At 38.8% G+C, this 108,240-nt stretch overlaps 3 protein-coding genes across 3 annotated transcripts; 2 read left to right on the top strand and 1 right to left on the bottom strand.

The window, feature by feature from the left end:
* The first annotated feature begins 12,990 nt into the window (after positions 1-12,990).
* LOC139735342 (large ribosomal subunit protein eL42-like) lies at positions 12,991-28,209 on the top strand. Its single transcript, XM_071646089.1, has 5 exons — positions 12,991-13,016; positions 23,725-23,830; positions 24,476-24,543; positions 27,176-27,292; positions 27,929-28,209. Exons 1-5 carry the CDS (start codon positions 13,014-13,016, stop codon positions 27,947-27,949), a joined length of 315 nt encoding a protein of 104 aa, XP_071502190.1. The 5' UTR covers positions 12,991-13,013; the 3' UTR covers positions 27,950-28,209.
* A 3,070-nt stretch (positions 28,210-31,279) lies between these two features.
* Positions 31,280-62,450, top strand: LOC139735341 (T-complex protein 1 subunit beta-like). The gene is made up of 14 exons (XM_071646088.1): positions 31,280-31,338; positions 42,358-42,492; positions 43,174-43,285; positions 44,521-44,597; positions 44,911-45,023; positions 45,727-45,853; positions 47,031-47,207; positions 52,183-52,310; positions 53,549-53,733; positions 54,331-54,498; positions 55,768-55,871; positions 58,397-58,496; positions 59,920-60,061; positions 60,571-62,450. The coding sequence occupies exons 1-14, from the start codon at positions 31,336-31,338 to the stop codon at positions 60,593-60,595; spliced, it is 1,596 nt and encodes a 531-aa protein (XP_071502189.1). The 5' UTR covers positions 31,280-31,335; the 3' UTR covers positions 60,596-62,450.
* A 3,326-nt stretch (positions 62,451-65,776) lies between these two features.
* Positions 65,777-107,627, bottom strand: LOC139735363 (cryptochrome-1-like). The gene is made up of 12 exons (XM_071646115.1): positions 106,609-107,627; positions 94,753-94,861; positions 91,598-91,743; positions 90,823-91,007; positions 89,576-89,664; positions 87,834-87,974; positions 81,404-81,574; positions 80,851-80,991; positions 79,413-79,564; positions 78,593-78,690; positions 74,393-74,497; positions 65,777-70,831 (listed from the first exon to the last, which is right to left on the bottom strand). The coding sequence occupies exons 1-12, from the start codon at positions 106,791-106,793 to the stop codon at positions 70,389-70,391; spliced, it is 1,965 nt and encodes a 654-aa protein (XP_071502216.1). The 5' UTR covers positions 106,794-107,627; the 3' UTR covers positions 65,777-70,388.
* Positions 107,628-108,240: the final 613 nt, after the last annotated feature.

The following is a 108,240-nucleotide window of genomic DNA, read 5'->3' as shown; positions in this document are numbered from 1 at the left end:
GTCATTGTACGCAGACTGTTTAGGACGCGGCTAAATACATTTGCCGATCGTACCCTTACATATCAGATTACACGCGCAGCTGTGTCCATTCGTTTACTGCAGAGCTGCTGTAATCATACATATTCATAAGATGAGCGGACGTAGAGGAAAACATCGCTTTGCCGACCGCCTATTTTTAAAATTGCAAGTGGAAACAGAATGTGTGGTTCTATGGTCTATCAAACCAAGTTTTGGTGACAAAAAAAAGAGGGAGCAAATGAAGACGAATGCAGTGATGTATATATTCTTCTTTCTTCCATTACATGGGAACAATATTAAAGAAAAAAATACGAGGTCGTGAGAACCTACTCCCACGGGTGCCTATTAAACCTGATGACTATGATCTCCCCCTCCCCAAATAATAACAATGATGATAATAATAATAATAATAACAATAATAATAATAAGGATAATGATAATAATGATATAATAATAACAATAATAGGAGCAATAATTGCAGGCCTAATATTAATTATCATAATGTACAATCTAAAGCAGATGTAGTTCTATATTAATATGATATATCAAGCCAAGTTTTGGTGATTAAAAACAACAAGGAGGGAGCAAAATTATGAAGACGAAAATATCTTATTTTTCTCTCATAACGTGGGGAAAAGAAACATGAAAAAAAAAAACACAAAACAAACCGAGGCCTTGAGACCAGCCGTGGATTCTCGCGGGTGCCCGCGTGGATGCAAGAGCAGGGGGTAATCAAAGTCATAGTGTTAATATCTTCCCGTTTCGACGGGAACAACCTGTGGGCAGAACTTTCGGGGAATCTCATTTGCGTTTTTGGTAATTTTTCCCTGAATGTTTTTGTTTTTTGCCCTGCGGAGGTGGAAATGTGTGTGCGCGTGAGGGGGGGGGGGAGGGGTGAGGGGCAACAAGACAACTGTTGGACTTCAACGGGTGCAAATAACCCCTCGAAACTCAAGTTCTATAATAAAAGCAAGTAGTGGTGGGAATGATCCCTACCAATGGACCGGATCGCCTGGCATATACTACAAAAATGTATTATAAAATTTCTGGGAAGGGTGGTCATTTAGAAGACAGCACAATTAACGAAAGAATGAGAAGACTTTTCTTTTTTTTTTTCTTCAATAAAAATGTGCAAAATCGTATTATGAGAAAAAAAAAATAAAACCCCTCAGACCCGTGGATTTCCACGGGTGCTGCTAGTCCTATACTATAATACTCGAAGTTGTTGTTGTTGTCGCGGCCTTATGTATTTCCTGTTTTATTTCGGCGTTGCTGGTTTCTCTATCTCCTCCCGAGCCGTCGGCTCCGGGCAGTTGCGACCGGTGCCGTCGGCCGCAGGAGAGTATCCTACATCGAATGGCGCGGGTTTTGTCCCCTCTCCGCCTCCGTGTCGACGTCGAGGACGAAAAAGAAAAATTAATTAGCAACATGCATAATGCATTTTTGTGCGTGACGAAAGAGCCGAGCGTTTCAATATTCACCGATCCTGCGCTGGCCTCCTGCTTTCTCGATCTTACATCTTTTAGCTTGCAGAGACACTGGGGGATACTAAAGATGATGGTGCAGCGAAATCTCTGACATCTTCCGGCGGACGCGCACGCACACACACAATGTACCTCGCAGAACTCTATACACACTCTACACTGTGTGTATAGTTCGGTGATGTACCTTTGCCTCCGCCTGTTACGTGTACTGAATGTATTGACGATGGTTACACGAATCTGTGTGTGCGTGATATGGACTACAAAGGCATTTACGTACAGTTCGCCATTATTGGCGTCCCCAAATGAAAACAACGAACGTTGTTATGTAATTGTATTTTGCACAACTGCAGAATACTATATGCAGCTCAGGTACGTCATTTAGTTTGCTCGCCGTTTGCTCTCAAGTCCGGTGTCATTGTACGCAGACTGTTTAGGACGCGGCTAAATGTATTTGCCGATCGTACCCTTACATATCAGATTACACGCGCAGCTGTGTCCATTCGTTTACTGCAGAGCTGCTGTAATCATACATATTCATAAGATGAGCGGACGTAGAGGAAAACCTCGCTTTGCCGACCGCCTATTTTTAAAATTGCAAGTGGAAATAGAATGCGTGGTTCTATGGTCTATCAAACCAAGTTTTGGTGACAAAAAAAAAAAGAGGGAGCAAATGAAGACGAATGCAGTGATGTATATATTCTTCTTTCTTCCATAACATGGGAAAAATATTAAAGAAAAAAAAATACGAGGTCGTGAGAACCTACTCCCACGGGTGCCTATTAAACCTGATGACTATGATCTCCCCCTCCCCAAATAATGAGCGTGTTTCTACTGAGAGCACCTCACATCCCTGGCATCGTCACGAATTTTGTCCAACGCAGCACCTCGTATTTTACGACTACTCGAGCTGTTTCTACTGAGCGATAAAATACGAGGTGATGCAAATGTGACGTGCAAATGCGGCGATTCCGGAAGTCAGGTATTTTTAAGTCACAGATTTGGGTCACGCGCGCACTGCCTGTTGATACGATCCGAACCCAGCCTGCTTTGCTACAACTGCGTCGGCTATTTTTTGATTAGCCATTTCTCTTCGTCTTCCCATCCAATATACCCCGAACTAACATACTGGTATCCTGCCACTGACTGATGAGAAATCTTTGGAGATCGAGGGTCCAGTTGAGATTTTCTCAAGGCTGCGACATACTAATGTGGTACTCTCGCGATTTCGAGACAATATAGAATGAAATAACGCGGTGTAAAATCAAGTAAGTGATGAGGGCTTAGTAATGCAAAGTTAGGCTGTTAATCACGCGAACAATAGGCGATGAATGCCACAATTCACATGTAACGTAACGTATAGGGCCTATAACACATACACAAGCGAGTTGGTACCAACAAAGCATGATGCGAACACGGTCGCTGTGTGTACACACGTATTTTGTACACATGTGTGCGATGAACCTATTGAAAAGCGCGGGGAGAAATTCTAGACGTCCGATACACCACGAATTCCGCTACCCGGTGTGTTTCTACTGAGAATCGTCCTTCGCGTCACCACGCATCGACCACCTCAATAGATGGACGACGGAGCACCTCGCATCAGCCGGCATCGGCCACTACCAGATCTGTTTCTACTGAGGAAAAATTCGAGGTGTCACCACGCATCGGCCGGTATCGGCCGGCATCGGCCGGTATCACCACACATCGGCTGGCATCACCTCGAATTTTCGTCGCTCAGTAGAAACACGCTCAATAACAACGATGATAATAATAATAATAATAATAATGATAATGATAATGATAATAATGATATAATAATAACAATAATAGGAGCATCAATAATTGTAGGCCTAATATTAATTATGATAATGTACAATCTGAAGCAGATGTAGTTCTATATTAATATGATATATCAAGCCAAGTTTTGGTGATTAAAAACAAAAAGGAGGGAGCAAAATTATGAAGACGAAAATATCTTATTTTTCTCTCATAACGTGGGGAAAAGAAACATGAAAAAAAAAACACAAAACAAACCAAGGCCTTGAGACCAGCCGTGGATTCCCGCGGGTGCCCGCGTGGATGCAAGAGCAGGGGGTAATCAAAGTCATAGTGTTAATATCTTCCCGTTTCGACGGGAACAACCTGTGGGCAGAACTTTCGGGGAATCTCATTTGCGTTTTTGGTAATTTTTCCCTGAATATTTTTGTTTTTTGCCCTGCGGAGGTGGAAATGTGTGTGTGCGTGAGGGGGGGAGGGGTGAGGGGCAACAAGACAACTGTCGGACTTCAACGGGTGCAAATAACCCCTCGGAACTCAAGTTCTATAATAAAAGCAAGTAGTGGCGGGAATGATCCCTACCAATGGACCGGATCGCCTGGCATATACTTCAAAAATGTATTATAAAATTTCTGGGAAGGGTGGTCATTTAGAAGACAGCACAATTAACGAAAGAATGAGAAGACTTTTCTTTTTATTTCTTCAATAAAAATGTGCAAAATCGTATTATGAGAGAAAAAAATAAAACCCCTCAGACCCGTGGATTTCCACGGGTGCTGCTAGTCTATACATATAATACGCGAAGTTGTTGTTGTTGTCGCGGCCTTATGTATTTCCTGTTTTATTCCGGCGTTGCTGGATTGTCTATCTCCTCCCGAGCCGTCGGCTCCGGGCAGCTGCGACCGGTGCCGTCGGCCGCAGGAGAGTATCCTGCATCGAATGGCGCGGGTTTCGTCCCCTCTCCGCCTCCGTGCCGACGTCGAGGACGAAAAAGAAAAATTAATTAGATAGATGCATAATGCATTTCTGTGCGTGACGAAAGAGCCGAGCGTTTTAATATTCACCAATCCTGCGCTGGACTCCTACTTTCTCGATAGTGCATCTTTTATCTTGCAGAGACAGTGGGATATAAAGATTATGGGTGCAGCGAAATCTCTGACATCTTTCGGCGGACACGCACCACAGAACTATATATATCTGTGGCACGCACGCACACAATGTACTCTCGGGTGGATACGGTATGCCAGTGTGTGGCCTGCGCCTGTGTATGTATTGACAATGGTTACATGAAACACTATCTGCCTGCGCGTGATATGGACTCTCATAATACTATATAGTATAATACACGGCGCGGTCGTACAAGGGCAATTACGTACAGTAACGTTCGCCATTTGCATTGGCGTGCCCTAATGAAAACAACGAATGCTGTTATTTTATTGTATTTTGCACAACTGCAGGATACTCTGCAGCTCAGGTACGTCATTTAGTTTACTCTCAATTCGGTTATCATTGTACTCAGACTGTTTAGGACGGCTAAATATCCACTTAAATTTTGTCCTTGCCGATCGTACCCTTCCATACCACATTACACGCGCCGCTGTCCATTCGTTTACTGCCGTAGCTGCTGTAAACATGAATATTCATAAGATGATCAAGCGGACGTAGAGGAAACCCTCGCTTTGCCGACCACTTTTTTTTTTTAATTTCCAAGTGGAGATAAAATGGGTAGTTCTATGGTCCATCAAACCAAGTTTTGGTGATAAAAATAAAAAAGAGGGAGCAAATGAAGACAAAAATAATTTTCTTTCTCCCATAACGTGGGAAAAGAGTGAAAGAAAAAATACGAGGCCCTGAGATCCATGGATTCCAACAGGTGCCTACTTATTAAACCTAATGACTATAATATAATCTCCCCCTCCACTAATGGAGATTATAGTCGTAATGTAATAATAATAATAATAACAATAATATAATAATAATATAATAATAATAATAATAATAATGGTAATAACAAAATAATCATAATAATAATAATGGTGGTATTCATAACAATGATAATAACAATAATGATGATACAATGTACCTGTGTCTGAAGCAGATAAACGGGTGGTTCTATGATCTATCAAACCAAGGTTTGATGATACAAAAAAGAAAAAAGAAAAAAGAGAGCAAATGAAGACGAAAATATTCTATTTCTCTCAGCACAATAGCAACAATAGTCCTGCTCAGCACAAGATTACGTATGTTACTGCAGTGAGGCAGTTTTGGACAGTTTGCGCACGACTGTCTTCAGAAAGGCTTTTTATCAAGAGCAGAAAAATGGGGGAAACAGATTTTTACAATTCTTAACAAATTAACATTTCCGCCTCCCTATGTTGATCATCCCTATATTATGACTCTGCTCTCTCCTCTCCCCTAAATAATAATTATATTGTTAGTAATAATAAGAATGATAATAACAATAACAATAATACACTGAAATAATGATAATAAGAGAATAGGCCAATGCAAATGAATGGGGAGGGGTGCTATGATCCATAACTAAGAGTAGGCGGAAGAGACGCAATGTTTAAATCATGAAATATCAATGATAATGAAGCTATTTGAAATAAGTAACCTTGAGAGTAACCTTGACATGACGGACAAAAATATTCACTATCCTTGACCGATTAACTTTTTTCTTAATTCCCTTGAGTCATCCCCATGTCATTGAATTATATGAAATAATAATGAAACCGAATGACTATGATCTCCCCTCCCTCAAAATAATAATAATGATAATAATAATAATCATAATCAATGATTATAATGATAATAAAACAATAAACAGTATCAATGAGATAAACAGGCGGTTCTAGATCCATCAACCCAAGTTTTGATTATGAAAACAGAAATGAGGGAGCAAAAGAAGACGAAAACATTCTTTGTGTATTTCTTCTCTCATAACGTGGTTGAAGAAATATTAAAGAAAGAATACGAAGCCCTGAGACCCGTGGATTTCCACGGGTTTCTTATACTTATAAAGCCTAATGACTATATATGATCACAATAATAACGTAACAGTAGGGGCATGAAAATAATAATAAAATGATGATAATAATAATGATGATGTTTAGTCTGAAGCAGATAAACGGATGGTTCTATGATATATCAAGCCAAGTTTTGGTGATTAAAAACAAAATGAGGGAGCAATTTAAGACGAAAATATTATATTTTTCTCTCATAGCGTGGGAAAAGAAATAGGAATTTAAAAAGAAATGCGATGCCTTGACCCTCGGGGGCCTGCATGGATGCAAGAGCAAGGAATATAATTAATATCAAAGTCATAGTGTCAATAGTATCTCCCCGTTCAGACGGGAAGAATCTGTGGGCAGAACTTTCGGAGAATCTTATAAGCGTTTTTTTGTGATTTTTCACTGAATGTTTGTTTGTTTGTTTGTTCTGCGAGGGCGAAAATGTGTGTGGGGGGATGGTGGTCATGGGTAGAAGAGAGCATAAGTGACGAAAGAATGAGAAAACTTTTCTTTTTATTTCATCAATAAAAATGTGCAAAATCGTATATATGAGAGAAAAAAATAAAACCCCTCAGACCCGTGGATTTCCACGGGTGCTGCTAGTCCTATACTATAATACTCGAAGTTGTTGTTGTTGTCGCGGCCTTATGTATTTCCTGTTTTATTTCGGCGTTGCTGGTTTCTCTATCTCCTCCCGAGCCGTCGGCTCCGGGCAGCTGCGACCGGTGCCGTCGGCCGCAGGAGAGTATCCTACATCGAATGGCGCGGGTTTCGTCCCCTCTCCGCCTCCGTGTCGACGTCGAGGACGAAAAAGAAAAATTAATTAGCTACATGCATAATGCATTTTTGTGCGTGACGAAAGAGCCGAGTATTTCAATATTCACGGAACCTGCGCTGGCCTCCTGCTTTCTCGATCTTCCATCTTTTAGCTTGCAGAGACACTGGGGGATACTAAAGATGATGGTGCAGCGAAATCTCTGACATCTTCCGGCGGACGCGCGCGCACACACACAATGTACCTCGCAGAACTCTATACACACTCTACACTGTGTGTATATAGTTCTGTGATGTACCTTTGCCTCCGCCTGTTATGTGTACTGAATGTATTGACGATGGTTACACGAATCTGTGTGTGCGTGATATGTACTACAAGGGCATTTACGTACAGTTCGCCATTATTGGCGTCCCCAAATGAAAACAACAAACGTTGGTTATGTAATTGTATTTTGCACAACTGCAGAATACTATAAATGCAGTTCAGGTACGTCATTTAGTTTGCTCGCCGTTTGTTCTCAAGTCCGGTGTCATTGTACGCAGACTGTTTAGGACGCGGCTAAATATATTTGCCGATCGTACCCTTACATATCAGATTACACGCGCAGCTGTGTCTATTCGTTTACTGCAGAGCTGCTGTAATCATACATATTCATAAGATGAGCGGACGTAGAGGAAAACCTCGCTTTGCCGACCGCCTATTTTTAAAATTGCAAGTGGAAATAGAATGTGTGGTTCTATGGTCTATCAAACCAAGTTTTGGTGACAAAAAAAGAGGGAGCAAATGAAGACGAATGCAGTGATGTATATATTCTTCTTTCTTCCATAACATGGGAAAAATATTAAAGAAAAAAATACGAGGTCGTGAGAACCAACTCACACGGGTGCCTATTAAACCTGATGACTATGATCTCCCCCTCCCCAAATAACAACAATGATGATAATAATAATAATAATAATAATAATAATAATGATAAGGATAATGATAATAATGATATAATAATAACAATAACAGGAGCAATAATTGTAGGCCTAATATTAATTATGATAATGTACAATCTGAAGCAGATGTAGTTCTATATTAATATGATACATCAAGCCAAGTTTTGGTGATTAAAAACAAAAAGGAGGGAGCAAAATTATGAAGACGAAAATATCTTATTTTTCTCTCATAACGTGGGGAAAAGAAACGTGACAAAAAAACCACAAAACAAACCGAGGCCTTGAGACCAGCCGTGGATTCCCGCGGGTGCCCGCGTGGATGCAAGAGCAGGGGGTAATCAAAGTCATAGTGTTAATATCTTCCCGTTTCGACGGGAACAACCTGTGGGCAGAACTTTCGGGGAATCTCATTTGCGTTTTTGGTAATTTTTCCCTGAATATTTTTGTTTTTTGCCCTGCGGAGGTGGAAATGTGTGTGTGCGTGAGGGGGGGGGGGGGGAGGGGTGAGGGGCAACAAGACAACTGTTGGACTTCAACGGGTGCAAATAACCCCTCGAAACTCAAGTTCTATAATAAAAGCAAGTAGTGGCGGGAATGATCCCTACCAATGGACCGGATCGCCTGGCATATACTACAAAAATGTATTATAAAATTTCTGGGAAGGGTGGTCATTTAGAAGACAGCACAATTAACGAAAGAATGAGAAGACTTTTCTTTTTATTTCTTCAATAAAAATGTGCAAAATCGTATTATGAGAAAAAAAAATAAAACCCCTCAGACCCGTGGATTTCCACGGGTGCTGCTAGTCCTATACTATAATACTCGAAGTTGTTGTTGTTGTCGCGGCCTTATGTATTTCCTGTTTTATTTCGGCGTTGCTGGTTTCTCTATCTCCTCCCGAGCCGTCGGCTCCGGGCAGTTGCGACCGGTGCCGTCGGCCGCAGGAGAGTATCCTACATCGAATGGCGTGGGTTTCGTCCCCTCTCCGCCTCCGTGTCGACGTCGAGGTCGAAAAAGAAAAATTAATTAGCTAGATGCATAATGCATTTTTGTGCGTGACGAAAGAGCCGAGCGTTTCAATATTCACGGAACCTGCGCTGGCCTCCTGCTTTCTCGATCTTCCATCTTTTAGCTTGCAGAGACACTGGGGGATACTAAAGATGATGGTGCAGCGAAATCTCTGACATCTTCCGGCGGACGCGCACGCACACACACAATGTACCTCGCAGAACTCTATACACACTCTGCACTGTGTGTATATAGTTCTGTGATGTACCTTTGCCTCCGCCTGTTACGTGTACTGAATGTATTGACGATGGTTTCACGAATCTGTGTGTGCGTGACATGGACTACAAGGGCATTTACGTACAGTTCGCCATTATTGGCGTCCCCAAATGAAAACAACGAACGTTGGCTATGTAATTGTATTTTGCACAACTGCAGAATACTATATGCAGCTCAGGTACGTCATTTAGTTTGCTCGCCGTTTGCTCTCAAGTCCGGTGTCATTGTACGCAGACTGTTTAGGACGCGGCTAAATATATTTGCCGATCGTACCCTTACATATCAGATTACACGCGCAGCTGTGTCCATTCGTTTACTGCAGAGCTGCTGTAATCATACATATTCATAAGATGAGCGGACGTAGAGGAAAACCTCGCTTTGCCGACCGCCTATTTTTAAAATTGCAAGTGGAAATAGAATGTGTGGTTCTATGGTCTATCAAACCAAGTTTTGGTGACAAAAAAAGAGGGAGCAAATGAAGACGAATGCAGTGATAGCTTCTTCTTTCTTCCATAACATGGGAAAAATATTAAAGAAAAAAAAAATACGAGGTCGTGAGAACCTACTCCCACGGGTGCCTATTAGAGTTCTAAACCTGATGACTATGATCTCCCCCTCCCCAAATACTAGTAATAACAATGATGATAATAATAATAATAATAATAATAATGATAAGGATAATGATAATAATGATATAATAATAACAATAATAGGAGCAATAATTGTAGGCCTAATATTAATTATGATAATGTACAATCTGAAGCAGATGTAGTTCTATATTAATATGATATATCAAGCCAAGTTTTGGTGATTAAAAACAACAAGGAGGGAGCAAAATTATGAAGACGAAAATATCTTATTTTTCTCTCATAACGTGGGGAAAAGAAACATGAAAAAAAAAAAACACACAAAACAAACCGAGGCCTTGAGACCAGCCGTGGATTCCCGCGGGTGCCCGCGTGGATGCAAGAGCAGGGGGTAATCAAAGTCATAGTGTTAATATCTTCCCGTTTCAACGGGAACAACCTGTGGGCAGAACTTTCGGGGAATCTCATTTGCGTTTTTGGTAATTTTTCCCTGAATGTTTTTGTTTTTTGCCCTGCGGAGGTGGAGATGTGTGTGTGCGTGAGGGGGGGGGGGGGGGAGGGGTGAGGGGCAACAAGACAACTGTTGGACTTCAACGGGTGCAAATAACCCCTCGAAACTCAAGTTCTATAATAAAAGCAAGTAGTGGCGGGAATGATCCCTACCAATGGACCGGATCGCCTGGCATATACTACCAAAATGTATTATAAAATTTCTGGGAAGGGTGGTCATTTAGAAGACAGCACAATTAACGAAAGAATGAGAAGACTTTTCTTTTTATTTCTTCAATAAAAATGTGCAAAATCGTATTATGAGAAAAAAAAATAAAACCCCTCAGACCCGTGGATTTCCACGGGTGCTGCTAGTTTTCCTTATATTGTTGTACGCATGTGACATCTAAGTTATTCATACACTGCAGTAGTCTTCTCATCCAGCGGGTACTGCACAAAAACTTCAAAAATTCATAACTTTTGAACGGATTGTCTGATTTTCCTCAAACTTTCAATGATGTGTTCTACTAATATTGCTACATTCTCTCAATCCTTATGTTTATGAAGGTGAACTTGTCCTTTAATGCTGACTTCCAACCACTTACCGTACGGTATCGCATCCCGGAATCGTATATGGTACGAATGTAGTCAATTTGTTCAAAGCATTATTTTTTTTTTCCCGTAAGCTCCAGACATGGCGTAAGAATGACGCATAGGCCTGTTCACCTTCCTATGAGGATTGAGTGAATGCAGCAATACTATCCAGGGCCAGCGATGCGCTTTTTATATTTTCAGAAATTCATAACTTTTGAACGGATTGTCTGATTTTCCTTAAACTTTCACTGATGTGTTTCTATCAATATTGCTGCATTCTCTCAATTCACATACATATGGAGGTGACCTTTGGATTGTCCTTTAGAAAATTATTTGTAACATGAAAAGACTAGATCATTTCTTTATTTTTCCCAAGTGTAAAGCGCAAACAAGCAGCTTCGGATTGAAAGTTAAGTTTACAGTGATACTTCTGATTCTTGAAGCTAAAGTAATTGCATTTAGAAAACCTTTAATTACTAGTAGATGTTTCATCTCTTTTATTTCTCCTTCTTTGTCCTTCTTCTTCTTTCAAGAGCTCCTTCTTGTCTTTAAAAAAAAAAAACATGAATAAGATGAGATGCTATTGTAGGCCCTATTTGTATAATTCTCATGATAGGCCTATACATGTGACTACATAGCTCTTCAGCTTATTTTTTATGTACTATACAATTCTCTCCGATGTAACTTTTCCTGGCTGTTTATTTGCACTACTCTTCGGTATTTCTTGTACACATATGCATCTACAGTACTGGCGGATCTAGGGGGCGGGGCGCACCGGGCAAGCGCCCCTCTTTATTTTTGATTATAAAAAAATAAAAAAATAAAACGAATAAAATGGGGGTGCGTGAGCCCCCTCCTGGATCCGCCCCTGACCTACTAGTATACTCAAGTACTGAATACTTGACATGTACACTTCCCTACAAGATGTGCATTGTCATACAGTAGATAAGAGTACCGAATATTTATGTTCGCCGTGGTAAGCTCTTTGATTGTAAATTGGTTTCTTTTTCATTTTTTAATTTCATTTTGTTCTTTCTTTGCGCTTTTTTCATTTGCAGATCCTTTTTTCCCCAATTTATTCCTTCCTATAGCCCGAATCTTTTTTATACAGCCTTTTCCGCCTACACATACACACACTAGGTTTGTTTGTTTATACATACTTGTGCTTATTTTGCCCTGCCTGCTTATCTACATACATGTATACAATTTTCTCTCCCCTAGTTTTCACATGTGCTTTATTTTATTTCTTTTATCTATCTATCTGTATATATATATATATATATATATATATATTAATTATTATTATTTTTTTCATTACTGTTATTCCTTTGTCACTTTTGCCATTACTATATGTGTATATACTTTGATATGTTTGATTACTTCCTTTTGTTGCCTCCTCCTGGTACACCTTTAGGGCTCCCTGTTTGTTCAGCCCCCCCCCCCCCCTTCCCTTGCTGTTGCTTTTTTCACTCTTTCCCTTTCCATATCCTTCTGGTGTTCCTTATCTTCTTTGATGTTGCCTCCCTATTCATCCTTTCCTTCAACGGTTGCCTCCTTGATCCTCATGATCATTACTGACCCTCCTCCGCCTTTTGTCTGTCCGCTCTCCTCTGCCTTTTGTCTGTCCACCCTCCCGCTCGCTCTAATCCCCTCCCTTTACCTGTTGGGCTCCTTGCCCATGACTTCCCACCCTCTCCTTTGTTTTCTTTGTTTTGTGTACCCAGCCTGTCCCTGTCTGTTCTTGTTGTGTGAAGTCCTTATATGTGATTGCTTTCCCTGCCTGTTTGTCATTTTGCCTCTGACGAAGATTCTGCTAGGATCGAAAGCTCAGGCCCCTTTTGACTCCATTTTACTTCATTGGCTCGCCTTCATTGGATAAGCAGTTTTCAGCAGCTTTTTTTGCTATATTTAAAAACACCATAGCTGCCAGAATTTGACGAATCAGAGCTGATGTTAGAAATCGCTGTCGTACTAGGGAGCCAATCATATCACTTCACAGTTAGTCAGTGCGTACCTTTTCACGGTCTTTCTGTGTGAGGAAATATCTCAACATGGTAATGCCTACGATGATGCGAACTAATCTATCAAAATCTCAGCTTAATGTTTCTCATCCTTTTTTAGATGAACTACTGTCCTGAAGTAATAGCCATATTAACGTATTTTCTCTTGACTTTTAAACATAATGTGAAGTTATTATGTAAAATTATTGTATTTTACGTGACGGTCTATCCTATGTCCGTTCGTATTTGAGACTGGTGCGTGTAAACCACTGGAAAGTAGGCCTATGTTTAGTTACAGGGTGTAAACTAAGCGACAGAGAATACAGTTTCATTGGTTTAAAAGCGATAAGAATGAATCGAAAAAAGTAGTATCCCCTTCTGTAGATTTACTTAATTTGCCTCATCTACAACTTAAACAGTGACCTGCATAATTTTTCGTAGTCTCGACTGACGAGCAAAAACAACGTCGCCCTCGTCTTGCTCGTTAAGCCTCGAGAGTCGCTCATAAATTATACAGCCATGCACTGCACCACTGTGGCATACACAACACACTTGCACTTCCAATCTAAGTATCGAACACGAACCGCAGTGTAAAGTAACGATACAAAATAAAGAGTTTCTAAGTCTAACTTGTTAGGACATAGGATAGTCTGCTCGTGATATTGACCGAAAGATCGGTCTGTATCTGTCCGTCGGGGAATGTTCCGCGGAGACTGCGTCTGGCTTCACGGATCCCCTCCGTAGACAGACCGAAGTCAATGATCCCGGCTCCTGTGTGGAGCATCGCGCACAGATCAAACGTTACGATAAACCAAATTTCAGACAGCTTTTTTACATTCAAACAAGTTTGACATGACATGACACATTTAGATATGCAGCAATATTTGGGGTTAATTTCTCACATTGTGCAATCGAAATACTTACAGTAACCATGGTAACTTGGTTATAATGCAGAAATTTTATCCATATCGCAACATCGCCGTTCGCTAGCCGTAAGTCGCCATTTTGAATCTGTAAACCAATCACATGCGAGGTACGTCACGACGTGTTTTAGTAAAAAAACACGTAGAAACTACCGCACATGTGATTGGCTAATAGATTCATACTGTATGTTTCTGCAGTTTGAACGTGACGACGCGACGGGCTGGTTGATGTGTGTTTTACGTTGAAAATTCTACCGAAATGTTGGATTATTCATTAATCTGGTGAGTGTAATGTATTCTTGAATAGTTGATTTCACTATACAAGCTTAAATTTGCCGACCTAGGGCCGTGAATTAGACGCAATCGAGAAGGGTGAGGTACCTCACCCAATTTTCCATAGAGACAGTGGTTAAGAATATCCACACAGCAATGGGTATGGTAGGTGTCCAACCTACCGACCGGGTCCATAACGACCGGCCGCGCATTATAATGGCATTGCGCGTACAGAAAGAAAATGTACGCATGGGACTACGCGCAACGGTGTTCGATTCTTCACTGGGCTACGCTACCGAGTAAAATGTGGCGAAAACAACTAGAGTAAAATATCCCGTTTGCGGCAGTTTAAGCATTGTTAAGAGTTTTTCCAACTTGTAAACAAATCAGGCAAATTATTTTCAACCATTTCATATATCATAGACAAGATTATTCATTAACGCAATTGTTTTTATGAAAGAAATTTACCATTGACCAACGCAGTTTTCATGATTTACCAGGGCAAAACCCGGCACAATTTTCGCCGATAAAGGCGATATGCGACGTAGTATTTCTGCTTGCGGCACGATGTACAATCCCTATGCAATACGCGCGTGCCCCGCGATCTTTGGCTGAACGCCTTCACATGTCTCGCGAACATTGCGTAAGCGCCAATTCCCATTGCGAAAGCACGTGAAAATAGCGTGCGCTAATGCATTGGCCGCAAACAAGATCGCAATTCTGGCGGTGTTGTTGATGTCTTTCTCGTGTTTTTCTCATTTTTTTTCGATGGTAACATCCACTTTCCGAAAAAAATGGCGGCCCACATCGGCTCGCGAAAATTCTATTTTACGTGAGGATATGTTTTCAAAATCCAGGAACATCGAGAAAACGACAAAAAATCCAGTTTCTTGGACCATTGTTTCTTAACTGTTATGTTAAGAAGTACCGAAAATTTCATTTTGGATGCGATATGTTGTCATTTAGGTGAGAAAATTTCACTTTCGTCAGAGATCGTGCCCATTTTATCGGTTGGTTTTTGTTGATTGCTAGTGTGTTAGTATATGTGTAGTGTGTATGTAACAGTGCAATGCTGTGTTTAGCTGTATATTACCGTGTATGTTGTACCTGCCGCGAACGGCTGCACGGCCGCTTACTGACGCAGTTACTCTAAGTATTCCCTCTAAATTACCGAAATTTAGCAAAATCGAGTAAGGTTTATCGTGTAACTACATATAACTAGGCCTACCTTTGCTGACTCGTTGTTAGATGTAGAGTATCCTTCCGTAATAAATTTGACGATTTTGACCGCAAAATTGTCACCGCCGCTTGTACGATCGTGCACACACGTTACACATATACATGACATAAACATTTTGTCGCCCGCTACGACCGTACGAGTTGATGCAGAAACGAGAAATGAATGTGAAACAACAAACCGACTCATCTAATTTATTTCAATTACGATGAAAAGTTTCCTAATGAAAATCAAGTCAAATTCATCCAACAGTTCCTCAAAAGTAATATCGAAGGATTCAAAATATATTCAAATATTATTGGGGAAAAAATGACGGCTAGAAAAAAACAGCGGCCTGTCGAAAAAACGCATTTAAGTGCCCTTTATACGTATTGTCAGGGTGGTCGGTTGAAATGAGCAGGGCAACCGAGTGCGGAAAAAATGACACCCCACGCTTTCGAAGCTGCCATCTAAGAGCGCGTACCTCAGATCGCATTATCAGTGCGCGCTTGTGAATCCGGAGTATTTTCTCCACACGTGAGTAAAATTTCAGGCAAATTGTGAGATTTTTCACGTTTCTATTGATAGAAAAACTTTAGGTGTCCGGTATTATGAACACCCAACCATACTGGTAACAGGTACCTTCCGTCTGTCTACGGAGGACAGCGTTAATGGCAAAATATAAAAGAGTCCTCCGGACAGACGGATCTTTCTGTCGACTGGTGATATAGACCTATAGGCCCGAATTCACGAAGGTGGTACAAATGAAACCATGGTTTAACTTTAAACCATGGACAAAAACCATGGAGCGCCAAGTGTCACATGGAATATTTCGTTACGAAATGAGTCATTTCGTCGATGAAATGATTATTTTGTAACGAAATGACAATATTTAGTACATAAATGAACATTTCGTCCACAAAATGATAATTTCGTTAACGAAACGGTCATTTTGTCAACGAAATGACCAATTTCGTAACGAAATATTCCGTGCGACACTTGGCGCTCCCTGGTTTTTGTCCATGGTTTAAACCATTGTTTCATTTGTACCACCTTCATGAATTCGGGCCATAGAGTCTAGGCTCCATCATACCACTGCCTGTCCCTACCTGTAGGGTTGGACCTACTACTCATCGACTGCCTAATGTTTATTTGCTTGATAAGAATATTTAACACTGAAATTCACGTAAAAAACTTGACCTACGTGATTGAGAAAATCCAGCTCTATCAAATGCCGTTGTTCCCTTTTCGATTCGAAGTTTCAGTGCAAAAATATCGCCGACGAACTTGCGTGGCCTCGTTTCAGCTCCCCGCGGTAAATCGCGTTATTAGGATCGACCGCTGTTTTTGCATTGACAATGCACGCAAACCGAGTTGTATTGAACACCGTGTTGTACGAAGCTTTTTAGAAGCCTTTTAGAAACTTCCATAGACATTACATTGTGATGTCCTTACGATTCGGTGAAAATATTCATTCAAAATTTGGTCCTTGATTAAAACCATTAATGAACAGTGAATTATCGCGTTTTCCCACACCATCCTCATCTACCATTCAAAGCCAATCCATTTTTATGTGCTTTGCGCGCAGAAAAGTGCTTACTAAGTGTTCAGTGCGCGAATTATGCGCGGTCAGTTTAAAAGACGGTGGTCGATATGTAGTAGGGCTACCATACTAAATAGTATTACTACCTAGCTAGACATCTACTGTAGCCGTAGCGTAGGCCTAGAAACGTTAGATCTACAGCGGCTATCCAGTGCAGTCCGAGAAACCCGCTCATGAGGAGGGCCGGGCCTCAGCCTCGGCAGCTTCGGCTCATGAGGCCCTCACCAGGGTGAGATGCCCATCCATCTCTGATCTCACATCTGACATATAAATTGTTGCAAGTTTGCCCTGGGCTGGCTGTGATTTTTTAACTTGTTACTTAGTGTTATGCATACCGTAGTTATGGGTAAACTCGGCCTAGTGGGTAAAGTCGGCCCCCAGCGCGCGCAGTACAAGTAGTTGTATAGTGAGGTGCCCGTACCTCGTCAGGGGCCCAAATACCGTCACCCCGCTTAAAATTGTTTTAAGCGCACTAAACAAAATGTTTATGCCCGGGACTGTGTTCAGTACGCTTGAAAATTGGCAGGGCTACCACAACTAAGCAAATTTTGGTGAAAACCGAACAGTTTTTAGCAAACATCTGAAATTTTAATCGGAATAGGACCCTACGTGTGATACAAGTATCACCACTGTCCCCGCACGCATCTTTTACGTGCTTTGTCTACGGGAGCGCGGGGGACGAGTTGCGGGCCCCTTCCTAAGTGCGCAACTTTTTCGCATCGTTCGCGTTTGACGACGATAGCTGCAAATTTTCGATATCGATCAGTGAGCTTGTGATTCCATTGGAATTTTCAGCATTTTTCCTGTATATGTGAGTTGAATTTCAAAGAATTTCAGTGGCGAAATGTGATTCAAATATGCGCAAACATTAACTATGACGAGGTGCGGGTCACCCAAGTATACTGCGCGCGCTGGGGGCCGACTTTACCTGCTAGGCCGACTTTACCCATAACTACGGTGTCTACATCACATGTTCACTTCGAGCGCCCCACAATGAAAAGATGAAAAAAATTCTCTGTTTTTGTTTTTGTTGTTTTTGGTTTTTTTACACAAATCAGTTTCAATCAACTGATGTGCAGCGACCCACTGAAACATGGGTGCCAGTGGGTTTGCTCAGCCTCAGTGCAGGGCTGCCAAACCTATTTTATTGGCCTGATCCTACTTGAATTTTTTGGTGCTTATTTCTGCGGTTCTCCCCTCTCCATGCACGAATCAGTCCCCCATGAAAGTGAAGTCCAACATCATTTTGCAAATTTTCACAAATATTGGTACTGTAAAACGAGGAATTTTCGCGTGCATTTTAATTTCGCGAATTTCGCGAGCGCCAAAATTCACGAAATTAGAATGCACGCGAAAGTTTTTGTCTACACTATATGCATTGAACACCAGTGGCAATTCGCGAAAATTTCATGCCACGAAAAGGGCTGTCGGCTCCAATTCGCGAAAATTTCATGCCGCGAATATATCATGTTTTACAGTATACGAAAAATGAAATCAGAACTTACCTGGGCTCCGTTTCATAAAAAGTTGATATGATAGCAACTCCTGCTGGAATGGCAATTGTCAAGGTATTTAATAAGGTGCATGGTCCCAGTGTTTTAGTCAAATGCGTACATGGGCGCACGGCGCTAGTTTCCTATAGAGTCGGGGCACCAGTTTGGTGCAGGGGTCCAGTTTGCGGCACCCCTAGGAATATCTAACCATATCTTCAAAAGTAGAAGGGTATTTTTATGCCTCCGCCACGAAGTGGTGCCGGAGGCATTATGTTTTCGGGTTGTCCGTCCGTCCGTCCGTACGTCCGTACGTACGTACGTCTGCTTTCGTTTACGCGATAACTTGAGTAATATTTACTGGAATTTTACCAAACTTGGTCCAAGTATGAAGTATGATGGGGCAATGATTTGATTAGATTTTGGGTGAAATCGGCTAAAGGTCAATGGTCAAAGGTCAAGGTCAAATCATGAAATTTATCCGTTTACGCGATAACTCAAGACTGTATAGAGCAAATTTCACCAAACTTTGTTGGAGGATGAAGTATGATAGGACAATTACTTGATTAGTTTTTCAGTGAAATCGGACAGAGGTCAAAGGTCAAAGATCAGGGTCAAATCTTAAAATTTATCTGTTTATGTGATAACTCAAAACTGGATGAAGCAGCTTTCACCAAACTTGGTCCAAGGATGATGTATGATGGGACAATTAGTTGAGTAGATTTTAGTGACATTAACAAGAGGTCAAAGGTCAAAAGGTCAAGGTCAAATGCTAAAAATGTTGCTATTTCCCCCATATCTATGCAATGCCTGCAGTTATTTTTCTTGAAACTTAGTGTAGACATGTACTACTGCATAAAGATTCTCCAGAGAGAGTTTCATGTCATAAGGTCAAAGGTAAAAAGGTCAAAGATTAGGTGAAAATGTTGCAATATCACTTTTCTCGCAAATGGTTCAATGTATCTTCATGGAACTTGGTACATATGCATGTACTGACTGGCAGGGATTATCTAGGGAATTTAGGGGTCATGGGCCAACAGTCAGGGGGTCAAAGGTCAAGGTCACCTCCTCAAAATGTTACTATTTCCCTCATATACTAGTATATGCAATGATTGCATTATTAGTTTTAAAATTTGATATATGTACATGTCTTACTTAATGAAGATTCTCTTGGAAATTTCCAGCCAGAAGGTCAAAGGTCAAAGGTTAAGGGTCAAAGGTTAGGTTTAAATAAAAAAAAAGATATATTTTGTACTGTAATTACACTCTTTCTTCATACCTTGAAAATTATACTCAATGCATAAACTTATAATAAGGTCGGTCAGAAGTCAAGTAAAAATTTTCAATTCCCCAAATATGCGTGTACCTGCACTCTTTAATAGACATTTATAGCAAACCCAGTTTGTGGAAAGTGAACATTCAAGATATTTCTGACAAACCTGTTATTTCGCTATTTTGCCAGTTATGTGAAACTGTCATCACACATTGTGAAGACATTGTACTAGACACCTATTGGGAGAATCATGCATTATGGCGGAGGCATCAGTCGCTGTAGCGACATTTCTAGTTTTTTCTAAATTGTTTTATTTGAAGAGCAACTGAAGAGCTTTCTTTTGATACCAGAATCATGAAATAACTCGGATGATGGCCTTCATAATTTTGATTTAAACTGTCTGTGTCATGCTGTTTTTAAAAAAGTATGACTTTGTTAACGAAACATTGAGATTTTGTTCTGTTGCTAGGCAACCACCATCATCCCTTGTTTGTATCTTTATACAAAATCTTATGAAAAGAGGCCTGGCATGGTAAGGATTCCTTGTGTAACTGTGTTAAATATTCAAAAATTCATTTCCTTTGTCAGTTTTGAGGATTGCAACAGTGACCAAAATGTCGGGGATGGGTCCAGTTTGCGGCACCCCTATGGGTGGAAATTGATGAAATAATGCGATCTTGAAAAAACTATGAAATCATGAAGGATCGAGATAATGAACCCAAATAAAGTGTTCTAACAAGCTGAAAACTAGTTGGACCATCAAAAAATATTTGGTTTTTGCAAAAATTGTTATGTTTGAAGAAATCGGGGGACATTTTTGTGTGGGGTGCCGCAAACTGGACCCCCCTGTCGCAAATCGGGTCCTCTTGGTGGTTGCAAATTTTCTGCATAAAATTGATTATTATACCCCCGCCAAACGAAGTTTGAAGGGGGTATTATAGGAATCAGCGGACGGTCGGGCGCGGTCGGTCCGTTGCAAATCTTGCGTCGCGAACTACTTCCTCAGTTTTCAACCGATTCCCATAAAACTTGGCACAGATGTGTGCCTTGGTTGTAGATGTGCAAGACGTATTTTTTGACAGTACCCAAAAGTACGTTGCCATGGTAACGGCATATTATGGGCAAAAATGGGTACAAATCTTGCGTTGCGAACTCCTCCCACAGTTTTTGATCAATTTTTATGTAATTAGGTACAGATGTTCATCTGAATATGTTAATGTGCAAGACACACATTTCCGCAGTGGCAAAAAGTGCGTTGCCATGGTAACTGCATGTTATTGGTAAAATATAGGGCAAAATGCTTCATGGCAAAACTGCTTCATCAGTGTTCTTCCAATTCTCATGGAATTCATATTGAATGTTTGTCTTAGGATATAGGTCAGCATGACACATTTCTTGACAGTGACAAAAAGTATGTTGCCATGGTAACAGCTCACATATTATGAGCCAAAATGATGGAAAATTTTGTGTTGCAAACTACTTCCTCAGTTTTTGCCCAATTTCCATGAAACTTAGTACAGATGTGTGCCTTTGGTTGTAGATGTGCAAGACGCATTTTTCGACAGTACCCGAAAGTACGTTGCCATGGTAACGGCATATTAATGGCAGAAGATCAAGGAAAGATCTTGCGGATTTAACTACTTCCTCATTTTTTTGACCAAAGCTTATGAAATGTTGTTTTGACCAAAGCTTATGAAATGTTGTTTGGCGGGGGTATAACCAGTCGCTGTAGCGACATTTCTAGTTATGACTAGGGTAATTGTCCACCATACAAAATTGTGATGCAGTGTCAAGAGGCTTTTGGTACCTCTTTCAATAAAAAAAATATATTTAATTTCTGTTGCCCGTTTTATCAGAATACTACTAAATACCCTGGAAAAGGCCTTAACCTGCCGCAGACTGGATGATTTCAAGTTCGGTGCTAGTGCTAGTGCTAGTGCTAGCTCCCAAATAACAGCATTAAATCGAGCTCCAACACCGACGGTCAGATTAACCCGTTGAGGGCGGTTTGATTTTGCTACAACACGCATTTCCCATAGACACTTGCCCGAGTATACTCGGGACTCGTCCTCAACGGGTTAACGAGGCGATACCAATCAAATTTATCGATCACCAGCACTAGGTGTTGGAATCACAGCACCGCGGGAATTGCGCGACGAAAAAGGTAATGGCGTGTGATTACAGTCAAATACATGTGTTAAAAGGTGTAGCCAAAACTGCTAAGTTTAAGACAAATAGTGAAGAAGACGGATTAAAATGTCACAAATTTCATCCATTCCCAAAGTTCAACTTTCTTGATTTTGCTCCCAGGCTCAGATTTATATAGCCATGTCTGGAGTGTTCGTGTTCTTTACGTGGGTGACCACTGCATTAGCATAGACTTTGCACGTAAAACGTGCATCTATTATGGAAATGAATACGGATCTCGCACGGCAATGCTAACACCAGCACCGAACTTGAAATGAAGAAAATGCTAATCCCTAGGGGCTAGTGTTAGTCAATGGGGAAAAAGCGCGTAAATCACTAACACAGACGGCGGAGCTTGGTTCAACAGACGACATTCAACACCGAGCCCAGCGTCAGCAACCGGAAATGTGTCATAATTTTGAGGTCAACTCCCAACACCGACGTGATTTCAAGTTTGGTTTTATCGCCGGTGCTAGCGCTGAGATAGCACTAGCACTAGCACTAGCACCGAACTTGGCAAACTTCTTTTGTGATGTCATAATACAGGGCACCACACTAACTTTTATTTTTGGTGGCCCAAAGGCAAACATCCGACCTTTTTTGGTGGCCCGATCAGGCCACCAAATGTTTCATTTCTGAAATTTTGGTGGCCCGACATGCGTTTTTGGTGGCCCCGGGCCACCGGGCCACCGTTAGTGTCGAGCCCTGCACAATAACAAGCACATAATTATGCACGCACCCTGGCATTACTACAGACTGCGCGATGTGCAGAGAAGACAACGAAGGCAACGTTACTTAGCGACACCTATGCACTTTACTCTTGATTACAGCTCAACTTCGGTAATCTTCGTATCACTGTTAACGGTGATCGGCAATATCATCAACATCGCCCTCTACACTTCCGGGACTATGCACCTTTAAACAACAAGAATCCAGCCTGCTGATTGGCTGTTGCTATTGGAAGTTGCCATTCTAGCAAGAGTTGTTATCCTACCATCTTTTATGAGTGGGGCCCTGATCTTGTGCATACACAGTCAACCTTGCCTATAAAGTCCAATCTATTTGGACTGAAGAAATAGCTTAGAGTAAGAGAAAATTTGACTTGAGAGGGATTAAAATCGTTAGAATATAAAGAGAAGAGCACTTAAAGAGACCTTCGCCTTATGCCATTATTCGACTTATGTGTGGTCGACTGAAGCAAGGTTGACTGTATTCCAAATTACTGTTCCGCGCTGATAAGAGTAGGTGGGTACTCGAATTCGTCAGCAAACTAATCACTTTGTAGGTATTATGGGGTCACTTTCTTTGTGAATTCCGCCGTCCATCAGCCTTTTTTGGGCGGTCTTCATGCAAGTGTCCTGCTGCATCCAGTGCACACAGCGTGCAAGTCATGCAAGCTGTGGGATTTTCAGAGCAAGCTTGTGCACGCATGGGGGATTTCTGTACATAACATGGCTCTTTTTGAACAGCTAAGTTCCAGTCTGTCTATCAAAATCTGAGTGTAGGGTCCTAAACTGTTGAGCAGTAGTCGAGTAACAGACTTACAAGCATCTTGTAGATCATGTCCTTAGTTTTTTGGCCAAGTACCATTATGAATATATAATATGCTAACCATTTGTCAGCACTTGCATAATTCTTCCCTTTAGGATGCACATATTCAAGTTACCGGTACATCTGCAATAGTCTTCAAGATTGAATGAGACAAATTATCTTTTTAGAGAAGAAGAAGAAGACCTGACGTATTCTAGAAAGCTCTATACACTGTACTAAGATAACTCTCATTTTATTCCATTTCAGGTGAACGTTCCCAAGAACCGCCGCACTTACTGCAAAAAGTGCAAGTCGCACAAGAATCACAAAGTGACCCAGTACAAAGCTGGAAAGGCCTCACTCTACACGCAGGGTAAGTGTAAAGGACCTTCATTTATCCATTGAACTACACGTACATGTGTACATGTTTCCATCAAGGAGAAATGTCTAATACACATGTAACCTATCAACAACAAAATCACATACTCCTGAAGAATATCTTACATTTACTGCTTCAAATGGTAGGAATGAGCTATAACGTGATACACATTACGTCCAGTGAAACTTGGAATTGTTGTTATCAAGCCTTAGATTTTCTGAATGTTTCAATCAAAGGGTTACCTATTTTCTTTGTCATCTAGATCATACTGAGTTAAATTAGTGGAGATAGATCATTATTCCTAAGCAAGAATATGTACTGGTACACACTGACTGGTTCAAATTGGTATGTGATGATATACTGTACACAGCAAATATTTTGCAAGGCGTTTCTTTTGTGAATGTTGCGAATTGGGTGCTATTCATGAATTTAAAAACAAAAGACAATATTAACTTTGATCCTGGTATGAGTGTGACAATCATTTCTCCGTTCAGTACTGTACTCCACAGTCGCGAAATTAACCACTCACAAAATTGTTGGGAAGACGCGCTAAAATATATGGCGTATACAATACCAGAAATCCTGTTTTGTCAGAATCTTTGCCAAGTGTTGAAACATCTTTTGATTTTGTATAAATAGGAAAGAGGCGATATGACAGGAAACAGCGTGGATATGGAGGACAGACCAAGCCTATCTTCCACAAGAAAGTGAGTACAATGGTCTAATGGATACATTAAAGGGAAGCAGTCCTGAGATTTTCACTGTACTGATAATTAACCCTATCTGTGTCACGGGCCGATTAAATTGCCCAAAACCTGCCATGTAAATGCTTCGGTCCGATTTCACCGGCCCTATTTTGATTGACAGATTACTTCAAAGGCTATGACACTACCACTCTATAAACTCACATGGCTGACAGTGTAAGGAAACGATATCCAGTGTGAAAAAAAGCTGCTCCACCTTCAACCAATCAGGAAAGCCTTCTCAAAGTCCAAGAAATTGTTGTGGCCCCGCCCATGTTTATTTGCATTCAGACTGCAATGTATTGTGTACAGTTTGCTATAGGTTTCTTGTGTGGAGAACTTACACGATCTGTATATGTGGGACTGTGATAGGATCGCCGTGTGCGATAAAAAGATCGTACACATGGGTCAATTTTCATCCATTTTATCTAAGTCAATATAGTAAAATATGAAGTGAAAACATTCAGGATAGGGATTTCAACATCTTTGAATCTGTGAAGGGGTATAGTTCCAGTGATATCAGCCTCATAAATGAACTGTAGAATAAATGAACACTGCACATTCCGTGCAGCAGTTGTAGCTGTTTACTCAGCACTGACAGCGGTGCAATGGGTCTCTAGTTAGCCGGGGCTAGCGGGGCAGGGTGCTAGGAGCAATAAGGGTACAGTAGCCTCCTACCTGAAGCTGCACAGTCTCGGTCTTGAAGCTGAGGTATGTTTGACTGTCGATCATTATTATCTAATAAACCGTCACTTTATGAAACTTTCATTTCAATGAAGGTTTATCATAAGCAAATGACTACAGTGATAGTTCAATTCTGTTTCAATGAGGAGAGTGCAAATAGAAGTCTAGCATACTCGACAGAAATGGACATTCTGAAGACTGAATATTTTCAGTGACAATTTTAACCTTAGATTATCTTATCATTAATGGCAATATCATAGGACAAGAATAATCTAAACTACAAGTAAAAGCCGTATAATCAATTAATATTTTCATCCTGACTAGATGTACAATGTAAGCACGCTTTATCTACTTTCATGCCAACATTTCATTCATAAAATCAGAAATTGTGCGAAGTGTGTAAAATGTAGGTTGTACTTGCCACACACTTTTGTTCATAAAATGAAAAGTACTTATGCTACTGATGAAAGAATCACATCATCTGAAAGCTGAATAAATTCTCTACAACATTTGTGTAGACCTTTTTGGGATATAAGAGCATGTTGTGTGAGAAAATGAGGTGGTAACATGCAGAAGTAAGTCTGCAAAGATAATTATATGACATAAGAGGGCGTCCTACTTAAAATTTGAGGGCGCCCTCACTCAGATTATTATGTAATATGAAAGTATAGACCATAAGCTTTCAAATGATGTATAACATGATACATTTACGTCAATAATAACAATAAGAACTGGCCAACAACAATCCCATGTCTGCGCACTGCAAAATGTCTGAGCATTCTGGCTTCGTCTATGTGACAGAGATAGGGTTAAGAAGAGTAAAAAATATAACCTTTCACCAATTTATACGCGTGGACATCAAAAATTGTCTCCGTACGCGATTTTTAAAAAATAATTCCTGCAAGCGATCGTGTAAGAGCCTGCCAAAAGGTGCAACGTCATTGATGCCCTACTCTCAAGTTGACAGCCGTGCCTCAGAAAACCAATTCAAGTGTTCAAAATGATCATATCTGATTTTTTCATAAAATGTGACAATATGTGGTTTTATTATTTCAAACAAAATATTTCAAGCTTATTTATATATATAATTAATATAAAAATAAATAGTAAACATGTATTCATAAATAACTAGGGATGACGAGCAGAACACCGCTGGAAAGAGTTCTGCATCGATGACGTATGACTCTCCGCCAAGACTTGCTCATTTGCAGAGTCACAATTTTTTAACCGAAATGTACGAGCTTATTAGGTGATTTGAAAGTTTGTTTTTGATGAAAGTAGTTCATTGGAGGTACCAACAACAACATATTTTTTTAAATTTCGTGAGGACTGCGTCCCTTTAAATGAATTTTTATGCACTTGTCCCAACATTATAGCTAATGACAGAAGGGAACTCGGTATACAAAAGAGCTTATGACTGAGAAGTTCTTTGCTCTCTACTTCGTACAGGCTGTGCTTCCTTTTCAGTAGTGCACATGATTAACATACAATTTTTCATATGTTATTTATGGACTATATGTGTTACTAGTGCTGCAGAGATAACTTATGTCAAGTGGAATGTCACAAGAGCAAAGATGTAGCCATCTCACAACTCAAAGTGGTGAAACCTTTCCCACTTTATCAATGCCCATAGTATGACATATATGATTTATGTGGTAGTAAGTGAAGGAGCAAGTTAACAAATACCATCACTCTCTTGCGAGTGCTGCATACATGTAGATGGCAGGGCAGGTGTGCCATTATATTACTACCAATAACAGTATGTATTTACACACAAGCAATCAAATAATGAGATTGTTATTCAGATTTTCATATATTGTGTTTGCCAGATGTGACATTGTTACCTATACATGTACGTCAGAATTCCTGTCAAGTTCAATATGCTGAACAAGTCACTTCCTTTCTGCCCCAGGCCAAGACAACCAAGAAGATCGTTCTACGTATGGAATGTACTGAGTGCAAGTTCAGGAAACAGCTTCCCATCAAGAGGTGCAAGCACTTCGAGCTGGGAGGAGACAAGAAGAGGAAGGTAAGTGTAAAGCATGATAGAGAACATCCTCATTTACTTCTTAGTTGCTATCTCCAAAGCTATGCCTCAAAGCTGGTTTCAGATGCAAATTCTACTACACTGTGCAGTTGTATGGGTTCATCACAGAAAGAAAAAAAAAAAATGAAGGAAGGTGCTATTAGTATTGACGACATGCGATTCATCAAAAGCAACACTCAATGTTTCTACAGCTCGTGATGAAGTTATGTTGATGGCAAAAAACAAAAGAAAAATGTAGAGGAAATATTGCACAGCTACTATGATAATATACTCTACTGCACATTACAAAATAATAGTCATAACATGCATAATTTAAATCTAAGTAACATTATTCAAAAGATGAGTTGTGAACCTGGTCTTAAATTCATTGTAGCTGCTTGCCTTACAAACAGAGAGAGACAGTTGATTTGTCAAGAAAAAACAAAGGTAATCAGCTTGCAGTGACTGATGAATGTTATTTTATTTTATTTTAATTTAATTAATTTTTATTTTTTTTTTTGGGGGGGATATCCTTGTTTGTACTTGGTTTCATACAGATAAATATGTATGCTTTTTTTCAATCAGCTTATATAGTTTATTTTCAGCTACTGACATTCATATCCTTTCTTACATTCTCAGGGACAAATGATCCAGTTCTAGACACCTCGGACTTGTGTCAACACACCACCATGCTCCTCACATCTTCATACTCTGGTATCGGTCAGTCATCACCTTCTTACACTGTCCAGCAGCTTCAGTGGAACATGTTTTCCTGCTCTCTATGGTCTCTGCCATCATGCCAACTATATGAACTCTTGGTAGAACTGCAATTCGCCATGTCGATTGAACGTTTTCTCACAAGTTGTACATCACACTACAATAAATTCAGATATTGAACCCAAAGAACAGTTGTGTGGTCTTTCATTTTGAAATTGCTATGATGCTTACCTCTACTTCTGTGGACTTGCATTATAAGCAAACCTCTCCACAGCAGTGTAGTGCAGGCGACTCCCCTTATAATGAAGTCCTCAGGACCTCAGTTTTCTTTTGATGCATGTACATGTGTATATCCAAATCATTGTATAAAGATATGTATAGACAAAATTTTGGAACTTGAATTTTTACTGAGGTGTAACAAGAATTTCGTTTTAACTGAGTTCGTTATAAGAGGAGTGCACTGTAATATGTTTTTATTTGTTGTATTAATTTTTAAAAAGAGTATTCGTTAAACGATCTCCATACGTGTAGTTTATGATCAGCATAGTGTGAGTCTACTCACTTGATTGTATGCCCCTCAATGATTGTTTGCTGTATCACTGGAAGGTTTGTTGACACTGTGTGCTGATGTGATGTGCTGAGTTCCTGCAGTCATGGAAAACATACAAAAGTCATGGAAAGCGAAAAATGATGTTCCAGGCTTAGAAAAATTATAGGGTACACAATGTGTATAATTCCAGAGGCCTTGGAAAATTCATGATAAAAGATTTTACTTAAATATTGCCCATTTGCCATATTACATTTGTAGTCATTGTTTGATTTTCTGCTATCTTATTGAACAAGTTTGTATTTATGATAAAATCCCTCTTGTTTCTACAGTATTACATTGCCTAAAAAGGTAATTTTCTTCAAGATCTGATCATTGAATGTCTTGGAATTTCTTTTTGTGGAATATGCAAGTACCCTGTACCATACATTAATTGGGGCAATTGTGTTAATAAGAGTGATGGGAAATCAAAGTGAGAGTGTGTTGTTGCATGAACAAGTCATAAAAGGAACTCTGTAAATGTATGCAGTACATCTTGTTTACCTGAACATAAAACGGACATACAAGTATTTATGAGAGCACTGCAATCTTACTAACATAACATTTCATTGTTCTATATTAAAGAAAGAAAGAAAGAAAGGGTATCGTATATGTATTATGTTTCAATATAGATGCAAGAAACTTCGTGCCAACTTCATCACTCTTAGGTGGTGGAAGCATTGTATTGTAGGTGTGAGAAATACACAACATTCCTCAGACATATCTACATAAATTATATAGTGTATATGCGCATGTTATAATTATATTGAAGCTCAATATTAACCTTTCTTATGGTGGTCCATTCAGGCCACCGAAGTCTTCAAACTCCACTTTTTGATGGCCTGAAGAAATAAACAAAAACAAAAAAAGGAAATTATCTCACAAAACATTAAAACAATACAATACACTGTTACTGGTATGTGAATATTGGCATGTATGGCAAAGTACACTGCTGTATGACAAATGCTACGTATTGATATTGTGACTAGGAAGAACATAAATGAAATCACAAATGCCTCTTACTACATACTTTTATATACTGTATACCTACGTTCACTACATATTTGTGACCGTGCACCTCAAAACAAACATAAAGTCGCACACAATGATTTTGCGTGAGGACTGAAAAAATGTGAACTGGGTCAACCTAGCCGAACTTGACTTTTTTTGACACCACATATTTGTCAAATTATATGTAACATTTAAGTATACATTGTGCAGTACATGTGTATCTACCCTTTGAACTATAAAAGTTAGATTAAAGGTTTAAAAAAATTGTGTGTGTGTGTGTGTGCGTGTTTGAGTGTTTTAATTTGGCTGTTAGACTGAGTTTGGCCATGAAGACTATCTTTGCAACCCCTGGTAGCGACATCTGCTGAAATATGTGCTACAATGTATTATGAAGCACTGAGCTGCAAGTGGTAACTCGCCTCTTATTCTGAGTATAGGGAAAATACATAAAGACAATCTACACATTTTTTGGAGGCCCAGGGCCACCACTAATATCGAGCCTTGTACACATACAGCTATAATATTCTGATTTTTTTCTTCAGAATCTTTGAATATAGAACAATGGAATATCATGTTACATGTAAAGTCTTAAGTGCAACCAAAGTGAATCTGGAAAGGAATTGAGTCATTGCCTTTCGGGTTGAAACAACACCCTGCAGAGTTTATGATTGGCAATCCCAGCTCCTGTCTGTGTGCAGAGGGTTACCTGAAGTAAAACGGAATGTTGCAGATGAGATCAAATGTAGACCCTTTGTGTTTGGGATTTGTGAATTAAGGGTAAGTGAGTATTGAGTCTTCTTTTGAAGATTGACTAGTGTATTGTCCCATTACCAAAGCCAATATTCCAAAACATTCTGGGAGAACATCAGTAAAAAAAAAAAAAATGTACAGTGGACTCCTGTTGAAACGAAGTCCTCGGGACTGGCAATTTTCTTTCGTTATAATCAATAATCGAAATTTTGTTATAAATGAACAAATAAATAAGAATACAAAGAGCCAATAATGTTGCGGACTGAATTTTTATTTCGTTACAACTGAAATTTTGTTAAAGCCATGTACATTATAGCGGGAGTGCACTGTGTAACAAAGAATTCTGTTATAGGAAATTCGCACAGAATTTATTTTGACACAACATGATATGAAGAGTTTTAATGCAGAAGCAGATAAATGGCATTTTTATATTTTTTAATGTAAGGTCATCATCAAATAGAGAAAAAATCATAACAAAATAAAGAAATAAAGTATCTTCAAAAATATGTGTATTAACATTATCAAAATGTATTTTTCTATCGTAAATTGATAAAAATGGATATATCAGTACAGTCTATCTGTTTCTGCTTTTAAATTCTTTAAATAATTATCATGTTACAAAAAGTCTTAGTAAATCTGGTACGGTGGTACACTGTACTTGATATTGAGTGAAATAAGCCATGATGCATTTTGTCTACTACATCCAAAACATCAGAGACTCAATATATCAGTACATAATCATGTTGAAATAGATGATATCTCGCAAAGTAATGAAGACAAGTCCGAATACACAAACTGCGTACAGTCACACAGTCCTTCCAGACTGTTCTATAATCATACCTCTGGCTCATCTGACTCATTGATCGGGAAGGAAAATCACACGCCATCTATCGGCCCACCGTCACCATTTCCTCGTGGTAAGCAAATTGTGTGCATTTTTGTTGGACAGGAGAGAGCACGGCCAGCATCAAATTTCGTCAAAATGGTAATTATTATTCCTTTTTTAATCAGATTTTATAATATCTGTTTCATACAGAATATCTCGAAGGGAAATATGTGTCTTGTATTCGGTTCTTGTTTTGATTTACAAGGGATTTCATCCATTCCTAAATGTACCTGATTGCTTGACGACGAAAACATGAACGCCGGTACATGGTCCCATTAACTGTAGTTTTTGCAGTGCCATGTTGACGCCCATGCCTATAGACCCTATCTATACCTAACGACTCTCCCCAATAACGTCAGTAACTGTCGAGTCGTACTCGTCGTAGTCGCCACCCTACGACCTTGAGTCAATGTGCCGATTAACCCCAATTAAATTTCCTCTTACCACAAAAACCAATTGCCTCAATATAAACATATTTCTTCCCGATACGTATAGCCACAACTCGAGTCACACGATAGTGTGCAAGTTAGTGTAAATTACCGGTACGAGTAAGACTAAGACTCACGAAGAGTCGTAGGTGGGCATGGTGGGGGTTACTAACTACCGCCATGTACCGGGTCGGCGACTCAACATTAAACACTAGTAATAACAGAGCGCAATTGTTGAGTGGCCATCTACACTCTAACAGTTGTTAGTTAAATTATATGGTAATATTCGACTCCTTACGACACTAAAACAATGTCGGATGTTTGCTTATACTTTTGGAAATGAAAAACAGTAAACCAAGATTCATCTCCGTACGGTGCTAAAATTAATGTGAGATATTTGATTTTGTGTTCGAAAACGAAAAAGGATAACATTCGGTTCCGGAAGATGCTGAAATAAATATCGAAGGTTTGCTTTGACGTTTGGAAATGAATGATGATAATAATATTCAACTCTGTACGATTATTAAATAAATGTCGGATGTTTGCTTATACTTTTTGAAATGGAAATGAATAACGGTAAGATTCAGTTCCGTTCGGTGCTAAAATTAATGTCAGATATTTGATTTTGTGTCGGAAATGAAATAGGATAACATTTGGCTCGGGAAGATGCTGAAATAAATGTTGAAGGTTTGCTTTGACGTTCGGAAATGAATGATAATCAACTCCGTACGATTATTAAATAAATGTCAGGTGTTTGCTTATACTTTTTGAAATGGAAATGAATAATGGTAAGATTGAGCTCTGTTCGGTGCTAAAATTTATGTCAGATATTTGATTTTGCGTTCGTAAATGAATAAGGATATTAAACATTCGGCTCCGGAAGATGCTGAAATAAATGTCGAATAATTGCTTTGACGTTCGGAAATGAATAATAATGATATTCAACTCCGTATGATGATTGAATACATGCCAGATGTTTGCTTTTACGTTAGAAAGTAAATCGCAATAACATTCAGCTCCGGAAGATGCTGAAATAAATGTTGAATGTTTGCTTTGACGTTTGGAAATGAATAATGATAATATTCAACTCTGTACGATGATTAAATAAATGCCAGATGTTTGCTTTTATGTTCGAAAGTAAATAGCAATAACATTCTGCTTCGGAAGCTGCCAAAATAAATGTTGAATGTTTGCTTTGACGTTTGGAAATGAATTTAGCAATAATATTCAAATCCGTCCGATGATAAAATAAATGCCGGATGTTTGCTTTCACGTTCAAAATTAAATAGTAATAACATTCGGCTCCGGAAGATGCCAAAATATATGTCAGATGATAGCTTTTACGTTTGGAAGTGAATAGCAGTAATATTCTGCTCCATGCAATGCTAAAATAAATGTCGCATATTTGCAATTACATTTTGAAATGAATAACAGTAACATTCAGAGGCGTTTGATGGTAAAATAAATGTCTGATGTCTGCTTGATGTTCAAAAATGAAAAACAGTAACATTCGGCTCCGTACGATGCTAAAATAATTGTGAGATGATTCATTTCACTTTCGGAAGTGGACAGCAGTAACATTCGGCCCCGTATGGTAATAAAACAACTGTCGGATGTTTGCTTTTAAATTTGGAAATGAATGACGGTAATATTCTGCTCCATACGATGCTAAAATAGATAACAGATTGTTGCTTTTACATTTGCAAATGATTGACGGTATCAATCGGCTCAGTGATGCTAAAATAAATAGGGATGTTTGCTTTCACGTTCGGAAGTAGTTATCCATCATTCAAATCAATCATGAATCAACCCATTCTGGGTGTAACATGAAAAAAAAAAATACATTATTCAATTCAAAACACAAACAAATCCAATTGTCTTCAACATAAGTAGCTCGATTATGAATCAATCCCACTTCACAAGAAAATATTGACAAACAAACGAAAACCATAATACAAATCTAGAATGAAATCATTCTTTAAAAAAAAACAAAAAAAAACCCCACTGTGAACACACACACACACACACACACACACACACAGGTAACTCATAGTAACTCAATTATGTTACAAAATCACAAATACACTCTATCAATAGCAAATTACCTTTATTAGAATAATTGCACATCACCTTAAAAAAAAAAAAAAAAACATCGTGCAGGCTTTCTACAGTAATAATAAAATAAGTTTATATGTGACAGTGCACCTCAAAACGAACATAAAGTCGCACACACTGATTTTGCGTGAGGACTGAAAATAAGTGAAATGGGTCAACCTAGCCGAACTTGACTTTTTCATATTTTCTGAAAGAGCGGGTCTTCTTTTACATTATAGGGCAAGTCCAAGATAAGGTCCCCTCAGAAGGCAAAATTTCATCTTTGCTCAATATTGACATGTTTGGTATCATTTTAAAGCTTATGAGTTGAAGTTTTGGTTTCCGTGAAGGAAAAAATGATATTATGTAAATTTATGCAAATTTCAAGGGCTTCATTTGCATAAATGTGAAACACAGCGTTACGTATGGGACATTTATAAAAATTCATATTAATTTGAAGGAAAGCAAATGATAATTGATTAATATGTGGACATAAGAAGTTCATCACATAGTTTAACTTGGTATGAAAATTTAGGGATTATGCAAATGATTATGCAAATTAGCTCGTGTCCTATCATGAGATGTCCCATACGTAACAAAATGAGGTCATTTTTTTAGGTTTTTTCTGAAATTGCTAAGGTTATTTTAATGCCCTTTTGGAAAGTTCTAATTTATTGTTTAGAGAAATTAAATACCAGAGAAAAAAGAAAAAAAAGTAAAAGAAATACTTTTTATTAGGCATTGAAATAATGTTACGTTTGGGACAAATGCGTTACGTATGGGACATCCTCATACATATTGCATGTGAATGCATGTAGCTAGCTGGGAAGGTCCCTCAGTACACAAATGGTCAATCATCCTGAAGAAAGCATCCCAACATTGTAGCTACTTTTTGAGTTATAGACACTTGAAACAATACATGAACTTGACCGAACAATTTTCAGAAAGGGGAGGGGAAAATGGCAAAATTATTACACAATGAAAAATCAGCATTAAAGGGATGGTATAGTTTTTTGTAGAAATTGGGATTCAGTTCTCAACATTTAAAGAGATGATTGGAAACCAATTATACGAATTACTTAAGAGCATAAAATCCTAAGACTAGAGGAATTCAAAGTTTATGTGATGGAGATCCAATTTGAAATGGTTGTGATAGTATATATATAGAAGAAAAAAAAGTAAAATGATTTTTTTTTTTATTGCAAGTGATACACAAATTGTCCTTATTCAGTTTTCAGTAGTAGCCACAACAAAATTCATGGGTATACATACTGAGTTGTGACTCGAATCAATGACCTGACTGCTAGACAGACATCATATATCTACTCGATCACTGGGGTTCCACGCAGCAGGTATTGCTTATTTATTAAACTTAATATTTCTTGTGTCAAGTTGTTTTTTATTGAAACTAAATGGCAAACTGCCCATCATCAATGCAAGTTAACACTTTAAACTATTCAATTTTTCAGTAGTAACTATCCTGATAAAAATAGGGCATACTTGTACATACTCAGGTTGGTCATAGAAAATATAGAATATGATTGAATGTGATTATGATGGTAAATATCTGGGGAATATTGTTCCCTTGTCAATCTGGATCAGTATTTGAGTAATTTCAACTGATTCCACCTCAATAATTATGCAAAAATTTGTTTAAATGGGCATTTTGCAAAATTATTTTGCAAAATACCCATAAACATGGTTCTCCACACACTAAACGAATGGGGAACAAAGGGCATGCATACCCAGGTTGGTCATAAAAATATAGAAATATGATTGAATATGATTATGATGGTGAATATTTGGGGAATATTGTTTCCTTGACAATCTGGATCAGTATTTGAGTAGTTTCAACTGATTTTACTTCAATAATTATGCTAAATACCCATAAACATGGTTTTCACACACTAAATGAATGGGGGACAAACTGTCCCATACGTAACTGTCCCATACGTAACACGTCATGTCTGTCTTTAATTAGAACCTGTAATTAGAGCTTTTTGCCTAATGACATGAAACTTACCTGTGATAATCTTGAGTGTTGTGACTTTCATCACAGTGAGTTACAAGTTGTAGAATGAAATACTTTCAGAGAGTTTTGAGGTTGAAAAAAATGTTCAAAAAAACAAAATTTTTCTGGTCCCATACGTAACGGCACATATTTTCTCTTCTAGAATATAATTGTCAAGGTCATTTTTCTCAATTTTTTACATGATTATACTTCTTCTAGATATCAATCACCATGAAGAAGTTCAATATGTTCAAAGGCCATTAACACTATTTTTCAGGTCATAAAAGTCTCTGAATGTCCCATACGTAACGTGCGCGTTATCTTGGACTTGCCCTATACTAAAATTTGGTATCATAAAGCGGGCAGGAAAGTGTGTTTTTTAGCAGTTTATTTCGAACATTTTTGGTAGAATAGTGTGATTAGGTGTGTCTTTAGAATCCCTTTTTCATTTCTGAAAAACCTTGTCCACACTCTTCACTTTCAACTCTAATAACTTTTGAAAGAATTGTGCTACTGCTTTGAAAGTTGGCATTAAGTATGGAAAGAATGTGTTAATGAGCCATGCTTAATTTCAGTTTAATCAGATAATCCCTTCATTGTTGTTACTGTGGTGGTTTACTTCCTGTTTTTTGTCCTATTCATCGCACAGCCAGCACGGTTTGGTAAAGATTAAGCGCTTGAATAGACACTGTACTTCAGAGCCTCTTTTCTCAGTTCACACTTTTCCTGAGTTTGTGCTTTCTTTCCAATATTTAGATAGGTTAGGAGGGTCCATTTGATTTGAGTTATACATCATTTTAAAGCTTAAAGTCTGCTCTTTCAGAATATGGTCTTAACTAAAAATTCATGTCTGGCGACTTTTTGTTTGTTTTGAGGTGCAGGGTCACATATTGATTTCTGGATTTTGTGGTAAGTCTTCAGTTTGGTCATAATTTTGGTTTAATATTCATTCATTATCTGAACACTTCATGTTCACAAAAAAATGCACTCAAAACAAAGTTTAACAATAGATGCAACACTTGGCAAATCCAGCACCGTGCACATCATGCAACGCAGAATAAATCACGTATAAATCTATATGCGTACATTTCGCCAGTTCTAGGGTGAGTCGCAGTATTCCCATAGTGGGTTGTAGGTTGAGACACCACCCCTCTTTATTCTGTAAGTTAATCCCATCCCTAAAATAAAAATGGTACAAGCCTCATCTACATATCCTAAAATGTAATATTCCAAAAAAATTGTAAGCATATGTCTGGTTTTGGATAAAACAACTCGACAATAGGGTCCCCCACGTATCGTCGCCCTTACTGATTTCACTGACAATGCAAGGTACGCACGCACAAGTCGAACTTTCCGTAGTTCCATGCAGGTATTTTCCTGCAGTATGTTTGAAAATACCTAACACTCGCTGAAGAAAATATCCTAACCTTTTACTGCTGGACAAAATAGATCCTGTAGCAGTGGGGATATTTCAAATTGGACGGAACACATCAGGCAAGGCCAAGTGAGTGGCGACTTAGGGAAGGTGGCGACTCACCAGTTATTGATGTTACAGTTCAAGGTGGCTTGTTTGCTGGTTCATTCCTAGTTTCGTCAGCTGAGATAGACGTAAAAGGTGGTTCTAGGTCTAGTCCAAAAGGTTCATCCCCTGATTAAAACACTTGCCGAAACTTGCAGAATTCTGAATACATTATATACCAACGGAACTGGAACAGAAACATAATCAGCCTCCAGCGTGTCCAGATCTAACCGCACCAGCGACCCCAACTCATACTGAGTCGCAGCGCTCCGCGCCGGGGTTACCTCCAGATCCAGCCAGCCCACATCTGTCTTCTCACACCCGAGATATACCACCACTACCGTTCGCGCTCAGCTTTAGTGTTGTGAAAATTGTTTGTAATAATACTACCAACGTAAATCTCGTAATGCCTTAACGGCCTTTCTCTTGGTGACTGCGTGCCATTACATGGATTTTGTATGAATTACGTGACAAGTATGACTATCATTATATAAAATTAACTATGTTTGGTAACTGTGCATGCGCGTTCATACCTACTCGTGAAATAGGCTCCATGGCTGTACCACTCACTGCCTGCGCCTGTCTGTTATGTGTAAATGTAACCTGCCCAGGCCAGGCCCGTAGCCAGGATTTTTCAAGGGGGGGTGCGGTCACTAAAAAAACGGACCTTCGGTACCAATACCAATGATGACACACACACACACACACGCACACACACACTATATATATATATATTCTTTGGACGACCGAACTACAAAAGTTGTATAAGAATTTGCGCGCGAAGTGCGCCGCAAATTGTGAATTTTGACTGTTTTAATGACGTTTTAAAGTCTCGAGGAAATTTGTATTTTTGTGTGTTGCATGCAATCGCGTTACGGTATTTCATCTAGGAAATAGTAAAAACTCATTTTGCCAGGAAGTTGCAAAGTTTAATTGTGTTCGAGACTCTGCACGCATAGCGCGCCGCAAAATTGAGAATAGTGATTTTCCTGGTGTTGTTTTAACTTTTATTTTTTCTATTGTATACCCGCGTTAGCAGGCCTGAAGCCAGGATTTTTAAAGGAAGGGGGGATTGCGTTAATTAACAAAACGGTCCTTTGATACTGTCCCGGGAGGGGTAGCGACAATTAAAAGGTGGACACCATGCTCATACATGGACTCAAAATGGCCCCTAAACGAGTAATGATCATATGATTTTTTCGGGCCATAAAAAAAAGTATTCCTTAAATGTTTCCTGCACCCTAAAGAAGTACTTCATCATGATTGAACAATATACCATTTTCCCAAATTTCGGCCTTTTTGATACCCTTTGATTATATACGCTCGTACATCACACTTTCCATCTAATCCGTGAGAAAAAACGACCCCTATTACGCGTTTTCTTTAGCGAGTATGGTCACGGTGTCCACCTTTCAGTTGGAGTTTTCCATCCCATTGGATGCTGTTTGGAAGATGAAACATTCACTTTACTATACAGTATATCAGCCGTTGGTATGCGAGTTTGTCAAAAACGAAAATAAATAAGAAAATTTTTAAAACAAAATGAATTGTAAATGTGAACCATTTATATTTTGCCTCCTTGTGGTAGGATATTTCCAGCATTTCCGAACTTTCAAATAATCATTTTAGATTTATTAATATTAAAGGTAGTAGATCCGATTCGCAAACATCTCCAATATCAGTCAAATGTCATATTAACCATCATGCTAAGAAGGTTTTCTTTGTGAAATTTGGAGGTCAGTGAAATTCAAAAATTAAACATCCGTTAGCCATTGGAAGAAGTTGAGTGCAAATTCAGACCTCAGGCTTAGTGCTCAGATGTTTTCCTATTTGATTTGATCTGTCTTACTGTGCACACTAAGATACATACTGGAATGGTTATTTCTTATTTATTAGATTATAGTAGCATATTTGGTTTCTAGCAGTCTCTAGGCATTTTCGAATTTTGGCTGCAAAGAGATCCACTACCTTTAAAGGCAGCCGATCGCCATCCCTAATGGTACGTAAACTCCGAACGACCGAAGTTTGTGCATGCAATTGCGAAATGCCAGACTCGGCGCTATCCATGAACGTGTGGGACAATGCTACCACTGAGACAAGTGTGTGTGTGTGCGTGTGTGTGTACGCATCATACACAAACATTGTCACCGCGAGCTGCGGTGATTGGAGGAGAGAGGCCAGAAGACGCTGCGGCGTGTGTGTGTGTGTGTGTGTGTGTACGTGTGTGTGTACGCATCATACACAAATATTGTCACCGCGAGCTGCGGTGATTGGAGGAGAGAGGCCAGAAGACGCGTGGCTCTTTTGGCCTCTCTTCATGCGCATGCGCACTGAGACTGTGCGTCCATTCGGAAACTCTCGTGGCTCGCTGGGACAGCCATTTTGGGTTAGGAGATAAGCACAGGGAGCTCTCTTGTAGCCTACCGTATTTTCGCTGACCCATTGAGCCAGCGCTATTCTCATTCGGGGGTCACTACATTTGATACAGAATGGGGGAGGCAGCGTGTTGCGTTCGTCCCCGTGCCGCACAAACCACTCGCCACGACTGAGTGTCTTTAAGTTAGAAGAGAGATAAGTAAATAATGATAAAATAAACAAACAAAAAAGAATGAGTTTCTTTTGTAATACTATCTGACAAACTTTTCACTTTACCATTTTACTTCATAGCTCAGCACTTTCCATTCTCTCTCATACCCTCTTACGGGTCGGGTGAATTCTTTTGTTGGAACCGTAAGCAAATGCCAGCTGAAGGCGAGTAGGCAAGTGTGTTTAAAAGCATTAGATTATGCACGGAGATGTACAGTTACTTGATAGATGATCTTTTCTCGAATGTTGGTACTAGCAAAAGGGCTAGAAAAAGCAGCTATTATAATTCGTTAGGCATGCATAATGGCCCAATGAGTGTTACAAGAGAACTGGAGTAAGACAGGCCTTGCATTTTGTTTTGTCTCTCCTGATCGTTCGTAAGAAATGCTAATTCATGACCACCTTTTCACAATTTGATTGGAGCATGCATTCATAATGGAAAATAGTTGACATAATAATCTATCCCCAGGCATTATCACGCCAACATGTACTTATATATACATGTACTATATCTTTGTGAGACGTAGATATAAAATGTCTCAGGTTTTCGATTATAGTAATTTCGAGGAAATTTCTTTAATTTTTATCATATATGTAAACTTGAGGCTATTAGATTTTCATCCACTTACCTCTGTTCCTGTGAAAAAATTCAAGTGTCAACCTCAATGTCACCCACGAATCGCACGTACTCGGGCGGCCAGTGGAAAAAAAAAACACCGGTCACACGCGCCAAGGGCCATGGCATGCAGTGCCAATATAATAATAGCTCGCACAAATTGATACATAACATTTGTGTTTGTGTGCATGGGGACGATCCGATGGTTCATACAACAAAAGGGTGTCGTGCAATTATTTTTAACATTGTTAAACGTAGTCTTCCACATTTACGTAGCATATAATGTGTCTTTATATTTATTTGGATTGTTATCTTGAGATATTGCTAAAAACCGTTATTATGAAAAAGTGGACCTTTCAGAATTTGGGGGGGGGGGTGCGTACGCACCCGACGCACCCCCCCTGGCTACGGGCCTGCAGGCCCATATCCCATGATGGCCCCAGCAGACGGCGTTTACACGTGATTGATACAGCGGCGGGGCTGATTTTGGCAGCATAGCATTTTTCATCCTTCTTTCTTTCCTTATTTTCCTTTGTTCTTTCTTTTCTTTCTCCCTTTTATTCTTCGAAAGACTTCCTAAATCAAAATGACATAATGTCCCTCCCCTCGACTAATGTGTCTCATTGAAGTGTCTTGAAAGTGCACAGGTCCTTCTCAGATGCACAGCATCTGGTCAGGCTACACATCCTGTAGGCCTGCATGTAATTCCAAGCGACACTGCCATGCCTTGCGCACAGGCAATGACAAATTGTCTTGGCTGAATCATGTCACAACAGCGTTACAGCTGTGTATTTTCTTGTTTTCTTCATTGGTGCCACAAGTGTCAACTCTAGCCCTCTTTAATCCTACTGAAGCCCTCTATATCAACTTTTCTAGCCTTTCTTTTTACTGAATGAATTTGATCTTGGCACAAAGACAAGAGCCATCGCTGCACTAGCCATGTTCTACAATGTCAGTGACATCATACAGTACACATCAAAGACGCTTAACTAATAAGACAAGAAAGTGCGCGCTAATCCTGTACTAAACAAATGGACAGCGTGTGGTCCTCATGCGTATTACACACATCACCTGAGACCACTCAGTTAACTTCAAAGACAGCGCGTCTCAGGTGATTTGTGTCTTTGCCTGAGACACGATGTCTATGAAGATGTTGTTTACCAGGTGTCTTTGATTGTGAGATCATGTTGTTGCCAAATTTTTACCTCCACAAAATAATCCTTATTACTTTCAAATCTCTTCTTCAAAATAATCCCCTTAATCGAAAAGAAGCTACGACTATAATTTTTAAATCTTTTTAAGATAATAAAGATAACACTACCTTTGGAAATGAATGATGTTCCTGGGTGTACTGAGTTTGTACTTAGCTCTCTTTTGTATCGTCAAGTAGGGTAGCCATTTTGTGTCCATTTTTATCACGTGCCTTCCTATCTTGTTATCTCTACTATCTTTGGTACACATACTGTACATTGCCACTACTAGTCTTTTCACTGTTGTTTCGGCAACCACTACCGGTATTAAATATCATCAGATTGTATTCAATTTCTTTTTTATGACCCTACAATGACATATGGTGGCCTGTAAAATTGTAAGAAAAAATCATAAGTCATAAAAGTCACTAAAGTAAAGTCATATCATAAAACGAAAATAATGCAATAAATGGGGATAATTTTGTGAAAAATAGCAGATATACTGTAATTGCTTTAAATAACACATGATGTAAGAAAGAAAACAAAAACTGAAATTATGTAATTTAACATTAAACTGATCATAAATCAAGTGGTATTGTATTAAAAAGATACAGTAGCATGTGCATATTGTAATAGTCAAATTAAAAATTTGTCACCATTGATGTCTGGTTTAGGTCTCACTGCAACCGGTCCAGATTCTCAAGCAGAATGCAGAGGAGGAGAAGGCAGAGCTTGCCCGCATGTCCTCTTTCATAGGGGCAATTGCAATTGGAGACCTGATCAAGAGTACCTTGGGCCCCAAAGGAATGGTATGCACTGTGTTTTCTTTTAAATGTGCCTGCTCATTAAAACAAACAAACAAACAAAACTTCAGAGGATTTTTTTTTTTTGTCATGTTTAGGCTGATTACAGTTTGCATTTCATTCCAATGTGTTTTCAATATCCTGTTCCTTGAACACCTCATGCAGATAAGAAATATCATTTGTATGGGATTGATTTGTGTCTTTTGAGTTTGTTACCCAATAGGAAAATGGGCACGTTTACATGTAGGTTTTGTGAGTAATATCTATACGTACCTGTATGTATCGTCATTTTTTTTTAATGTATATTATCGTACAGATATAGCATATTTTATAAATCAAGACAAAAAAAACAAAAACAAAAACATGTGTTGATGACAGAAATAAAATTTTATCAAACCATCAGAGAAAATATGCTGAGATTATGCTGAAATTTAGTTCTCAGTTGTCATGTGGGAAGCCTATCAAAAGAGTATGATTTGCGATTTTTAGCTACTTCTTTTTTTACGAAGCACTTGGCCTCTGTAATGAATCTCAATATATCCACGTCTTTCATGTCAAAATTTTTTTTTTTAAGTCTATCTATGTCTTTATAGTTTTGCATGAATATTTGAGAGAATTAAGCACACCATTGAAAAGTGTTTAGAGACAGTGTAATGGTTAACTGAGATCTGCTCCTGTTTTTTGTAGGACAAAATTTTGCAGAGCAACAGTCCTACGGCACCGCTGACTGTCACAAATGATGGTGCAACTATCCTGAAGTCTATTGGTGTCGACAATCCAGCTGCCAAGATTCTTGTTGGTAAGATAATTGGAGGGCTCGAACTTTCATGCTCAGGATGTCAGCAAACTGTTTGCTTTCCTTGAAATTTGTAGCGTACTGTCAGATTTTGTCTTCTAGACAACCTATTTATGAAGTTATGAATGTTTTCTTTTTGAAATGGTGCCAGAACTATTTTAGGTTTCTATCGCAAACACTACAAATGTGTAGAGTTGTATTCATCTGTAATGTCCCAAGCATGAGTGGTATAGGGAAATACACCTCAAACAACTTGTAATCTAAGTCATCCAAAAGGAAAATTTCCCCTATTACAGTCAAAGGATTGTATAAAGCAGTGAGATACTGTTCTTCTCCTTACATATGTAGTTGAAGTGAGCTTTATTGTTGCAAGAGATCGGTCTCCTTTCACTGGCGCATCCAGTTTTTCACATTTTTTTTTTTTTCACCAGCACGTCCAGTATTTCACATTGTTTTATGTTACAGTGACACTAGGCATCAGAATTTTATGTCAAAGTAGAACTTTCTTCTGCTGAAAGGACAAGTTCACCTTTATACCTGTATTTTGCATGTGGAGTGAGTAAATGTAGCATTGTCAGTAGGACACATCAGTGAAAGTTTGAGGAAAATTGGACTATCTGTTCAAAAGTTATGAATTTTTTTCAGTTTCAGTGCAGCCGCTGCTGGATGAGAGTACTGCTACAGTTTATGACCTAGACGTCACATGTGCAGAAGGATATAAAGAAAATGAAGATAAAATTCAACATGTTTTCACTTTTCTCACATAATAAAAGAGCACTTGACTTGACTCTTTCAGAAGGCAGGGGAAATAATATTACCCTTGCATACATCAGTAGCAAATTGAGGGAATGTGTACTTTTCAAAAAAAGGAACATTTTGTGGAATTCTCCTTATATTTTCTTTATATCATTCTGTGCATGTGACATCGCAAACTATAGTAATCTTCTCATCCAGCAATGGTGGCACTGAAACTTCAAAAATTTTACTAATACATGTATTGCTGCATTCACTCAATCCACAGAATATGAAGTTGAACTTGTCCTTAAAGCAATAAGGAATTAAATGTCACCAGTAAGGTGAAACTGGATCATCTTCTACAGTGATTAGAACCGGTTCAATGTACCATATGAGAAATAATATTAAGCAAGCACTATTATGTTGCTTTGTAAGTTCCGTGCTGTTGTGTGGAAAAGTGTGTAACAAGAAACTTACCTTTGACCTTTGCTGCTTGTTCATAGAAATCAGCAAAGTTCAGGATGATGAAGTTGGTGATGGTACAACATCTGTGACAGTACTAGCCTGTGAGCTTTTGAAGGTAAGTCTCTGACCTGGGAGAAGCTTCTAACCATTTTCCTTATATTCCGAGGTTAGAAGAAGAAATGTAATTTTGTGACAACAAAGTCTTGTAGCACTCTTTCATTGTCAAGGTTAGTTCACATGATTTCATATCATTCGAATCAGTCAGATTTTTATGCCTCCGCCACCAAGTGTCCTTACTTCATTCAGAATGCACAGATGATTGTAGGATTAGTGTAAAGTGTTATACAACATCAGACACAGAGTTCATCCTGTGACCACAAGGTGCATAGTTAATCCTTTTCTCTTTCCCCAACTCTGATTCACTGTAGGAGGCTGAGCAGCTGATAGGGCAGAAGATCCATCCCCACACCATCATCAGTGGCTGGAGGAAGGCGGTGGATGAGGCTGTTGCTGCCCTCACTAAGGCCTCTGAAGATCACAGGTATGGATACAAATGTGTACTGTCATCAGGACAGCCGCCCATTGTCCGCATCATATCCCATCCAGTGAGAGCATGTTTGATGAGTGATGACATGCTGTTTCTGTTTTGTTTTGTTTTTGTTTTTTCCAGCACTTACGTGGAATCATATCTATTAGATTTTGTTTTTGGCTTTCAGTATTAACAAAATATTTAGAAGGAGGCCTGAACAGAATCAGTTCAAAAAAACCATTGATCATATTAACTCTGTCATCTTTGATTTTATGGTTATATTGAAATATTGGCCTGTCAGATTGTATCCCCCCCCCCCCCCATCATATGATGAGATGTTTATTTCACTCCCAGACCCATGGGTGCAGTGCCCTAACAAGAATTGTATCACAAAATTACCATCATAAATACACTGCAGTCGCTCAATGGTGCTGCACAAGTTTTGCTTAATAAAGTATACGCATTGCAGCTTGCTTTGTGTTTGAAATCCGTACATCATGATAACATGCTGTCTTTCTGATCAATTTTACAACTCTACACATATGCAGACAATTGATTTGTGAATGTGGTGTTTCATGACCACTGCACTGAGTGCATTTTCCACAAAATTGAGACTCAAACATAGAACCTGAATGTGCATTTTGTCATAGGCAGCATTCTTGAACATGCATGTTTAACAAACTTTTAACAAACATTCTTGTCATGTGACGTGCAGTGCGGATCCACAGCGATTCAGAGAAGACCTGATGAAGATTGCCTTCACCACACTCAGCTCTAAGATTGTCTCACAGGACAGGGACAAGTTCACCACTCTGTGTGTGGATGCTGTGCTCAGGTTAAAGGTAAGGACTTGGTAGTCAAGACAAATGTCTCTTCCACTTCTTGTTTTCATCTGCTTTTAGTCTATGTCATGCACTTTCTTTGTTCTTGTAACTCAACTACGAACTACCGTTTAAGCTGCTATTTTCCCGTACAGATATTTTTGCGAATAAGGAGGAAACAGACATTTTTGCGAGATGTTTTTTTTTTGTGATTTAACACCAAGGCCAGCGTAATGTGCAATATTACCCCAGCCTGTGGCGACATTCTCATGTGCTGTTAAATTTGCGGTACCACAGTGATTCACGAAATTCTCGAAAATTAAACCAGCGCCAAAATAACAGCTGATACAGTATATCACACTGTGCTTTGAGCACCCAGTTGACGTGGATACAGTACCTGATAAATGTTACCCGTCTTCTAATTAAAGTAATAGTATAATCTTATTTACTCAAGGTACTCTCTTCAATGCCAGCACTGTTCTTCAAGATGGCCCTGCCAGTATTATTACCTCGGTATTATGAGGTACCCATCTTTTATATAGTGGCCAAGAGAGATGTTGTGGGTAATAACATATTGTCCAAAAACAAAAACACTTGGCAGGGCTCAAACTTTGGACCTCCATTTCTTTGTTGAGAGTCTTATCCACTATACCACAGTCCCCTATTATGATTATTTATTGTTGTTATTATTTGTCTTCTTCCTCTTCTTCTTTTTTTATGCATAACAAGCATAAGTACTGTAAATACAGAAATGTTCATGGTACATTATGTTTTGCGTATTTCACTCTACTTCTGGCCAGCTCAAGTTCTAAAATGTGCAAAAATGTCATCACAATTTTCTCTGTACATTTTGAATGGGTTGACAATATTGCACTGCGCAAATTCAAGAACTGTAAATGTGTTTTTTAGCTGCTCAGCGCGAAAAATTAATCACGCAAAAAAATTGATGTTTACAGTGAGGTAAATAATAGTATATTGGTGAATGAATAAGGAAATGTTTACCTCGAAGCTTTGTTAAATGTCTGTCTAGGACAGTGGATTTTCTTTTGTTTCTGTTGTTGAGCTACATCTGTTTTTACTACTTCATCTCCTCCCCTTAATGGTCTTTATCATCACTTCTGTCATGGAATCATCAATGCTCTTAATCTTTTTATCTTTCTTTTTCTATTTTGCTATTTATTTATTTGTTGCTTTTTAGGGCAAGACAGACTTGAATGCTATTCAGATCATCAAGAAGCTTGGTGGAAACATGAATGATTCCTACCTGGATGAGGGTTTCCTCCTGGACAAGAAGGTGGGAGTGAACCAGCCCAAGAGGGTAGAGAATGCCCGCATCCTAGTGGCAAACACTCCCATGGATACCGACAAGATCAAGGTGCGTGTGGTTTGAGAGGTTGGTTCTTGCATGGTGAACTGAGAAGATAGAGACAGTTTGTGTAGCACCATGTGTCATAGCCCTGTAGTAGTAGTAGTAGTGGTGGTGGTGGTAGTTGTAGTAGTAGTAGCAGTAGTAGTAGTAGTAGTACTAGTACTAGTAGTAGTAGTAGTAGTAGTAGTAGTAGTAGTACTAGTACTAGTAGTAGTAGTAGTAGTAGTAGTAGTAGTAGTAGTAGTAGTAGTACTAGTACTAGTAGTAGTAGTAGTAGTAGTAGTAGTAGTAGTAGTAGTAGTAGTAGTGGTGGTGGTGGTGGTGGTGTGTGGTGGTGGTGGTGGTGGTGGTGGTGGTGGTGAATTCTGAAGAAAACACAGCAAATGCTCTGGATGATAAAGCTTATGAAGAGGTTATCATTCTGTTGTCACCAGTCATGAATATAGAAAGTAAAGGTAGGAGGCTAGCCTTAGCATTGTGGCTGCCCATAATTAACATGGCAAGCAGCTGCATGTAATTATTGTTTCACAATTTGTACTTCTGTGAATCATTCAGCTAAATCATTAGCTTTTACATGGTACACTGTGTGCATCAAAATTGATGCTTTCTAATCAGCCCAGCATGGTGAATGAGAAAGTGAAAAAGACATATAAAATGGAAGAGGAGAGGAGTTGTTTAACCCCTTGAAGACAAGTCCGGAGTATACTTGGGCATGTGTCTATGGGAAATGTGTGTTGTAGCAAAATCAGGCCGTCCTCAATGGGTTAATGAACACTGGAGTAATTTGAACAAGATGTGTAATTTACCTGTCATACAGGTGTATCATTTTCATTCATTATTCATTCATTCATTTCATTTTATGTTGTCATGGTACCAACCTCATCCAATGGTTGTTTCTTCACCCAGTCTGTGAATTAAAAACACATGTATGAAACACAATGCACTTATTAGGTGATACGCTATCAGCGTATCACCTATTGTGATTGTCAAAATTTCTCTTTTTTTTTATTCTTCTTTCTTTCTGCCACATTTTGTGTCGTCAATATCTCAACAATGACATTACGGAATAACATAACATTTTCAGTCAACATGTCTCATAACAATATCTAGCCACAATAAGGTTTTCATGACAGTAACATATCTATGACGTCATCTAGGCGCCATTTTGTGATTTTCGGACCTTGTCACATGATCGATCATAACTTCATAACTAGATATCATTTCTGTATCATTTTCGGTGGACATAAAGTTCAGGTCAGGCTCTATCTTACGTTTTAACGCTAGTTACCAAGGTCATCATTACGCGCGCGTTTGCGCGCGTCAAAATTTTAAAAGGCTCAAAACGACTTCCCAATGGGAAATCTCGAAGTTTCAGACAATTCTAAGCGTTTCAAACATTTTCTCGCGTGCGCGTCCGTCCGCGCAATTTCGCGCGCAGAGGGCGTAACCAACATGAAAATGCAATTTTTTTGACTGATTTGGATTTCTGATACTTTGAGTAACAATATCCATTGATTTCCGATCGATTTTGACCTATAACAAAGGAATGCACTGGCGTCAAAGTTGAAATTCCGCGCGCGCGTCTTTCTGCAAATATAGTGAAAAAACATGTTTTTGTTTATGTCGCCATAGCTCTTTAAATCGTCCATTGACCCTATATTTCTATTGCATATTACAAAAGCATATGAATTGGAAATAACGTTTCAAGTACCAATATTGCCAGGAAAACTCATGACGTCATCATATCATCATCTGAAATCAAAAAAGTGGAATTAATTTTTTTGAGGTACTCTTTCTGACATTCATTTACTCGTATCTCTATTGTTTAAGCTTAATATCACCCCAAATTCAGATATGTTTTACTTTGAACATTTGCCTTTCAAGTCCATGTCATGGTTTTGAAATTTGATGACGTCATCATACTTTAAATTGTGATTAAAGGTAAAGACGCAAAATCGGACAAGTTTACGTGTTATGTCTATGGGAGGTGATTTTTTTTAAAACCATACATTGACTTGACAACGTTTAAGCACCTTTATCTCAGATGATTTTGCTTCATTTCCTCTGAAAATTAAGTATGTTGTAGCTGTGACAATAAGCTGCAGTAATCATGCATTTTATTCTTTGAAATCTCCTCATCAGGTTGACAATTTTGCAATTTAAAACTGAAAATGAGAATGGAATGCGGACGAAACGATTCCTGATTCATCTTTCACGTACATAAGTTTACGTTCCTCTAATTTTCTCGTCGAGACGTATGGCCGAGTGGTTAGAGGTGTCGTCACAGAAACGTGAAGTTGCACACGTACGGGTTCGAACCTCACAAGAGCACGAAAGAAAATATTTTTTTTTTTTACTTTTTTTCTTCAATGGAGTACTACACCTTCGTCCATGTAGAAGTCACGTTCGCATGTAAACACACCTATACGCACACACTCACACAGTATCCCTTTATCGTTGGAGACTGCATTGCTTCGACTGCTGCAAAATATTGCAGGCTGGGCTTTTCAAGCTGATCATGGTATATTGTAACAAAATGAAATTTGTTCATATCAATTCAGTAACACAATGTAGTCGTGGTTACTTTGTGCTGATTTTATACATGTAAGAAGCTATACATTGTAAAAAAAGGTATTTGAATTGTTCCTTTAAGTCAGTCTTCTGTATTGATGATTATTTGTCAATTAGTGGTTTTTGTGGAGTTTCAGATAATGATAAAAAGTATGTATGATAAGTGCAGCGATACTTTCTACAGTTAGTTCAAAGTTGTGTTACAGAGGTTTGATACATACATTTAGCATTGTGTTTGTGTGTCCACATGTGTATACAGGTTGGCCATATGGCACATTCTAGACAATAAATCTTAATTAATTAGCAAACGCGATCAGCTATGGAACTGAATATGGTACTAATGTATGATGTTCATGATTCTCATTAAACTGTGACGAGTTTAAAGAGATAGCTTAACTGTGTGTAAAAATAAAGCAATAATAAGGAAATTTTAAGGGAATTTGATAACCATGCCTATAATAATTTCATACAGGTACTAATAGCTGCCTCATATTCGTGTGATTGATCGTCATGTCAATAGCAAACTGACAACGTACGATTAATATATTATACATTAAACAACTGTCTTTCAAATCCATATCGATGTTTTCTAGTTTGATAACGTCATCATACTTTAAATGTCTGCGGGACGTATTTTTCCCAAGTTGCCAGAAATGGCATAGCGACCTCAGTCGTTACAAGGCCGCTTTTCCGTCTAGCAATGCAATAGATGTTCACACGGCCACGTTGGTTGAGTGGGCATTGACTTTCCCCCTGTTATATCTATACATTGTTTTTTTTTTTTTGTCTTACCATTTCCGTGGATGACCCGTGGCCGAGTGGTTACAGAAACGGTTTCGCATGTACGCTCAATATAACTTCAAGGTGCCTATATCACATTCTTTTCTTTGTCAATCACAGATGACTGTCATCTGATGACCACAAGCGTATCACCTAACTCGTCCTCAATGTGACGAGTTTTCATGTCTCGTTGCATAATTGAAATGCATGTAAAATGTTATGTAACACAAGTATAAAACTGAAAACCGGCATGTAAATGTACAAAATTAAGTTACTACGAAAAAGAAAGAGAAAGCATAAAATATCATGGTAATATACACTGAGATCAGTTATTGAAGATTGATCACCCCTGCCCCCCCCCCCCCCCTTATTTCATACAATCCAGTATCTGAAAAACTTAGATAGGGTGTTCGATCTTTTGAAATTATTCACCTGTCTCCTAAAATCGTTCCAACTAAGTCCTTTTATCTAGTTCGTTAAGCTATTCCAAGTTCTTACCCCACTAAACAATAAGCTTTGCTTTTGAAACTCTGCATGAACTTTGGGAAATTGTCCAGTTGATGTCTTAGATTGTACTTATTATTCTTGAATTTAACATGACTACATATAACACGAGGTTTAACATTTAATGTGCAATCCTACACATGATGCGAAGAGTATGCTTTCTCCTTCCAATTTCACATTTATCAATTATCAATTTAATATGAAATGCCTTTAAGGGGAAGTCCCACATTACTCCCATAGCTGCTCGAAGGGCACGATTCTGTAATTTTTGTAGTCACCTTCTTCAGCCCTATCCTAAAAGTCCCCCTAACGATATCACAATAATCAAATTTAGATTGAATGATGGATTTATAAAGAGCATAATTCTCTTTATTAGATAAATATCCTCAGTCACCTTGTTGAATACAGATTCTGTTTGTACAGACCAATCATGTTTGTCAAGCATGGCCCCCAAGTACTTGCACTTTTGTAAGCATTGGACTTGTTTTTGTTCAATATCAGAATGTGGAACAAAAGTTTCTATTCATTTTCTTGAACCTAACATCTGAAATTCATGTTTCTTTGCATTCAGTGCAAATTTGTTGTCAGTCAGCCATACATTTACTACTTTACGCTTCCTAATCAATGTTTTGACCACACTATTTGTGTTCTTGCTGTTTGCATATAGTTCTAATGTATTGTCGCATACACAGAGATGTTACAATCTTCCACATAGGTTGACAGATCATTAACATACTGTAAAACGAGAAATTTTCGCATGCATTTTAATTTCGCGAATTTCGCGAGCACCAAAATTCGCGAAATTAAAATGCACACGAAAGTTTTTGTCTACACTACATGCATTGAACACCAGTGGCAATTCGCGAAAATTTCATGCCACGAAAAGGGCTGTCGGCTCCAATTCGCGAAAATTTCATGCCGCGAATATATCATGTTTTACAGTATATGAAAAAGAGTAAGAGGCCACTTTTCAGGCAATCATGCTGTCTTCGTGAAGCAAACTCTAGTTTTAACTAGATGTGTCCTCACAAAATGTTACATATGAGTTATCTTGTTGCAGCTTGTCACTTGAATTGTTAATTGTCATTGACTGATTCCTGTGGCAACATTTGTCATTGGGATGTAGGTGTTTGGATCCCGTGTGAGGGTGGACTCCACAGCCAAGATTGCTGAATTGGAACTGGCAGAAAAGGAGAAAATGAAAGACAAAGTGGAGAAGATCATCAAACATGACATCAATGTCTTCATTAACAGGTAAGGGAGAGGGACAGACAGACAGACAGACAGACAGACAGACAGACAGACAGACGGACAGACAAGTAGGCAAATATTGTAGATGAATAGGTTCACAGGTAGATACAAGGATAGGTAGATTGATTATTATAGAGTAAAGTGAGAGAGAGAGAGAGAGAGAGAGATATACAGACAGATACAGAGTGATGGAAACTGGATTCCAATGCAGACAGATTCAATAAAATTTAAAAAAATGCTGATTTAGCATGCATTGATGGAAAAAGTGCTTTGTCTACTGCCAAAGTTTGTACATTTTGCTATTGTCATTTATTTTTTTTTTCCATTTGTAGATCACATGAGGAAAAGGATATTGAAAGTACTCTGCTTTTAATTGAATTAAGAAATTACAACCTCTTAGTGAATGATAAGTTCCTTAATGATATACACACAACTGATATACCTACAAGTAGGAGAGACCTCACTGCTTGTGCAAGAACACAGTAGAGTATTAAATTTTGAAATCTGTGATGGAATGCTGCAGTTCTCACTGTTCGAAATGTGAATATCTTTAAGGACAAGTTCACCTTCATAGACATGTTGATTGAGTGAATGCAGCAATATTAGTAGAACACATCATTGAGAGTTTGAGGAAAATCGGACAATCCGTTTAAAAGTTATGAATTTTTGAAGTTTCTGCTCACTCAAGGCTAGATGAGAAGACTACTATAGCTTGTGATGTCACATGAGTACAACGATATAAGGAAAGAATAAAGAAAATTCAACATATTTTCACTTTTCTCGCATAGCAAAAGAACATTTGACTTCTCTCTTCCAGAAGGCAGGGGGAATAGTATTACCCTTAACATATGTCAGTAACAAGTCGAAGAAATGTACACTTTATTCAAAAAGTAAAGTTTTGTGAAATTCTCTTTATTTTCTTTATATGGTTGCATGCATATGACATCATACACTGTGGTAGTCTTCTCATCCAGCAGTGACTATGCAGATACTTTAAAATTCATAACTTTTGAACGGATTGTCCGATTTTCCCCAAACTTTCACTGATGTGTTCTACTGATATTGCTGCATTCACTCAATCCACATGTACATGTATATGAAGGTGGACTTGTCCTTTAAAATTCAGATATCTTTCCCAACTCATCTACAGTTATAATTGGCTTGCCTGTTATATCTTAGTGTCCTTCATCTGTTCTTTCATTCTGTCTCACCTGCTATGTTTCCTTCACTCCCACACACAGACAACTGATCTACAACTACCCAGAGCAGCTCTTTGCCGATGCAGGTGTCATGGCCATCGAGCATGCAGACTTTGAAGGTGTGGAACGTCTGGCTCTCGTCACGGGAGGCGAGATTGTCTCCACCTTTGACCGACCCGACCTCGTCAAACTGGGACGATGTGACCTCATTGAAGAGGTCATGATTGGTATGTTCACAAATTAGACATTAAATGCTTTGACATCTATCGACAACTTGACAGATTGGATAGATTCTTCATCTCTTACAGCGACAACTCTGACACTGCAATTGTCAACTCCACTGTAATGGTGAAAAATGTGATATGGGAAAGCATTTACATACCATTGCTCCTGCCATTCACAATTCCAGACACACAGAGATTTAAATCTTAACTTCACTTGAGATAAGCATATATTGCCAGGTTCATTACATACATAGATATGAAGAGAATGTGAGCAATTCAAGGACTCCATGCCACAAGTACTTATGGCTGGAGTATCTCTCTTTTGTAATTTATTCTGTACGAATTTTTATGATGTTAAGCTCAGTGATGTATTAGATTAATTCAAAATATCGTGTACAAGCTTTAAAAAAGTGCATTCAAATTTCATTCGTGGAAATGAGGTTGCTAATGGAAACATATTAATATGTTTGATTTTATATTTCATAGGTATTGAGAGCATTGTAAGAGGTTTTAGGCTGGCAGTATTCAGTAGAGGAGCCACAAGAAATCATGTCTGAGTTTGAAGTAAGGATTGTTATCTCATGTTTGTTTGACTCTCAGGTGAAGACAAGCTGATCAAGTTCTCTGGTGTGCCCCTGGGAGAGGCGTGTACCATTGTGCTGCGAGGTGCCACCCAGCAGATTCTTGACGAGGTGGAACGATCCCTCCATGACGCCCTCTGTGTTCTCTCACAGACAGTCAGGACCACTCGCACTGTTCCAGGTGGAGGTATGGAATGCAAATCAAGATGTGTGGTAATGTGCATGCATTTTAATATTTTGCACATACAGTTGAACCTCTCTTATCCGGCCTCCCTTTATCCGGATCTCTCTATTATACGGACGCAATCTCGCCGTGATTTTTTTAAAAAAATAATTACGGGAGGAAAGGGGGATTCCCAACTCCTTGAGAACTCCTTCACAAACACACATGAATTACATATACTTGATACATTTCTTAATAATTATTTAGGTAAATCATCCCAAGAATTTATAAAAGAAAATGATTTCATTCTTGCAAACACGAATCTCTAGCTATGGGGTCTGTTACTGAGTGTAACAATGAAAAGGTTGCAGTATACACATTACTACATGTGGTACTACAATGGGCTACATCAGTACATGTGTATGTATATGTACATGTATAAAGCATTGAGTCTCCCGTATCCGGCCAAATCCCTTATCCGGATGAGCCCCGGTCCCGACTTGTCCGGATATGAGAGGTTCAACTGTACTGAGCATTCCAAGTGGGATGGAATAGTATTAGACTTGGCCTTTCTTAAGTATCACCATACTGCAGTGTGATGACAATTGTATGGATTTTCAGTTATTCATATAATACACTCACATTTCAGTGACATTGTAAGTGCCATTGCATTTATTATGTTGACATCCCCAGCTGTATTATACCAACTCTTCAAAGACCTACTGGATCTTAAAGGGGATGACTAGTAACTGATCAGTGGGAATCAGTGGGAATGCTGGGGGATGATTGTTCCAATCCTTATGGGATTCATTTAAGAGTGCATTATATATCTACTGTTGTGTGAAAATAGTTTGCCTCATAATGGTCTCATATTCAAGTAATGTGCAGGTTAGCATGCCTGTGCAGTGACGGGGCATTAAACTGCACATTACTTGAATATGAGACCGTTCTGAAGCAAATAATTTTCACACAACGATAGATATATGATGTACTCTTAAAAGAATCCAACAAGAATTGGAACAATCATCCCCCAGCATCCCATTGATTCCCACTGATCAGTTACTAGCCATTCCCTTTGATATCAGTGATGTGAACTGTGCAATATTTCATCCACCAGTATGAAGTCCAGTCGAAACCATATGTGGTTGGAATCAAGTTGATGTGTAAGTTGTTGGTAACTATCATCAGAAGTTGACTTTGAAGTGGTAGAATATGGTATTCTTTATCATCTATATAGTGGTCAGTATCCTGTATGGTGTTTCGTATCCTCCAATTAATTTCTTTATTTCCTAGGTGCCTCTGAGATGTTGATGGCCAATGCTGTCAGCCAGCTGGCAGTTAGAACTCCTGGCAAGGAATCTGTTGCCATTGAGGCGTTCGCAAAAGCTCTCCGGCAGGTAATGCAACAATTCATGTCATAAATAACATCTTATGTTTATGATTCTTTTCGCAAGGACCAAGTCCTGGCTACAAATAAGATTGACCTTTCTTTTTCTTTTTGCCAGTTAGGCAGACTGGTAAAGCATGAATTTTCACTACTCTGACAAAATGCTGACTTTGGATATCAGGTTATAAAAACATTGATAATTTGATGTAAATTATATACGATGCAAATTTGGCATGATTTTTTCTTCATGCCTCTATGCCAGAGCTCCATTTTTTTGTTTATTTTTTTGTTTATTTGAGTGGCACCATGTTGTTTTGTCAATCTGTCCATGTGTTTGTTTGCTTTTTCCAGATGTCTAACTTTCATGTGTTGTTTTTACTCCTGAAGACTTCGGGAGAATGATATCTGCTTGATAATCAATATTTTGTGCAGGTTAATTCTATCAGGTTAAAGGGTGTGTACAGTTCTGGTTGAGGTGAGGATTTAGCTTTAACATTTTGCGAGATATTCAGAAACCACTCTATGAGATGTCAACGAGCATGCAATTGTAAGGGGTATCAAAAGTCTATTTGATGAAAATCGGTTTTGAAATGGCTGAGATATCCAAAAACAAAGTGAAACAAAGAGATCCTAATAAAAGGCGTGGCCTGTAGTCTTTTATCATTATCAATTTTTTAGCTCACCTATTGCGATCGCTCTTCGTCCGTCGTCTGTCGTCCGTCGTCCGTCGTGCGTAAACTTTTACATTTTCATCTTCTTCTTGAGCACCCCTTGACCGATTTTCACCAAACTTGGCAGGTAGCATCCCTAGGGGGATAGAATCTCAATTTGTTCAAGTGGCACCATACCCCACCTGGGGGCCCCCAGAGGGGCTCAAACCCCCCAAAATTAAGGAATCTTAAAAAATCTTCTTCTCTAGAACCAGAAGGGATAGAGCTATGTTAATACTATGAATTAGTACATTGATGACTGTAGTTTCAAGTTTGTTCATGGTGGAATCAGGGGTTTCCCCCTTGGGACCCAGGGGAGGAGGGTGGGGAGGGGTCCTATTGGGGCCCGAATTGTACATTTTCTTCTTTTTCTTAAAAATGCCATTATGAATTTCCACCAAAGTTGGCAGGTAGCATCCCTAGGGGGGAAAGAATCTCATTCCCATCAAATGGGTCCCATGCCCCACCTGGGGGGCCCCAGGGGCCTAAATTTGGACCAAAATTGCAAAATTTCATCTTTTTCTTGGAAAAACATGTAACTAATTTTCACCAAACTTGGCAGGTAGCATTCCTAGGGGGATAGAATCTCAATTCCATCAAATGGGCACCATGCCCCACCTGGGGGGGGGGGGGGGGGGGGGGGGGGGGCTGAGGTCCCACCACCACCCCCCCACCCCCCTCCTGTAAGGAATCTTTACAGATTCTCTCTAGAACCAGAAGTGATTGAGCTAAGTTAATACAATGAGTCAGTATATTGATGACTGTTGTTTCAAGTTTGTTCATGGGAGAATCAGGGATACCCTTCCCTCCCCCCACTCACCCCCCTTGGGACCCAAGGAAGCGGGATGGGATGGGGGGGGGGGGGGGTCCAAATGCGGGCCTAAATTAAGAGTCTGCAAGAATGCATGGAAGATGAACTTGTGATACTCAGGTGAGCGCGTGACCCCCGGGTCTCTTGTTTGATATCTCAGCCATTTGAAAACCAATTTTCATCAAATAAATGTTGAATCCTTCCTAAAATTACATGCTCTTTCATATTTCATAAGAGGTTTCTCATTATCTCACTTAGGAATGTAAAAAACATGAATCCCCACCTCAACCAGTACCGTACAGCCCCTTTAAGCCCTTTAAAAGATGCAAATACCGAAGTTAAAATGATTGATTTGCCTGATTTGTCTGATGATAGTATAAGGAAGATTCCGTACTCATTAGCCACAGTAACACTGCGCGAAACTATGCATAGTTTTCTTCCCGCTAACTTCCAGAAGTTTGCACAGGCAATCACGATACAGACAAAAGTACGCATAGTTTCAGTGATGCAAAACTACCCATAGTTTGGGTCTGCAACATACATGCTCCACATGGGCGAAAAATGCATGGCTTCCTTGAATGTGAAAAAATACCCCCTCCCCTCCCCCCCAAAAAAAACAAAACAAAACAAAACAAAACAAAACAAAACCAAAACCAAAACCAAAACCAAAAAACAAACAAACAAACAAACAATAACCCACATTGTGTGCACATAACATGAAATTGATATATCACATGACAAACTCCTTTGAGTTTCAGTCATGTATGGTCACATTACACAAAAACTCATGTTTTGGCATGAAGTGAGAAACTTCCAAAGTATACTGAATTTTCTAAGAAGTTTCCCTGGTAACTTCTCCAGAATTTTGCAGTCGAACTGCCCAAACTATCTGAAGCAAAATACCGAGTAATGAAACTATGCGTAGTTTCACATAGTGTGACTGGAGCTATTTTCCTTGGAGCAGTACTTTCACTCAAAAAATTTGTGGTTTATCCTGTTGTTTTTCCATTTTAGCTGCCCACCATCATTGCAGACAATGCAGGATACGACAGTGCCGAGATGGTGTCACAGTTGAGGGCAGCACACACCCAGGGCAACTACAAAATGGGGCTGAGTGAGTGATTCAGTTGTGAGGCGTACAAATTCTTATGAACAGCTAGTTATTCCGTTCGTATGTTAATGTCCCTGTCATTCCTCAAATGATTCTATTCTAGGCTCATGTATCTTTTCCTTTTTAAATTACATATGAATCACCCACATTTCTTTTGTTTCCACAACTGATAAGACTATTCAATAAAAAAAAAGGATGTGAAAGTTTTTGTGACGGAGAAAGTTCATGCTTACAGATACAAGCCGTTTTATCCATTCCATCTCTATGATTTCTATCAGGAGATGTAACATAGGCGATAGATGTAATTCATGATGTGTGAAGAAGATAGAAACAGCCAATGCTTATGTATGGTCATCTCTTTTTCTATTCCAAAATTGGAGTGGAAACACATTGGCCTAGATTTCCAAATGTCACCTAGATTTAGTTCATTGATAAACTGCATCATTTGATATCATTTCGGAATCCGCCCCCCCCCCTCGACGTTTCGCGCTATAATTCTGTAACGCGAGAAGGCCTCGTCGCGAGGCTTCTTGACTTTGTTTGTTCAAGTCTCGCGCAACTTTTGAGACCAAATTTGCGACGTCCGCGCATACTTTTGCGAAGCCACGCCCATTTTTGTAACGGAATGTCGCCCCAAAACGGGCACAATTTTGTGATTTTGTGTACATTTCCTATGGAAAACAGTGCTCTGTCATGAAAGTCATAAAAACCTGATTATTTTTACAATTAATCACTTTCATTGATTAGTTTTGTGCTGATTATGGTAGAAAAGTGGTCAGTGACAATTTCCAACAAAATAAAGAAAAAACAACAGTTGAAAAACAAAGAAATACATAAGAAATTCTGAAAACAATAAAATACATAAGAATTGAAATGAATTTTGGAAGTTTTTGTGATGTACAATTGTTGAATATGCTAAAACAGATTTACAGATCAAAAATTAGACTCTCAATGCTTTTAATTAGGCTAATATATGATCTTGAGCTTAATTTGCATAATTAATTAATTAAAATTAGAAATTGATTGTTTCAAGAAATCTTATGACACAATCTTGTAGATTATGACGCGGGTCTCATGCGTGCAAAATTTCATCGCGATCGCACCACCGATGGCCGAGATCTCGGGGGGCGGAATCCATCCTCCCCCCCCCCCCCCCCCCCCCCCGGTCTGAGCATAGCCAAAAAAGCCCAGCCCCTTTAGGGTTAAGTCAGTAGTTTACACCATGGTCTGAATTATTTAGCCCTGGATTATTTAGTTCGCCTTTTGGGAAATGCTAAGTGGTTTAGATTTAGACCGTGGACTACTTAGGCCAATGGTTTCATGAATCTGTGAACTATTTGTAAATCTAGACGACATTTTGGAATTTGTCCAGCTGGATCTGGTGGTGTCATAGAAATGTCTCATTCTCTCTTTGTTTATGCTGCAGACATGACCAATGGTACCATTGGAGACACCACAGAGCTGGGTGTCCTAGAGTCCTTCCAGGTTAAACGCCAGGTCGTACTGAGTGCAGCGGAGGCTGGTGAGATGATCCTCAGAGTAGATAACATCATCAGGGCTGCCCCCAGGTGAGTACAGTGGGTCAAGGGGCTTCATGTCTCCATTATACCTGAATATTCCATGCACTCCTATGAGTCATATGAAAAATGTAGTTGGGCTAGATTGCCTGCTATGTAGTTTTAATGCATTTGGTATCATTTATTATTTACATATCTTCATGACTCCTTCTCCCACTCTCTGATGGAAGACACAATAATATTGTAGTTCAAATGAGACATGCCTATAGAAAGTTACATGTGTACCATAATGCATGTTGATGTAAGCACAATATGATAACAGAAACATTACAACCCTCCTTGTTAAGTGTATCATGCCTTTGGCATTGCCTCTGTGTACTTCAAAAAAGTGTGTAAGTTTTCACCAAGATTGTCATATCATCAACATGATGTTGTTATGTGGAACATTTATGCATTTACTTGCAGTGTTTGTGATCTGGTCATATTTTCTACAGACAAATTTTGTCTGCCAAAGAGAGTTAAAGGGGATTGACACATATTTCTCTGCATCTTGTTTACAGGCAACGGTCTGATCCAGGGCACTGAGTTACAGTGTAGCCAACTGTAAGTGAGATACTTCTGTCGGGTGAAATAGGAGAACAAGCAATCAACACTGCTTCATCAATGGAAGTGTAGTTGTGTTCCAAGATGAATGACATAATGGGATGGGGGGGGGGGGGGTGCAGAGTGCTGTACTGCTCTTGCATAGTTATGCTTCTCTACATTTGTGACCATGTGTCACAAAACCAACAAAAAGTCGCATACCCTGATTTTACATGAAGAGTCAAAATAAGTGAAATGGGACAACTTAGTCAAATTTTAATTTGTTATATTTTCTGAAAGAGCTATTCTTCTACATAATTGTAAGGTCTGGGATCATAAAATGCTTGGGAAGTTGTGTTTCTGCAGTTTTTCTAGAACTTCTTGTTGTAGAATAGTGTGACAAAGGCCCTTAGGCCCCTTTTCATTTCATGAAATCCCAGTACACACTCCTCAATTTCAGCTCTGATAACTTGAAAGGATTGAACTACTGCATTCAAAGTTGATATCAGTCATGAATAGAATGTGCTTAATGAGTGTGGAAAACTTTCAGCTTAATCTGATAATCCCCTCATTGTGGTTTGCTACAGAGAGTTACATCCTGTTTTTTGTTCCATTCATTGCACAGAGCACAGTCCGGTGAGATTAAATGCTTGAATAGACCCTAAACTTCAAAGCCTCTTTTCTCAGTGAACACTTTTTTTCAGAATGTGTACGTTCTTTTCATTATTCGCATAGGTTAGTATAGTCCATCTGTTTTGAGTTATACATCATTTTACAGCTTAGAATCTGCTCTTTCAGAATATGTCCCGAACTGAAAAATCCATGTCTGGCGACTTTTTTGGTTGGTTTTGTGATGCAGGGTCACATTTATGTCTGTTCAAGGTAGATTTATGCAGTGTCTGGTGACACATGAGAAATTTCCATTTCCACTGGGGCCTGTTTCTATACTCGTCCCATCTGAGACCATTATTTTCAGTGTGCATATATGACATCAGAAATGAAGTCATCTTGTTGCAATGTTACGGATATAAATACAAACACATGTTAATTTGTTCTCTAAGTAGATTTTGCCATGGTGACATTGATAATTGGCATATAACTGTTAGAAATAGCTCTCCTGGATAAAGTGACTGCAATGAAAATGTTGACCAATATAAGATTGGTATGTTACTGCCAGGAAAGTGGTAACTGTTCATTTTTTTTAATGTGTAACATCAGACCTTTTCTGACATGAGGAAAACAACTGACAATGCAAACATTTTCTTTTTTCTGACTCAGTGATTGTTTGTGATGACAGTGCAAAACAAGAAGATGCATTAAAATGAAAATGTGATTGTCGTATATTGTGTAGTATAAAGGCATTCAGGTCATGGAAGTAATACCATGCTGATGGCATGTCACTATTTATAGCTGAGTTCTGGCAAATGTGAATGTAATACCTTTGTAACAAACGTTAATCAAGCACGGTTGCATCGTTTACTTGATGGTATGATTTGCAACTGTGCCCACAAACATGAGCTATACATGCTGGAGCCCATCAGGTGTATGATGATGATGATTCACAGCATTTGTATGACGCCATATATCTATTCAAAAAGAAAGGGAAAAAACCAAACAAACAAACTCAAAACATTCAAAGGCACAGGCTCCTCCAAGAGAGTTTATAGTAATTTAGTGCATATTAGCACATATAAAGAGATTGAATATTTGTCACACACTGAGGGCTGGAAATGTTTCAAGGCTGGAAATCAGACGTGCTGGTGACCAAACTAAGTGCAGTAGCTTCATGTCATACCAAATAAGAAGAACATTTTGCTATCAATTACATCATGAATTTGACTGCTTTGGTTTTGAGCATGAGAAGGATGTTTTGCATCACATTTTCTTTGGTTTTTTCGGAGCACATTGCTTGAATGAAACCTACTGTTGATTCAAGGTGCTTTCGATTAGAAACATTGTCACTATACATGTGGTATAAATCTGTTGCTTCAGGGCTATGTCTTCCTTTCAGTGTGGACAGGCTGCATGTCATCTTTTCCTTCAGCACTCTCCAGACACGGTTGATTTTTAACATGGACGTATCAGCAGATGTCTCTTTACAGTATAAGTTTTATTAACCTCATGATATGGGCATTAACCCGAATTGTTATTAATTTCACAAGTCAACGATGCTTGTAGACATAGCACACAGATCAACAATACAGAAATATCTGTTTATGTAAAGATATTTTTGGCCTATTGTTTTCCTAACATGTTGGTATCAGATAGCCAAAGTAGGAAATTGAACATTGAACAAAGGGTTTCACTACATCTTCACAGAGCCCCTGCAGGAATCCCTGTTATCTCTCGGCACAATTTGCCCCTCACCTTTTCTCGACTGCTAAATTATTACTATGTATGAAAGTTAGGTTGTAGCACAGCTTCATATTACTCTTTTGATGTGCATTGATAACACTCACCCACTGAGATGTTTAGAAAGTTACCTGTGAGTTTTTCGATTGATGTGAGTGAACTGTGATGTGTCATTTCTTTTTGTACTGTACAAGTATTTCAGTTCCATGATACTTGTGTATTAAACTGTGTCTTATTAAGACAAGATGTGAAGCACTCAAGATTTCTTGTCATATTTTACTTGTGCTGTGTGAATTTATACTACATTCATCAAGAGGAAGAGGTCTAGAGATTGCATTGGGATAAATCTGATATTTTGTCAAACTGAGTTTGAAAGGACAGAGTTTTGAACAGACATGCACTGATATATGTAATCATGTAATAAAGAGCTACTCTGATATGCTCTCACAGACACTGAACAAGAAGAAGACAAGTACATAGATGTATGTTGAGGAACTCTTGTCAAGTCAATCACCCGAGAAGCCTGCCACCATTCAGTTCTTTATGCCTGGCTATTAATGACACCACTCTAGGTCATTGTAGCATTGATAGTTGTAGCCAAATCAACAATTCTAGCAAAAACAAAAACAAAATGTCGATGAGTGATAGAAACTTTCCTCATGAATCAAGAGTTTGAGATACTGTACAGTGACAAGATAGAACCTCACAGCAGCAGACAGCATTCAGCCACTTACTTGCAGTGAAACATTTACTTAACATGGCTAGAATATTGTCCCCTATAGTAAAGAGCAAGTTGAATATTTTTTTTCAGTTGGTATTCTGCAATAGTTTGAGATGTCATCAGTAAGTAGTGTGCCTACTTCTCTACTAATTCTGATTTTCTGAAAAGTTGTATCATCATTATTATTTCAAATATATGGCCCCAGACTGTACTAGTAGCACATAATCGTGGGAATTGATTGACTTATACAGTTAACATGACGGGCAATGCATACATACAGTTGTGATAATTCCCCCTGATGTTTGGAATACTATTAGTTACCCCCTGCTTGTTTACGAAATACGGGCAAATATCTACTTTCTGGTGCCATATTCCATGAGGCCGGAGGCCGAATGGAATATGGCACCAGACCGTAGATATTTCCCATATTTCGTAAGAACAAGCAGGGGGTAACGATTTTATCTTTTAGTGTAAGTGCTAACCTTCTTCTCGCTGATTTCCTCTCGTGAATGATGTTGAAATCACCTGCTGTTGGCCATGTTGACTTACGTCTCGCGAGCTGATCATGCGCGCATCAAATACGTACACAACTACTAGTAGCCAGATAACGTCTTCAAAGACAGCGCGTCTCATATATCAGGCAAAGACGCACATCACCTGAGACGCGTTGTCTTTGAAGTTGGTTGTTGCTGCTGTCGTTTATCAAGCGTCTTTGAGTGGTCTCAGGTGATGTGCGTAATACTCTTGAAGACCGCGCGCTGTCCATTTGTTTTGTACAGGATTGGCGCAAACTTTCACGCGCAGTTAGTTATTTGATATCATGGTCATCACATCACGGAATACGGAATATATTCAGTGGTGGAGTTAGCGCATGCGCACAATATGACCTTATCACGGAATACAGGATATATTCAGTGGTTGATTGACCAATGAGATTACAGAATTCACGATCACTAAAAGATAAAGTAATTTGCAGTCAGTGTCCACAGTCTAGGTAAGTGTAGATGCAGTTGTAGACATGTAAATCTGTTTCATACACAGCATCCTAAAAACAGTTCTTAGTCATCTAGACATGTAGGCCCGAATTCACAAAGGTGGTACAAATGAAACCATGGTTTAAACCATGGACAAAAACCATGGAGCGCCAAGTTTCTCACGGAATATTTCGTTACGAAATTGGTCATTTCGTCAACAAAATGACCGTTTTGTTAACGAAATAATCATTTCGTGGACGAAATGTTAATTTCGTTACAAAATGTTGTCATTTTGTTACAAAATAATTATTTCATCGACGAAATGACTGATTTTATAACCAAATATTCCGTGCGACAATTGGCGCTCCATGGTTTTTGTCCATGGTTTAAACCATGGTTTCATTTGTACCACCTTCGTGAATTCGGGCCATTGTGACCAGTTCATCAAACATGTAATCTTTGTCATGTGTGATTGTTGGTATGGAGCAGAAACTGTATGTATCTAGATTTAGAGCACTGCTAAATGTTTGTTTGCATTTTCCATATGTAGCAAAATGATTCCTGCCCTTGTTATAAAATTGAATGTGGATAGTATAGATAAAATTATACATGTAAGATCTGCTATCAGGAAAGAAATGAAAGCTATCAAGAAGTCTAGTAATGTTGTCTGATCAAGCATCTTCACTTTTGGTTTTTAGTTCTTGAAGAAATAATTCCTTCTTTGACCATATCCAAGAAATTTATGAACTTTCAGTGGCATACTGTATATGCCATATATTTAGCGACTTTTTTGCAAGTGGTTAAATTCGCCATCGAGATATACAGTGATGAACGGAAAAAATGTATGTGTGCACGTCGCATTCGTGTCAGGATCAGAGTTAACATTTTTGTGTGTTGTTAATTTCTCAAATAGTATCCGACTCTTGAAATTCGATAAAATAAAAACCTCTGGAAATATGACATATACAGTATAAAACATCTCCATGTCATGGTATATGCTCCCAAGCAAGACAATACATGAAGCATGGCACCAGTCTATCAACACAAACACACACACACACACACACACACACACTGCTCTGACCACTTTGAATGACACCGTTATGGCAGACTTCAAATGTCTTTTTTGAACTCGAGACATTTTTATTCCTTTTTCCCACCACACAAAATGTACTTGACAATCATTTACCACAAAACAGTCTAATAAATGGATACAGTTGTGCACAAATGCCAAACAAATGTGTGATACTGGACAAACAACTGGCCAGATATCAGCAGTATCACTAGGGTATGATACTCAGTGCTTGTGACTCTAAAGGAGGCTGCTCTAGGACAAGGCAAAAAGAGGTTCACAAAGTACTTTCCCAATATGCCAGCAAGATTGCCCAGCAGGGAGATAAACATTCACACACTTCCAAAGCCGCCTTCCCAAAAAATCTACTTGGTCACTCAAGCTCCAGGGCAGTTAGCTCTTCAGAAGCTGGTACTGAGGTACCTGTGAAATTGTAACACTCACAATTTTTGGTGGTTGTTTATTTTTATTTTTACCAAAAGTTTGATTCAAGGTAAAACAGACAGTTGGAAACAAAGGGTACTGTATCTTCACCCCTCTTTTCTGAAGTGTGGTACCCAGCACACTGGCAGCTAGGTACACTTGCTCATGCCATATGGCCGTTGTCAGGTTCTGGTCAGTAATAAGTGTTGGAGGTTCAACCAGTAGAGCAAAGCACTGCAAGGTGAAAAATGGCCAAGTTGTGAGCATAACGCTCGTAATAACTGCATTGTTTACCAAATCTGCTATAACAAAGGCTAGGTTCACCTTATGGAATGGGAATTGTGACAAGGACTTTACAGCATGTTGCACACAGTATAAAAGGAGTAACTTTGTGAGGAATGAAAACATTACAATGTAAAATGTACAGAAGCGGTGTTGATAAAGAGAATTAAGATCACAAAAGCAAGATAAATTTTACATGTAAAACTTAATGTCATTGACTGTACACTCAACAATATTAACAACAAAAGAAAATAAAACCCACCAATTCTTGGGGGGAAAAATGTGGATACTGCTATAAATTCCATATATACACACAGTCCACAGCCATTTATGATTGTACAGTTTGGAGGAAAAATTACCTTTGATTTTAAATGAAGTAGTCTCATGAGATGTAACACTTTAAAACAACTATACATCCACCCTGTGAAACATAGTTGTACCTAGTTTGAAATTTGCAGTATACTGAACTTCAAGCCCATTACCTTGGATAGGAAGTATTCAGCATATCAACCAATAGCTGAGAGCATATTTTCTTTTGGAAAAATGTGCTCGTAGTTTCTGCATCAGTGGTTTAATTCAAATACCCCACTGTGACATTGGTCCCAGTACTTTTTTTCTTTTTTTTTACCATACTTTGACCAGAGTCTCAGCTGTACATTTTTCTCTTCACTACTTTACCCATGCTCTAATTTTAATATCACACTTCAATACAGATAAACCAACAAAGAAACTATGATACGCTTTTGAGCTGCAATATTGAAGAAGCCGTGACAATTTTTTTTTTCCGATTTGGACCTTTGACCTCTGACCTACGACAGATTTCTCACAAATCTCATCTAGACGAGGTCGTGTCCCACTATCACTGTAACCAGTTTGTCAAACTTGCATTGATACCCTGAGTGATAACAAAAATTTGAAAATATTTTTCCAAGGTATTTGATTTGAATTTTGCCTTCCTGTTTGATGAAGTTTGTAGAAAATCTGGTGAGTACAGTAAGGTTGACATGTTTGTTCAAAAAAGCTTGAAAAGGCAAACACAGAAAATGAGGTCACAGCAAGTTCATTCTTCTTTAGTGCAGGTTCATACAAACACCCTGCAACTACAATAAGATATAAAAATATCACCAAAGTGGAATGAAAATTGTCTAAGTTTTGGATATTCTAATCTTGAGGTCATTTAGCTCAATCATAAGGCCACCTCATAACCTTCTACCAGCGAAGTAAGATTTTGATATCCAATGACAAGGATAGAATTCAGTAACTGCCGGTCCATTCATATTCTTGTCACCCTACACATACTACCCAATTATAAACCTTACATCACACGTTGTGTGACAATACGGGCAGACATTTCACTTCCCTATCAAGTATGTGCAGTACAGATGCCTTTGATCACTAGAGAGTAAAAATAAAATTTTGCCACCACCTTTTGGATCATACCTGTGGTATCCAATACAATCTCTCTTACATGTGCACTCTTCAAAACTATGCAGAATTTGCATGGCAAGACCCAGTAGTGTACATACAAAACATTTTAACAATTGCTCTTTTCCTTTGGGCCTCTGAATTCACACTGCTTGGAAATAGGGATATTTCACACTGCAGTGATTACCATATCTCACAAAAAATCCTGTATCTCTCAGATATTAAGTGGAGGTTCAGTATAAATCTGCCTTACCAAAATACTGACATGATTAATTTCGTAGAAAAAGAAAATATCAGGACTCTTAAAATGTAAATGCAACAGTAAACATGACATCATCCCAACCCAACAATCACACAGAACTTATGAACACATTACTACTGCATGGTCAAGACAAAGCATGCAATGATTAATGGTAGCATGTATATGTAGTGTGCATGGCTACAAGGAACAGAAATCACAGCACCCAGTGACTTTCAACACCTGTGCATTTCCTCTCTTCACACAAATACATATATACATTAATTTATCTTTCACTATTGAGAATCTATGTTCCCTTTCTCATAATTTTTTTTTTTTCTGGTTGATGGGAGAGAGTGGAAACAAATTGCCACTCATTATCACTCCCCAATGACACTGTCATCAGCACAGATCTTAGTTTCTTGACATTGTAGCACAAATTATTAAGTTTTGCTCACCACATTTTATGTATTATGATCTAAAAGTTTGACATCTATGGACTATCAAAGGACAATTTCTGTAACACTTGACTCACTTGGGTATTGGAGAACATTGACAGTGTGAGGGTCTAGGATGGATCTTTTCTGATTGATGTCTATGTTGATAACAGGATATGTTTGGCAGCTTTCATTGCGTTTAACCTTGTTATGGTAATATTGATGTATAATTACATTGTGGCACAATAGCATGTTACCAAACAGAAAGCATCAAATCAAATTTTCTTAATTCTTCCATTTTGGGAGAACTGGTGGAGAGTATCAAAAAAAAACGTTTTCTTGCTTATACGTGTATACTGATGCCATGTATATAATCTAGTGACATTGGGAAATGGACAAGACTGTGTAACTCTTTCTATCTCAGCATATTTTGGGCACAGCAGCTCTCTTGTTTCTGTATCTACAGCATTCCAAAGCTATAAGCCAATAAGCTTTGGTCAAACACCTGTCTTCAGTATGGCACCACATATTATTTCATGGGTATTTGTGCAAAGCTGAAGTGAAATGTTTAATCTTCATAAGGCAATACATGATGTAGTCCTGAACACATCAACTTGAAGTGCTGAATAAGTTCCACACATCGGCATATCAAAATACTTAGTTCAGAGATTACTTGTTATTCACACAAAGAAAAACAAAAATATCTATATACCTTTGAAATAAGTGCTGTTCATCAGCATCGCTAAAAACTTTGTGATACACAAACAGCAAGGCCCAGCAGTAGAAGAGAATTTAAAATGACTCCCTACCAGTGCACAAATTCATTTTGGTGCCAAACTTAATGGGCTGTGATGAAAGCTGGTTTCCTCATTCTGCCTGTGGAATATCACAGCTATTCGTCAAATCATGACAGAAAATCTTTGAACCACGCGGACAGAATTGCTTCAGTTCATGACCTGGTTTACTTCAAGGCACTGGTTCAAAGTGCAGTTAATAACAGTCGCAACAAAAAAAAAATCATGAATGAGAATTTAATTCACAAATTTGTGCATTTTTTTGAGAGGTCAACATCTATGTACCATAATATCATACAAGATGTTGAGATAGCAACTCTTTCTATAATAGAAACTTCTGATGTAGCAGCAGCCAATCAGAAAGCAGGATTCTTGTCATTACCGTGACACTTGTAATGGCTGCAAAAGTTGTTATCACAGCAACTTTTAATGAAACAAGGCTCTGTTCCTCATTTGCAGAACATGTGTGTTCTGGACTAAAACCTGGTTTCTTGTACTTGAAATAAGGCATCATTTGGTGATTAAATCTGCAAATAGAAATGTGGCAATGTGACATTCATCCATGCTTGAGCACTCTGAAACCATTTACTAGTCCATGTGAGAACAAACTATGCCCTTAGCACAGAGTGATCAAGGTTTAATGAGGGTGTTGTGAAAGATCTTTGTAGATACCAGAACTGAAATTCATCCCCCACTTTTGTTTGAATGTTTGAACATCAAAATGAGCATTCAGTATTTGACATATTACATACACATGATACTTCATTTTTTCATGACATCACTTGACACTGAGTAAAGTTTCTATTTTGAATGCACAGAGAGTAGCAGTGAGGATAAGCTTCATATCACCATGAATTTAAAAAAAAAAATGTATGTGAGGGTGAGACTGACACAAAACAAATATCTGTCTTTACATTCTTTCACTCAGTGTTATTTGTATATACATAGATACAGGTATAGCGAATTGAAAATAGGGGCATAACAATCATTATTTCCCTTGCATTCAAATGACTATAAATTCAATGTACACATAAAATGTCTACCACAAGGAGGAGAAGGGGTAAAACCAACGAGTGCCTCACTGGTTGACATACTGCCTAGAGGTAAGATGGGGATTGCCATGACCCATGTCATGCACCATTGCTGAGGTGCCTGGTCTCATGTCCAGGGGGCTGGAGCTGGAGGGGCCGGCAATGTCTTGGGGCAACACCCCGAGCTGCTGTTGCTGCTGCTGCTGTTGCACAACCACAAGTCTGGGAACTGTCAACTGGGATTTGGAAGTTTGGTAGTCCACAGGGGCAGGTGGTGCAGGTGGGTAGTGGTGCCCCCTTCTAATGGCTACACCCATACTCCGCCCCATAAACTGCATCTTGTTGGGCATCGGCTGGTCAGGCTGATCTGGGTTGACGCCATGGCGATGCTGGGCTACCTCCTTCTGTCGCAGCAAGATGGAGTCCACACTCTTGGTGTTCTGCGGAGGTTCCGATGCTTCTTTGGAGCTTGGCACAGAGCCAAGGAGTCCTAGGTGGGGGGCAAGCAGTAAGAGAGTTTACCACCAAATTAGTGATTTGCTGCCAGCAGCATTCATGACATGATCATTCCTAGCAATTTTATCAACAGTTTATATTTTTGGTGCCACTTCTGGGTTTACTCAGCTGACAAGCTAAGGGCCTTCAGTGCAATTTTCTGGTGCCACTTCCCCGGGGTTTATTGGCTGACAAGCAAAAAACAACAACAACAACAAAACACAAGAGACCCGCGGGTCTAGCGCTCACCTGAGTATCGCAAGTTCACCTTTCACGCAGTCACTAATCTAAATTATTCACAGCTCTACCAAAATTTGACCAGGCATTCTCAAGTAGAAGATGAAACTGTACAATAAGGGCCCAAATTTTTTAAGACTCCTTAATTTGGGGGGGGGGGGGGGATTGGGGCCCCCTGGGGCCCTCTGGGTGGGGCATGGTACCCATTTTTATAAATTGAGATCCTGACCCCCTAGGGATGCTACCTGCCAATTTTGATGAAAATACATCATGAGGTTTTCAGGAAGAAGATGAAAATGTACAATTCAGGTCCCCATTTGGACCTTCCCAACCAACCCCCCCCCCCCCCCCTGCCCCCAAGAGGGGCACCCCTTGATCTCCTATGAACAAACTTGAAAATACAGTCATTAATGTACTCACTCATAGTATTATCTTACCTCTATAACTTCTGATTCTAGAGAAGATTTTTAAAGATTCCTTCATTTTGGGGGTTTGGGGCCCCCCTGGGGGCCCCCTGGGTGGGGAATGGTGCCCATTTTAAGAAATTGAAATCCTAACTCCCTAGGGATGCTACCTGCCAAGTTTGGTGAAAATGGGTCATGGGGTTCTCAAGAAGAAGATAAAAATGTACAATTTAGGCCCCATTAGGACCCCTCCTCACCCCCCTCCCCTGGGTCCCAAGGGGGGCACCCCTGATTCTGCCATGAACAAACTTGAAACTACAGTTATCAATGTACAAACTCATAGTATTAACTTAGCTCTATCACTTCTGGTTCTGGAGAAGAAGATTTTTACAGATTCCTTAAGTTTGGGGCGTTTGGGCCCCCTGGGGGCCCCCTGGGTGGGGCATGGTGCCCATTTTAACAAATTGAGTTCCTAACCCCCTAGGGATGCTACCTGCCAAGTTTGGTGAAAATGGGTAATGGGGTTCTCAAGAAGAAGATGAAAATGTACAATTTAGGCCCCATTAGAACCCCTCCCCACCCCCCTCCCCTGGGTCCCAAGGGGGGCACCCCTAATTTTGCCATGAACAAACTTGAAACTACAGTCATCAATGTACTAACTCATAGTATTAACTTAGCTCTATCACTTCTGGTTCTAGAGAAGAAGATTTTTACAGATTCCTTAATTTTGGGGGGTTTGGGCCCCCCTGGGGGCCCCCTGGGTGGGGCATGGTGCCCATTTTAACAAATTGAGTTCCTAACCCCCTAGGGATGCTACCTGCCAAGTTTGATGAAAATCGGTCTTGGGGTTTTCAAGAAGAAGATGAAAATGTAAAAAGTTTACGCACGACGCACGACGGACGACGGACGACGGACGACGCACGACGGACGACGCACGACGCACGACGGACGCCGGACGAAGGGCGATCGCAATAGCTCACTTGAGCCTTTGGCTCAGGTGAGCTAAAAACAGAAAAAACCTTAAGCCCCTGTTCCACTATGCCGTTCTCGCTACGATTTGACAATTTTCTCAGATCGGGAAGGATCGGGTAAAACCCGAGCCGATCTGGACACAGTACGATGTTAGAACGCTCTAAGAACGCTGCAGTTACGACTACCACGTGCTTGCTACGCTTATACTACGATGATCGGGAATGAGACATTGCAATCTCTGCCGCTGCAGTTACGCTTTAGTACGATGTAGCTACGCTGTCAGTGCGATGTTGCCGATGTTATCCCATCGATGCAAGCTGTATTTACTCTCTGAACGATGTACTGTACGAGCTGAAATTTTCGCATACAGATATTTTCACGAATTGCTACTTGGAGGACATTTTCGCGTGTTGTTAATTTCGCGGTTGCAAGGGTCTAACTGAACTTAGTTATTCGCACGTTGTTATTTTCGCGGTTAAACGGCGATTCGCGAAATTCGTGAAAATAAAACCACCGCGAAAATTTCAGCTCGTACAGTATACGATCTTATCACGCTGTTACCCCGTCCAGAGAGCTGAAAAGTGCCCGATGTACCCCGATTTGACCGTCGGTCCTCAGTCAGTCAACTTATTAGCATGCACAACCAAAGAAATAAACTGTGGAACCCGAAGAGGCTTCTCAACTCACGGTTCTTTTGCAGCAATTTCATATTCTTCAAAATTCTACTATGTCCTCTTCTTCCTCCACTTTTAGCATCATGTGCAGTCTCTCTTTCTTCGCCCTTTGTGTAGCTACTTTGCTGCTTTCTTCTCTTCTTTTTCTTCATCTCTTCTTCTTCTTCAAAAATTTGAGCCCCTTCTTCATATTCTGCCTCGACAGGTGCAGCGACATTGTCCTCCTCAACAGTCTTGTCTCTCGATCTTTGTGATCTTCTTCTGGCTGACATTTTGATTAAGATTTTTCCAGCGTATCGGCTGCGTCCCTTTTAGAGCGGTAGGAACAGTAGGCGTAGGAACAGTGTAGCTAAAGCGGAAACAGCATAACTAACTAAAGCGCGAATGACGTGTACTGAGATCGTTATAGGAACAGGCCTTGATTCTATACAAGAGTAGAGAAGGCAGTGAGAGCGACGTTGAAGCGGGAAGATCATGCTTTGATCAGGGAAGAGCGGCTCAGCAGCGGGACCATGTCGGTGTCTAAGTTTACTTCCCTTCTTGTGCCAATGTCACTACGCTCAGAAAGACCTCGTTACGCTCATCCCGCGGTGTTCACACTGTCACTACGCTCTCCCCGCTTGCCGGACGATTCAAAATAGGTCAATTTTGATCGGGAAGATCCGCGAAGAAATTTTTAACATGTTCAAAATTTCTTCCCGATCTGAAAAAATGCCCGCTCCAACCCCGACCTCCAAACGCTGCTACTACGATGCTTCCGATCCCCGTACGCTTTTGCCGCTCTCTCCCGATCTGCTAGATCGGGACAGATCGGGGTCCAGATCATGATAGTGGAATGGGGGCCTTAACTACATTTTTCTGGTGCTTCTTAGCCTTGTACCAATGTGTTCTCCACATGCTGTATGATTAAAACATTTCTCATAATTTTGTGGCCCTGCATACAGTATATGTACAGACAACATTGAGTACTTCCCACGTGCTAGAAAACTGTATCAGTGGCGTACTGAGAAAAATAATGCTGAAGTTTTGGCCATATAAAAGAAGTGGATGAGGGAAAGTCACTACAGCATATGGTATGAGCAAACTTTACCACACAATTTTGGGCAACTGTCATTGTGTTAATAATCTAAAGCCTTTGTCAGGACTTTGGTGCCTGATTTATAGTCAGTACGCCCTTTGACAACCTGGCTGAAACCAGCACATTTTCTCAGGCAGGGTAGGAGTCTACAGTGCTTCGACTGGGAAGCTGGATCTATCCCTTGAACATACCTGGTCCTCCGTGCCGCGAGAGGTTGTTGTAGACTTTCCGCATCCTCTCGATGTTTCTGTGGCTGGCTTCAGCATGGTCCACAATGGGGAAGTTATAATCCTTGCCTGTTGGGTCATGAAAGGGTCAAGTGCAGAGGTTGTGTTAGCAAGGTTCTCCTTCGCCTCATTCTAAATTTCTCTTATCTCTCATCTCTGCACAACACAGCCATCTCCTTTCAATAATGTCTGGTCTATGATAGGGGAAAAATGAACCCTACAGACTGAACACATAAACATACTTAGAATCTCTCCAGACAATCTCATCTTCTACATGCTATCCAAAGCACCTCTTACAGAGAATTTAAACACTCAACCACATCAAATCTACTGGGCCTAGAACACAAAATTTATAACTACTAATCCTTACAAGACTGGAATACAATTGACCATAGTAGTGTTGGGGAAAAAAATTGCAAAGGGAAGCTATAGTAAAGTAAAAAAAATTGTGACACAGAGAGGGGGAGAGAGAGAGGACAGATAGACAGATATACATACAGACATGGGAGACTTAGTGAGGAGAAAGTTTTCTCTGGTGAAGACCATTTCCCGCCTACCTTTTGATGATTTCAACCATACCTCATTTCCATAATGGAATGGGCCAGAATTTACAGTCATCAAGAACCAACCATCAATGGTCAGGGCAAGGCAGGCAACACTGAACGAAATTCTTTTATACATTTTTTTTTCTTCAACTTATAAAAGAGTGGCAACCCAACTGAGGTCCAGGATTGTATTTTGTACCAGATGCCTTGCCAGGATCAATACGGGGCAGGACTCAATGAATTCATTGTAGCTTTTGCCTTGATGTGCAGCGATGGTATGTTCTGAATGACTGCGATCGAGTCCCCCCATTGTGGGGAATGAGGGATGGTGAATCATTTGGCAGGGAAATCTCCCCACCAGAGTCTGACCCCAACAGAGTGATGATGTCTGCAGCTTTGCTGAAGCCGTCAAAGAGACCAGGCATTGCTTACAGTCAAACACTCACCATTGCACTACACAAGGGTGTTCAAACTCATCACAACACACACCCTACGCGCACACACACAGTGCTCTCTATCATCTCACCCACTGACAGTCCACATGTACAGACACGTATGAATGTAAACAGCAAGCAATGCATGAATGAACTAATACTGTACACATTCCTCACTGTTAATTGCTACTTAAAAGAAAATAAATTTCACCAGGAATCTGTGTCACAAAGACAATCTCAATTTGTTTTGTTTGGACGCACTGACAATCCCTACCCTGGAGAAACCTTATACAGTTTTGACTACAAGTATAACACTGGCATCAGTGCAGGCTATGCAGCCCCCATCTCTGTCAAACATGAATATGTTTATGATGGAAGTTTCTTCTCATCGAAGCCAGGAATCTGTATTTTCTGAAGTAACTACGTGACATCAAAATTGGTTCAGATAGAGACTGAAAATTTACTTCATTACAGAAATCTTGCCTTGCTTCACTTTCACTTTACTTTACCAAACACTGGAGAAATTATATTAAATTGAAATTATACTTGACATCTGAACATTCTCAGCTGTAATCTCATGTCACCAATGTGTGACATTGTACAAGTGTATGATGTTGATCAGAGCCGCACTACACTCAGTACATGGCTGTTAGCAGAGCATTATGTCAGCTAATTACAGACATCATCACAAGGGGGGGTTAGATCATTGCGAGTATCAGCACATCACAGATTCTACCCTCATTTCAGCGGCTGGCACCGGGCAGGGGACCATACCACGGGTAAAATATGCATGCGCTGATCATTGAACAATGACGTGAAATTAATCAGACAAGATTAAGCTCTCTAGATGCTTACAGTAACAAACAGACGAACGTAAAGGAAACGATAACAGAGCCTAAGTTAGGAACCCAATAATATTACTTGAAAGAAGCTTTGTAATGGCCACTCACTTCCAATGGGATAAAACAAGAATTTGATTACAACTAAGTTTGGGGCAATTTTATCTTCTTCTTTTTTTCCTCTCACAACTGTTTCATTTTTCATGGCTGGTCAGCCTGAAACACATCTTTCTTAACATTGCATCTATATTTCTGCAAGATTTTAGATGCAATACAGAAATTCTACAGAAATTCTTCTCGACAAATCACTGAGGAAAATATTCATGAGGAAATGAAAACAAACTGAAGATAAATGTGATGCATGTGCTTCAGAATGTTTTGACTGGTTGGATGAATGAGTAGGCCAAAGCAAATCTTCCCACTTCATAAACATTGGATATTTTAAAGAGAAAATAAAAGAATGATTCTCAATGTGAGTGAACATAGCTTAAACTACAAGAGAAAACTTAAAAAGCTACCTTTAAAAGACCTTGTACATTGACTGTAAAATTTATGTACATTACCTGTAAACATACGTGCAGGGCAATGCCAAATTTCTACTACTGATTAGAATGTGAAATGAATTGCCACATAAATTTAGATAAATTTAGCAGAATATCGTTCTTGACACGATATTGTATAAATGTTTTAATCAAGATGAATGAATGAAGGTAACTATTCATCGATATTATTGAAGATGTTCCTTTAAATCGTGCATGAGGAAACAACTTACAGGGCCACATTGCTATGTGGAGAGTATTTCTCTGAAACAATTTAGAGATCATGGACGTGATAAGAAAAAGGTAATATTTTTCATCAAACAGAATTTCTGCTGGAGGATAAGATTATGGATATAACATATCTCTCCAAATATTAAACGCAATTTTTGGCACTGTGCTTTTTGTTTTCTCCATATTCTATTAGGATCTTAGAATTTAAGATATGGGTTACCTACAATACCCATATGTCTGGAGACATGTTTATACTAAAAAGGGTAAAAAGAGCTTATCGCAAAACAGTGAGGGCATTGGCTGAGATGGCTGAAAGTGATCTGTCCCCCGCGTGGTGATGGCGCTGCACATTTACAGAACTTGGCATTTCATGCGAGGGCTGGAGGACTACGTTTACATATTCCTGCAGAGAGATGTCTTAAATCACGTACATTTAACAAGTGAAAGTCAGCAATTCATTCAACTTACATCTACAATACAGAACAGAAAAAAAAAAACCCAGAGGTCATAATATCTCAGTGGTTGCAAATTATGAAACAAATGTGGCATGTTTACATTAATATCCCATTAGTCTTGAGCTCAAAGTGAAGTTTTTAACATAATATCATTGGTGTCAGAAGTTATAATAATGCTGTTAGCTTTATTTTACTGTAGTACAGCTGAGTACTTTACAATGTGTTGTTTCAATCAAATAATTCTTACATATTTAACCCCCTTCCCAAGTGCTATGTCTATAATGTTTTACAAACTTTACAATATTCACATTGCTCAATCAAAGCTTGTCCATACTGTAAAAATTCCAGTGAGAAGGGCTTTAAACTGAGATAAACATCTTATCTTTTGATGATCATATGTGGAAAAATGTCAATGGATTAAGGAGAAATGAGTAAACCTCCTTAAAATCTACGATAAAGTCAGTGTCGTTTACATGCATCATCACTAGTGAACTGCCTAAAAAAATGATGAAGAATGAATGATTTTCGTAAATGCATCAATCATCAGAGGTAGGAAGTGTTTCACGATCAATGAACACCAAAAAGCAGGAGCCTTTTAGTGCTCTTCTGGCATAAAGACATGCATGTATATCATGTAACAGCAAAAAGACTGAGAAAAGAGCATAAGGACATAAAAGAAAAACACTTTCCAAACATGCTTCCTAAATCATGGAGCACAACATCTTGTTTTGCAAAGAAAACATGGACTTCTCATTAATTTTGAGCTACTATAGCCCTTGCAGTAACTTTTAAAACAACAAAATGCACAAGATATGGATACAATACTTCCAAAGAGTCTGAAGCAAGTGAATGACAGTTATCGTACTGTGTTCTCCTTTTCATCATTCTTCAGAGTTATGCTCCGCAATTCTTAATTTAAAAGCTATTACTCTGACTTTCAGATAGTAAACATAAGAGAAAATTACGCAGTGTTTACAGTTGCATTTGCTAATTGTCTTTGAGATGTGCATGAAAGTGCACAATTTGACTTTCTTGAAGCTTTTGTCTCTTTGATACTGCATGTGACTTGTGAACAAAAAGTGGAAAAATGATAAGATGTGATAAGAGGAAAAGCAACCCACCAATGATGCACTTTGCTTTCTCTTGTACTTCCAGGGGAGCTGTCCATGGCTCGAAGATGTACTTGGAGGGGAAGTTCTTAAGAACAGGAAGGTATTTCCTGTAATAAGGACAAAGGATGTGTTTTGATAAAATGGGGCCATAATGTGCTGTTACCATGGTAACATACTCTGTGCTACTCTTGAAAAACATGTCTTGCACAACTTTATACCACGATCACCACATGCGCCAAATTTCTTCTGAATCGCTTACAAACTGGAGAATAATCTAAACCTTCAAGGCTTTTTTTCTGATTAGGGCACTAGATGCACTGTTTCCATGGCAACATACTTTCTGCTACTCTTACAAATTTGTCCTGTCCAACTTTGTATCAAGTTAATTCAGTAAGTGTACCACACTTGATTTGAATGGCTTAGAAACTGGAGAAAAAGTTTCACTTGCAAGGCTTTTTCTGAATTGGGTGCCATAACTTTGGCATACCACAATCAAAGAAGTTTACCTCCACCTTTAACTAATGTTTTTCAAAACCCTGAACATGACAACCCGTATTTAGACTGTCATGTGGTGCTACTACATGCACTTGTGCAAAGTGTACTAATGGTCTGTCAACAAATAAAATGTAATGCAGATAAAATCAAAGAATTTGAATACCCTACAGATTAAACCCTTTGAGCATTTCAACATGCTTTTCCAATGTCAGGCTCAAAGGGCACCCCCTAAAAAAGACGAAGAAGACGAAAAAAGAGAGAATCTTTTCCAATACAGCAAAGCCAAGGCATAACAAAAAGAATGCTTTCTGTGAGCACTGAAACTATAGCTTACCTGACGTAGTCCCCGTTGGGGTCTGTGCGTCTCCCAAACTTGACGGGGCAGTAGCAGTGGAAAAACTGTTGGTAGAAAGAGCTGCATGAGAGCCAGATCCAGTTGCCAGCATTGACGCTCCAGTCTGCATCCAGGAGGTACTCGTCAAACACCTGATATCAGAGGTCACAGAGTTGAGGATGTTGGTACAGCATGGTATCATGGTGATGAATGGCATGATGCTATCATACTGTAAAAGTGGAAATTTTGGCGGTGTTGAAATTTTCGCACATTTTGCGCAACCAGAAACTAGCGCGAAAATAAAAACACGTGAATATTTTTGCTTGCAATATGTTCTCGTACTTACTGCCCTGCCTTGATTCCGCAGAATCAAAAGCACGCCAAACTCTTCTTTCTGGGCCGAGCTCGAAAAATTAGTCGCGCGAAAATATCCACTTTTACAGTAGTGACGATATGGTATGACGGTAACATAGTGATGATATTAAGATGTCATTGTAATTACCTCCGCCAATGGAGGAGGTTATGTTTTCATTACTGTTTGCTTGCTTGTCCTTGTGCAAAATAACTCAAAAAGTTGTGAGTGGATTTGGATGAAACTTGCAGGAAAGGTTGAGAATGACACAAGGAACAGATGATTAAATTTTGGAATTAATCTGGAAATTTTTATGGGTATTATGAAGAATTTTCAATATTTTATCAGGTCGGGTCAATGAACTTGGCAGTTCAAGCTGCACATATTTTAGGTTTTCATACACGCACAAAAGTGTGTGCACTAGGTGTACTAGTTTTAGCTAGGGTGAGGCGCGCTGCGCAGCTGAAAGTTGCTGATGTTACAAAAAGCTTCTACATTGAGAAATCGGGTGATATTCAGCATGCATATGGGCAGAAATCACTATCTCTGTGCAAGAACAAGATCATTGGTGGAAATTAGCTGCTTGGCCGAGATCTGCACTCTCAGAGTGCTTCTCTAGTTATATGGTATGATGGCATCATAGTGATGATAGAGAGTGATGGTGTCATATTGATAACATGGTATGGTGGTATCATGATGCTGGTATTGTATTATGGATTCATAGTGCACACGTCTACCTGATGCTTACCTAATGTCTATATTTTCATGTGCATGAATGATAATCACATCAGAATCAAACGTTGAAACTAGAAAAGCACTCTGAGAGCGCAGACTTCCGCCAAGCAGGTTTTTCCCCCACTGATCTTGTTCTTCTATAGAGATCAGTGATTTCCACTCATTATGCATGCTGAAAGTAGCTGATGTAGGTTGACTACCCAAGGCAGAGAGAGATATGGGACCAGCTTGAGGCTGGTACTCTCCCTGGGAGTTCATTTTTCTGTTTTGGTCAAGTACTACCACTTTTTTTTTTCCTTCCTGAAACTAGGGACAAATGAATAGTCTCAAACTCTTGGGCAGTTTACTGACCTTCATGCCTTCTTCCCAGCTCATCCAGAGGTCGCCGCGGGTCAAGAAGCAAGCCACTGCATGTCTGGCCAGTGGATGTATCCAGCCCTCCAGTCGCAACTGAGTCATGATGGCATCTATCCATGGAAACCCTGTTTCTCCCTGCATTTCAAAGAATGGAGGAACACATACACAGGTTTTGAAAATAGATTTGACAGCAGATTTGCATGACTGTTCTTCCTTTGCAAAAGCAATTATTACAAACATCCATTAACATTTCAAACTATTATTCATTACACTTATATCAGTACATTTGCTGTCAGACACTCTTTGGTAGGATAAACAAAGTAAAAACATTAGATATTGAAAATAATTAAATACACTAGAAAAGAAATACCTTGAGGCTAGGTGAAAACAGTGCATTAATCATTAATCCACACAAGTGCCAATTTTCATGCTCACAGAGCCAACTGTATGGGGTGGCCTCCTGAGAATAGCTCAGTGTACTCCAAATGTGTGTGGTGAGGAAGAGAAGGAAAAGGAGAGACAGAGAGTGAAAGAGACTCTAGCTTACATTGGCCCACTTATTCAGCATCTCAGGATTCTTGTCCCATGGGATCTGAATGCAGATTGGGTTGTCCACCATGCGGTCAAACATGCGATTGTTGCACGCCACAGTGAAGAAGAACTCCCGCCACAAGAGCTGGCCATGCAGTGACAATGGGGTATGGGTGGTCTTTCGAACCTGTGGACGCAACAGCATAAAAAAAGTTTCAAAATGTAAAATGTCATGGCTGGAATGCAGTAAATCTTGATGTTGATTTCTTTTATCTAATTTCATGAACACAGCATGGGCTAAACACAACCCATATATATCATGGTCATTTGGAATAGGTTACATAAAAAGAAACCTAAAGGAGATGAATGTTTGTGCCATCATGATAACAAAGGTATGACACTTAGCCATCTAATATTTGGAGTGAAGTTACACACATATATTTCAGTCAAACTTAAACACACACACACATACACACAAAATACACCAGAACATCACTTAACGTATCATTTCCTTCCCCTGTTTTTATTTAGGGATTGGTACATGTAACATTTGGAGCAAAATCACAGCTGCCTACAAAAGCGAAGACTTGCCTCTGTGTACATACAAACAGAAAAAAAGAAGATGATCTCTTGATCACCAATTAAAAAACTAGAAATGTCGTTGCGGCGACTGGTATGCCTCCGCCATAATGCATGGTTCTCCTAATAGGTCTATAGTACAATGTCTTGACAATGTGTGATGACAGTTTCACACAACTGGCAAAATATTAAAATGACAGGTTTGACACAAATATGCTGAATGTTCACTTTCCTAGAACTAGGTTCAATTGGATGAATGATTAAAACGTCAGATTGCAGGTATTTGGGGAACTGATGATTTTTACTTGACTTTTTGACCCTTTTATAAGTTTATGCATTGAGTAATTTTCAAGGTATTGAGAAAACGTATAATTTCAGTATCAAATGGTAAAATAGTATTATCTAAACCTGGCCTTTGACCTTTGACCTCACAGTTCCAAAGAGAATCACTGTTAGGTAGAACATGCATAAATATGTAAGTTTCATGATGATACCTTGAGTTACTTTCGAGATATGGAGGAAAAAGTGCAATTTAGCACTTTCACTTGACCTTTGACCTTTTGAACTTTGACCTTTTGGCAAGAAACTTCCCATAGAATATACATTGGGTAATACATGCATACATCAAGTTTTTTAAAAAATCCTTCAGGCATTGCATTTATAAATATAAGGAAAGTAGTGATATTTTGAGGTGTTGACCTTGACCTTTGACCCCTGACCTTTGACCCATGACCCATAACTTCCCTAGATAATCACTGCCCATCGATACATGCATATATACTAAGTTCCATGAAGATACTTTGAACCATTTGCGAGATATGGAGAAAAACATGAAATTTCAACCTTTTTTTTCACAGAATAACCTGTGACCTTTGACCCCGTGACCCTAAAATCCAAACAAAGTATCATCCCCCCAAGATATACCCTCATAGTCATACCAAGTTTGATGTAAAACCACCACACGGTTCTTGAGATATCGACAAAAACAAAACGGGACGGACGGACGGACGACCAGAAAACATTGTGCCTCCGCCCACTTCGTTTGCAGAGGCATAAATACTTCAAACAATTCTGTGATGAGAGAAACAATGAACCAAATTTCCCACTTTTAGAAGTGTTCAAAAGAAGAAAAAAAAACTCAAATAGCTTCCTGACAGGCAACAGAGCAATGATGGAGACCAAATTTACTTAGTATAATGCACAAATGTTGGCCAATTGTCCCATACTTCCGGGATCTGAGTGCATGGAGTAAGGCAAATTGTTAAAATGCTTTCTCTTGTGAACTATGTAAATCTGCCAATTTATGCAAATCAAAACTATGGGAACAATGCATATTTAGAAATATGGCAACAGGTGGATTCGTGTATGGCACTCCCAAAGTAAGGGAAAGAGCACAAAAAATCTAACTACAGAAATGTATTATCTACCGATTTATTTCATTCCTACTTTCCTTTTAATTGAAATACCTATTTTTTCTTTAAAAGGCAGATTTTGTCATGTTGTTGCTATAGCAATGAAAAAGAAGTGAAATGAACACAGTGGGAAAAAAAGCTGATAATCATGATAGTAGTTAGTAATCAATATTTCACTCGATTTTGTCATATTTTCTTGCTTTTTCATGAAAATATTCATTTTCTTTAGGAATAGTTATTACATTGGCAACCATCGTTGCCATGAGGTAACCATGGCATTATACGAATTGTGATTTTTAATTTGATCAAAGAGATGTCTATATTGACTTATTTTGTGCGTACAGCATGTTTTTATGATGTTTAATGAAGAATACATGTTCTTTTGTGCTTACAGCATGTTTTTATGATGTTTAATGAAGAATACATGTTCTTTTAAAGAAAATAATTTGTTGCCATAGCAACGGCTGAAGACGTCAGTTAGAAAAATGGCAACAGGTGGATTCGTGTTCGGCACCCCCAAAATAGGGGAAATAGCACAAAAAAAATCAAAATCTACAGAAAATTTTAAGAACACCCCAATATTGTAACAACTCGCCGTCTACTACAAAACTGGCTTGCCTCTAAACAGGGGGTTAGACTGCCATAGTAATGCAAGCCACAGAATTTGTCTGTGGTTAGTGACCACACATGCCAGATTAGCGTTATACTATTAAACATACTGAGGCTACTGTCTTCCTGTCAGTGCAGCTGGCAGAAAGACAATTACCCACTAGCAAACAATGATTACCTATGAAATATATGTGTAAGTCCACCTGTTTCATTCCCTTAACCCATTGAGGATGGACTGACTGATTTTGCTACAACACGCATTTCCCATAGACACTTGCCCGCTGCTTGCCCAAGTATACTTGGGACTCATCCTCAGAGGGGTTAAATAGCCTCTCCAAGCAGGGTAATGTATTGCTCAAAATTACATTTGCACATCTAAGATTTACAGTGTATTGGTCACATGTGCCAAATCTCAAGTCAAAAGGTCAGAAAAGGGAGCAAGCCTTTTGATTTAAATCAACAATATTTTTGCATGATTTTTGTTTTTTAATAAAGAAAATGCTCTTACCCTGGCAACACAATGTTCACCATTGAAAAAAGATGTGATTTGCATTTTATAAATTCTATCAGTCTCATGTGCCAAATTTGAAGTGAAATGCTATAGAACTGAGGGACTTAGCTCAATCCAAAATTGCAGGATTTTTATTTAAGACATGCTGTTCCCATGGCAATGCATTGCCGGACATTAAAAGAAAAATATGTCTTGCACATCTATACATCCCTGAAAACTAAGAGTATAGTTTGATTTACAACATTTTTTTTTTTTGCAGCAGACAGACTGCCTGTTCACCTGACCAATCACACAAATCTAGCTGGCTGTGCTCAAGCCAAGACTGGCAAGTTGTCACATGTTAGAACTAGAAGAAGAGAAGGGCAATGTGTGTGTGTGTGTGTGACTGGACGACTCATGTGTCCCAGGGCATACTATCCCCAGGCTTACTGAGAGGACCTATGACTTATGAGCTGGCTGGACCTGCTCCGCAATCTGTCAAAGAACAGCTCAGGAAGTCCTGGTTGTGTCATTCCCTGATAGGGTTAGGTTTTCCTCTCAACTTTTTCTCTTCCTTTCCATTTTATCTTAACTTCTGATCACATGGTCTTGCAGCAGAGCATACAGCTTCCTCCCATATATACTTTTCTGCTTTCTCATCAATAGTAGAGATGAAACCTCAATGCCGCATTTTGCCTACACTCATCTTACGGCAGACTATTCAGTATTTTAGTAATTGTTTTAGTCTCTATAGTCATTCATCTGCAGATGTAGTTCTAAGCAGCAGTGAAAAACTTGATTGGCCTACTCTCGAAGTTTCCTCTAAGGATATCTAGTCTTGCTAATATTCACAATTGCACACTATAGCCTGGGACCTGTAGAATCATGACAGCAATACACAGAAAATGTGAGACATCATTTCTGCAATACAAGCCTAAAATATGGGGATGGTGCAAACGCATGATACAAGAATCACATAGATCTGTAAGTCTGGATTGACTTGGCAGACCGAGTCAGTCCAGAGCAACTCCTGCAATTCAGAAAATTACAGTCCAAATAAAACCAAGCGGTTATAAAATGACTGACTGTAAATAAAGATACACATTACACATGAACAGCACTCTAATGATACACCCACTCTACATCCAACAAAGGGCAAAGAATGTTACAGTGTGTAAAACTACATGAAACTTAGGAAATGTATTGTAATGTGATTATGATACTTTACACCTAACAAATGCCAGAACCTATCTTTAAAAAAACCCCAATGTTATCTCAACAAAAAACACTCACCAATTGTTGATCTCTGATGCATTTGATTCTAATCTTAAAACAACAACAATGTCATCCACCCCCTATTTTGCCAAAAAGGACAGACAACAGAGAACAATTGTATCGCCGTCAAAAGGTCAAAGTGTGGAATAATGCACAACTGACCCTTTCTGCCTCTCTACCTACCCCACCAACTCTAACCTTTACAAATTTCTTCGTCATAAACAAGACAATAACCCAACAACCTGAGTGTATCAGCTAGCATCTATATTCATGACACTGGTATACCGTAAACAACACACGTCCTGTCTAACCCACAGGGAAATGCATGCTATTTATATCACAGCATCAGAACTGATCTGTCTAGTGAGCGGGGAAATTCACTCTTTCTGTGTCCACGTCATGCAAATATCTGCTCTATTTCAGGAGCTCATATGAGAGGAATTTTTTATCTTGGTTTGGGCGTAATTCATAGATGCAGATGAGACAGATCTAATCTCCCAAATACTCTGTGCACTAAGAATTTCTGGATTATAATGCACGAAATGATTTCCGATGGTACTTTCATACATCACAGTATTTCACATTCTTCTTTCTTCTTTATACTGGTAATGAACAAGAACAACAACAATAAAAACAGAATTACCCCAGTAAAACAAAAGAATTGAATACTATGGAAATACTTTAACACCATGTTAACAGATATATTTATCTGTATTTCTGTCTACCTTCTACGGTATGCTCAGATATGATAAGTATGTCCTTTGATATCATGATACCATATTCAAACTAGGGGTAATCTTTACAGCAGCATTCACTGGTGAGAGAATGCAGGGACCGGCAGGGGTAAAGTCTAACAATTGACATACTGTTTTCAATTCACACAGAAAAGGCTGATGCTTCTGAGATTTGACTTGGTAAGAGAGCACTTATATTTCCTTGGACTGCCAAGAATGACAGATGTGCAGCCCTCCAAAAGAAAGGACAAAAAATTTGATAAAAATATACATTGCTGGGGCTATGCCACTGCCATGGTACTATTGCCTCCGCCATGGGAGGAGGTTATGTTTTCATTACCGTTGGTCTGTTTGTTTGCTCGTTAGTTAGTTAGTTAGTTTGTTTGTCCATGTGCAAAATAACTCAAAAAGTAGTTAATGGAATGGGATTGAGAATGACACAAGTAACAAACGATTAACTTTTGGTAGTGATCCAAGAATTTTGGGGGAATTTATGAAGGATTTTTGATATTTTGGTAGGTAGGGTCATTGAACTTGGGAGTTCAGGCTACGCGTATTTGAGGTTTGCATGCGCGCACTAAAGTGCGGGCTCTAGTTTATGCTAGGGCGAGGCGCGCCGTGCAGCTGAGGGTTTATGACATAACAAAGGTTTCTATATTGGGAAATCGGGCAACTTTCAGCACACAATGCTTTAAGTACGTATGGGTGGAAATCACTGATATCTCATATTTGAGGTTTGCATGCACGCACCAAAGTGCATGCTCTAGTTTCTGCTAGGGCGAGGCACGCCGTGCAGCTGACGGTCTATGACGTAACAAAGGCTTCGATATTGGGAAATCGGCGACTTTCAGCACACAATGCTTTAAGTACATATGGGTGGAAATCACTGATATCTCTATGGAAGAACAAGATCAGTGGTGAAAATGAGCTGCACGCTTGGCGGAGGTCTGCGCTCTCAGAGTGCTTTTCTACACTGTAGTTCTGTATGTGAAAGTTAATGTTACTATAGTTTTGCATCCATAACTACCTGTATCACACTGCCTCCAGGTTTTCCCAAGGCTAAGGAATTCCATGGATTTTGTCTTTTCTCTCTCCTTTGAATGTTCATGATGATTATTACTTGCACTGAATCTGAAGTAGCACTTTGATACGGCAGCTATGCATCAACTTTGAGCATGAATGGAATGTTGTTCAATGGCAAAATGTTTTACCCAATAGTTTTAAGTTTTTATCTTTACTGACCCTAATTACATGATTTCCATAAATGGAACAAGCAGCCCATAAAAAGTCAGAGTTACTGAAGAAGAAATACTTGAGCAATAGGCCCTAAGACTTCAGTACACCCACCTTCTGGTAAAGCTCTGTGAGTTTCCAGTAGAAGGTGCGGGGTGAGAGGCATCCAAAGCGGAGGTAGGGACTGAGTCCAGCAGGACTGGCCATCAGCGATGCTGGTGACATTCGAGGGCGCTCAAAGTTTGCCACCCAGGCCTGCAGGGATGAAACAAGGGAAAGCAGCCACAGCATGTTATGATGTTGTCTAGGTGGTTATTAGAATAGATATCATGTATTCATGCACTTGCTACCAGGGAGGTGATTTCTTCCACCCCTTGTTGTTATCAACACATTTCTTATCTAAAGTATCCCTGCTATACCTGCTTAAATTGATTAATTGCAATCTCAGTCAAATTGATTAATTGCAATCACAATCAATCACAAATTGACATGGGAGAAATGTCTTTAATTCAAATAATAATTTGACGGTCAAAACTGTAATAATACTCTTTTTGTTTATATGATTGACTTAATATACCGGGGGGGGGGGGGGGGGGGGGGGGGATGGATGGAAATACATGTATTGTTTATTGCAATGCATAACTGATGATGTTGGGACTCAAGCTTTTATGAACAATCTGTGGTTTAAATATTTACTCAGCTGTCTGGTGGGTGCACCACACAAACATGCTGTGGTCCAAAATACAAGCACACATGTTATCAGACCATCCAAGCCTCAACATCCTTCCCTGGACTCAGTGTGAGAATTACAAACTGCTCATGTTTGTGAAAAATTATCCTAAATGCCTGAGGAGTTACACTGCATGTGTACATCAACTTTGAAAATCAATTACTTGCAAACCATATTGAGGGGGTGGGGTGGGGGTGGGGGGAAGGAGGGCAAACAAGGAAACTGTTGTGCTGCATTGCGTTTACAACATGTTCCTGGCGGACACGGCAGTCACGTTTCAGGCCACCATACGTGGATGGACGGGATAGACATGATGCAACGCGTTGGGACAGTTGGGACAGGATGGGCAAACATGACATGCCAGGATTGCTGTGGATACCATGTCAGATCTTTAAACCATCCAAAAATTTGCCATTGCAGTCCCACTGCTAATGAGAAACCTTGTAGGCGGTAATGAAACTGAGTAGATGCAACAAAGTGTGGTGGCACATAACAGGCCACAACAAAACTTGGAGGTGGTTCATCATGGGATGCAACAGCGAATATTGTGTAGTCTGGTCTGACAAGATGCCATGAGAATGATATCTGACAGCTGTATGTTCACCTGAGCAAGGACCGGAACAAACAAGACTAAAAAAATAAGGGGGGGGGGGGGGGAGCAGAATATCCCATCTACCCACGGCGCACTAAATTTCAGGTAAACAAGACTGCCATGGCCGCTGGGAACATGGTAGCATTACTCATGTGCATTTAAGTTGAAATTCAGGCCATTCTCTTCTAATTACTGTTCTGTTCTGAAGAAACTAGCTGAAAAGCAATAAGTACTTTTACAATTTCAGCTGTAATAGGACAGCTTTGATGGGGTTTGCAGCTTTCTTAATCTTTTCAGATCACTTATAAGTTACATTACTTTATTTTCCCTAAATGCAGATGGCCGATGGCAATCACAGACATGGATTATAAAACATTAAACTGAGATTTCTATGATATACTTGAAAAGGTAAATGCTATAAATATCTGTCTTTTCAATATTCAAACATATGAATATGGCTTTCCATACATGTGAAATCAAATAATGAACAAATTTTCAACGGTTTGAATATGGCACAGTCAAGACAAATCCTACCTTTCTCTCTAAGTGTCTGTCTAGGCGTTGCCTAGCTTCCGTTTCTCCACCAATCCACATTGGTGGGGGGACATCATCCATCTCAAAACCTGCAGAAGAATCAATGAAAATGTTGTCCAGTATAGCCATGTTTACCTCTTTAAATTGAAACGAATCACCGATTGGGGATAGAACAACTTGCAACTCTAAGCTAGTTGGATTTGCACAAGTCAATTTCCACCTAGAGTGACAAAAAAAAAAAAAATCTCCACAGAAGTATGAAGAGTGTGAAAGTCGAATCTGATGCCTGAGTCAAAGCTAATATTTATTCTCCTGTTCTGATAAACTCATCTCACACAGAGTTAACTGTATTTGATACATCCTCACCAGCTTCTTCTGACACAATGAAGGTTGCTTTGATTCTGCTTTCTTGCTGTTTGATATTTCATGCAGAAATTAATAATTTAGAACACATGTTTACATGACCAAAGCTCAATCCTCCCGGGAAAACTTGCCCCGGCGTGCTAACCAAGTCTTTTCTCATTAGTGGCATGCCAGTTCAGTGGCAAATGATTGCATTTGGAGTGACCTTCGTAAATAAAGATAAATTCCCACCCACAAAAACAGAGAAGTTCATATATTATATACAGGGGTAATGCAATTAAAGATGTTGTCAAATTAGACATGGAAAAATTCAGTTGGAAAAATGATAGATCTGTTATTTTCTATTTCAAGTTTCAAGTTTCAAGTTTATTCAAAGTTTCCACAATACAAAAATTACATAAGAACAATAATATGTAACAAGGAATGCATTGTTGAATATATGCGATTAAAACAATTTGCAGAATAATTGAATATAAATTGACAATGCATGTAGAAGCATTATAGATGTAAAGTGGAGGGGTCTTAGAAAAGCAAGCTTGTATAATAACACCCCTGAAAAGGCAAGTTAAGACATGTCATATAACAACTCACGATACAAACGTATTAAAGCCATAGAATAATTCTAGTGGAATCCCTCAAGAAGCGCAGCAACCACACCCCAGAGACCAAAAAAATTGACACCAAATTTGTTGCTCCCCCCCCCCCCCCCTTGAGTCAATTTAAAATTTATTTTATCAGCTAGTGATATATGACCACAAGAGGGAGCAGCAATTTTTTTTTTTTTTTAAACTTTGTGGTATGGTCTCAGAACCCTCACTTCTCCACAGGTAAGGACCCTTATTTCTCTAAAAGGTCTTCAGTTCAAGAAGGCTTGTGGCACTCACCTAATTCCTCCAGTGTGGGGATGCCATATTTGTCATCATGGTTGGGTTCAATGTAAGTGTTGAGTCCCTCAACATCTTCAGCCTCAATGGCCTCCACTGGATACACTGGGATGCCCATCATCGAGATGATATCCTGGAAACGCTTGTACGTCAAAGGGGGCTCATTGTTGTTGAGGGCCAGTATCCTATTGGGTGGGGGGGGGGGGGGGGGTGGGTCAGACAGACAGGGGGACAGAGAGACACATGGATAGAATGGTCAGTAGTTGTCTGATGAACAAAAATTATCATGAATATGAGTTGAGGGGAGGGACAATTATCAGATGGGAACAGCACAAGCAGCAGATGTAACACAAAAAGTGGTATTAAAAGAAAGGGAGAGCAAAAGAGAGATACAAAGGAGCAGAGAAAAGAAAAGGGGGAGACTGGCAATATGTGAATGTAAAAGTGAACAAGGATATCACTAGACTGACCAGAAAGGCATTTGTCAGTTTGGCAACTAGGTTTCAAAATGGACTGGTACTTTCATTTTTATTTGGGGCTACTACATATCTTTTTCGAGCCACAAAAATTTCAGATGTAAAGACTTTAGTGGCCCAAACAGGCCAACGGACAGAAAGATTAGTGTCAAGCCCTATAGTATGCACAAAGATTTGTACTGCATAATAAAAAGACTCTCAGAAGCAAATATAATACAAAAGAAAGACAAACGAGCAAACATAACAAATGAATGCCCCATCGTAAGCATGTGAAGTCAGGGCACCATTCTCAATTGTACTTACTCTTGGGGTCATACAGCGTATGTGAGACTTTGCTGATAACCTTGACCCCTGCTTCCTGAGCAAGGGTACTGATCGCCTGGTCCCTGGTCCTTCCATAAGGCTCTGAGTCCTCTTCAAATGACAGTAACGTAACTTTCCATTCCTACAGCAGGAACAAGATTCAGATAGAATACTGTAAAACATGATATATTCGCGGCATGAAATTTTCGCGAATTGGAGCCGACAGCCTTTTTCGTGGCATGAAATTTTTGCGAATTGCTACTGGCATTCAATGCATGTAGTGTAGACAAAAGCTTTCGCATGCATTTTAATTTCGCGAATTTTGGCACTCGCAAAATTCGCCGAAATTAAAATGCACGGCGAAAATTTCTTGTTTTACAGTATGTCACAACATTATGGGGGAGTCTGCGTTTGGGAAAAAAAAAGTATTTTACAGCAAAATTATCACCAAAGTCTGGTCAAACCACTTTTTAACCTGTTGAAAACAAGTCCCGAGTATACTTAGGCAAGCGTCTATGGAAATGCGTGTTGTAGCAAAATCAAACCATCCTCAAATGGGTTAATAGAAAATGAAGGCATTTCATATAGATATATATTTTTATGCCTCCGCAACGAAGTGGCCGGAGGCATTATGTTTTCGGGTCGTCCGTCCGTCCGTCTGTACGTCCGTGACGTCCCGTTTTGTTTTTGTCGATATCTCAAGAACCGTGTGGTGTTTTACATCAAACTTGGTATGAGGGTATATCCTTGGGGATGATACTTTGTGTGGATTTTAAGGTCACAGGGTCAAAGGTCACAGGTTATTTTGTGAAAAAAAATTTGAAATTTCATGTTTTTCTCCATATCTCGCAAATGGTTCAAGGTATCTTCATGGAACTTAGTATATATGCTTGTACCAATGGGCAGTGATTATCTAAGGAAGTTGGGGTTATGGGTCAAAGGTCAGGGGGTCAAAGGTCAAGGTCAACTCCTCAAAATATCACTACTTCCTTAAAATGCAATATGCCTGAAGGGTTTTTTTTTTTTTTCAAACTTGATGTATGGCATGTATTACCCAATATATATTTTTGGGGAAGTTTCTTGCCAAAAGGTCAAAGGTCAAAAGGTAAAAGGTCAAGTGAAAGTGCTAAATTGCACTTTTTCCTCCATATCTCGAAAGTAACTCAAGGTATCGTCATGAAACTTACATATTTATGCATGTTGCAACCTAACAGTGATTCTCTTTGGAACTGTGAGGTCAAAGGTCAAAGGCCAGGTTTAGATAATGCTATTTTCCCATTTGATACTGAAATTATGCTTTTTCTCAATACCTTGAAAATTACTCAATGCATAGACTTATAAAAGGGTCAAAAGTCAAGTAAAAATCATCAGTTCCCCAAATACCTGCACTCTGACATTTTAATCATTCATCCAATTGAACCTAGTTCTAGAAAAAGTGAACATTCAGCACATTTGTGTCAAACCTGTCATTTTAATATTTTGCCAATTGTGTGAAACTGTCATCACACATTGTCAAGACATTGTACTATAGACCTATTAGGAGAACCATGCATTATGGCGGAGGCATATCAGTAGCCGTAGCGATATATCTAGTTTTCATAATAAAGTGAGGCAGCTCTGAAGTTTCTTTCACTCTGCAGAGTTTGACATAAAATTCCATTCCATGATCAAGGTGACTTTGACAAACAGCACATTATTAACGAAGAAAAAAAATCAAAATTTTGTTGTCTTTTCTTCAAAAACACACATGATAAGAATGTTACAGAATTTCAACAAGGTCAAGCTATTAACATTTTTCCTCTTGCATGGTTTCAAAACAAAAATATTATGGACATACAGACTGTAGCTGATTATTCACTATTAACTACAACTCATCCCCCTTTGGGTAGTAGTTGCTTTATAAGTACTATGCTACAATAACTGTATAAGAAGAAAGTGATGTAAATAAATCTAGACGACAATTAGAGGGAGTCTGAGAGAAGATGACATCACTTCATTTGATTTACGTGTAACTGTTACTAATATCACTTGATCCTTTGCAAATGCATGTGACACTTTTACGGACATTCACTCTTTTATTTTCATTAAAAAATGTTCAGTCTCTTTGATTTCACTCAATCTATTTATTGTAGGTCAACATGGACGTAAAGTGGCAATTCACCTTGAGCAAGCTTCCTCAACAGTCTTGGCATTTTCTAAATACGAAAACATTGACATTTTCATTGAATTCATAGGAAAAAAATAAAACTTGACAAAGAGACTATGGAAAGAATTGAGCTGAGAAGCAGGTGAAGGTCCAGGTTTTTAGATCCATTCGGCAATAAACATGGCAATAAAGAATCAAAACACGTGGATAGACACATAAAGAAGTTCCAAACATAATGGACTCTGAAGGATAGGAATAAGAAAGGACAAGATGCTTGCCACTGAGCTGATATCCAGAGTACAATGCACAAATGGGTAGCAAGTAAGATTGAAGAGAGCACAGTGCTCTGAATGGATGGCTGAAGGTATGACTGTGAAAGGACATGACATTTGCTTTCAAGGTGAGTATGAATGAACTCCCAAAGTTCATGGGTCATGGATGTGGCTATGTGCACATCATGTACATTGCACATAATGTAACACCATTGTACTACAACAATAATCAATATTCATTTGTTCATGACACTTAGTACCTATTTCTATCCTTCAAAAAAAGATACTGTATTACCTACACTGTAGGCCCTACTACTGTAAAAGTGGAGATTATCGCAAGAGTGATTTTCCACACTCAGCTGGGTAAGACACGAGCTTTGCATGTTTTTAATTCTGCGGAATCAGGACATTAATTACTGGAACATATAGCATGCAAAAATATTAGTGTGCTTTTATTTTTCACGCAAGCTTCTTCTTACGCAAAATGCGTGAAAATTTCCACTTTTACATTTGTATCTCATGCAATTAATGAGGGATGTACAGGGATGTTATGGAGCAATGGGACAGAATAATGTCACTGGCACCCTTCAAAGTTGACACAAAACAAACAAACAAACAAACAAACAAACAAACAAATAAACGCTATACCGCCATTACCGGCAAGTAAAATATACAATGATACCTCTAGCAAGGAGGTGGCTGCCTCTACACAGCTCAGCCACACTTTGCTCACCTTGAAAAGCCTTGGCAACACATCTGCAGGCTGACCCCGCACCAGAAACAGCCTGGAGTTGAGTCTTCTCAGACTTGAATCAAGATCTTCCAGGCACTCTAATAAGAACCTGTAAGTGCGAGACAAGGCAATGTTCACAAAGTGTCTTTTTATACAATGTGAGTTACACTCTTTTTATCTTCATCAAACATATTGTAATACATCTACCTTACTGCAGCATGGTTTGCAATTGTCCTTGAACTTTCATTAAGAACTCCAAAACACTGCAATATGAATAATAACATGAATCAGATATGTAAAAAAAAAATGCATGTACACAGTATTGAAAGGACATCTGATTCTGAGTCACATCTTTTTGTTGTAATTTCAAGCATTCTAAAACACTGAGCAACCTGATCTTTGAAGTGAGTTTTCTCTATTTGAATAAAGATCTACAATCAAAGAACATAAAAACCGTAAACATGAGTAAACCAATTATAGTCTTCAAGTACTTGCATCACCTCTTTCCATCTCATCTTAAAAACTTCAAACTGTTATTCTCATAGAAAATTAGCAAGGTAGTCACAGTTTGAAGAATGTGTAATTTTACACACTACAAGGTATGCAATTTCATAATTTAGTCACTGTCTTTGCCGAAGGCAAAGAGAACCTGCTACTTCTTTGTTGTTAGAGGGTGCTAATATTCTGGAAAGGAAATTGAGTAAGAGGAGACAGTCTTGAAGCCAGACTAATATGCAGGAGAATTCTAAATACAGTACACTGGATTTGCACAAGAGCAGTCTCTCTGCAACGTGCTGGTGTAACGTGCTGGATTTTCCAAGCAGGTGCCTGTTATTCATTATTTTTTATTTTTTTTGCCCTGCCCTGGATCAGCATAGTAGTCTATCCATTTAGACCCTGAAGATTCACACACACGTGATTTCATTCTTGCTGTTAGTGGCATGAACTTTGGTGTACGGTGGACTGGCATAGACATCTCACAAAGATTAGAGTGCCTTTGTCTGCCTTTTACACCCCCCCCCCCCATTTTTACACTTTTTAACTTCATCACGACCAAAGTGGATAATGTGGTACACCACTATCACTGCATGACACATTATGATATCTTTAGTATTCAATACCACTATCAGAGGCATTCATTTGCGTTCAAGTTGAGGCAGAGAGAGAGAAAACAAAAGAAAAGAAAACTTGTAAGGGCAGCATTTCTAACATTAATTTGTGTCTTTACAGTTAAACAGTCTAGAGAACTATATGGTATTAAAGAAAAAAAAACACCTGTATAATCTGCACTGTAGGAATTAGACCAGGGACAGCATCAGAGCAATAATAATTGTGCAGATTATCATGTGCCACACAATATTACTTATATAGAACACACATGTTCAAGGTGAACATTTAGCTAAACTTTCAACTTCATTGGAAGTCTCAAAATATACATTGTAGGTCTTCATGGTGTCAAAATTATCGTGCAGGTGAGAATGACTTGCCACAATTATCTATAAATGTACTTCAAGAAATGAATGCATGATATTTGAGAATTTGCTTATGTATAGAAGCAATAGAAATATGGAGTAACACTTATTTCAGTAAAAATTCAGTCCTTTGAGCTTTTTAAAAACTTCACTGACATTACTCTTTGAGCATACTTGTACAATGTAGTTTAAATTCAACTAATTCATACTAGAAGATCTGCAACCCATGACTCCGCATGCAGTGACTGGGGGTACCATCATACCCTGGGGTTGCAGCATTGGGCCGTACAAATGAATGTATAGAAAAGTAGCAATTGCTTGTGCTAGTCTTTTGCTTGAATCCATTAAATAAGCAATTGCTTGCTGCCCACAAGTGATGGCTTTGAGACAGAGCATTTGCTTAAAAATGTATGCATAATGATAATGGACCTTTTGCTTACATGTATTCTTGCTAGCAATTACTTAATCGCTTTTTTCAAGCTCTGTAAAATGAACTTGAGCTTTTGCTTTTAAATGCTCCGTGATTGTTGTAAGGGCAACGTTTGCTTGTGTAGGGGCAAGCAAAAGTGTTTAACACAAGCATGAGGTTCTAAATGTATAATATAATGGATTTAAGCAATTGCTCGAGCTTGCATACAGCCCAATGTAGAGCACCTGTGTTTATACTATAGGATGCAATTTCACACTGCTGTCATGGTGGCAAAATTTTTGATAGCGATTAGTGATAACAATCCTAATGCCAGTTCATCCTTGTTAACTACGAGACCTTTGTTAACCATGAATAATGATAATTTTTTTTTTCTTAAAAAGTGTTACCCGGGATGGTAATCAAAGAAGAGATCATTTTCAAGATTCTTTGCTTTTTAATTCCCTTTTAATACACATGTGGTAGATACAGTAGGCCCTATAAAAAGCAAACAATCAATATGATTTTTGTGCACATAGACCTTGTTGCTTCTCATAAGTCACACCAATAATGACTTGTAATGTACATTTTGTAGCAAGCTCGATGAGCTTGACTAATGATCATGGATTGCTCAAAGGAAATCATGTCCAACATATCCTATGCATCACATCAAATAACATGCACACACAAAAAATAATCATTAAAGACACCCTTTCATAACCTCTCAGTCTCAACAAATGTAGGATTCCGTATCACACACATGCAATATCAAATTCAAGTTAAATGGTACTGTAAAGAGCAAAAGCAACATGAGTGAATAGCATTCATGATCACTTTTACAATACTGTAGCATTCATATACAGCTGTATGCTTCACAGTTCACCTGATCCGTACAATGCATACTGCCAATGTCAAAATGCACTCAAAATTATCACTGCTACAGCAATTTATCTTGGGTCTGAGCACACAGACTATGTTCACGCCATTTCACCCAAACAGGGCACAGGTTGGAATCTGGCTTGGCTCACTGCCAACATCTCCAACTAGACCACTCCCCATCATGTACATATTTTTATCTTTATGTACTGTGTGTAAACACTCTCACAGAGATGAAAGAGTGATAGTCAGTTGGCAGTGGTATTCTATAAATATCTTGGCAGCAGAATTTTCCACTGTACACATTCTTATCACAGCATAATGAAAATAAACACATAGGCCTAGTGAGCTTTCAGTATTACATTTTCTTCATGAAATTTTGCAAGATGAAGCATTCAGTGATAACAACCACCATCATAATGTAAAAGTGAATATTTTTGAGTGACAAATTTTTCGCACCCAGCAGGGTACTTAGATTAATTTTGAATGTTTTTAATTCCGCAGAATCCAGACACAAAACAACTGGATCATAGTGTACAAAAATATTCTTGTGCTTTTTTTCGCGATAGCTTCTGGTTGCGTGAAATGCTTGCAAATTTCCACACTGTGAACATTTTCACTTTTACAGTACATTGAAATGTTAAAAGGGTCTGTCTATAAATGTTCAAATACCGGTAAACACTTAAGTCATCTCATTCAATTTTGATTTAATCCAACAAAATAAATTAGAAAGATATGCATTCCTGGATTCCATTGATATTGTCAGTTAGATTCATCATGAATAAAATCTGCATAATTTCAAAACAAATATTTTCATGCCAGAATATTTTCACAAACTAAAATGTCCCCTCTCCTTGCACTCCCATTATTTCCCTGTCACAGTAAACTTAAATGCAAGCACACATGATGAATAAATTTAATGTACATGCTTGTACAATGTATCTCATGCTTTTACTGTTATGTACAAAGGACCCACTGATTTAGGTGCAACAAGCATGAAATGTGCATGCATGTCATTATGTACTATGGTATAATATACATTTGTAGGCCTATACATTGTATAGGCCTACAAGTGTACAACATACATGTGTACATTTATAGTTGTACATTGGACAATACTTCCAAAAATGCCATAACTACACTGTACTGTTGTGTTTCTGATTTCTCCTCACAAAAAGAAACCAACAACAACATTGCCATGCTATTGTTGTAAGCCACATTCAAACACAGGAGTTGTCAGTTTTATCAGTTAGCATGACACATTCCATTTCAACAGACCGACCGACTATGTATGTCAAAATGCACTCAAACAGTCCATTCTGCAAAAGCAGTTAGTCTAGGCAAGTTCTCTCATACCTCCTTGTTCTAGGGTCTGAGTACACAGACTGTTTACTTTGACTTGGCTCACTGCCAACATCTGTGGCAAGACCACTCCCCGCCTCCCGGCCGAGGTACATGTATTTTGATCTGCACGTACTTTCTGTAAACACTCTCAAGGGATTTTTTTTTCCCCCACATGTAAATTTGTGATAATTATATTGGGAGTGACATCCCTAGCAAAACAAAAGTATTCCATTAAACATTCTCATCACATGTATAAGGTAAATAAACAAACTGAGATAATGAAATAAACGTGTAAAGCCTACATTGTCATTGTTTTCATCAATGAAATGTTACCAAAAGAAGCAGGAGTGATTTCTATAAAGTTAGAAAGAGGTGTGTCTGCAGATTTTTCACTTCAAAATATTTTCTTATAAACCAGAATCTTTCTTTTCCCTGCACACCCAGGAATCATCAGCAATAAGCAAGACCATCCCTCAATGTGTTTCTATCTGCACACACTGCATTAAGTAAACACTCACAAGAGAATACCAAATAGTCACCGTGGGAGTGTTTTTTTTTTTAAAGTATAATAAATAAGATTTCTAACCATTTTCATCACAGTAACTGTATAAGGTGAATAAACTGTATAAGGTGAATAAACTGTATAAGGTGAATAAACTGTAACACAAACTGAACATTGATCGGTAAAAAAATAAACGTGTACAACATTATTGTCATCAATGAAATGTTACCAAATAAAGCAATTGAGTGATATCTGGAAATTTAAAAACAAAAATGATTGTGTCTGCAAGATTTTTTAACTATACAGTATTTTCATAAACCATAATGTTTCTTTTCCTGGCACACCCCAGAATCATCAGCATGACCACTCCCCTATGATGTAATTTCATTTGCACATACTGTATTATGTAAAAACTTGAGATGTTAAAAAAAGACAAAATAAATGTGTACAGCGTTACTTTCATCACTGAAATGTTACCAAATAAAGCAAGAGTGATTTCTGGAAAGGAAAAAGAATTTTGTCTGCAGGATTTTTCACTACAAAATATTTTCATGAGCAAAAACTTCCCTTTTCCTTGCACAGTGACACCCACGAATCGTTTCCTCATCATGCCTCAGATTGCAGTAAAGAAATGAAGAGGAAATCTTTGAGTGATATTTTCAGAAGTCAAATCTGTTCTTATACTACAGATCGCATGCTGCAAGATGACAATGTGAATTGCCATGAAGAAAGGACATCACTAGGCAAGGACTTTGTTTTTGCTATTTTAGTACCAGATACATATTCTCATACCCATATTATTATCACAAATGCTTTTTTTCCCCTATATTTTCTCCAAACTTCAAAAAGTGACAATATTGCACAATCCTTTCCTGGGTGGAAACTCTGATCACAACACATCACTTGTAAGTTGTATTGTTGGACCCTGCATGCATCCAGTTGTAAACACTATGCTAAATGCCAGAATCCAATAATGATGTCAAATAAATTTTACAACTACATTGTGGCCAATACTATTGATACAGCCAAGCCGATACCTCAAAAGCAATAAAATGTACAAACAGGCAAATGTCGGGAAGTACAAATCTTCAGATTGCTCTGGAAGAGATGGCGCTTTTAAACATGAAATATCAATTTAGGCACAAGTGCACCTGTAGAATTCTTTTGCACATCCACAGAAAACTGACAGCTGTTCGAGTAATTATAGTAAGTTGGAACTCCAGCTCTTGAAACTCCTTGGCAACATCAAGGAGTTGTCACTGTACACTGCTGCATACAAATGTATCATCCAGAACAACACTGTGGGTACAGCTGTTATCAATCCATGCAAGTACATTGTACATGTACATGGGTCATCTCTCTGCCACCAAGTCAGCTGTTCCCTAGCTCCAGCAGACAGTCCAATGTGTATGAAAGTATCCGTTGTATTTTCCAGTTGGTGCATGCTGACAGGGAGGTCCACCTCCCTGATGCAGATGATGTGGGCACAGTAGTGAGTGCTAAAAGTACAGTGCATTTTGCTTGCAACAACATCTCCTGGCATTGCATGCCATGGTGTCATGATCAAACGCACACAGATACAATGTACCATTACCACATACGCTATTCAGAAATGGTAACTCTCAGTCCAACTGTAATTCACTTCATGCACACATCGGTCTGCAGGAAGACTTTCAGCTATTTCTGTCCCTCTGTTAAGGACATCAAGCTGAGGGAGAACCATGTGTGCAATTCAGAATACACATGGACACTTTCAGCACAGAAATATAAAAGGTGATAGCTCACAGCTTGAAGACACAAAACGGGTGATCTCACCCCTGCACTTTTCCATAAACCATGCTATACATTACATTGCCATTTACATTGAAAAACAAATGTTAGGAAACAATGGGTGTACTCTTAGTGTACATATACCTCAGGCCGGCAGTAATAAATCAATGTATAAAAATAAATCAATGATAATGATGTGATGTAGGTGCAAATGGTTGGATGTCAGCCTTGGTCTAGTGCAAAATGGTGGAAGATTCACTATTAGTAATAGTAATGAAGATGGCTTCATGCTTTACTACACAGTCACAAGGTGTTGTTCCTGCACCAGCACTAGGCTCTAAAGGCATTTGGTTACTAGACTTCTTCAAGACTCTGGATGGCATTTAGTTACTAGACTTCTTCATGGCTCTACCCTTTCTTCTTCTTTTTTTTTCATGATTTTGAGAAATTTGTATTAAAACATGTATAAAACACAAGAGGGATTTCTAAAGTGTTCTTTTTTTCCCATCAAGTCACTTCTTAAAAACAATGAAAAAGTATGTGGACCCAAGTACATGTATACATATTGTACAATTATTTTACAGATTGATGGCTTTATTTTTTCATGCCACCATTGAATTATTGTTGTACAATATGTATGTTTCTGGCAGATCACAGTGACAGGGGTTCGGCCATGTCTGCCATAAATGCCCCTGTACTTTATCCCCTACAAATTCCTGTTATGCAGAATGAAGGCTAATACCTCATCACCATGGATAGAACTGCACGTTAACATAATAAAAGGAAGTTCTGCAGAGCAGCAGACCAATTACAGTGTACAAATTGTATGTTAGTCTATTTTGAGAACAAATTGGAGGGATTGTTTGATGACAAATTATCAATGTGATGATCATACTCTAATGACATGTGTCAGCTATTCTTAGCACTAGACACTGAGGACAAAAGAAAAAAGAAAACTACACCAGAAATCATTAATTTCTGAGCAACAATAGTGACTTCAGATTTTTATGAAGCTTGGGTGCTATGAGTAAAAGGAAATGAAGAAAGACTGGAAATGGTGTTCAGGAGATCAGGGAGGACCAGTAGGCAGATATGGAACAAACCACTATAACTTGTATGCAAATCTGCATTTATTCTTTCCACTCTCCCTACCTCCCTTTCATGCCAGCATTACTCCATCTAATCCAATGCCAGTACAAAATAACCCCTTTCCTTTCCACTATAATGTATCATGCTTGTGTCACAGTACCCATGTATACAGTTTTAAAAATACTAGCAAGGTCATTTATGATAGGAAATTCAATAAGCTTAGCCTCTAGTCTACATACATTGTAAGATCACAAATGATGAAACCATGTATACTTCATGATGGCACATTGGAATGTAGCCAAACACAGGCATTTTGTTTTCTACTGTAATACAAAATGTTGGAACAATATTATTCTAGATAATCAGACTGGCAATGCTACTGTGACAGACCAGTGAAAACTTCAGCAAAATAGAGAAATGATAATTATTGCAGGACTCTACACTATTTTTTCCTTTTTTTACAAACTAGTCCTTTAGGGGTGGAAATCTACCTGGAAGGAAAACCTATTTTCCCAAAACTAAAAACAAGAAAAATAAAACCCTAAAAATAATCATTTCACATTAACATCAACCACAAAGGACTTTTGTACATTGCTAGTAATCTTTTTAGCTTGAATATGGGGCTGTGATATAGTGAAATATACAGTATACTGATGTATACTTTGTTATATTTTACTTCTTTTGTATAAAAAAATACCATCCACTTATCAGTACTCCAGTCTATGCACCAAACAAAATCTTACTTGTAGAAACCACTTAAGGTTCAAAACTAATTCAAACACCAACTACTGGTACTGCCATGCTTTAACCTTGCTGATCTACAAAAGGAAGTCTTGCTAAATAAAAAATTGCTCTTTTGTTTTGTTGACTGAGTCAGGCATACTTGCAATCTATGTAGTATGTAAGATTATAGCAAATTATACTTTGATTTACCTTGATAATACCTATTAAGTATACAGAATTTATATGCCCCTCAGCATCACCTCGGTTCTTGAAGAATATAGTATTATCATTGTATACCAAGTTACATGTGTAGGGAAATTACTGTACATCATGGGAAAATAGCATCTGGGTCAAAAGAATGTGACGATTTTGTATTCCGACTGTAGGACCTACAACTGTACTCCTCAAAAACATACTCGATACAAGAATCCTTTTAGGAATACATGCATCTACATGTTGTAGTTTGTAAGAATGGCAAAAGGACTTTTAAACTTGCAACACAGAAGTGACAGCAAACAGGCAGCACAGATGTACACCAAGTTGGTCTGCAGTATTTTTCAGATGTACGTATAGCGATATCTGTACATGGAAAAGTCCACTTTCCATCATGACCTCTTAAACATGCAGCACTTTCCATTAATTTGCACTTTAATTTTCACTGCATTGTTGTATCTGAATTGGGGCAAGTCCAAGATAATGCGCGCGTTACGTATGGGACATTCAGAGACTTTTATGACCTGAAAAATAGTGTTAATGGCCTTTGATCATATGGAACTTCATCATGGTGATTGATATCTAGGAGAAGTATAAACATGTAAAAAATTGAGAAAAATGACCTTGACAATTATATTCTAGAAGAGAAAATATGTGCCGTTACGTATGGGACCAGAAAACTTTTGTTTTTTTGAACATTTTTTTCAACCTCAAAACTCTCTGAAAGTATTTCATTCTACAACTTGTAACTCACTGTGATGAAAGTCACAACACTCAAGATTATCACAGGTAAGTTTCATGTCATTAGGCAAAAAGCTCTAATTACAGGTTCTAATTAAAGACAGACATGACGTGTTACGTATGGGACAGTTACGTATGGGACAGTTTGTCCCCCATTCATTTAGTGTGTGAAGAACCATGTTTATGGGTATTTTGCATAATTATTGTAGTAAAACCAGTTGAAACTACTCAAATACTGATCCAGATTGTCAAGGAAACATTATTCCCCGAATATTCACCATCATAATCATATTCAATCATATTTTTATATTCTATGACCAACCTGAGTATGCATGCCCTTTGTCCCCCATTCGTTTAGTGTGTGGAGAACCAGTTTATATGGGTATTTTGCATAATGATTTTGCAAAATACCCATAAACAAATTTTTGCATAATCACTGAGGTAGAATCAGTTGAAATTACTCGAATGCTGTTCCAGATTGACAAGGGAACAATATTCCCCATATATTTACCATCATAATCATATTTAATCATATTTTTTATGATCAACCTGAGTATGTATGCCCTATTTTTATCAGGATAGTTACTACTGAAAAATTGAATAGTTTAAAGTGTTTACTTCCATTGATGAAGGGCAGTTTGCCATTTAGTTTCAATAAAAAATGACTTGACACAAGAAATATTAATTTTGATAAATAAGCAATACCTGCTGCGTGGAACCCCTGTGATCGAGTAGATATATGATGTCTGTCTAGCAGTCAGGTCATTGATTCGAGTCACACCTCAGTATGTATACCCATGAATTTTGTCGTGGCTACTATTGAAACTGAATAAGAACAATTTGTGTATCACTTGCAATAAAAAAGAATTATTTTACTTTATATATTTTTTTGTATATATCACAACCATTTCAAATTGGATCTCCATCACATAAACTTTGAATTCCTCTAGTCTTAGGATTGTATGCTCTTTAGTAATTCATATAATTGGTTTCCAATCATCTCATTAAACGTTGAAAACTGAATCCCCATTTCTACAAAAACTATACCATCCCTTTAATGCTGATTTTGTATTTTGCCATTTTCCCCTCCCCCTTTCTGAAAATTGTTCAGTCAAGTACATGCATTGTTTCAAGTGTCTAAAACTCAAAAAGTAGCTACAATGCTGGGATGCTTTCTTCAGGATGATTTACCATTTGTGTACTGAGAGACCTTCCCAGCTAGCTACATGCATTTACATGCAATATGTATGAGGATGTCCCATACGTAACGCATTTGTCCCATACGTAACATTATTTCAATGCCTAATAGAATATATTTCTTTTACTGTTTTTTCTTTTTTCTATGGTATTTAATTTCTCTAAACAATAAATTAGAACTTTCCAAAAGGGCATTAAAATATCCTTAGCAATTTCAGAAAAAACCTAAAAAAATGACCTCAATTTGTTACGTATGGGACATCTCATGATAGGACACGAGCTAATTTGCATAATCATTTGCATAATCCCTAAATTTTTATACCAAGTTAAACTATTTGATGAACTTCTTATGTCCACATATTAATTACATATCATTTGCTTTCCTTTGAATTAATATGAATTTTTATAAATGTCCCATACGTAACGCTGTGTTTCACATTTATGCAAATGAAGCCCTTGAAATTTGCATAAACTTATATAATATCATTTTTTCCTCCATGGAAATCAAAACTTCAACTCATAAGCTTCAAAATGATACCAAACATGTCAATATTGAGCAAAGATGAAATTTTGCCTTCTGAGGGGACCTTATCTTGGACTTGCCCTTTGACAGACATCCATTCCACCAATAATCTGTCGATACTGCTGTTTTTTTTTCCCAAGTTGATCAGCAAAGTACGGTGTATATCCATAACTACAACATAATTACAAGGCAGCAAATAGATGTGAATAAAGCAAATTCCCATGATAATCAAGATCATGTCCTATCGCGCTCAATGACTATCACCAACATTTTGACCACTATCATTCTTCTCTGACTCTGCATAAATGACTCCATCTGACACATTGTATGTCCTACCACTTCCATCTCTGTTTTGATATTAATAAAAACACATGCATGCAGCATAAAATGACCATCACGCAGCAAGTGTGGACACATCATAGCCTATCGCATGCATGATGCCATGCTATATTCTACATACCAACTGTCCCTCTCAATTTATCCTTTTTTTTTAACCCTCTGCTCTGTGCGCCACATTCATTTCTTGACCACATGTACATGAGGTGAAGGTACACCTGTAATTTACTGTACGTGTGTGAAATTTGGGCACATTTGACTTACTGGCACCGAAAGGGCAAATTATGTAAAATGTTCAAGATCATTTCCAGAGACTCCAACCCAAAGCACCTTCTGATCTGGAGATTCTCCCCTAGCAACCCCTAGCAAACGGGAGACTCCAAGTTGATGGGTGCGGAGCGCAAAGTTCCTACATGTAGGGTTCCAGATGCTCTCTAGTGCTATTTAAGGCTTATTTTCTTCAAAATACGATAGAAATAAGTAAGAAATCCTTTCCAACGGGAGACAAAGAGCCAGGGCGGGAGAAATGAAATCTCAAGCGGGAGAACGGGAGATTTTGCAAAAATGGGTGTTCTGCGGGAGATCTCCCGTCGAAAACGGGAGAGTTGGAGTCTCTGCATTTCTAGTCTACCTGTTTTACTTTACAGTTTTACTGTGTTCTCACCTCCATCTATTGACCCCTTTGCTACATGAGCCAGCAAACCAGGGATCAAGAATGTAGATACATCTGAATCCATTTGCGCCTTTAATGCCTTCCTTCAGAGCTGGATTATCATGTAATCGAAGACCTTTGCGAAACCAGTGAACGAGGCAACCACGCTTTTCCGAAGACCGCTTACGCTTTGGCATTGCAAGGCGTACTTTACTGGCGATAACGAAAGGTTAATCTAGATCCCAAGGAATCTAGAATTGAGTCCCCTTTTTGTAATAGAATAGCAGAATGAAAACAAAATGTCACAATTATAAGTTCTACTAGGTTTATTGGTTTTGTGTCTTTCCAAGTAGCAACAAGAGCTAGAGTGATTCAGTAGGGTCAGCGTGACCTTGGGCTCCACAGGGCTCTACACGTAAACTACAGGCTTTTTGAGCATGTAGTCGCTAGATCTCTCTGGAAACGCCTCTCAGTTCAGACAACTGGAGGTGATGGGTTTAGACTAGAAAGTCTAAAACTTGTGTAGACCCTAGTCTACAGAAGTCAATATTAGTAGTAAATCTCTCTCCTGATCTGTTAATAATATGTCCTCACGAGAACAACCGATCAACCGGCACGAATTTTGTCGAAATTCTCGACACACAGCATCATGAAGATGTAACGAAGAGATTCCACCGATGTCGACATCACACTGTAGAAACCAGACGACAGCCCAGAAAATAACTGGTTCCTTCAACCACTAGAACAATATGCTTCAGTCACCAAACTCCAGCTGTCATGTCGTTTCTTCCTCGGTGAATTAACCGCTAAGAGATTACGAAAAGATTCACAAACAGATCTCACAATTTGTGGAAAATGGCGAGTGATGAGCGGTAGAATATGCACTGGTATGGCGAATGGCGTACAGAGCTCCTCTTCGTAGACGGCAATAGTAATCGCATTACAATACAGCGTTGAATGTTATAAGAACTATTCCATACGGTTATCATTACATAGTTACTGTCTGCGCAATGTCGACCGTCAAAGCAAAGCAACACAAATCAACCCACCATCGCATGGCCATCAGGCTGCTGGCGACCAACCGCGGAGCCAGCATGAAAAGCAACGTGACCCAGAAAAACTGAAAAGGGCATGCTTGCCATTGGTCCGCAAAAATTGCATACTAATGAAGTCACGTTGCATTTTACATGGTATGGTGGCATCAAAGAGAACAAACAGTATCGAGTAGCAGAAAATATTTTGTGACAAAAGGGTGTAAGGTATGAACGACGGGGAGTTGGGAGGGGACCTAAAGTCAGTTATATGATAACAGAAGTAAATCATTATTATTTGAGGAATGATCATAATGGTTTATCCTCCCACACTTCCGTTAGAATAATGTCTGAGATTCAATTTTTTGGAAAGGTAAAGATGGTTACACTGTGCTGTGTGTGATACGTGTTCAGCAGGGGCGAGAAGGAGAAGAGTAAAGGTTAGAGATCAAGGAAAGATAATGTGTCTTTTTATGAAGTGTCTTGAATAAATTTCGATGGAAGGTGTATGAATGATTCCTCACCGTAGGTCTATGGGCGTGACCATAGGATGTCCACTCGCGAAGGAGAATTAATATGAGAAAGTCAACTTCCCATGGTGTGCGATTTCTAC

The sequence above is a fragment of the Diadema antillarum genome, unplaced genomic scaffold (assembly GCF_040938485.1).
Source record: "Diadema antillarum isolate AM-2024a unplaced genomic scaffold, OU_Dant_1.0 seq00000570_RagTag, whole genome shotgun sequence".
Lineage (NCBI taxonomy): Eukaryota > Metazoa > Echinodermata > Echinoidea > Diadematoida > Diadematidae > Diadema > Diadema antillarum.
The sequence above is the reverse complement of the archived record's forward strand: the minus strand, read 5'-3'. Positions and strand labels throughout refer to the sequence as shown.

What these genes read in the sequence shown, in the direction of transcription:
- LOC139735342 (XM_071646089.1), top strand. An exon ending in GGCCTCACTCTACACGCAGG is followed by an intron (nt 23,831 to 24,475) that starts GTAAGTGTAAAG and finishes TTGTATAAATAG; the next exon opens with GAAAGAGGCGATATGACAGG. An exon ending in GAGGAGACAAGAAGAGGAAG is followed by an intron (nt 27,293 to 27,928) that starts GTAAGTGTAAAG and finishes TTACATTCTCAG; the next exon opens with GGACAAATGATCCAGTTCTA.
- LOC139735341 (XM_071646088.1), top strand. An exon ending in CAACTACAAAATGGGGCTGA is followed by an intron (nt 58,497 to 59,919) that starts GTGAGTGATTCA and finishes TTTATGCTGCAG; the next exon opens with ACATGACCAATGGTACCATT. An exon ending in ATCATCAGGGCTGCCCCCAG is followed by an intron (nt 60,062 to 60,570) that starts GTGAGTACAGTG and finishes TCTTGTTTACAG; the next exon opens with GCAACGGTCTGATCCAGGGC.
- LOC139735363 (XM_071646115.1), bottom strand. Translation starts at nt 106,793, where the DNA reads ATGCCAAAGCGTAAGCGGTCTTCGGAAAAGCGTGGTTGCCTCGTTCAC. An exon ending in TGTTGCCAAGGCTTTTCAAG is followed by an intron (nt 91,744 to 94,752) that starts GTGAGCAAAGTG and finishes TTCCTGCTGTAG; the next exon opens with GAATGGAAAGTTACGTTACT. An exon ending in TCACAGAGCTTTACCAGAAG is followed by an intron (nt 81,575 to 87,833) that starts GTGGGTGTACTG and finishes TTGCGTCCACAG; the next exon opens with GTTCGAAAGACCACCCATAC.